Source organism: Saimiri boliviensis, chromosome 6 (assembly GCF_048565385.1).
Source record: "Saimiri boliviensis isolate mSaiBol1 chromosome 6, mSaiBol1.pri, whole genome shotgun sequence".
Classification (NCBI taxonomy): domain Eukaryota; kingdom Metazoa; phylum Chordata; class Mammalia; order Primates; family Cebidae; genus Saimiri; species Saimiri boliviensis.
The window spans coordinates 60,055,425-60,198,454 of record NC_133454.1 but is presented as its reverse complement, the minus strand read 5'-3'; the positions used below and the strand labels follow the sequence as shown (position 1 = coordinate 60,198,454).

Below are 143,030 nucleotides of genomic sequence, written 5' to 3'. Positions count from 1 at the left end.
GGTGGCACCAGTAGAAATGAGAAGTACCTGGATTCTGGATGTATTTTGAAAATAGAACTGACAAAATTTTATTGAGATGGAGAAACCTAAAGGCATTGTAGATTCAGTGGATAATATTAGGAACTTGGTTGAGGGCATGTTAAGTTAGAGATGTCTGAAGTTCCAGGGCAGAGTCTTGGCTACAGGTATATAAATTGGAGCATCCTCATCATATCAATGGCATATAAAACCATAGAACTAGGTAAGACCATCAAAGGAAATTTTAAAAATTGACAGGTTGAAGGACTGGGCCTTTGGGTAACCAAATATTATGAATTTGGGGAGTTTAGGAGGAAGAATAAAGAAGACTAAGGGCCCAGAGAAGTGAAATAAAATCTGGGAGAGTGTGGTATCCTGGAAACTCAGTGAAGAAAGGAGAAAGAAAGTGAAGGAGGAGGCAGTGAGCAATGGGAAAGTGGAGCAAGACCAACTGGTGTTATGGCAGTGTCCCCTCAAAATTCAGATGTTGAAATCCTAACCCCTAAAGTGATGGTATTTGGAGATGAGGCCTTTGGGGGTGATTAGGTCATGGGGATGGAGCCCTCATAAATGGGATGAGTGCTCTTATAAAAGAGGCCCCAGAGAGCTCTCTCACCTCTTCTACCATGTGAGGGCACTTGGAGAAGACAGCGTCTATGAACCAGGAAGCAGGCCTTCACCACTGAATCTGCTGGCACCTTGATCCTGACTTCCCAGGCTCCATAACTGTGTGAAATATATATTTGTTGTTTTGGCCAACCAATCAACGGCATTTTTGTGTCGGCAGCCCAAGTGGACTGAGGCAGCTAGGATGAAGACCGATTGATCATCGAATTTAGTAACATGGATGTCCCTGTTGACCTTGTTGGAAGCACGTTTGGTAGAATGATGAAATCTAAATCTGACTGGAGTGGATTTATGGTAAATGGAAGCACAGGAGTTAGAGTTTTGGTGAAATGGGAAGGAGATTTATAAGGAGACAGTTAAAGAAATGAGATCAGGAACTTTAACAAAATGAGAGAAACGACCTCATGTTTATGTGCTTACTAAAATTAGGTCATTGAGAGGGAAAACTTATGATAGAGAAGAGAGGGGAGAGTTGCTGGAACAATATTCCTGAGTAGGAGAGTGAACGGAGTCACTTAGCCAGGACACAGACAGCTCATCCACAGTAATGGGACAAAGGACAGGGTGTGTGGGCACAGACATAAAAAGGTGGTAAGATGTAGTGCTAGGAGCCAATGTGAGTTCTCTCCTGATTGCATCTCTATTCTCCATGAAATGGGAAACAAAATTACCAGATAGGAGTAAGAATAGGTGAAGAGGTGATGACATTTTGAGCAGAGGAAAATATCTGACAGAGTCAGGAAGGAAAGCAGGACAGTTTACAGCTATAGAAATACAGTAAAATTGGCTGGGGATGGTGGATTACACCTATATAATCCCAGGACTTTGGGAGGTCAAAGTGGGAGGATTACTTGAGGCCAAGAGTTTGAGACCAGCCTGGGCAACATAATGAGACCCCATCTCTACAAAAAATTAAAACATTAGGCATGGTGGCATGTGCCTGTAGTCCTAGATACTCAGGAGGCTGAAGCCAAAAGGGTCATTTGAGTCCAGGAATTTGAGGGTGCAGTGAGCTGTGACTGCACCACTGCACTCCACCCTGGGTGATGGAGTGAGATCCTGTCTCTAAATATATATATTCCTAAGCAGAATTAGAGGTCTGCTTCGGGTTAGTGATCATAAATTAAAAGTGAGACCAATCTGCATGTTTCACATTTTTCTGCAGGTACATTCAGTTGCTTGGGTGCAAGTGAAGAATTAGGTGGAAAGATGGATTTGTCCAAGGTTGTGGGTTAGCCAGACAAGCTCAAAGACGTGAAAGACAAGCAAGGAAATTGAGGATGTAAGCAAGAAACTGATTCTGATGATTGACCATGGGAATCTAAACTGAGTAAGGAGGGAGGCGGAGCCAGGAGTCAATAAATTGAAGGTGCGGCAGTAAGAGAAAATTAAATCAATGGAAAAAAAAATTGAGATCAGTAGATTGTTTTGGTGTGGCCTATGATTTGCTGGAATTGGAATACCAGAAGAAGTGAACTGGAAAACACATGAGATAGTGACTAGAAATGAGAATGCTTGAAACTGACATCATGTAGAAGCTCAGTTACTGGTGACAACAATTTACTAGGGTATTACCACAGGAATGAATGGCTAAGGTAGAGTAGACAACAAGACTGTGGGAAGAGAGGTCACAAAACTAAGAAGCAAGTATATTAGGTGAATTGTCTTAGTATGTTTTGAGACCATCAAGAATTATAGCAAGGGAAGAGTTGGTGAGAGCAACAGTGAGCTGGGAGCTACACTCTGCAGGGAATAAGGTGCAACGACCCCAGGAGGAGGTAGTCAGTAGCACTGAGACAGTGGATAGTATTGTCTTATGGCATTATACTCAAAGATGGGAAGTTTTTAGGGAGGGTAAAAGGAGAATAATTCAGATTTAACAATGGAGAGCAAGAAGAATGCCAATCCCACTAAGTCTGATAGTACAGTTATGAAAGATAAAACAGCTACCTTCTTATATTCTTTAATTTTTTTTTTTTTCTTTGAGGCGGAGTTTCGCTCTTGTTACCCAGGCTGGAGTGCAATGGCGCGATCTCGGCTCACCACAACCTCCGCCTCCTGGGTTCAGGCAATTCTCCTGTCTCAGCCTCCTGAGTAGCTGGGATTACAGGCACGCACCACCATGCCCAGCTAACTTTTTGTATTTTTAGTAGAGACGAGGTTTCACCTTGCTGACCAGGATGGTCTTGATCTCTTGACCTCGTGATCCACCCGCCTCGGCCTCCCAAAGTGCTGGGATTACAGGTCTTTAATTTTTTTTAAATCATCGTAGTTCAGATCTAGAGCACTTCTTGTTGTGTTTATTCAGGTAATAATAAATATTATTTTTGTGCTACAATTGCAAATAGGATCTTTTCTTTCAGACTCTTTCTAGCTTCTCCATAACCCTCTTAAACCCTGAACCCCAAACTGAACATGCCACTCCAGAGTTTCTGAGAAGGAGTTCATCAGCCCTGTACCTCCTGCCCATCTCTATGTGACTGTCTTACCTCAGGTTCTCACCAAAGCCTCCTAACTCCCTGCTTTCAGCTGAGAATTCACCCTCTACACTGATGCTGCAAGCAGTTGCTATATATTTGCTCAACTCCCATGTAGTAAGCACCTACTAAGTGCCAGACACTGGGATACATGCTTGCCTCTAATGTTCAGGTTTCATCATGTCACTATGTCACTCACCTACTTAAAAATTATAAGGGCTTCCTACTTCCTACAGGATAGCCCCCCACGCAGGTGACACACAAGTTATCACCACAGTCTGTGTGCTGACTGCCTTTCCAAGACCTTCTCCACTACTCCCAACCCCAACTCTAGCCCTTTTGGCCATTTTTTTTTTAAGACAGAGTCTCACTCTTTGACCCAAGCTGGAGTGCTGTGGCTCGATCTCGGCTCACTGCAACCACTGCCTCCCTTATTCAAGTGATTTTCCTGCCTCAAACTCGCAAGCAGCTGGGACTGCGCCACCATGCCCAGCAGATTTTTGTATTTTTAGTAGAGATGGGTTTTCACCATGTTGGCCAGGCTGGTCTCAAACTCCTGACCTCAGGTGATCCGCCAGCCTCAGCATTCCAAAGTGCTGGGATTACAAGCGTGAGCCACCACAACCGACCCCTCTTTGGGCATCTATATTCCAGCACCAAACCACCGTTTTTTCTTGACTGCCCTCCTTGACTTTGTACTTCTATGCCTCGTCTCTTGTTACTCCCTCTTCCTGAAATGCCCTCTCCTCTCCATTCCCCACCTGCTGAATTCCTTTTATTCTAGCAATCCAGCTTCAGTTAACTAACTGGAGACTCTTTCCGACTTTCTCAGACTGTATGGTCCTCCAAGACCACTTGGTGTATTTCCCTCCTGTATAACTTAATAAACAAGGTTTTAATTGTTTGCTTACATGTATATTTTCCCCATAAGCTTCAAGTTCCCCATAGAGAGCAGGAACTGTACCTTATTTGTCTTTTATCCCTGGAGCTTAACACAATGTATGGTTTACAGTAGGTGTTCATTTAACATTAACAAAGTCATGAATTTTTATATATGACATAATTGTGAATTTGCTATTGTGAGGGCTGTTCTAAGTGCTTTACATGTATTTGTTCATGTCAGAAGACAAAATTACCAAAAAATATAGTTTAAAGATCTTAACTGGCTTTTATTTGAGGTTCTAGAATTGGATAACACCTCATCCTATAAAATAGAATGAGTCTTCTGATTATCCAAGCAGAGGAGGTTGGTTTTACAAACAGAAAAGGGTGGAGGGAAGCAGAAACAGAAGATCAAATAAACAGAAAATAAAAAAGTAGATTGATCTTTTCAACATAACTTTTCTTGTAAAGGTGAAAGCAGAGGGGACTTCCTTATTACATCTGCTAAAATTGATCAGTTGAGGATTTGGCTAGTACCTGTCTCTCTCCCGCCACTGATTTCTTGGAAACTCAGATGAAGACCTTAGTTTTGGCTGGTGGTGGGGAACTTGAGCCTGAGTAATGGCATTTTTGGTTTGGTCTGTTGGGTCTAGTGCAGGAGCTCAGTCCAAACCAATGACTTCCTATACATTTTATTTAACACTCATTTAATTTTCCAAATAACTCTAAGACTAGGTCTAATTATTATCCACATTTTGGCCAGGAACAGTGGCTCACCTGTGTAATCCCAGCACTTTGGGAGGCCAAGATGGGTAGATCATTTGAAGTTAGGAGTTCGAGACCAGCCTGGCCAACGTGGTGGAACCCCATCTCTACTAAAAATAGAAGTAGCTGTAATCTCAGCTACTTTGGAGGCTGAAGCAGAAGAATTGCATGAACCTGGAAGGTGGAGGTTGCAGTGAGCCAAGATCAGGGCACTGGACTCCAGCATGGGAGGCAGAGTGAGAGTCTGTCTCGAAAAAAAAAAAGAATCCGCATTTTATAGATGGGGAGACCCAGGCACAGAGTGGTTAAATAACTTGCCCAAAGTTACTTGGCTGTGACATAGAACATCCAGGATTTAAACTCAGGCTGACTGTACACTTGTATGCTTACTCAATACTGTACACCACATCTCTGTGAAAGACCTTCATCTGTATAGCAAGAATAGCAGAAGGAAGACTCCTCCTGCTCCCGCTCCCACACACATTCTACTTTTATGTATGTTTCTTGTAACAGAATGACTCCTACCATTATATTACTGAATGTAATCCACTAAGACCTCTGGCTATTTTTCTGTCATTCTGTTTTTAGTTCCTAAATCCCTTCGTCCCTTGCCCCTATCCATATTAAACCTGGTACTCTTTGTGTTTGCTCTTTTGCTCCCCTTTTTTTCTTTAATTTCAGTTTTAATTTCAAACTCTCTGTCTTTTTGTGTGGCAGAAGATTCTCTTTTTAATGGAGGTAAAATACACATAATTTACCACCTATACCATTTTTAAGTGTACAGTTCAGTGGTCACAAATATATTTATATTCTTTTTTTCCCCTTTCCTTCACTTCCTGCCCCCTTCCCAGCCCCTGGTAACCACCATTCCTCTGTGGATCTTCATGAGGTCAACTTTTTTTAGCTCCCACAAATGAGGAGAACATGTGATATTTGTCGTTCTGTACTTGGCTTATTTCACTTACTATAATGGCCTCAAGTTTCCCACATGTTGTTGCAAATGACAGGGTTTTATTCTTTTTTATGGCTGAATAATATCCCATTGTGTATATGTACCACATTTCCTTCATTCATTCATCCACTGATGGGTACTTAGGTTGGGTCCATATTTTGGCTATTGTGAATAGTGCTGCAATAAACATGGGAGTGCAGACATCTCTTTGTATATTGTTTTCCTTTATTTATATTTATATAAATATAAATATAAATATAAATATAAATATACATACATGTGTGTATATATATGTATGTATTATGTACACACACACACACACACACACACACACATATATAATACCCAGCAGTGGAATTGCTGGATCATAAAGTAGTGTGATTTTTCGCTTTGTGAGGAAATTTTATACTGTTCTCCACAGTAGCTGTACTCATGTACATTCCCACCAACAGTGTATGAGAGTTTCCCTTTCTCCACATTCTCACCAGTATGTTATTGCTTGTCTTTTTTATACAAGCCATTTTAACTGGGATAAGATGATAATGAATTGTGGTTTTGGTGTGCATTTCTCTAATGATTAGTGAGGTTGCACTTTTTTTCATATACCCATTGGGCATTTGCATGTCTTCTTTTGAGAATTGTCTATTCAGACCTTTTGCTCATTTGAAAATCAGATTATTTGGTTTTCTTTTTCTATTGAGATATTTGAATTCCTTATATATTCTGGTTAGTAATCTCTTGTCAGATGGCTAGTTTGCAAATACTTTCTCCAATTCTGTGGGCTGTCTTTTCACTTTGTTGATTGTTTCCTTTGCTGTGCAGAAACATTTTAGCTTGATGCAATCCTAGTTGTCAATTTTTGCTTTGATTGACCATGTTTTTGATGTCTTACACAAAAAGTCTTTGCTGAGACCAATATCCTAGAGCATTCCCCCAAAGTTTGCTTCTGGTAGTTTCATAGTTTTAGGTCTTTAATCAATTTGGATTTGATTTTTGTGTACAGTAAGAGCTAGGGGCCTAGTTTTCTTCTTCTGCATATAGATATCTGGTCTTCTTAGCACAATTTACTGAAAGAACTTTCCTTTTCCCATTGTATGTTCTTTGCACCTTTGTAGAAGATGAGATGTTTATTAACGCATGGATTTATATCTGGGTTTTCTTTGCTGTTTCTTTGGTCTATGTGTCTTTTTTAATGCCAGTATCCTACCGTTTTAGTTACCATGCTCTGTAGTAAACTCTGAAGTCCAGTATGGTAGCATGATGCCTCCAGCTTTGTTGTTGTTTTTAGTCTGGGTCCCTGTCATCCAGGCTAGAGTGCGGTGTCACAATTATGGCTCACAGCCTCAAGCGCCTGGGCTCAAGGGATTCTCCCACCTCAGCCTCTCAGATGGCTAGGATTACAGGCTTGTGCCACCATGCCTGCTTTTTTTTTTTTTCTTTTTTGTAGAGAGGGGTCTCACTATGTTGCTGAGGCTGAGGTCAGTCTCAAATTTCTGGCTTCCACTGATCCTCCAGCTTTGGACTTCAAAAGCACTGAGATTACAGACATGAGCCACTACACCCAACCTTGTTCTTTTTGCTCAGGATTGTTTTGGCTCTTCAGAATCTTTTGTGGGTCTCTAAAAGTTTTAGAATTTTTTTTTATTTCTATGAGGTGTGTCATTAGTATTTTGATAGAGATTGCTGTATTTGCCATTTCTTTAACTCCTGACACTTTTTCAGTCTCAAGGAAGTAAAAAATGCACTCTGTTCTTTAGCTCTCTCCTCTCTCTCCTTTTCTCTCTCACATCGCTCCCTCCATTTCTCTCTCTCTCTCTGTCTCTGCAGGTGAGGATCAAATTCACAAAGGAATTAAGATCTTCAAATCCCCTACATCCTACAGAGGATGTCCCACTTTTCAATTAAAGACAAATATTCCCATGCCTCTAATGATTCCCATTCAGAGGGAAATGCTTTTGTGTTACATGCATGTATGAAAGGCTTTCCACCTGACATCACTGAGTCTTTATTGTCTTGTCTCTGTGTGCTTGTGTGTGCATTCCTAGATGTGTTTGTATTCATTGAATATTGGACCTTTCTTGGCTATCTGCAGGGATCCCTCGCCCCTAAAGTCCCTCCTTCCACTGCCTCACATTGATCTTTGGTTTCTTGCACCGTAAGGAGCTCCTTCCCACTGACTTCTAGAGGTCAATTCCTTGCAGTAAAGACTCCAAGATCTCTCTGGATTCCCACAGAGAAGCAGAGTCTGCCCTGGGAACGTCCAGCCTCCCTGTAAACTCACTCCCCATCTACACAATGAGATACATCTAGGTTTTAAGGACATAAGAGAAGTCACCGTTCTGACAAGTCATGGGAAATACTCCTTCTCCCCTTCCTTCCTTTTGTGTGTCTCTCTCCATTTCTTGTGGCTTCTCTTCCATGTCTCTCTCCCCTACCCCCATCCCGCTGCCTGTTTATTTTTTAAGCCTTACCTCCTAAGTCCTGATTGCATAGCTCATAAATATTCAGAATCTCCTAGACGCAACCTCTGAACAGTATTTCAGCACCTCTAATCAGAAATGGGGCTAGACTTTCTCAGAGTCACTTGCCTTCATCCCCTGAGCCCTGCTCTTATCAGGATGGCGGCTTTATTTTCCTCTTCATGGTCTTAATCATGAAAAGATTCCTCACTGTGACTTTGGAGCCCCTTATAGATTCTAACCTCCATTAGCTCAGGGTCCTGTATCTCTAAATGTGAAAATTTCCACATATTCCATGATGAGAAAGTTTACCTATTCCAGGGCAATTACTCTGGCATTAGAAGAGGAAAAGGAAATAGAAATGGATCTAGAGTCATAATCCATGTAGAAAAATTATATCACTGTGCCTGGGCACATAAAAGATATTCAGTAAATATTTCAATTATGTTGAACGATTTCCAATGTGCATATGAAAAAGATGAAATGAAAAATAAAACAAAATACAAGCAATGGTTAAATTAGGTGAGAGAGGATATATACAACTTTCCACCTTTCCTCCAGTTTTGAATATTGTCATCCTAATTAATAATGGAACAATAGACAATATCATTTAGAAAAGGTGAAGTAGGGGACAGTGGGCAGGCATATTATGGCTGGCTCCCCTTAGCAGCCCAAGCTCCTGTCTCTGCAGGTACCCTAGAGCAGCCCAAGGCCGGCAACAGACAGAGTCTCTTTTCCCCAATTGGTTTAGCATTAGAGCCAGCAAGGCCAGTTGTTTGTATTAGGGCAAAAGAGAGAACAGAGAGGTGGGAATATGAAGGAAGTACAGGGAATCAGAGAAGAGCAGCTTTCTTTGCAAACATCCTCCCTGAACCTCTCTTCTATGATATTTTAAACAGATGTCATCCAGGTTTGGCTTGAATCCTTCCAGAGGCAGGGAGCTCAGACTCTGCCTCTGGAAGGTTCTGATATCATCCAGATTTGGCTTGAATCCTTCCTAGGGGGTACCTAGGACAAGGTAAGGCAGCTCCCACAAACAGCAGGTCTTCTCTACAGACACCTGCCTCATCTGGTGGGCTAGTCCTGCCCCTAAAGAATTGGTTCAGACTTGAATGGGAAGAGAGGCCAGGTGCAGTGGCTGCACCTGTAGTCCCAGCACTTTGAGATGTCAAGAGAAGTGGATCATCCTGAGGTCAGGAGTTTGAGACCAGTCTGGGCAACATGGTGAAATGCTGTTTCTACCAAAAAATACAAAAATTAACCATACATAATGGCATGCACCTGTAGTCCCAACTACTGGGGAGGCTGAGGCAGGACAATCACTTGAACCCAGGAGACAGAGGTTGCAGTCAGCAGAGATTTGCATCACTGCCCTGCAGCCTAGGTGACACAGCAAGACTCTGAAAAAAAAAAAAGTGATGGAAAGAGAGAGAGAGAGGATCAAGAGACAGAGGTGAAAGTCCAAGACGTAAGAAAAAGAACATCTCTTGGTATAAGAGTCACATATTGGTTGAGACACTAAAGGCTGAAGGTTGAGCTCATTGTTTAACTTGCCTTGAGCCATTTCTGCTCTAAATCTACAAGAGGACAGAGGTTGGCAGAATTTGGGGGTCGGCTGTGTAGCAAGGACTTGAGCCAGTATCCCGAAAAGCAGCTTCATCATCCCCATTTAAATCCTATTCAGCACAACTTACATTGGGATGGGAGTAGGGACTATTCCATGGGGCTATTTCAGAAAGGGCAGGGATGCTGTCAGAGGAAGCTGTGAAAGTGTCTGTGTGTGGAGGGTAGAGACAGGGCCCATGTGTTTTGGGCTCTATTAACTATCTCCGTCCCATCCATCACAGCCTCCCCCCGGGCCTCCACAACCCTGGCAGCTGGGTCACCCCGGGGAGGCTGGGCTCTGGGTCCCTAAAGGGAGCCAGGCTTCAGGCAGAGCAGCGGAGACACATGTGTGCCGGGCTGAGTTGGGGCCGGCGCCTCATTGAGAAGCGGGCTCGCCAAGCTGGGCTTCATTAGGACAGTGGCACTAATAGGGAGGGGGTTCTGGGGGCTGGGCTGACAGCCAGTTACTTGCTCCTCTGCATTATGGATTAACCCATCTGGGCCTGGGAGATTGGCTCTGAAAGGGGCACAAAAGGGGGGGCGTGACCACAATCACACACTGAATTATCCCGTCTGAGCGCAATTGTCCACCAACAAACGGGGCCTCAGAATGGTGACCCCCTTGGGTTCTCTCCATCCCCCATCCCTTGCCCCATAGGGAAAGCCAGAGATGAACTGCTGCCTGGTTAAAAGGCAGGGTTAGGGGCTGGGAGTACAGCATGCCATTCCAGAGAGATAAGGAATTTAGGGGAGAGGGGCAGGATTTGAGGTTCAGCCAGAGAAGCCAGGAGCCAAGCAAAAGTTCTCCCAACATACTTTTTGACTTCAGCTGTCCACCCCAGTAACAAAGAATGATGTAAGAAACACACATGCTGGGAATACCGAGCGCAATCTGGGAGCAGAGGGGCTCAGTCTGGGGGAGAGGCACGGGAAGGACCAGAGTCAGGCCTCTTGCATCTTACCATCACCCCTCCTGAGGCTAATTGATTCCAAACGTGAATCGGGGCTCTCACTTGGGGTCTTGAAGGACCCCTGCCCTGCTCTGGCATCTCTGATGCTCTCCCAGTGGGAATGCCCAAACCCCTCCCCCACATGTCCTCCTCCACGTCCTCCTGTGTGGTGCAGGGTGATGGAGGGAAGAACAGGAGGGGGCGGCAGGCAGGGGGGCCCTCTCTTCTTCCTAATCCCCTCATTACCATCTCATAATCAGAATCACGCTTTCAATGTAAATGGGGATGTTAAATATTGGTTTCTCTAGACACAAGCTCCTTTGGAGAAAATTATTAATGCTCCCCCTTTTGCCAGTACTGATGGCCCCCACAGTGGAGGAGGGGATGATTCGAAGCTTTACTGAGGGCTGGGGGCTTTAGAGTCAGATTGGTGGGAGGGTGGAAGTGTCTGACTTCCAAGAAGGTAAACTGATTTGTTTTCAGTTGGCCTGGGCAGCCTGAATTTCCCTGATTCAGCAGAAGAAACTCATCCAGAGGAAATTGGCTCATTTCAAACTCATCAAGACTTGGTTGGAGCTGATTGGCTTCTGGTCTCAAATCATTCTTGACTGGAGATCAATACGGAGTTGTAGATCCCCAAAATCAGATTACTAGGGGAGGGGAAGTATTCACTGGAGAACTCGGGCTCTTTGCCCTTTTGTCCATTGCTAGAAACTCCTGGCATGCCCCAGGGGAGTGACCTGCACTCTCTTTACAATCAAGGACAAAAAGTGACAATGTCCTTTCACATCCAGAACTTCATGTTTGCCATTTCAAGGCAGTCCTGCAACAGAGGGAGAGCAGCTATCATTCCCAACTGGCAGGATGAGGCTCAGAGTGGATAAGCAACTCACCCAGGCTCTCACGGCTGGTGGATGACAGATTCATACAGCAACATGGTTCATCTAAGTCCAAACTCACCCTCATCCCTTTGAACCATGCTCTCTCTCTCTCTTAAAATTCAAGTTGGGGCCAGGCGCGGTGGCTCAAGCCTGTAATCCCAGCACTTTGGGAGGCCGAGGCGGGTGGATCACGAGGTCGAGAGATCGAGACCATCCTGGCCAACATGGTGAAACCCCGTCTCTACTAAAAATACAAAAAATTAGCTGGGCATGGTGGCACGTGCCTGTAATCCCAGCTACTTAGGAGGCTGAGCCAGGAGAATTGCCTGAACCCAGGAGGCGGAGGTTGCGTTGAGCCGAGATCGCGCCATTGCACTCCAGCCTGGGTAACAAGAGCGAAACTCCGTCTCAAAAAAAAAAAAAAAAAAAAAAAAATTCAAGCTACTACTTCTCTGCCACTTGTGGGGAGATGGAGACCACTTGGTGTGTCCATGTTCTGACTGCGGAAGTGTGCATTGGGGGTGTGCATTGAGAGCATGGGGGTCAGGTCAGGCAGAGGTCACTGTCGCTCTGCTCTGCTGCTGCAGTTAGGACACAAGGATATGGATTGCTGGAAAAGCCATCACCCTGCCCGCTCTCTCTCTGTGTTCAGTGACTCCATCCCTCACTGCTTTCAAAACTGGGAATGATACTTGAGAGGCTGAAGCAGGAGAATCGCTTGAACCCGGGAGGAGGAGGTTGCAGTGAGCCAAAACTGCGCCATTGCACTCCAGCCTGGGTAACAGAGCAAGACTCCATCCCCCAAATAAATAAATAAATAAATAAATAAATAAATAAAAATAAAACTAGGAATGAATGTGAATCACAAGAATCTTGAACTCCCTGCCTCAAGTGATCATCCTGCTTCAGCCTCCTGAGTAGCTGGAATTACACGCACAAGCCACAGTGCTTAATATTAGCACTTTACAGTGTACGAAGTCCCTCTCTGGGCTGGGCATGTGGCTCACGCCTGTAATCCCAGCACTTTGGGAGGCCAAGGCAGGCCAATCACCTAAGGTCAGGAGTTCAAGACCAGACTGACCAACATGGTGAAACCCAGTCTCTACTGAAAATACAAAAATTAGCTGGGTGTGGTGGCTCACACCTGTAGTCCCAGCTACTCAGAGGCTGAGGTGGGAGAATCACTTTAACTCTGGAAGCCGAAGTTGCAGTGAGCGGAGATTGTGCCTCTGCACTCCCACAGCGTTATGCTAAGGACAGGACACAGGTTCTGGGGTCAGCCTGTGTGTGTTCACTTCCCAGCTCCACTGCTTATTAGCTGGGTCATTCCTGGCAAGCAGCAATGTGACCTCAGGCAAGTTAAGTCCCAGCTCCCTGCCTCCATGTCCTTATCTCTGAAGTAAAGATGATAGTAATGAAACCTATTCCTAGAGTTGTTCGGAAGAATAAATGACACCATACACGCCAAATGCTTGGTGTCTGGCACTCACTTAAAGCCATTTTTAGGGCGCGTAAAGAGTATGATCCCATGTTACAGACGCAGAAACTGAGGCTCAAAGGACTAAGTAACTTGTCTAAGGTTACTCGGTGAGCACAGCAGAGCTGAGCCTTAATTCGGGTCTGGAATGCAATCTGCAGGTGGTCTGGAACCCATGCCCAAAGTTCCCAGAGGAGAAAAAGAAGGGGGCGGTCTCCTGAGGTCCTTTGTTGTGTTTTACATGGCAAGGCAGGCTCTTTTGCTGTTTAACCGGATTAGGCACACGCGGAGGAGACCGACTTCACTGCGGCCTGCGTGACTTGGGGCGACCCCTCTTCCCTCGCCCCCGGACCAAGGGCGCCTAGTGGAGCCACGGGCACCATGTGGCTTGCGCTAAGCCACTACTAGAAAGAGAGGGCGGGAGATGCCTTCGGAGGGCCCCCTCCAGGGCCTCAGAGAGGCCTTCCGCGGCTCAGCTCCCTGCGTTTAGCTTTCTCCTCATTAACTCCCCGGTCTCATTAATCAGCCCCGATGAAATGAGCCTCTGGGAACGCTGCCCGCCCGCTCTGCAGTTTGGCGCTTTAATTATCCTCCCAGCGGGAGAAGGCGGGGTTGGCCAGGCTCTGTGGGTGCGCGCGCGCGCGCGCACCCACCAACCTACCCACCCACCGACCCACCCACCCACACACACACACACACACACACACAGGCACACAAGCATGCGCAGGTCCGCGGATGGCCGAGCCTGGCAGAGCTCGGGTCGTGACCCAGCCAGGGCTGCAGACCCAGCTTGCCTCCCAGGATGCTACCTCAGCCCCAGGCAGCCCTAAAGTCTCGCGGGCATGTGCCCAGCGAGCCTACTGCCAAGCGGTCATTTGCATCAACTCCTTGCAAGGAAACGGGCATCCTCTTTCTCTCCAAAACAGTCCACAAACCTTCATCTCTTTTGTTTCATTTCATTGCCTAACCAAATCCGTACTGGCATGCACGTACTGTGTGTATGGGGAACATGACTGGGAATGTGGTCTAGGTGTTGGACATACAGACATAGCCTCTGTCGCGCCTCAGGAAGCTCCCACACCCACCAGGAGGGAAACAAGCAAAAAAACAAACCAAACAAAGAACAACACATCCCATGAGTCTAAGATGAGCAAGTTGCTCATCTTATAGGAAGCACAGAAGGCTGTGGAAGTGCAGAGTCGGACATGAAAGCAGCCAAGGCTTGCCAAAAAGGGTTTTCCTAAGATCAAAGCTTCGAGTGTGACTTAAGCTGGAAGTGGGAGCCAGCCGGTGAAGCAGTGGATGTTTAAAGCAGTAAACAGCAAACACAGAGAGGACATAATATAGACAGAACTGTATGCACAGAGCCCTGTGCGTATTCAGTCTGGCTGGAGGACAGGGTTGTGACAAGGGACAGCATGAGGTAAGGAGCTAGCCATGGTAGGGTCCAGGGCAAGAGGAGCTTTGTATGCTGTGCTAATGTTGACTTAGATGTAACTGAAAGGGAATGAGCAGTTAGTGATGGATTTTAAAGCTAGAGAGTGACAAGATTAGACATATGTTTTGGAAAACCTCATTGCAAGCAAGGAAGATGAGTTAGAGGGGGCAGGAATGGAGGAAGGGAGGCTAATTAGCAGGTTAGGTGACTGACTGGATGTGGGAGGCAAAAGAGAGAGTGGAGTTTGGAATATTCCCAAGTTTCCTCTGCAAAGTATGTTTGGAAATGGTGAGGAAGGTTACCTTGAAGGGGTCCCAGGTCTCTGGCTTAGCTCAACTTGCAGGTGAGGCAGAGACGAGCTGGTTTTCCCTGTATGCTTTACTCTCATCTTGGTAGGCAGCCAGAAGATTTGTCTTCCAGTCTGAGGTAGGCAAGCTACTTCATCAGCAAGCTCATCTATAAGGTGAAAGACTTGGATTGGATCTGGTTTACAGACTTACTCCTGCAGGGCAATGGGTCCAGGGTCTAAGACACTCTAAGCATGCCAAGGCAAGAATGAATGCCTACTGAAAGAGGCAGTGCCCCTCAGCCAAACTCTGCTCTAGTCTTGCTGGAAAACGGCTCAAGGTTGCCAGATATTCTACAATAGAAGTCAGAGGTCAATGTTTTTAATGTGAAATCTCCTAATTTTAAAATGCCCAATCAAAATATACTTGGTTTAAAATGAATGAGATATATTTAAATCCGTTAGTTCATAAGTGCTTTAAAAAGTAATTGGTCACCATTAGGGGAATCTGAGAAATTACCTCATTATTTTGATAAATAATAAGGGAAAGAATCAAGTATTTATCTTGCCTTTCCTATTTGAAGTGTACCTCTGCATAAACAAACCATTGATGAGAGATTCTCTTTATAGAAGTATTCCAGCTCATAAATGAAGAGTGAATCATAGAACTAGAATGTCACAACTTGGCAATTCTTAATGAAATAATGGATCCAGACAATGGTTGTTACTGACAAGCAGACATTACTTCTGATCAAATTAAACTAGTGTCTATGAAGTCTCCTTGAAAAAAATCAAGCATTAATTGATTAAGCCTCTATATCTAACGACCAATTTACAGGAAATATAGAGGTAGAAGAACATGTTAAATGGCACCATGGGGATACATTTAACAAAATCCAGACTGTGGAAAATTCTACAGAACAAATGCTCTGGTTTATTTGACAAATAAATTTCAAGGAAAAAAGAGATTGGGGGATTATCAGATTAAAAGAGAGAATGCACCCTGTAGAATCCTGTGGATCCCAATTTGAACAACAATAAAGAAAAATAAGACAATTAAGGAGGTTTGAACATTGACTATATATTTGAGGACAAGGAATTATTTTAGGTGTGAGTGTGGTATTATTATTATGCTATTTAAAAGAATCCTTATCTCTTAGGACCACCTTTTAGTACTTACAGAAGAAATAATCGGATTTCTGAGATGCGCTTCAAATTCTGAAGAGGAGTGGGAGAACAGATGAAGGAAGTTTGCCTTTGAATAGATTAAGTGCTGAAACTGGGCAGTGGGACTGTGGGGGTTCATTATATCATTCTTACAAATTTATATATGTTTGTGATCAACAATATGCTCTTATTCGTGGTAGAAAGTTTAAAAAACACTATGAACCAAAATGTATTGGTGGCCTGGATTTAGTCCACAGGCTGCCAGACCGTAGCCTCTAAATGTGATCACACTTCAGCTTCCATCCAACTGTAAATTGCCAGAGAGTCCAAATCATCAGTGGTGGGATCCCATATTACTAGACTTGGATTTTCCAATCCTCTTTCTGGTCCCTTTTCAGGTCCTTTCCCAGAGGTGTCCATCCCACAGGGAACTCGATAGTGTGGCAGAGAAGAACGTTAAACAAAGCCACTACGATCAGCCAGAGTTCCCTGGGACGGAAGACACCGGAGGAGGATTGGGGTGCTTAGCATTGGGGTGCTTGGAGCAGGGCGTCTGGAGCTGTCAGGCACATTAAAGATACACACTGCATCCGGCCAGACCCACTTTTTACCTGAGCATTTCCGAACCCGGGCAAGGCAAAGGCATCTACCACCCAGGAAAAAATATTAATAAAAGGCTGAAATCTCCCCTGCAGCAGGTCGGGTTAGAAAAGAGGGTGGCCAATCTGGGGGAGACAGAGCGATTGGGGCCGAGGAGGCCAGCGAGTGAAAGTCCCCTTCTCCGGAGGCATGTGAGAAGGCCAGCGCTGCAGCCGGGCACGGAGCTATTTCCTTGCGGTCTCTTGTCTTATTGCATCCTCCAGGTCCCCCGCCCCACGCGGTGAGCAACCCTTCCCCTGGCACGTGTCTGCGGCGCTGGCTGCTCATTTAGAAACCAAGGGGCCAGCTCACAGTGATCTCGAGGGCGGCCGCGGAGGGGACGCACAATAGACAATCAGCTGCCGCGGGGCAGGCGGGGAGGGGGCGGGGGCGCTGCCGGGGGCGCCCGCAGCCTGCGCGCTCCGAGGGCGCGTCCATCCCTCGCCAACCCCGGGGCCTCTTATTGTTCGCTGGACCCGCTCCCGCCAGTGAGACTGACGCTGGCACGGGGCTCTGAAGAGCGTGAGTCTCGGCCGCCGCCCGGCCCAGGGTCCTGCGTGCAGGCCCGCCCTCCACCCGCCCGCGCTCCGACCCAGGTGTCCGCGTGCGGGGATTAGGCAGCCCGCCCGGCTCCCGCCTCCTCCATCAGCCGCTAATGGGCCGCCCTCGGCCTGGCCCCTGCGCCATTGTGTGCGCGTGGGGGTGACGCCGGGTCTCCGCGGCGCGGTGGAGGGTGACCGCGCGCCGCTGCCACCCCGCTTCACACCTGCTCCCCGCCCCCAGCCCCGGCCGCGCTTCGTGTTGCCTCCCTCCCCGCGGGAGGGGTCTCAGCTGGGGCTGCACTTGGTAAAGAGGCCGTGGAGAGGCCGGCGGCGGCCCGAGGAGGAGCCATAAATTTGGAGCAGATGCGGCCTGACAGCCTCCCAGCCTGGGGAGGTAGGGGAGGGCTCTGTGCCCCGCCCGGGTCGCGTCTTCTGGTTTGCAGCTGAGTTAGATGGATTCCAGGCCGAGGTGACCCGGGACTTTGGACACAGGGAGCCCGTGCTCCTCACTCCCCCAACTCTGCCAGCCGCCCATTGTGTGCCCCCATGCTGGGAGAAGGAATAGCGGGCAGGGACCTGCCTGCATTCGCTTATGACTTTCCCCCCAAAAGAGTCATTTTTTCAGCAGAGACTGTGACAAAGTCAACCACCCTGGCTCTGAGCTGGTGCTTTTTGACAGCAGCCAGAGAAAAATACGGAAGATAGTAGAAGCAGGCTTCAGCTGTTCATTCTGCCCTATTTATGAGGTGTCTGTTTTGTGCTAGAAAGGTTAAAAGGCACAGGCAGGCAGGATAGGGGAGATGGGAAAAGGTGGCAGAAAAAATACCAAGGACTAATACTTGCCATACTGTAAGTATTGTGTGTACTGTAATTCTGCACATTCAAATAGTATTTTCCTTTAGACAGTAGCATTTCCTCCAGCAGAGGAGGGAGCAGGGTGCAGAGTGTTCATTTGCGGTCCAGGTATCCCATCCACAAATATATGTGTCTCAGGGATGCTTTCCACTGACCTGGAAGGGAGTAGAGAGAGTTGGAGCTGTGCCCAGGTGGGGTGGGCACAGCCCTATTTATCTTACTTGCTCTGGGGGATCCTTCCCTAGAGTTGCTTTAATTGAAGACTGAGTCTTCCGTCTGAAGATCTTGTGACCAAGGGTGATTTGGGGGTCAGTGTCCACAAGGCTGGTGCCAAGTTCAGTTGGCAAAATCCTCTACAATGATTGTCCTCCCATTGCAGCTGTTCTCTGCTCCCTCTAACACTCTGTTAAAGGCTCGGGTGGGTAACTAGATTGTCTTCTAGGATCCATTGCCTCTCCCCTTAGCTCCCGCTCCTGCAAGTCTCCCTGATCTGTGCCCACGGGGTCATCCTAAGACTAGGGCAAGCTTGTGCAACCCGTGGCCCAGGGGCCGGATGCAGCTCAGAACACCTTTGAATGCAGCCCAACGCAAATATATAAATTTCTTAAAACATTATGAGTTGTTTTTGCAAAAAAAAAAAAAAAAAAAATTTGAGACAGAGTTTCATTCTGTCACCCAGGCTGGAGTGCAGTGGCACTTGATCTCAGTTCACTGCAACCTCCACCTCCCGAGTTCAAGTGATTCTCCTGCTTCAGCCTCCCGAGTAGCTGGGACTACAGGTGCATACCACCACACCTGGCTAATTTTTGTATTTTTGGTAGAGTTGGGGGTTTCACCACATCGGCCAGGCTGGTCTCAAACTCCTGACCTCAAGTGATCTGCCCGACTCAGCTTCCCAAAGTGCTGGGATTACAGGCATGAGCCACCACGGCTGGCTGCAAAACAAATTTTTTTAGCTCATCAGCTAGTGTTGGTGTATTTTATGTGTGGCCCAAGACAATTCTTCCAGTGTGGCAGGGAAGCCAAAAGATTAGACACCCTGGACTAGAGGTTCACAGCGTGCATGAAAATCACCTGGAGGCCTTATTAACCCCAGCCTACAGTTTCTGATTCCTTTGGTCTGGGATAGAGACAGAGATTTTTGTATTTCTGAAAGTTTCCCAGGTGGTGACAGTGGTGATACTGGGAGTCACACTTTGAGATTACCAGCCTGCAAGGAAAGGAAAACAGGGGCAGGTGAAAAAAGGAAGGAGATGAAGTCTTCAGTGCTGGAGAAGGTTACTGGAAGCTGAAGCTATCCAGGGTACTGGGGTATCTTCCATAGGCCAAATCCCCAGATAATTGTGGGCATATTCCAGAATTCGGGGTGCAGTGTGTGTGTGTGTGTGTGTGTGTGTGTGTGTGTGTTTCTGGAGACGTGGCACTCCCCCTAATGGACTCAGATGATTCTGTACTCTCCTCAGCCTTTGAACAGGAAGCAAGAATTACTCATATTTTCTAAGCCTAACTTGGTTATCCACTCCCATCTCTTTGTCACTGATGGAGCAGGGGCGTTGTCTTACGCATTTCAGTTTACAAATTGATGAGCATAGATTTTTATTACACAATAGTTGGTGTACTAATGAATGAGTTAGCGCTTTCTTTCCTCTTTAGGAGAAACTTGTTATCCTAACATCTCCCTTAAGTCACATTTGAAGTGTTGTAGAACCACCTACTGGTGTTCTAAAACACTTCAAATGTGATTTAAGGGATTGAGTTCCAGATGGTTGCTTAAAAATTCTCCCCAACGTGTTGGTGTCAAAATCGGTTGGAAGATTTTAGCTGGTGGCAAGCAAGACCCAAGTCAGAGGTCAAGGATGTGTTTGCAAAGTGGAATTTTTTTTTTAAGTGTGGTTTATGGACAGATGAAATGAGAAAAGCAGGTGGCATTTTATTTTTCACCACCAGGTGGCAGACCTAACCTCATTAATGAGAATCATTCTTAGAATTGAAGCCTGGCCTGAATTCTACTTTTTTCACATCTGAGCCAGGGCAAAAAGAGCTGTTTCTCTACTTAGATAACTCAGAAATTGGGGTAGGGAGAACAAAGCTTGAAAATATCTTTGTAACTGCTGCCAGTGTGCTTGAGTAATACCTTGAGCTTCATCATCCATGAAGAAGGGCTTGCTGAATTTTTTTTTTCCTCTGGAAAGAGAAAAAAGATGTAGATGTAACGAAATGGGTTACCTAAGAAAACTGCAAAGAATCTAACTTCTAGCCAGAGGTTTCTGCCACAGCATAAACACATGGCAGCCCTAAACAGCTTTATAGGCACATGACTTCCTTCGCTTCCAGCCCGTCTGGCAGGTGCCCTCTTAATTCCTACCACTGGAGTTCTTTGTTCTGTCACCCATGTTGAAATTTCCTCAAACTAAAAATGAAAGCTTTATTCTAATTCTGGAATCTACGCAGAGTCTTCTTACTAAATTCTTATTTGTAGTCTACGGATATGTGGTCGATCTCTCCTTTATCCCAAATGAGCTTGACCCTCAGATCATAGTCAATGTATGAATTAAATTCAACCTAAATTATATAATAACTATAGCAAGGGTTACATACACACAGCAGGAATGTAGGACGGGCATGATGGCTCATGCCTGTAATCCCAGCACTTTGGGAGGCCAAGGTAGGTGGATGACCTGAGATCAAGAGTTCAAGACCAGCCTGGCCAAATGGCGGTACCCCATCTCTACTAAAAATATATAAATGAGCTGAGTGTGATGGTGTGTGCCTGTAGTCCCAGCTGCTCAAGAGGCTGAGGCACGAGAATATGCCTGGGAACCTGGGAACCTTGAACCTGGAAGGCTGAGATTGCAGTGAGCCAAGACTGTGCCACTGCACTCCAGCCTGGGCAGCCTAGTGAGACTCTGTCTCAAAAAAAAAAAAAAAAAAAAGAATACAAATCTCTTACAGGAGGGGTCAATGAATGCTTTGGGAAAAGGACAGTGAAGATTTCTGTTCTACCCACCTTTCTCAAGTCTCTGTTATAGCGGATACTGAGAGTGTAGTAACTTTCTCCACAATGTCAAGGCCAGAGCAGATCTAAGCATTACATAGATGACAGAAAATTGACTATACCAACACCAGGTGCTCTAGCTTAGGTGGGACATTACCATTTCAGCCTGCAGGGCTTAGTTAGTACTTCTTTCAGCTGATCAGCTTTAGGCCTCATCCTCATTTTGGAGAGGGCGAATCTCAGGTGCACACTGAAAATCTTAGACTAAGTAAAACCCTCCAGCCCAGAGTGCTTCTCTACACTGGACAATTCAACTTTCACTGCAACAGCTCCTGTATACACTTTAAATGCTTGTAAATACGCTAACAGAGCCCATGAGAAACAGTATCAGAGGATTTAATAGTATGCATTCGGTTTTTTCTATGTAGTTTGTTAACAGAGTCAGTCAAAATATATTTATGGAATGCCTACAGGCTACGTAGCATAGTACTTCACCCTTCATTGAAAATCCATTAAAACAATTACTGGGTCATGCTTGGAAACTTTTCACAAAGGAATTTTCTTTAGTTGCTAGGTTGACAGGAACTAATTTGAGATGCAAAGCTAACCACCCCATTTGCACTAGCAAGCCCTTATGTAAACCACTACAAATGAGACGTTGGAATTTACTCGTACCTGTGCCTGTATATATGGACTTCAAAGCTGAGGACATCATGGTAATAATATGCATATAAGAGAAGAAGAGTTTTAAAAGTTAGTGAATCATATTCTACTCATGCTTGGTAAATGTTTACCAAGAAGGTTGTGCCCTGGTTATAGGCCGTTAATGACCACCGATAAACAAAACTGTTTTCACCTCTATAACAGTTACAGAATGTCATTCCTTCTTGCCTTTCATACCAGGAAATCAGGCTGAAAAAAAATCACTTCTTTTTTATTCAAGACAAAAACAGACTCATCCAACCAACATGCGGTATTTGAAATTAGTTTATAAACATAGGGAGATTTCATGTTTGTTTATTGTTTTCTCCCACTGCTAACTTTAATACTTTAACAACCTTTATTAGAACACATATGTATATATACAATTGTTCTGTCTTCTCTAGATCATTTGTTTAACAAGGAATTTTTATTACCTACTTAAGGCACTGGTATAGAAAATGCACACAATTTCTGGCAAATCTTGCATGTTATGGGGTCTTATTCATTGTTCCCAAGTTTAGTAGAATCACCACCATTTCTACCCGGGTCCATATTTTTAGTTCCAGATCTTCTCTGCAACCACTATCCCAATCCCAAACCCTCTACTGTATTCCCTGTCTTCTAAGGGCAGGAGGAGAAAGAAAGGGCAGAGTTGGACAGAGTGTCTTATTCTGCCTTAAAAGAAGGAAACACTTTCTGTCAAATGATAGAACTCTGACTAACTTAAGAAAAATACAGCAGTACAAGTTTAAACCCAAGGTCAGATAGTCCTGGGGCCAAAGCCCAGATCCATTACTTAGCAATTATGTGAATTGTCACAAGTCACTTAACTGCTCTGAGCCAAGGCTACCCTTCTCACTTGTAAAGTGAAGCTTAAATAAGATAATACTTATGGAAAGGCTGGGTGTGGCAGCTGCACCTTAGTCCTCGAACTTCGGGAGGCCAAGACCTATGGATCCCTTGAGCTCAGGAGTTCAAGACCAGCCTGAGCAACATGGCAATACCTGGTCGCTACAAAAAATACAAAAATACGCTGCATGTGATGGCATGTACCTATATTCCTAGCTACTTGAGAGACTGAGGTCAGGAGGTCAAGACTAACCTGAGCTACATAGTGAAAACCTGTCTCTACAAAAAAATACAAAATACCAATATGCTGGTCATGGTAATACATGCCTGTAGTCCCAGCTATTTGGGAGGCTGAGGTGGGAGGATCACTTGAACACTGGAGATAGATCGAGGCTTTGATTGTAGTGCCACTACATTCCAGCTTGGGCGATAGAGTGAGATCCTGCCTCAAAAAAAAAAAAAAGAAAAAGAAAAGAAAAAAGAAAATCCCCATGAAATGCTTAACGTCTGCCCTGCAACAAAGCATCAGAGAATAGAAGTTATTAGTTTCCACTGGACCCAAACCTCTGTGATAATAGAAGCCTGCTTCACTTCTGTTGCTTTGGGCAAACCTTTACCTGTGATCAATAGAGTATGCGTGTGTGATATTGTGAAATATATTTTTGGTCTTCTGCTGTTTCTTGACATATAGCTCCCCAAATCCTTGGAATCTCTAAAGCGACAGGAGTCTTTTGCATGCTAATGAGCTGGCTGGTGGCCAATGCATGATTAGAGGGCTGAGACTTTCAGCCCCACCCTCCAAAATAGGGAGAAAGGAAAGGATTTGAAGTGTAGGTTGGGCCAACAGTGGTCAATGGTGTAATCATTCATGCCTACATAATGAAGCTTCCATGAAAACCCAAAAAGACAGAGTTTGGGGAGCTTCCTGATAGCTGAACGCATGGAGGCGCCTGGAGGGCGGTGCCCCAGAGTGGGCGTGGGAGCACCGCGCCCCGTCCACTTGCCTCCCTGAGCATCTCTTCCAGCTGGCTCTTCATCTGTGTTCTTTGTAACATCCTTTTAATAAATGAGGAAGTGAGAGTAAAGTGTTTCCCTGAGGTCTGCGAGTCACTCTAGCAAATTAATCAAACCCAAGGTGAGGGACCTGAAAACCTCAATTTATAGCTGCTTGGTCCGAAGCACAGGTTACAGCCTGTGCTTGTGACTGGCATTTGAAGTGGGGCAGCCTTGTGGGACTGAGCCCACAACGGTGGGATCTGAGCCTGTCTCTGGGTGGAAGGGGTTGGAATTGGACCGGAGGATGCACAGCTAGTATCTGCTGGAGTCTTGGCTGGTGTGTTGGGAAAACCCCACCATATCTGGTATCAGAAATGTTGAATGGCTGTGTGTGTGTGGTGGCGGGGGGACAGTAGAGAATACAAAAAAACAAAATTCAGTTTTTTGGGGTTTTTCTTGTCTCTTTAGTATGCATGTGCAAATACAACAGAAAGCTCATCATAGCTAAGCCCCGTGGCTAGCACCTATAATCCCAACACTTTGGGATTGAAACAGGAGGATTATTTGAGGCCAGGAGCTTGAGACCAGACTGAGCAACACAGAGGGAGAGACCCAGTCTCTCTAAAAAAATTTTTTTTGTGTAATTAGCCAGGCATGGCGGTGCATGGCAGTAGACCCAGCTACTCAGGAGGCTGAGGCAGGAGGATCGCTTGAGCCCAGAAGTTCCAGGCTGCAATGAGCCATGAAGTGCACCCACTACACTTCAGCCTTCTGACAGAGCAAGACCCATCAAAAGAAAGAAAGAGGGTAAGAAAGAGAGAAGGGGGAGTGGAGAGGAAGGGAAGAAAGGAAGGAAGGAAAAGAAGAAAGAAAAGAAAGGAAGGGAGGCAGAAAAGAAAAAAGGAAAAGAGAAAGAAGGAAAGAAAAAGAAAAGAAAGAGAAAGGAAGGAGGAAGGAAGGAAGGAAAGAAGCAAAGAAGGAAAGAAGGAAGGGAAAAAGGAAGGAAGGAAGGAAGGAAGGAAGGAAGGAAGGAGAAATCTCACTGAACTTCCAAAACAAGGATACTACATCTTAGGACTTCCTCTCCTGGGAAAAAGCTGTGTTTTGAGCAGGATGAAAAGATGACCAATATCCTTTGCTTTCTCTAATTGTTGATCAGTTGAGTTGGATTCTTTCGGAAACGAACACTGAGACGAGCATTTGAGTGCAAGGAATTTATCTGAGGAAGATCACCAATAGGAAAATAAAGGTGTGAAAAGGGAAAGAAGCCAGTAGAGGATAAATTGTGGATAGCTGGGGCTTAATTCCTTCCGGAAACTCTGGGAGAGACGGTTTAGGGTGCGCCTCAGTTATCCCACCTGAGGGGCAAGGAAGTTAAGATATTTATCCACCAACTCTCTCTCGGGGAATATTAACTGTCTCAGGCATGGCCTTACCACAGAACCCTAGAGGCCAATGCTGCAGCTCTCCTGACAGAGCTTGCAAGAGACTCTGCATGGCATATACACCTGCAACAAGCCCCTCTAGCACCATGCAATTACCAGGCACATGGCCCAAGCAGTAAGGTCGTTTAAACTGCAGCTAGAACCTGCTGCAGAGCGTAGGCTTGCTCTGGGCCTCCCTCAAAACCCGGAGCCCTCTGAGTCACCCAATACATGGGTGGAAGCAGTATTCACAGAGGTGCGTTGCTATCTGCAAAATCCAAAGAGACCTAGCAGTACCACACCATTAAGTGATAGGAGAGCAAGGTACAAGAACTTGTCCTCACCCCACGAGCAGTTGTCTTGGCCCAGAAAACTGAACCCCTAAAAACTTCACTGATATGGTAGACCCTCCAGCCATTTTAGGGTTTATTTTCTCACCTCTAGTGATACAATTGACATAATACCATCAAAAGGGGGAAACTTCATGGAGTTCTGGGGTAAATATCAAGCCAATCAAAGTCTTTCAGGCAGTGTTTTGAGGCTGCTGTGGGAAAATGCCTCTCAGATTCTCGGAAGCTGTGGCTGCGAGTTTCCTTCAGACATTGCCTTAAATCATTCAGAGGTTTTCACAGGGGTTCTTACAACCACACCTTGATGGGATTTTTGGCTTCAGACTCCTTTAACTTTCAGGAAGTCAAGGTCTTGCTCTGTTGCCCAGGCTGGAGTACAGTGGCTCAGCCATGGCTCACTGTAGCCTCAAACTCCTGGGCTCATGCAATCCTCCTGCCTCAGCCTCCCGAATAGTTGGGACTACAGGCACACACCACCACTAATTTTTTTTTTTTTTTTGAAATGGGGTCTCCCTATGTTGCCCAGTCTGGTCTCAAGCTCCTGGCCTCAGGCAACCTTTCTGCCTCAGCCTCCCAAAGCACTGCCACCACAGCTGGCCAACTTAGAGAAATTTTTACCAGCTGGGAAAACTGAGGATAAGAGACAGTTATGTTTTCCAAACTAGCAAATCCCTGGGCTCCTGTAAATGCCCTAAACTCTGCCTATAAGCTGAATGGTTTCTTCCTTCGCTCATCTCTCTTTTCCGATATGTTATTATACGCAGAGAAGCCAAATGGCACTTTCCACATTCTGCCTGGAGATCTCCTTAATCATGTTTTTAAAACGTTATTAGGTACTTTTTTTAATCTTTCAAGTTTCCCCAGGCAACATTTTGCCAATTATTCCAACGACGACATAACACAAGTTGCCCTTTCTTCAGCCTGCCGTAACTATTTTCTCACTGCCTCTCCAGCTCCAGCAGCTGTTGGTTCGCCATTTCTCCAGCCTCTGCTCACAGCTTGCTTGGTGCTTTTCCAGCCTCTAACCACCAACTGGTCCTAGGGCAGACTTCCAAGAGAAGGAGGGCGGAAGCTACAAGCCTCTTGAGGTTAGGCTCTGGAACAACTTCACTTCTGCCACACTTTGTTGGTCACAGCAAGCCACAGAGCCTCTCCAGATTCAAGGAGTGGGGAAATTGACCCAACTCTTTATGAAAAGAGTTGTAAAATAATGTGACAATGTTTTTCAATTTACATCAGACAACTTTTCACTAAAACATGAATAGATCTATAGAATAAATTCCTAAAAGCGAACTTGCTGATTCAAATGCAAATATATATTTGCCATTTTTCGAAGTATTGCCAAGTCACCCTTCACAGAGGCTGCACCAGTTTTGAATTTTACTCCCAAGGTATGAGGGTGCCAGATCAGGTTTCCCCAGATCTCACAACATGGTGTGTTATCCAGAATAGAGAGTTTTTCCTCTGCCAGTATGACAGGTAAAAATGGCATCTCCCTGTAGTTTTAACTTGTCTTTCTCATGTTATGAGTGAGATTGGACATCTTTTGTTCAATTAAGAGCCAATTACATATTTTTTTCTCAAAACTGACCATTCATAAGTTTGCTGTTTTCTCTTTATTTTATTGGCTTGTTATCTTTCCATGCGCTCAAGAACTAGCATATGTTAGGAGTGGGATATCTGGATACCAATTCTGGGACAGGCTCTCTCAAGACTCAGGACTAAAAGTTTCCTTAGATAACTAATTTTTATCTTGCTGAGGTCAACAAATTCTGTCTTCCCCTGGAAAAGGCCATCTGTATGAGGAGAATATAGTTGCTCTTAATTAAATAAAATATGCCCAATTTCACTCATTGTATGCAAAATTTACTCACTTCAGACCAGTTGGCTACAAATCAGAAGGTTCCCATGACCACTCTCAGGGTCAAGAATTTTCTAGAATGACCGACAGAACTTGGGATGACAATTATAGTTCTATTATAATGACAGGATGCAAATTAGAACCAACCAAAGAAGGAGGCAGATATGGCAGAATCCAGAACGAAGAGCGTCCTCAGGAATGTGTGCCAACCCATGAAGCTCATCCTCATTTGATGTCCAGACTCTATATTGAGGCTTCAGTGGATAATAACTCAATTATTACATGGGTATAATTGAGGTTGACTGGAATTGGCTGAACGCAATTTCCTACCACCCTCCTTCCCTGAAGGTCAGGCTGATTTCACTCCTGTAACTCAGGAAATTTCAAAGCATTCAAGGAAAACTTCCAAAAGTGGAAACAAAGGTAAGACTTTTCTTTGCTTAGTGGTAATTCTTCACTACACAAACACCAGTCATTTTTCTTTGTTTTGGTTTTTAAATCTTAATTTAAAATGTATTTTTCTACAAAAATTAGCCTGGCGTGGTGGTGTACCCATTGTCTCGGCTATAATCCTCCAGAGGCTGAGGCCAAGAATCGCTTGAACCTGGGAGGCAGAGGTTGCAGTGAACCGAGATCGCACCACTGTACTCCAGCCTGGGCGACAGAGTGAGACTCTGCCTCAAAAAATAAAAATAAAAAATAAAACGTAGTTTTCTTACATAGTAGCATAAAACAGCAGACACCAGCCCTTCACAACTTGTATGGCCAATCCCATACTGTACATTGATATGTTTTGATCATTTCTGAGTTGTATCTTTTTCCTTAAAGAACCAGGGCATACACACCCCCCATGGAAGCTCCCCTTCATTTTCCCTATGCTAATGTGAGCGTGTGCAAAGTCTTGGAATGAACAGTGTGTTTCATGTCCTTTCCACCTTCCTTTTCTGAGCTTTCAAATCACCCAGTTGCCTCCCTTGCGCCCTGTGCATTTTGTTAATTGTGCCCAGGTCCTCTGGGCACTCCTAGCCTTTGTTGGGGAGAGCATCATTCAACATTTACTAGGTTACCATTTTCGCCCTGCTCTCAGCTAGTTATCTGCATGAAAAAACAATATAGTACACTCTTTTTTTTTCTTTTTTGAGATGGAGTCTTGCTCTGTCACCCAGGCTGGAGTGCAGTGGCATGATCTCGACTCACTGCAACCTCTGCCTCTTGGGTTCAAGCAATTATTCTGCCTCAGCCTCCCTAGAAGCTGGAATTACAGGTGCCCGCTGCCATGCCTGGCTAATTTTTGTATTTTGAGTAGAGACGGGGTTTCACCATATTGCCCAGTCTGGTCTCGAATTCCTGACCTCAGGTGATCCATGCACCTCGGCCTCCCAAAGTGCTAGGATTACAGGTGTGAGCCACCGTGCCAGCTCCAGTGTAGTAAACTCTTAATGCTAGGCTATTAATGTCTGATAAAGACTTAGTGTGTTCTCCCTTTCAGGTATAGTTGATTTCGAAAAAGAAATTTTTGTAAAATACTTGGGAATGATTCTCTAATTGCAGAATTTCAGGCCAGAGGGGAAGGTATATTGGACAGAGGTCCTGATTTAGAAGTGAACCATGTGGATATTCGGGGGAAGGGCATTCCAGGCAGAGGGAACAGCATGTGCCAGAGTCCTGAGGCAGACGTGCTTTATTTACTCAAGAATCAACAAGCAGCCCAGGGTGGCTGGAGCAAGGGAGGCAGCAATAGGAGATGAGGTAAGAGAGGCAACTGGGTTATTCTGATTGTTTGGATCAGAGTCAACTGAAGAAGAGGGCAGGGGTAGAAGCAGAAAGACCGCTCAGTTGGCTCTCAAAATAATCTAATCAAGAGATAATGGTAACCAGATGTGGTGGCTCATGCCTGTTATCCTGGAACTTTGGAAGGCCAAGGCAGGTGGATCACCTGAGGTTAGGAGTTCGAGACCAGCCCAGCCAACATGGTGAAACCCCATCTCTACTAAAAATACAGAAATTGGCTGGGTATGATGGTGCGTGCCTGTAATCCCAGCTACTCAGTGGCTAAGGCACAAGAATCACTTGAACCCAGGAGGCAGAGGTTGTAGTGAGCTGAGATCGGGCCACTGCAGTCCAGCCTGGGTGACAGAGCAAGACACCATCTCAAAAAAAAAAAAAAAAAAAAAAAGATAATGGTGAGTTGAAACAGCACAGTAGATGCTGTAAGAAATCCAATTTAGAATAAGTTTTGAAGGTAGAGCCAACAGAATTTGCTGATACACTGGACGTAGAGTAAGAAAGAGTCAATGACAATTCCATGGTTTTTAGCCTGAGCAGCTGGAATGATGAGGAGGGCTGGGAGGAGCAGGTTTGGAGAGGAAGACCGGGAGCTGTTTTGTGCATGTAGTTTGAGAAGCCTGTTAGGCAATGTGGAAATGTCCAGGAGGTGGCACATTATATAAGTGTGCAGTTTGGAAGGGAGGCTTGGCCTGGAGATATAAATTTGGAAGCAATTAGCAGCATGTGGATGAGTATCAAGAACTGGGAGACTTGTGCCCTCGATGTGGAACCGTTCCCTGGGGTGATCAGCCAGCTACTTGGTGGCAGGTTGATTATACTGAACTCTTTCAACATGGAAAGGGCGGAGGTTTGTTCTCACTGGAACAGACACTCTGGATATGGGTTTTCCTATCCTGCACACAATGCTTCTACTAAGATAACCATCTGTGGACTCACGGAATGCCTTATGCACTGTCATGGTATTACTTCTGACCAAGGCACTCACCTTACAACTAGAGGAGCGTGGCAGTGGGCTCATGTTCATGGAATTCACTGGTCTTACCACTTTCCCCATCATCCCGAAGCAGCTGGATTGACAGAATGGTGGAATGGCCTTTTGAAGTCATAATTACAATGCCAATGAGGTGACACTACCTTGCAGGACTGGGGCAAAGTTCTCCAGAAGGCTGTATATGCTTCGAATCAGAGTCCACTATATGGTACTGTTTCCCCATAGCCAGGATTCGTGGGTCCAGGAATTAAGGGGTGGAAGTAGAAGGGGCACCACTCACCATCTCCCCTAGCGACCCTAGCAAAATATTTCCTTCCTGTTCCTGTGACATTACAATCTGCTGGCCTAGAGGTCTTAGTTCCAGATGAAGGAACGCTGCCACCAGGAGACACAACAACAATTCCATTAAACTGGAAGTTAAAATTGCCACCTGGCCAGTTTGGGCTTCTCTTACCTCTAAGTCAATAAACTAAGAAGGAAGTTACGGTGTTGGCTGGGGTGGTTGACCTAGACTATCAAGATGAAATCAGTCTACTACTCTACAATGGAGGTAAGGAAGAATATGCATGAAACATAGGCGATCCCTTAGGGCACCTGTTTGTTAGCGTTACCATGTTAGTATTACCTGTTAGTGTTACCATGTTAGTATTACCTGTTAGTATTACCATGCTCTGTGATTAAGGTCAATGGGAAACTACAGCAATGCAATCCAAGCAGGGCTACAAATGGCCCAGATCCTCCAGGAGTGAAGGTTTAGGTCACTCAACCAGGTAAAAAACTATGACCAGCTGAGGTGCTTGCTGAAGGCAAAGTTAATACAGAATGGGAAGTAGAAGAAGGTATCATCAGTACCAGCTATGACCATGTGATCAGTTGCAGAACCTAGGACTGTAACTGTCATGAGTATTTCCTCTTTATTTTAAGAACGTTTATGCATGTATACACTTGTACTAAGAAAATACCTTCATTTTATTTCCTTTCTTTTTCCTTTATCATGTGACATAGATTTACGGACTTCATGTCAACATGTAAGTGTTGTTAACTTGATGTGATAGCATTTAGGTTAAAGATGAGCGTACTTCTGGTTGTATGACAGATAGCTGTATTTTGTTAGGCATAATCATGACCTTATTATTGCATTTATCTGAAGATTATGTATAATTTCAGGAGATGAGTATGGGTTGAAGTTGACAAGGGGTGGACTTGGGATGGTTCATATTGAGTGCCAACTTGATTGGATTGAAGGATGCAAACAAAGTATTGTTCCTGGGGGTGTCGGTGAGGGTGCTGCCGAAGATTAACATTTGAGTCGATGGCCTGAGAGAGTCAGACCCACCTTCAATCTGGGTGGGCACCATCTAATCAGCTGCCAGCATGGCTAGAATAAAGCGGGCAGAAGAATGTGGAATGACAGAGACTTACCGAGTCTTCCAGCCTTCATCTTTCTCCTGTGTCAGATGCTCCAAGTTCTTTGGCTTTCGGACTCTTGGACTTACTTATACCAGTGATTTGCCAGGGTCTCAGGCCTTCGTTTCCATACCAAAGGCTGCATTGTCTGCGTCCTTATTTTGAGGTTTGGGGACTCGGACTGGCTTCCTTGCTCCTCAGCTTGCAGACGGCCTATTGTGGGACTTCACCTTGTGATCATGTGAGTCAATTCTCCTAATAAACTCCCCTTCATATAGACATACATCCTATTAATTCTGCCCCTTTAGAGAACCCTAACTAATAGATACCAGCATTAGTGGTGGCAAATCTACAGGTCTGCAGCAACCTCAATTTTTGCCTCCTCAGAAGAAAGAATTCAACCAAGAGGCATAAGGCAGAGTGAGAGACCAAGGCAAGTTTTAGATCAGGAGAAAAAGCTTATTTAAAAGTATTAGAGTAGGCCAGGCACGGTGGATCATGCCTGTAATCTCATCACTTTGGGAGGCCGAGGTGGGAGGATCACAAGGTCAAGAGATTGAGGCCATCCTGGCCAACATAGTAAAACCCAGTCTCCATTAAAATACAAAAATTAGCTGGGAGTGGTGGCGGGCACCTGTAGTCCCAGCTACTTGGGAGGCTGAGTCAGGAGAATTGCTGGAAACCAGGAGGTGGAAGTTGCAGTGAGCCGAGATCAGGCTATTGCACTCCAGCCTGGTGCAGGGCAAAAGAGCAAGACTCTGTCTCAAAAAAAAAAAAAAGTATTAGAGTAGAAACGAAAAGAAGTAAAATACACTCAGAAGAGTGCCAAATGGGCAACCGGAGAGATCGAGTGCATGGTTTGACCTTTCACTTGGGGTTTTATACACTGGCATTCCACATGAGTGGTGGCCAGCCAGCGGCTGGGAGAGGCAGCACGCACAGTGTGTTTACTGAAGTTGTGCACATGCTCACTTGAGGCATTATTCTCTTACCAGTTGAGAGTTCCTATAACAAGGTCATATGCCAGTTAAACTCTGCCATTTTGCCTCTTAGTGAGCAGGCTTGAGCCCACTTGCCCGACTCCTGAGATCTTATCAGGAAGCCGATCAGCTTGTCAGGAAGCGGACCTGGAATGGCAATATTTCAGCTTTTTCTGTCTATTGAGACTGCCTTTTCCTGGCTCCAGGCAGTGTAACAGTGAGACAGACAGTGTGACAATCACCTGACCATCACCTGATGGTCGCCTGACATTCCTGTTGTGGGGTGGGGGAGTCTCTCCTGCCCTGCTCCTGTCTGTCTGACTATCTACTGCAATATCAGGATCCCGCCCCTGAAGCTTCTAAGGAAATACATGGCCGGATAGAGTATGGTAAGTGTTTAACAAGCATTTGGGTAAATAAGTGTGCATAAGGCATGGGATCATAAAGTGGGAAAGCGAAAGGAGTGGAGAATCAGCACATTCCAAGGCTGTATTTCGAGATGAAAGGAAACACACATGCGGTTTGTCTCAAAGCTGTATCTTCAGATTGGGGAGAAAGGAGGAGAGAAAACAAAGTTTTAAAATGCAATTTGAAGCCAAGCTGCTCATTTACAAGATCACAAGGAAGTAAGCGTAAACCAGAAATAAAATTCTAAGGCCTCTCAACCAACTGAATGGATCTTCCCCTCGGCCAGGGTGTTCTTAAAATTTAACCCGAGAGACTGGTTCAGGACATGATGGAAAGTGGGGATCAGGCCTGCCTCATTATAACTCTTCGACATTAATATCAACACAGACCTTTGAGTCTGATAAAAAGCGTTTATAATCTACTGTCTCTGAAGCCTGCTACCTGGAGGCTTTATCTGCATGATGAAACTTTGGTCTCCACAACTTCTCATCACAACCCAGTCACTTCCAGGTCTTTAGATAATTCAACCAATTGTCAACCAGAAAATTTTAAATCTCCCCGAAAGCTCCCACACCCAACATCTCCCCTACTCCTGCCACCCTGCCCGGGAAACAGGGAATCAGAGAATCAGCAGAGCAAGCATCCTGCTAGTAGTCTTCCCACCTCACAAATTGAATCCCAGGTTCCGCCCAGAACAGGAGAGGCCAGGCTCCACCACCTACAAATGGTAGGAACTTCCCCTTCCGAGGCTCCACCCCAGTGTGAACGCCTCCCAGTGCACAAGTTAGTTGGAGGTTTTCTGGTGATCCCTTTATACTTGGCTGTCTCAAAGTGAAGAGCTCCAAAAACTCTCTTCCCAACAAAACAACTGCAACTGGTAAAATTATTTTGAAAAACAACAACCTTTTAAAGTCCCTGGAAATTGTCCTAAGGGCATGCAGTAATTGAAGAAACATTTATTCAAGAAACTCTACAGAATCTCAGTAAGAACCGGGAGAGTCCGTGGCACTCAAGCTGCAGTCTGCTCCCTCTCTTGCCCACTTCCCCCAGCTCAGCAGCACAGATGCTCCACTTTGGGTAGCTGTGGCCATGAAGACAGGGCTGCCAGCCAAGCGCTGTGCCATCTCCTTGTTGGGGGCACACCACCAGCATTTCTCATAACCACAAACTGTTTCAGAGGCTAAATTCCAGGGAGGTGCTGCCAAGAGGTTAGAGGCTCTCTTTCTTCACCCAGATCCCATTTTAGGTCAGAGGCTCTATCCAGGAGTGGCAAGCCAAGAATGAACTCGCCTTTGCAAAAATTGTGTCAATGAGAAAATTATGAGAGTGAAAGAGATCTGAGCTGGTCCACCCTGGATCTTGACTTTCCCTTAACTATTCCTGGGCTATTGGGCTGAGCTAACTTTGGAAGACATTTAGGTATTGTTTAGATGATAACAGGCCTTGCCCAAAACTCAACCCACTTTTGTAAAGCTCTTGGGAAGCCAGCAGGCTGGGGAGGAGGGGAGCCTAAATCCTGCTGAGGCCCAGACAAAAGCAATTGTCAGCCATTACTTCAGAGGTTATGAGATAATGCCACTTCCGCAATTGTGCCTGCAAGATAACACCACTATTGTAGATTGGCCTTTTGAGATATCTTTTCAGGTGTTTCACACGTCTAACACCCATGGTTCTACCTGGACCCACCAACCCCATTCCTGTGGCCCTACTGAGAAGCAATGCAGCCCACAGGAGGATAGCTTCAACCCGCTTGATTTCATCTGCAGCCCAATCAATCAGCAACAAGTCTAGCCACCCCTGCCCCTTTCCCCTAAACGGCTTCTAAAAAACCCCTAATCTATCAGTTTTGGATGAAATGACTTGAGCACAAACTCCTTCTCCCAGGTGGTATGACTGGCCTTGTGTCTACTAAGCCCTTTCTTTACTGCAATGCCGCCATCTTTCTTTATGATGCAGGCAGGAAGAACCCCTTGGGTGGTTACAATAATACCGGGGCCCCAATCACCCTAACCCTAGTTCACTCATAGGGTAGAGGTTCCACATGAGGAGAGGCAAGCCAGAAAGCCAAGAGGCTGACCACCTCCATGATGTGCCCTGCAGAGGCAGGTCACTCTGAAACAGGCAGTCCACTGTCTCTGCACCAACCTGGAAGCAGTAGTACAGAGATTTTGCACATGAGAGAAGCAGACCGTAAGAGCAAAGAGTGTCTATGCTTTCCCCAAGGGAACTGACTTTATTTGGAACCAAGTGTGGGGAGCTCAAGCTTAGGGGCACTTTTTGAAAACAGTGAAGATGCTGGTGGTAAGCAATTAAAAGAAGGCTGGTAGCTGTGTGAGAATAAGCTAAACTGTAGGCTAGCTAGGGTACAGGAGAGAACCAGGGGAAGAGACAGCCAAAAACAGGCTTCCTGGGGCCAGGACAAACCTCAAAGACAGTCTTTCAAAAAAGCTATCCTTGCAAAGGGGCCCACATTTCAGTGGATCAGACTATGGAGCAATCTGCACCCCAGGTTATAGCATACAACAATAAAGCAATTTGTTGACAATTAGTGTAACCTAACAGTTGGATGCAAATAAATATGTAAAAATCCCCAACAAAATGCTAGCAAACTGAATCCAGCATCATATGAAAGGGATTATATGCCATGACCAAGTGGGATTTATCCCAAACATGCAAGGTCAGTTTAACATATGAAAGTCATTTAATGTAATCCATCCGCTACACAGTATTAATAGAATAGAGGACAAAAAAAAAAATCACATGATCATCTCAACAGTGGCTGAAAAAGCATTTTAAAAACCAACACCCAACATCCCTTAACAATAAAAATACTCAACAAACTAGGCATAGTGGGGAAATTCCTAAGCCTGATAAAGGACATCTAAAAAAAAATCCACAGCTGACATCATTCTTGATGGCAAAATACTGAATGCTTTCTCCCTAAGATCAGAAATAAGACAAGGATATCTGCTCTTGCTGCTTCTGTTTAACATTGTACTGTGGGATCTAGCCAGGGAATTTAAGCAATGCAATGACGTAAAGAATATCCAGATTAGAAAGAAAGAGAAAAACTATCTCTATTTCTTTTTCTTTTTCTTCTTTTTTTTTTTTTTTTTTTTTTTTTGAGATGGAGTTTTGCTTTTGCTGCCCAGGCTGGAGTGCAATGGTGCAATCTTGGCTCACTACAAACTCTGCCTCCTGGGTTCAAGCAATTCTCCTGCATCAGCCTCTGGAGTAGCTGGGATTACAAGCATGTGCCACCATACCCAGCTAATTTTATACTTTTAGTAAAGATGGGGTTTCTCCCTGTTGGTCAGGCTGGTCTTGAATTCCCAACCTCAGGTGATCCACCCGCCTTGGCCGCGAAAAGTGCTGGGATTACAGGTGTTAGCCACCACGCCCAGCCAACTATCTCTATTTCTTAGATGCCATGATCTTGTATATAGAAAATCATAAGGAATTCCCTAAAAATATTAGCATTAATAAGTTCAACAAGGTCACAGGCTACAAGATCAATTATACACATTAATAGTATTTCCATAGTCTAGCAATGAACAGTCTGAAAATAAAATTAAGAAAACAATTCCATTTACAGTAACATCAAAAAGAATCAAGTACTTAGAAATACATTTGACAAAGGAAGTTCAAGATTTACACTCCAAAAACCACAAAAATTATTAAAACAAATTAAGACCTGTATATATCAAAAGATATTTTATGTTCACTGATAGGAAGACTTAATATTGTTAAGACGATATCTTAGTGTGTTTGTGCTGCTATAACAAAATGCCACAGACTGGGTAATTAGAATATAAATGTATTTCTTACAGTTCTAGAGGCCGAGAAATTCAAGATCAAGACACCAGCAAGTTCGGTGTCTCATGAGGGCTGCTCTTTCCTTCCAAGACGGTGCCTTGTTGCTGCATCCTCACGTTACAGAGGGACTGAATGCTGTGTCCTCAAATGGCAAAGGTGAAAGGGCAAAGGAATCTAGCTAGTTCCCTCCAGCCCTTTTATAAGGGTGCTAATCCCACTGATCTCATGACTTAATGACTTCCTAAAGGCTCCAGTGTTGCTAGTTGAGAGTGGCTGGGGCTGGCGTCACAGGTGATAAAAAGAATTTGCCAAGAAAATTGTGGGTAAAGGAAGATAGATTTTTTAGAGAAAGTGTGAAGATACATTACAAGAGTGCAGCAGGTAGCACAGCAGAGAAGGTAGCAGTCACTTTTGGGGAGAGACTGATAGACTGCGGCATTTGAAGGCGAAGCTGCTGAATTCTAGAAGACACATTTGACAAGTAAGTTGAGATGCAAGTGCTGAAAAGAAGGAGAATGGCTCCTCGTAAGGAGGAGGCACTGAAAAAGGACACCCCAAGTTGAGATATTTAGGGAGGGTAAGAGAGAAGGAGCAGATGGAGTATGTATAATTGAACATAAAAGTGGTTTGTCAGAGCCCGGGTGCTGTGGCTCCCGCTGTGGCTCCCACCTGTAATTCCAGCATGTCGGGAGGCCGAGGAAGGCTGATCACAAGGTCAGAAGATTGAGACCATCCTGGCTAACATGGTGAAAGCCCCGTCTCTACTAAAAATATAAAAAATTAGCTGGACATGGTGGTACGCACCTGTAGTCCCAGCTACTCAGGAGGCTGAGGCAGGAGAATCACTTGTATCTGGGAGGCAAAGGTTGCAGAGCTGAGATCACACTGCACTCCAGCCTGGCAACAGAGTGAGACTCCGTCTCAAAATAAATAAAAGCGGTTTGTCAGGGGAAGAATGTGTGGCCTCAATCAGTCCAGCTGGTTGGAGAGAATGGAAGAAAGTAAAGGAAACGTGGTTTAGAACATCAGGAGAGTCAGTGGGTCCAGAGAATTTGGCCGAGCACATCTGACAGGATTGGGAGGGACTGGAATCCCGAGAGACAGGAAAATCTGGACATAGAGAATTTCAGATCATTTAGAGAAATTACGTCAGAAGAGGTCAAGCTGTAAAATAGTATTGGAGACAAGAGTCCCACCCCAGGCCTCCTGGTTGGGAAATTTATTAAGTGGCCATTCTGTATTACATGAGAAAATTAGATGTTTCTTTTTGAGAGTCTGAGGTTCAAATTTATCCCAGTGCTTTAAAATGCAGCCCGGGGTGAGTCTGAAGGAATGGAGGAGCTTTGTCCCATGGTGAGTCCAGGAAAGAATGTCTGCTGGGGACATGAACCAGTTTTTTGGAGGGCATCCCACTGAGGGAAAAGGGCTCCCCTGATGTTCACTGAAGGACTCTGAGATGTGCTTTCCAAAGGGGCAGCTCACCTACTGGAAAGGGTCTCCTGGAACTGGGGCCTTATGTGAGCAAGCCCAGGTCAGTGCAGGTACAAATTACGCTGAGTGCTCAATCCAGGAACGAGGGGAAAGATTGAAGGAAGACTCACCATCCTGTGCTGTTTGGGATCACCTGGCTTAACACACCCAGAGCTGGCTGGTGGCTGTCCTCATGGAATAATTTAGCATGAGAAAGAATGGGTTCGAGTTCCCCAAAACATGTGTGGATTCTCCCTGGTCAAGCTGCCGCCATCAATTATGTCCCGCATAGGGGACTTTTGACCAGAAAGGATAAGAGAGAGCCTTCCTCTCTTTCAGGCAAGGCAACCAAACCTGTTCACCCCCTTGATGTCAGGCTACACTAGGGAGTGGCCCTGGCCAGTTGCCGTCACTTGCCAGAGGGATATTAGAGATCGTCAGCTAAAAGACTGAAAAAAAAAAACCAACCAACCAAACAAAAAAAACCCTCTAAACTCTCATCCAACTCGGCAGCAGTCAGAAGTCTTTCCACCAGGACCTTCTGCTCTGCCAGGGAGGGACTGTCAGTTGTCTCCAGGCTCAGACACTTTGCCAAGAGGCTGCAGTTGAAGGGAGGAGAAGGGGAGAGTTCCCCATGTGAGGCACCAAAATATCATGGGTTGTGACTGGTGGGAGCTGGCATCCAGGGCGATAAAAGAATTTACCAAGACAGTTGTGAGTAAGGGAAGGCGGGTTTATTAGGGAGACCGTGAAGATACATTGCAAGAGTGCAATGGGCAGCACAGCAGAGAAGGGGCTGTCTGCCAAGAGCGGAGTCTGGAGGGAAGTTTTATAGGGTCATGCTGGAGCGGACTGCTTGTGGCTAAGGTGTGCAGATAAGGCCGTGCTGCTAGGGTTATGTAAGGAGCAAGGTATTTGTGAACAGAATGTTGCACTAGTGGGTCGTTTGTGGTTAGCCATTTCTCAGAACAATTGTTCTCTCCAATCTGGCGCCCCTTCCTCAATGTTGCTTATCAGAACTCCACATCCACCTCTTTTTTTGTGTGTTTATTTTTTTAGAGAGGGAATCTCGTTCTGTCACCCAGGCTGGAGTGCAGTGGCCCAGCTCACTGCAACCTCCACCTCCCGATTTCAAGCAATTCTCCTGCCTTAGCCTCGTGAGTAGCTGGGACTATAGACCCACACTGCCATGCTCGACTAATTTTTTTTGTATTTTAGTAGAGATGAGGGTTTCACCATGTTGCCCAGGCTGGTTTCAAACTCCTGAGCTCAGGCAATCCACCTGCCTCAGCTTCACAAAGTGCTAGGATTACAGGTGTGAGCCACTGCCCCTAGCCTTTTTTTTTTTTTTTTTTTAGACGAATTTTCACTCTTGTCACTCAGGCTGGAGTGCAATGGCACAATCTTGGCTCACTGCAACCTCCACCTCCCGAGTTCAAGTGATTCTCCTGCCTCAGCCTCCTGAGTAGCTGGGACTACAGGCACCCACCACCACGCCTGGCTAATTTTTTTGTATTATTCGTAGAGTTGGGGTTTCACCATGTTGGCCTGGCTGGTCTCAAACTCCTGACCTCAGATGATCCACCTGCCTCTGCCTCCCAAAGTGCTGGGATTACAGGTGTGAGCCACGGTGCCTGGCCATCCACCTCTTGATATAATCACATTGGATCCTGGGTTCTAGCATATGAATTTTGGGAAAACACACATATTCAAACCATAGCAGATGTCAGTACACCCCATCTACAAACTGATCTACAGATTCAGTGTGATCCCGTCAAAATCCTAGCTGGCTTTTTTTTTTTTTTTTTTTTGCACAAATTGATAAGCTGATGCTAACATTTCTACAGAAATGCAAGGGATTCAGAATAGCCAAAATAGTCTTGAAAAAGAGCAAAGTTGGATAACTCATTCTTCATAATCTCAAAACTTACTATAAAGTTACAATAATGAAGATAGTGTAGTACTGGCAGAGGGCTAGACATATACTGATGGACCAGATGAACATCTAGAAGTCCTCACATTTGCAATCAATTGATATTTGACGGGGATCAACTCAATTGAGTAAGAATCATCTTTTTCATGAGCAGTGATGGATCAATTGTATACCCAAATGCAAAAGAAAAATAAAAATTAAAAAAAAAAAGGTTGGATCTCTCCCTTATACCATTCACAAATATTAACCCAAAATGAATTATAAACCTAAATGTAAGAGCTAAAATTCTAAGTCTTCAAAGAAAATTTAGTCTTTGTAACTTAGGGTTAGTCATAGACTTCTAAGATTTGACAGCAAAAGCACAAATGACAAATTAAATAATTTGGTGAATTGAACATCATCAAAATTTAAAACTGTTATGTTTCAAGTGATGTTATCAAGAAAGTGAAAGACAGCCAGGCATGGTGGCTCACACCTGTAAGTCCAGCAACTCAGGGAGGCTGCGGAGGGAGACTCTCCTGAGGCCAGGAATTTGAGACCAGCCTGGGCAATATAATGAGACCGCATTTCTATTAAAAAATTTAAAAATTAGCCAGGTGTGGTGGCGTGTGCTTGTAGTCTTGGCTACTCAGGAGACTGAGGTAGAAGGATAGCTCGAGTCTAGGAGTTGGAAGTTGCAGTGAGCTGTGATCATGCCACTGAACTCCAGCATTGGCAACAGAGTGAGACCCCGTCTCAAAAAATTTTTTTACTACATGAATATTCGTAACAACATTATTCATAATAACAGCCAAAAAGAAGAAACAGCCCAAGTGGCCATCAACTGATGATAAAATGTTGTTTATCCATTCAATGGAGTATTCATTGGCAATAAAAAAGGATGAATTACTAATTTATACTACAATACGGATGACCCTTGAAAATGTTATGCTGAACAGAAGAAGCCAGTCACAGTAACCAACATATTATATGATTCCATTCATATTAATGTCCAGGACTGGCAAATCTATAGGGAGAGTAAATATGTTAGTTGTTGCTTAAGGCTGGGGTGGTTGGGAGGAAATGGGGTGTGACTGCTAATGGGTATGGCATTTCTTTGGGTGATGATGAAAATGTTCTAAGTTGATTGTGGTGATGGTTGGATAACTGTGAAGGAATTAAAGATCATCAAAATGTACACTTCAAACTGGCAAATTATATGGTATATGAATTATATCTCAATAAAGTAGCTATATCTTTTTTATTTTTATTTAGATGGAGTCTCTCTCTGTTGGCCAGGCTGGAGTGCAGTGGCACGATCTTGGCTCACTGCAACCTCTGCTTCCTGGGTTCAAGCAATTCTTGTGCGGTAGCCTCCCAAGTAGCTGGGATTACAGGTGAGGGCCACCATGCCCAGCTCATTTTTGTATTTTTAGTAGAGACAGGGTTTCACCATGCTGGCCAGGCTGGTCTCCAACTCCTGACCTCAGATGACCCACCAGCCTCAGCCTCAGCCTCCCAAAGTGCTGGGATTTCAGGCAGGAGCTACCGCATCCAGCTGTGCTATATCTTTTTTTAAAGGGAGAGAAATTGGACAGTAGCTGGAGGAAGAGGGTAGGTTTTGAATTTTTTTTAATGAGATAAAAATAATGAAAGCATGATATACTGATAAGAATGATCCAATACAAGGGGAAAACAATTGCTGCTGAAGGACTTGGAAGAGAAAATTTTCTGTAGGTAGAGGTGATAGTTATTTAGTGGTTAAGCAGAGGAATTGATCTTAACTAAAAGTAGAGACTACTAACTAGTATTAACTGAAGGTACACCATGCAGGCAAGTAAATGTGTTAGTAGCTTTGATTCTAATCCTTTCCATTTCTTTTTCAGTGAAATAGGAAGAAAGACAATGGGCTAAGAGTGAAGACTGGGGAAAGAGATTTTGAAAGTTTGAGGTGGCCAGAGGCATAACATAGTTCTATAAGAGTGAGGGAATCAGTAAGAGAAACGAAATGGTTGCTGAGCCACCTTAAGAGCTCACTTGAAATCTGTGGTCACTTCTAATTGAAAGGAAGACCAATAGACATGGTTTTGGGGTTTTTTCCTAGCCATGAGCAGTTGTATGGTGCAGGCATGGCATAGGCAGACAGCTGGATGTAAACAGGATTGTGGTTTTGCCAGATGGATACTAGAAAGAGAGGAAGGAACAGTGAGCTGAGAAGTAACAGCCCTCACTTATGAGGGCTGAGGGGGATTAGAGAGCCAAGTTTGAGTAAGAGCCAGAAAGTGTCTGATAGATTGAGGACATAGGGATTTTTTTTTTTTTTTTTTTTTTTTTTTTGGTCATCCACCCTGAATACCAAAGCAGTTTGGAAGGGGTGAGTAACATAATTAGAAAAGAGAATTTTATAGAGTTTCTTGGGCACTAAATTTCAGAACATTTAGAATGTCCTCAGATTCCTGGGCTTCTCATGGTAAGTCCCTTAAACAAGTAAAAGGGCACGATGAGATTAGTACTGGTGATCCCAAGTCAGATCGTGTGACAAGGCTGTCAGTGTTGGATAGGGGTGGGTATGGGGATGGGAGACCTTCCATGGGGATGAGAGGAAATAGCATCAGTGATCTTTTATTGTGTTTAGTAGCACCAGGCTCTATGCACAGTACCCTTAAAGAATTACCTTATTTATGCCTCATTCTTTCCTATGAGGTACGCATTATGTCCCCACCAGGCAACAAATGAGACACAGGCTATCTTCAGTGTTACGGTGGCCCAGGGTGGGCTGCAGCCACGGAAGGGAGGGAACGTTACTGCATGATTTCTTCCAACACTTCTTTTTTAAACAACTGATTTTCCTTTCTTAAAAATCACAGGACCATCCCTTCTTTCTTTGTAAGAAAGCAAAGATAAACAACAACAAAAAAGAAAACCGGCATTCAGTCTAGCCAGTCCTAAAACCAGGTGCATATTTATTTCAGCCCTTTTTCAAATTAAAGAATGTGTGTAAGCCTGATTTTAAAAAAAAATTTTTTTAATAGGCTTTACTTCTTAGAGCAGTTTTGAATTTATAGAAAAATTGAGCAGCAGTACTGAGAGTCCCGTCCCCAACCCTCTGCACCCCACGCAGATTACCCAATTATTAACATCTTGCTTTAGTGTATAGTACCTTTGTTACAAATGACGAACCAATATTGATATATCGGTATTAACTAAGGTCCATCATTTACATTAGGGCTCACTTTGTGGGTTGTATAGTTTTGTGGGGTTTAACAAATGTATAATGTTACATATCCACCATTACAATATCATACAAAAGAGTTTTACTGCCCTAAAAGTCCCCTGTGCTCCATGCATTAATCCCTCTCCTCCTCCCCCATGGTGGCCACTGATCTTTTTACTCTTTATAGTTTTACCTCTTCGAGAATATCTCATAGTAGGAAACATAGCCTTTCAGGCCGGCTTCTGTCACTTAGGAATATGTATTTAAATTTCCTTCATGTTTTTTCATGGCTTGTTAGCTCATTTCTTTTTATCAAATGCTATTCCATTGTGTGGATATGCCACCATTTGTTTATCCGCTCTCCTATTTAGGGGCATCCTCCTTCCTTTCTGGTTTTGTTAACTATGAATAAAATTGTTGAAAATTCATGTACAGGTTTTTGTGTGGACATAAGCACGGTTGCTGGATCACATGGTAAGACCATGTTTAGCTTTGTGACTGCACATTTTGCACGTCTACCAGCAATGAATGAGAGTTCCTGTTGCTCCACATCCTCGCCAGCGTTGGCTGTTGTCAGCGTTTTGCATTTTACTATTTTCTAATAGGCACGTAGCAGTAATTCACTGTTCTTTCAGTACACTATTCCCTAATGACATCTTTCCATGTTCATATTTTGCATCTGTTTATCATCTTTGTACAGACCTTTTGCTTATATTAAGAAATTCAATTGTTTGTAATTCTTATTGTTGAGTTTTAAGAACTCATTGTATATTTTAGAGGCATATCCTTTATCAGATTCGTATTTTTCGTATGTTTTCTTCCAATCTGTGGCTTGTCTTTTCATTCTTTTAACAAGCCAATTATTATTATTATTTAGAAACACGGTCTCACTATGTTGCTCAGGCTGGCCTCCCAAATAACTGAGACTATAGGTGCATGCAACTGGCTCACACAAACCTATTATTTTGAACTAAGTTAGTTCATTTACTATACCATTTTTTATGTCAAAATAATATTTCATGGAATGAATATAGCAGTGTTTATTAACCAGTCTCACTGCTGGCTTTGTAGGTCAATTCTAATTTTTGGTATTATAAACAATATAGTGATGAACAATCTTGTAACTAAACCCTTGTGTGCAACCTTGTTTTTTTTAGCATGCATTTCTAGAAGTGGGACAGTTGAATCAAGGGGTTCTTAAGTTGTTAATGCTTTTGATATTTATTAAAATTGTCCAACAGAAAATTTCTCCCAGTTTACATCTAATTAGCAGAGTAAGAGAGAGCACCTATCTTCCCAATCTTTTGTCAAGTAGGTATGATAATATGGTTTCTTTGTTTATGTATTGAGACAGAGTCTTGCTCCATTGCCCAGACTGGAGGGCAGTGGCACAATCACGGCTCACGGCAACTTCTGCCCCCTTGGGTTCAAGTGATTCTCGTGTCTCAGCCTCCCAAGTAGCTGGGATTACAGGTGCATGTCACCATGCCTGGCTAATTTCTTTGTATTTTTAGTAGAGGTGGGGTTTCACCATGTTGGCCAGGCTCGTTTTGAACTCCTGGCCTCAAGTGATTTGGCCTCCCAAAGTGCTGGGATTACAGGTGTCAGTCAGCGTGCCTGACCATAACATGCTTTAGAAATGGAAATAGCTTCTTTTGTTTTTCCAAATATGAAACAACATGCTTATTCTATCATTTAAAATTATTTCCATATTGAAAGATTAAAAACAGTATTTCATTATTTTAATTTGTATTTTTAAATTGCTAATGAAGTTAAACATTTTGTTAGAAAAAATATATTATCTTTAGTCTCACTTAAATGACATTAATTTGATGGATAGGTAATAGATGATAACCTTTCTTCTTTTCTTTTTTCTTTTTTTTTCTTTTTTTTTTTTTTTTTTTTTTGACATGGAGTTTTGCTCTTGTTGGCCAGGCTGGAGTACAATGTTGTGATCTCAGCTCACTGCAACCTCCGCCTTCCCAGGTTCAAGTGATTCTCCTGCCTCAGTCTCCCAAGTAGCTGAGTGCCACCACACCCGGCTTTTTTTTTTTTTTTTTTTTTTTGAGAAGGAGTTTCGCTCTTGTTACCCAGGCTGGAGTGCAATGGCGCGATCTCGGCTCACCGCAACCTCTGCCTCCTGGGTTCAAGCAATTCTCCTGCCTCAGCCTCCTGAGTAGCTGGGATCACAGGTACGCGCCACCATGCCCAGCTAATTTTTTTTTGTATCTTTAGTAGAGACGGGGTTTCACCATGTTGACCAGGATGGTCTTGATCTCTCGACCTCATGATCCACCTGCCTCGGCCTCCCAAAGTGCTGGGATTACAGGCTTGAGCCACCGCGCCCGGCCATCCTTGTACATCTTTGTAATCTCTCCTGGCTGATTCTGACTCCTCTGTCCTCTCGCCATTTCCAGGCAATCACTTTTTGTTATGGTATATTAACCTGCATTTTACAGAATTTTATACAGATTGAACCATGAAGTATATACTCCTTTAGGAAGCAGGGTCTGACTTCTTTGACTTAGCCTAATTATTCTGAGAGTAATCTTTGTTACACGTATCAGTAATTCATTTCCTCTTCTTTTTTAATGCAGCTGTGTGTGTCAGTGATTCATTGCTTTTAACTGCTATGTAGTAAACATTTTTTTTTGTCCATTCTTTTGTTGCTGGACATTTAGGCTGTTTCCGGTTTTTGGCTATTACAAATAAAGCTGCAATGAATATGCATGTATATCTTTGAATGAATATATGCCTTTATTTCCCTTGAGATATGTCTAAAAATTATATGACTGGGGCATAAGGCAGATGTATATTTAACTTTTTAAAAACTGACAAACTGTGTTCCAAAGTAGTTTTGCATTTATGTACTGGCAGGGTGTGAGAGTTCCAGTTGCTTCAAATCCTCATCAATTTGTATGGTTAGTCTTCTAAAATTAGACATTCTAATAGGTGTGTAGTGGCATCTCATTTTGTTTTAATTTGAATTTCCCAATGATTAATAATATTCAATATCTTTTCATGGGCTTATTTGCTATCTGTAAATAAGCTCATGAAATCTTTTGTAAAATATATATTAAAATAATTTCTTAAATTGGATTTTCTTATTGAGTTTTGATATTCCTGTGCATATTTTGGGTACAAGTACTTTATCAGATATGTAATTTACAGGGTTTTTTTTCCTGAGTTTGTGGCTTGTCTTTTTACTCTCTTAACATTGTTTTTCAAGGAGAAAACATTAATTTCAATGAAGTGCAATGTATCCATTTTTTTCTTCTATGGATCGTGCTTTTGGTTTCAGATCTAATATCTTCATCAGATAATAGATATATCTATGGAGATGTCTGCCAGTCCAAGAGCTATGTCAGAGAGCTGAGCAGCCATGGCATCGGATTTCAAGGAACATGACTGCAAGCTGTTGAACCCCAAGCAGGAGACCCTAACCAACATGCTGCCGGAGCTCACAAAATCACTTTTCTATAGGATGGACTTTGAAGACTTGGTAGTAGATCGGAATCACCATCGGCCTCCACCAGCTGCCAAGACAGTGGTTGGGAACCTCCCCAGGACAATCATCAGGAGCTCTCAGGCTGAGAGACACACAGTGTCCCATGTGTTTGAGGAGAAGGAGACTGTTATTGGAATGCCTTGCCACTACCTTTTCCATTCCAACTGCATTCTGCCCTGGCTAAGCAAGACAAATCCCTGTCCCTTGTGCTGCCAGGAGCTGCGCACTGATAATGACACTTGTGAGAAGCACAGAGGAGATAAGACTCAAAACAGCAGCACCCACTGGCGAACCTTTACAGAGCCATGTACACATGAGGAGGCTGGGCCTGGGCACTGGCTCTCTACAAGGTCTTCCTCTTACATCTTGAACCCTCATGAAAGGTTTCTTTACCCCCCACCCCACATACAAGAAAATATCTTCGCCTAATCCAAGACTACAAAGATTTTATCCCATTTTTTTCTGATAAATTTTAGAGTTTTAGGTTTGACATTGAGGTCTAGGACTTATACATATTTTGAGTCAATTTTTGTGTATGGTGCCAAGGGTGGATCCGAGTTCATTTTATGGATATTCAATTGTTCCTGCACCATTTGTTGCAAAGGTTATTTTTTCTGCACTGAATCGCCTTTGCACCACTGTTGAAAATCATTGACCATTTAGGTACAAGTCTATTTTTGGGGCAAAACCCTTTTAAAGATTGCGTAGCATGGCAACTTATTAATCCTAACAATTGTGCCTCAATATCCTAAGCTATTTTATTAATTTGTCTAGTTATGGTGTTAATTGAAGGAGGAACATGTGCCACCTTTTGAACTGCCGCCTCTCCTAAAAGTTCACAATAAGTGTCCTTAGCAGCAGGCAGGATCAAGTCTTCACCAATACTAAAGGGCTTTTAGCTTTAGTGACGTGTTAGCCACTAAGAACAATGCTCTCAGTACAGACACATTTAATGAAGTGGATGCCTTCAATAATTGCTTCTATTCTCCGTGTCCATGTTTCTTCTTTTGAAAAACTCCAAAGACTTGTCTTTTAATGCAGGGTGCTTGGTCTCCAGGTGGTGAAGCAGTTTTGAAGTTTTCATGGCTTCCTTGAATAGCTGGTCATCACATGTTATACAAAGTGGCCTTGGAGAATGTGAATCACCTGTTGCAATTAACCCAACAATTTAAATAGTACTTTTGGCATTTTGTTTTCTTTTCTTTCTTTCTTTCTTTCTTTTTTTTTTTTTTGAGACAGAGTCTCACTCTGTTGTCCAGACTGGAGTGCAGTGGCATGATCTCGGCTCACTGCAAGCCCCACCTCCTGGGTTCAAGTGATTCTCCTGCCTCAGCCTCCTACGTAGCTGGGATTACAGGCATGCACCACCATGCCCGGCTCATTGTTTTTAGAAACATGGGTTTCCCCATGTTGGCCAGGCTGATGTTGAACTCATGGCCTCAAGTGATCCACCCGCTTCAGCCTCCCAAAGTGCTGGGATTACAGGCATAAGCCACTACGCCCAGCTTGGTATTTTCTTTTAAGCGCAGCTTTCTTTTTGTTGGCAGTCTTAGAACTTTCTGCTCTTTGTCATTGGGTCTGTCTTGCTTTTCTAAGAAGCTCTGCAGTGATGTTGGCTTTTTACTCATTTACCTAGGGTTAGCTTGTGGGCTTACCAAAACTGTGACAGACAAGTGTGCAGTGCAGGAAAGAGTCACAGACAGAAGTGGTAAATAAAATAATGGGCAGGCTACGCACAGACTAAATTAAGTGTCAGATTCTGACTTAAAACCTGCTACCAGATACAGCTGTGCAATTGAAATACATTGACTCACTTGCCACTATAAAGTCTGCTGCCAGAGGCCGCTTAATTGTCACTTGCCACTCACTGATAGAGTTTTGATGTGAGTCTGCAGGCAACTGTTTTATTATGGTCTCTGTGCAGTCAACCCTCTCTGCTAATGTTAATGTATATTTGCAGCCACTCCCCAGCAACAAACTACCTACCTCCTAGCAACACTGCCTCAGCTTCACCGCAGATCATCAGGCATTAGATTCTCATAAAGAGCAAGCAACCTAGATGCCTTCCATGCACAGTTCACAATAGGGTTGGTGCTCCTATGAGAATCTAATGCTGCTGCTGATCTGACAGGAGGCAAAGCTCAGGTGGTAATTCGAGTGATGGGGAGAGGCTATAAATACAGATGGCTGGCTAGCCTGCCGCTCACCTCCTGCTGTGTGACCCAGTTCCTAACAGGCCATGGACAGTACTGGGCAGTGGCCCTGGAGGTTGGGGATCCCTGCTCTACATAATGCCCCTTATCTATGGGGTCTTCCAGTTTGGCTGCTGAGAACAGAAATTATTCCTGGTTTGTATGTGCTCCAAATATTCTCTTCATATTTTCAGGTGATTCTTCCCCTGGCCTTGGCCTTGGGATGCTTTGTCACATGCATGTACTGATACATGCACAACTGAAGAGCTGAGGGAGACCTTTTGCAGATGTCTGAGGTTCTCTCTGTGCATCTGTTTTCTCTCTGGTACTCTGCTCTATGAACTCTAGCTGCCCCGGCCACTCCAGAATTTCAACTTTGTCTCCTCAACTCAGGAGACCACAGAACCGCTGAGGATCCCCCCTTCTCTGCCATGGTTTGGAAACTATTTCTAGCCGTAATGTTGGGCAGTCGACGTACTCACCTTGTTTGTTCACCATCCCTGTGTTTACTGTCCTTGAGTGTCTGATATCCTATGTCTTGAAAACCAGCGTTTCATGTATTTTGTCTGGGTTTCCAATTATTGAAAATAGAAGAGTATGTCTTTTCCCTGTTATTCCATCTTGGATGGTGGGGAAAGCCTGCCTGGCATTCTTCTAAGTGCTGGATCTATTGGAAATGAACAAAACAGACAAAGTCCTCAGCTTCAAACAGCTTACATTCTAGAAAGAAAATGCAGACAATAAATACATGAGAAAATTAATATACATAAACAAATGTTTTCTGAAAATAAGTGCTGTTGACAAAATGGTAACAGGCCTTTCTGGGGAGGTGACATTTGAGATGAATTATAAGAAGGAAATTGTCACTGGAAGAGCTAAGAGTGTTCTATGATAAGGAGATGTGACAACCCCAAAGGCTCCAAAACAGAAATAAACTTGACTTGTTTGATGGGACAGATGAGGTCAGTGTTCCTGGAGCATATCTCAGGTGGTAAAGTTTGCACAGCAGGCTAAGCTCAGGGTTAAAAGGGCCTTGCAGATTGTTGTTCCAGATATCTATTGCTACATACAAATACCCAAGAGTTTAGTGGGTTAGAACATACAACAATGATTCATTTTGCTTATGAATCTGGGGCCAGCTAGGCAGTGCTTTCTTAGGATCTCTCCTGTCATTGTCATCAGATGGTGGCTGGGGCTGGGATCATCTCAACACTTCTTCATTCACAAGTCTGGAGCATGGAGTCAGCAGAAAGACAGTTGGAGGCGGACACATTTCTAGCTCATTGGCTATCTCTCTTGTTCTCTTTGTGGTCTCTCCATGTGCACTTAGGATAGCCTAACTTCTTACATGGTGGATGAAATATCTCTGAGCAAGTATCTCAAGAGAAACTGCCAGCAGCTGCAGGATATTTTCAAATCTAGCCTTGAAAGTCACAGTGCCACTTCTGTTGCATTTGGTTTACCAAGGTAGTCACCAAGAGGCAACCACATTCAAGGGGAGGAAGCATAGACATCCTGGAAGAATGTCAAACGGTGTGCAGACATGTTTTAAAACCACCACAGTCATGGCAGAGTTTTCATTATATCATTCCAAGGGAAAGCCATTCGTGGGTGGTGGTGGTTGTTGTTTTTAACAAGGTCTTGCTCTGTCACCCAAGCTGGAGTGTAGTGGTTCAATTATGGCACACAGTAGCTTCAATCTCCAAGGCTCAAGGAATCCTCCCACCTCAGCCTCCCGAGTAGCTGCAACTACAGATGTGCACCACCACGCCCAGCTAATTAAAAAAAAAAAAAAAAACTTTTTGTAGAGACAGGGTCTCACTAGGCTCAGATTTTAAAAAGAGAATGATGTGCAATGATTTTCAATTTTAATCAACTGCTCCACCAAGATCAGTAGATAGAAAATGAGAGAATCATTTAGTATTTTTATATACCAGCAAAAACAATTGGAAATTAGACAGATGTGTTGGTGCATGCCTGCAGATCCAGCTACTTGGGAGGTTCAGGCAGGAGGTTTGTTTGAGCCCCGAGGGTTGAGGCTGCAGTGAGCCATGTTCACACCGCTGCACTACAGCCTGGGTGACCGGGCAAAACCCTGATTCAAAAGAAAAAAAATACAGTCTCATGCCTGTAATCCTAGCAGTTTGGGAGGCTGAGGTGAGTGGATCATGAGGTCAAGAAATCGAGACCATTCTGGACAACATGGTGAAACCCCATCTCTACTAAAAATACAAAAATTAATTAGGTGGGCATGGTGGTGCCTGCTTGTAGTCCCGGCTACTTGGGAGGTTGAGGCAGAAGAACCACTTGAACCTGGGCGGTGGAGATTGCAGTGAGCTGAAATCACGCCACTGCACTCCAACCTGGTGACAGAGTGAGACTCTGTGTCAAAAAAAAAAAAAAAAAAAAAGAAAGAAAGAAAGAAAAATAAAAGAAAATTTAAAAGTGATACCACTGATAAAAACATACTTAAGAATCAACTACTTAGGAATAAATTGAACAAAAATGTGTAAGACCTTTATGAAGTAAATGATATAATTTTATTGAGAGACTAAAGATTAAATAAAGGTTTATTCCATTGCCAAGGACTCTAAGGGTGATTACTGTACAGATGTCAGTTCTCAGTTTGCCCAATATATTCAATACAATACCATTTAATATAACCACACTTTTTCCTGTAGAACGCCACAAACCAATTCTAAAATGTATATGAGAATGCAAAGTGTTAAAAATGCAAGCTACTCTTGGAGGAGGAGGAAGAAAAGCAAGAGAATGAGGAGGGACTTCTGTACTCGACAAAAGACTTACTATAAACTTACAGTAATTAAGGCAGTGTGATATTATCACAAGCAACACAAATAGAAAAATGGATAGAAAAACAGAACAATGTAATAGAAGAAAGAGCTCAGAAACAGACCCATGCATATACAGACATGTGGTTTATGTCAAAGATGACATTACAAAAAAGGGAAGGAAAGGATAGTCTTTTCAATAAATGGAGTTGAAATAATTTTGTATTCACATGGAAGGAAGGAAAGAAGGAAGGAAGGGAGGGAGGGATGAAAGGAGAGAAGGGGGGAGAAAGGGAGGGAGCTATAGAAATACCTGGACACATGACCTGGGAGATGTGTATAAGAATGTTCAAATAGCAGCATTATTCATAATATCCCCAAAAATACGAATTTTTGAGACAACTAAAAAATTCTACAGTAGAATGGATAAATAAAATGTGAGATATTGGGCTGGACACAGTGGCTCACACCTGTAATCCCGGTACTTTGGGAAGTGGAGGTGTGAGGATGATTGCTTGAGCCCAAGAGTTCAAGACCAGCCTAGGCAACATAGTAAAATCCTGCCTCTACAAAAATTTTAAAAATTAGGCAGGTGTGGTGGTGCATACCTGTGGTCCCAGCTACTTGGGAGGCTGAGCTGGGAAGATCACTTGAGGCCAAGGAGGTTGATGCTGCAGTGAGTCGTGATTGTGCCACTACACTCCAGCTTGGGTGACAGAATGAGATACTGTCTCAGAAAAAAAGGTAGCATATCCACAAAAGAGCATTTTACAGAAAAAAAAGAATTAACTACAGCCTCATACAGCATATATGAACCTTAATTTTTTTCTTTTGAGACGGAATTTTGCTCTTGTCACCCAGACTGGGGTGCAATGGCACATTCTCGGCTCACTGCAACCTCCACCACCCAGGTTCAAGGAATTCTCCTGCCTCAGCCTCCTGAATAGCTGGGATTACAGGTCCCTGCCACCACACTCGGCTAATTTTTGTGTTCTTAGTAGAGACGTGGTTTCACCATGTTGGCCAAGCTGTATCGAACTCCTGACCTCAGGTAATCTGCCTGTCTTGGCCTCCCAAAGTGCTGGGATTACAGGAGTGAGCCACCGTGCCCGGCCAGAACCTTAATTTTTAAAAATAATATTCAATTAATCAGACACAATACGTATTACATAATTTCATTTATAAAAAGTTCAAAACTAGGGAAAACTTTAATGTTTAGCAATGCATAATAAAATAATAAAACTATAAAGAAAATCAGGAGTGTGGTTATCTTTACAAGGGAAACGGGGGTAATATTGGTAAGAGGTGAGTGGGGCAAGATCTCTAGAGTTTTGGAAATCTATTTCTTGATCTGGATGGTGCTTCTGTGGTATCTGCTTTATAATAATGCATATAATTATACATATGTTTTATGTACTCCTCTATATGCATACTTCACAGGAAAAAAGTTTTTAAAAACCAAGTTCACATTGGCTACTGTGTAGGCAGGCAAATGTATAAGCAGGAAGTCCAGTTATTGAATAAAGACAGGGTGCAGGCTTGGACTAGGGTTGAGAAGTGGTCAGATTTAGGAAATATTTCAGAGACAGAGGTAATAGGACTTGATGTGGAATGTGAAGGAAATAAGATAACAAAACAAACACACTGACTCATAAAACATAAGGGCTAGAGCATGCAACAGAATTAACAAAGCTTTTAAACTGAAAACAGGAATGCAAGGTGCCAGGTTGTGTGAGTAGGTATTAGATAGAGGACTTCTGACCAGTCACCTCAGGGAAGACACAGAAAGCTGGATAAACTAACACTTGACACAGACTGTGGAGGAAGAGAATGAAGGATGATACAACTAAAGGGAGCAGCTGACAGTTTACAGACAGATTAATATGTATTGTCTTATTCTCTTTTGCACATATTATTTTTGAGACATTTCATACATTACTTCTTAAACAGATTTTTATTTACTTATATCATTTAGATCTACAATTAAAGGCATACCACACTACTTCAAACCCAGTAGGCATTTCATAAATTGACTGGACTATGAAGTCTTGAACAGGCACCTCGCACCACACACACATCCACCAAAATCCAGGATTAGTCATGGTAAGCCAGTATGACAAATATGTGATCCTGGCTGCCTATTTAGCGGTGCCTATATAGTATGCAATATGTATTAATAGCTTTTATGGTACTGGCATAGTTTTAACTTTAGGATGTTGCTGGAAATTTCATTTTTGTTACAACTTTTTATCATTATGTAGACTGATGGGTATGGGAATGAGGTGGAGAAGGTGTAATACAGAAATAACTAGAAACAGAAGTTTGTGGGAAGGGTGACTTCTTAATCACGCCATGTTATTTAGGAAGTCTTCCTGAATGATTCAGGGTTGATTTGAGAATCATCCAAAATTAGGCAATAGTGATAGCAGCAATGCCCTGTCTGGGGTGGCTACTGCAAAGACACCAGCTGCAGCCAGGCTGTGTGCTCTATAGAGCCAGCAGGAGCCAGGAACAGGTGCCCCCTTCTTTTTTTTTTTTTTTTTTTTTTTTTTTTTGAGACAGAGTTTCGCTCTTGTTACCCAGGCTGGAGTGCAATGGCGCGATCTCGGCTCACCGCAACCTCCGCCTCCTGGTTTCAGGCAATTCTCCTGCCTCAGCCTCCTGTGGTGCCCCCTTCTGAGATGGCAGGGCAGGAGCACCACCCTCCCAGGCACACGCAGCCACCCAGCCATGGCTGCAGACCGGGGCATCCCTGTACTCTCAGGTACCTGCAAGTACACTGGTACCTCAGGTACCTTGCAGGCTAAGAAATGCCTGCTCCCACTGTCTGGCCTCTTCCCACTCCCCAGGCCAATCCAATTTCGGAGCCAAGTTGAGGTGAGCCTCGGTGCTGTTGCAACCTGCCCAGGTGTGCTCGCGCTCAGGGCAGCACTGATACACCAGGCCCCTATTGCCTCAGCCCCCTCTGGACTTTGGACACCAACAAGCATGGGAGGGAGGCTGAGGGCATCTCAGTGTGCAGGTACCCCTCAGCACAAACAACCTGGCTGCCATGGGTGCTGTGGACAGCAGGTTGACGGCGGCAGGAGGTAGTCTCCTGGGCAGAAAGCGGTAGGTCCTGATGAAGTCCCCACCTTCAAGCCAGGGACAACCTGTAGCCTGGGGTTGGGCTGCCAGTTTTGTGGACCTGAGTGAGAAGTTACAATGCTTTTTTGGGGCCACCCTGTAGCAACCCCTGGAACAATCAGCCGGCACTTTATCCCCTCTGAAGCCCATAAAAACCCCGACTCAGCTAGACTCAGGCAGGTAACGGGATGACTTGCCTGCAGATAGGAGCTACCCTCTCCAATTCTCTCTGCTGACAGCTGCACTCATTGGGACAACCTGCCTACAGAAAGGAGCTATCCACTTTGGGTCTCCTGAGAGCTGTACTGTCACTCAATAAAGCACCTCTTTCCCTTTCTCATCCTCCAGTTGTCTGGTTGTCTGCATACCTCATTCTTCCTGGATGAAGAACAAGAACTTGGGACCTGCTGAATGGTGGGACTGAAAGAGCTGTAACACAAATAGGACTGAAACATGCATCTCACTCTCTGCGTTGTGCATGATGAGAAGAGAGGAGAGAAGAGCTGTGGCCCTTCGAGGGGCCCCGATCTAGGAGCTCCCTGAGCCAGGGCTGTGATACCCTCTTCGGGGCTCTGCAGTTCCTGGTGTCTCCAAGCTTCTGGGAGCCACCACATTCCCTGGTGCCAGCAGTAGAAGCCATGTGCAGTACACCCGGTCCAGCCGCAGCCTCATAGGAAGTCAGTGCCCACACTGGCACCTGGAGCTGCCCACCCTTCCATAGCTGATGTGCCTGGCTGTGTGTAGTGGCCAGACCAAACGCTCTCTCACTCATGCACCCCTTGCCATTCTGCACCTGGTTCACCCCTGGCAGGCATGGGATCTGGGCTGGTAGCATGACTTGAGTGCAGCCTGCCAGGCTGAAAGTGGGTGGAAGGAGCCTAGTGGGTCTGAGCAAAACTTGGACAAAGGCACCACCAGCCAAGGAGGTTTCTGGCTGGCAAAGTGACATCCCAAGGATCCCACGATAATAGGAGGAGGGTTTTTGTTGTTGTTGTTGTTGTTGTTGTTTTTCAGGCTTCTGGGACAATGAGAGGTTAAAGAAGTAATTTTAAAACTCTTTAGAAGGCTGGGTGCAGTGGCTCATGCCTGTAATCCCAGCTCTTTGAAAGGCTGAAGTGGGAGGATCACTTGAGCCCAGGATTTTGAGATCAGTCTAGGCAACATGGTAAAACTTCATCTCTACAAAAAATACATCAATTAGCCGGGTGAGGTGGCACATACCTGTGGTCACAGCTAATTGAAAGACTGAGGTGGGAGAATCACTTGAGCCTGGGAGCAGAGGTTGCAGTGAGCTGAGATCACACTACTGCACTCCAGCCTGGGTGACAGAGTGAGACCCTGTCTTCCTGTCTCTCTCTCTCTCTCTCTCTCTCTCTCTCTCTCTCTCTCTCTCACACACACACACACACACACACACACACACAGAGGCACGCACACACAGGCGCACACACACACAAATCTTTGGCATCTCTGATTTAGTGTATCATTTAGGCACAACTCTCCCTTTCATACACACTAAATACCTTATGACATTAAAAAATTTATCGCTGGGCTGAATAAGAGTTAATTTTGCTTTAACAGATGTTTGAGATTCTACTAGAGTCCTCATACAATGTTTACTGTGAACCAGGCGTCATTTTAAAGACTTTACCTATATTAAATCAGTTCTCTCAACAATGCCGTGATGTCATCCTCACTTTACAGATGAAGAAAACAAGGCACTGAGAGCTTGGTTAAGTAACTTTACTGAGGTCACAGAAATGGAATTTGAAGCCAGGCAGTCTGACTTTGGAGTCCATATTTTTAACTGAGGTGCTAGACTGCAGCTTTTTTTGGAAAAAAGTGAGACGTTGGTCATCGTCTGCAGAAGTATGGCCTGCAGACTCTGACTTAAGGAATGAATGAATTCACTCACATCATTACAGTGATACAAGTGGGCTAGGGATGGCCATTGGCTCCTTTCTGAGGGTGAAATGCAACCAATCGACCAAGACCCTCTGTCCATCCACACATTTATTCATAACAGAGGTTCTAAGTCAATGCTTGTGGATAATTAACGTGGTTAAAAGAGTGGTTTTACGAATGATAAAAGCTTTAGGTTCCAGGCCCAGAGTAAACACTATTAACAGGTAATTCCCTTTTGATCTCCCCAACAGGGCCATCCAGCACAAAGTTTACATGAGTAAACAGAGACAACGGGATGCAGGGTAAACAGACTTAAACTAGGAAAAGCTTCTTACATCCTAACTTAATGGGCCTTCGGCCTGCCCCAGTAAAATCTTTTGGCATTCCAAAAGGTTTGAGACTAATTTATAACTTTCCCCAATATATCTTTAATATTTTGCCAGCCACCCCGAGTGAATATCAACAAAAAAGGGAAGAGGATATCATAAATTCGGGAACTTCCTTAGGCTTCTTACTTTTAGCTTATAAACTATGGTGGCATTTTCACATGACATACAAAGACAATTATCTCCTCCTCTACTTTATCCCAATTGCTTAATCCTTTGGCTTTGCAGTATCAACCAAAGACAACCACAGTCATTCTCTCCAGTGAGTCTCAGAGTTAAAAATTTAGCTGATCTCAATAAGAATAATACATTGGACTTTAGGGACTCGCAGGCTCAGGGGGAAAAGCTGGGCGGGGGGATAGTGAAGGGATAAAAGACTACACGTTGGGTACAGTGTACACTGTTCGGGTGATGGTTGCACCAAAATCTCAGAAATAACCACTAGAAACCTTATTTATGTAACCAAATGCCACCTGTTCCCCCCTAAAAAATCAATTGAAACAGTAATTTTAAAAAGCACATGTCCCCCGCCCCAAACGTAGCTGACCTCAGCTTAAAAAAACTAACACACATTTGTTATTTTTAAAAATATCGCATAGTGTATTTGAACTCATTGGTCAGCATCCTCAGTTATAAGCCTGTTTTGAAAAAAAAAAAAAAATCCGCTGAGTTTTTTAAGTTAATGATCCAAGATATACAGTTAAGATTTTCAGCTTTGGAGAACAGGGAAATACCGCACAGCTGTGTACTGGATGTGGCGTGCTACTGCTAAGTTCCAGCACTTTAAGGAACGTTCAGGAGTGGCTAATAACACTAATTCACACAGAGCACAGAGCTGTCATAATTGATAGTGTTCTTGGAGTATGAAAAACCGGGAACACGATGCAACTTCCAAAGCAGGGAGAATGGAGAACGGTATTGTGAAGTTAACTTTTCTGCTGGGCTCAGGAGTTTTTTTACATGTTCAATTGGTACAACTGGACCAACGCAATGAAGACTATTCTACAAACGGTCACACCTACCCAGACTAACTGGAAAACAACAGTTGATAACTGGAATTAAATAGCTGCTGTTCTTCAATTAATGAGACTGGGTTTCTTGAAAAGCTATAGCGTAGGAACTCTATCCTCGTCCATATTTGCTTTTTAAAGCCCCCCCCCCCGCCCCCAGAACCGCGATCCCTCCAGCCTCGGTGGCTTCCCGGATACACCCCCCGGAGGCTTCCCTGGTCTCCACCCTGGACGTCAGCCTCTGCACCTAGAGGCCGGCTTTGAGGGAAGACGGGCAGAGGCGGGGGAGACAGGAGAGAGAAATAAATGGTCAATTCCTCCTTAACTCCGGGCCCCCTCGCGGGCCTCACCCCTCCTCCCGGGGGCTGAGATTGGAGAGGAAGTGGGAAGGCTCCAATCTGTTCCTCACTCCAGCGCCCTCATGCCCCCACCCTTCTCCTCAGCTCGGGGCTTCGGCGCGCCTCGTTCCCGCCCCTCGCCCCGGGAGAGGAGCGGGCGGCGTGGGAGGGCTCGCGGAGAAAGGCCCAGGGGATCGGATGACCTCCACCCGGCAGCCACATCCTCAGCTGCAGAGACCCGAAGCCGTCCGCCCTCAGGCGAGCCAGGCCCGAGGGCAGCCCCGGAGACCGCGGTGGCCGGATGCGCGGGCGCGTCACTTCCGGGCGGTGCAGCGGCGGCGGCTTGGAAGATGGCTGCGCCCTGTGGCTCGGAGCTGCCCGCCAACTCGCCGCTAAAAATCCCGAAGATGGAGGTGCTCTCCCCGGCTTCTCCTGGTGGCCTGAGCGACGGAAATCCATCGCTGTCCGACCCTTCCACGCCTCGGGGTGCCTCCCCGCTCGGGCCGGGCAGTGCGGCGGGCTCGGGGGCAGCGGCGTCCGGGGGTCTTGGGCTGGGGCTGGGGGGCCGCAGCGCCGCCTCGTCCTCGGTCTCCTTCTCCCCTGGTGGCGGCGGTGGCGGGGCTGCGGCAGCCGCCGCCGCCGCCTGCCGGGGCATGTCGTGGACGCCAGCCGAGACGAACGCGCTCATCGCAGTGTGGGGCAACGAGCGGCTGGTGGAGGCGCGGTACCAGCAGCTGGAGGGAGCCGGCACGGTGTTCGGCAGCAAGGCCCCCGGGCCAGCCATGTACGAGCGCGTGTCCCGGGCCCTGGCCGAGCTGGGCTACGAGCGGACCCCGTCCCAGTGCCGGGAGCGCATCAAGGTAACCGGCCGCCCGGCCTGGGGCAGCGAACCAGAGGCAGAGAGAAGGCGGGGAAGCGGGCCTCGGGGGCGGGGGCCGGTCTGAGGGCAGGGCTCCCCTCCGGGGCCCGGTGGGCGATTCGCATCTCCTCTGCCTTTTTCTTCTCTCCCTGGGAAGGGGGCTTTTTCCCAGACGGCCGCCAGCCCGTAGGTTTCCTGAGTTTGAAGTTGGGCGTGCCTGCCGCCGCCCCTCTTTCTTGCCAATTGAGGATGTTCCTGCGCTCTGAAGTTGATAGTTTCTCATTGTGCGCGGTGCGGCAGCCCCCGTGCGTCTGGCGCCTCTTGCCCCCACCGCCGGGGCCCCTCGCTTTGTTCCAAGCGGAGGGGCTCCCAGGCAGAGGCTTACCGGCCGGGGCGGGATTGAGGAAGGGCAGAAGCGCGGGGGCATTGAGCCCCCAGTTTAGGAATATTTCATAAGTGGCCGTAGCGGAGCCATGCAAAAAGCTCCTTGGGACGACTGGCCTTTGTGTCAGTCGCTTTGCTTCTATCTTGACCTACGAAGGACGAGTAAGACTAGAGATGCTTTGGAGAATTGGAAAGGCTTGATTGTAGCCAGATTGTGTATTGTTATCGTGGAGTTAGTGGACACCATGAAAGTTAGCTTGGCCAAGAGTTGGTCTAGAATTTGGATTGTCGATGCCTCCAGAGTTAGATAGGCTTGAGGCCCTGCTGTTTCTGAGGAAGAAGCTCCTTCAGGAAAGTCAGTTTTTCCCTGCTTCAGTTACTGTGTCAGATGTGGTGACAAGTAGAGCTCTCAGTGTGCATCTGGCCGTCCTTGTGTACCTGCATGTTTTAATGCAGAGGCTTAATTTGGGCTAGAAATCTTAACACAGCCAGGTTACGACTTTGCTACTACTACTGACTTTAGGCGTTCATATTTGTATTATTGTCAGATAAGGAGTTGTATTTTAGTTAAGTTTGTTTCCTCATCATAGTGGCTGCTAAAAAGATTGTGGTGGGATTCTCCCAGTTTTCACTGAACTACTCATACTGCTTAGTCCTATTATCTGTACACTTCTTTTCTGATACAGCTGGCACTTTTTCTGGGAAACTCTGGAGGGGTTGGTAAAAACCACTAATAACAATCATAAGTAAGAATAATCATACTAAAGAACGATAAACAATAATAAAGCCCAATAGGAGAAATCATGAATTAGAGTAAGCTAAAGGAGAGAAATTGCACCAAAGTTCTCCAGGTCTTGACTCCATAATATTCCTTTGGTGATGCTGCTTAGAAAACTTGGCCCAGAAACTAAGATACTTGAAAACTATGCAGATACTCTTGTTCAAGGATTTTGCCATTCTTTAATTACTCCATTACAAATTTAAATTCTGCGTTTATTTGATAACATGTGTCTTTGGGACTTCTTAAGCTCTCTCTCTTTTTTTAAACAAGGACATTAAAGCCGTAGCAAGTAGGACAAAGCTACTCTTTTCTGAATCTCATCTGTTGTCCTATTCAAAGTTATTAAGGTTACATTTTCATTTTTATTTATCTATATTTAGAGACTGGATCTCCCTCTCTTGCCCAACCTGAAGTGCTCCTGGGCTCAAACAATCTTCCCCAGTAGCTAGGACTAGGACTACAAGCATGCCCTACCACACCTGGCTCATTTAAAAAGAATGTTTATAGAGACAGGGCCTTCTATGTTGCTCAGGCTGGTTTTAACTCCCAGCTATCTCAAGCTGTCCTGCCGCAGTCTCCCAAAGCACTAGGATTACAGGTGTGAGCCCATGCCCAGCCAAGGTTAAATTTTTGGGAGTTTTTGCACTGTCTTGGTTAGCATCTATCCATGACCTTTTCTTGAGTTTAGAAGTGCACTTCAGGCTTTTTTTAACAGTTTTAGCTTGATTGATTTCTGTCCAGAGAAACTTCCCAGACACACAGAAAAAATGTGTTGTCAAAACCTCACTGAATATAAATCTCTCTATAAAATTATTTTGCAACCAGAGAGTATCTACTTGGGTTGCTTCATTGTCCAGTTATGAGAAGGATAACTTAAAGCAAAGAAAGGAGATTTAATTTCTTTGAATAATTTTTAAAAGAGGATCGATTTACCTGTCTCCAGACAGGTAAAACAAAGTTGACCTCAGACTCTTAGGATATTTTGAGAATATGAAGATAAGTATGGGCTCTCAGATACGTAGTAGCTGTTAACAAGGAGGGCAGATAACTGATGTGTGTTTTAAAATGCTCTACTCTTTGTGATTTTAGTCAAGGAACCCAGACGTTTTCATTAGTAATGTTGAGTTTTCCTGCCAGAATGATAAGCTTTCTCAGGACAGGTTCTGGTCTCTTTTATTCACTGCTGTATTCGCATATAGTAGACACACATTTATTTGTTCGTTTTATGTTTATTTTTAATGGAGACAGGATTTTGCTGTGTTGCCCAAGCCGAACTGCAGTAGTGTGATCGTAGCTCACTGGAACCTCGAATTCCTGGACCTGAGTGATCCTCCCGCCTCATCCTCCTTAGTAGCTAGGACTGCAGGCATTCACTACCACACCCAGCCAATTGTTAAATTTTTTATTTTTCCTTTTTTTAGAAACAGGTTCTCCCTGTGTTGCCTAAGCTGGTCTCAAACTTCTGGGCTTAAGTGATCCTCCTGCCTTGGCCTCCCAAAGTGCTGGGATTATAGGTGAGAACCACCACATCCAACCTTTCACCAAGTAAAGTCTAAAAAGAGAACTTGGGAAAATATAAAAATCTGCATCAGTATTATTCAAACTTTAGTGCCAAATCAGACTTTGGAACCCAGTCTGAAGAATACTGCATTTAAGGAGACTTAGTGTAGTGTGAATGTGTGAATGTAATCTTCAGCACAGAATCAAATGTGGTCACTGAAATCATATTCCTGCATGATTATGAGGTGGATGTTCAAGTAACTCAGAGTATGCTTAGGAAAATAAAACCAGTGTCTTAAAACCTGAGAAAATCTCAAATCTGTGAAAACAAGTCATTAGATCCCAGTTTTAGAAATGCAAATTTAAAACAAGACTTCAAAAATCTCTTTCACTTTATTGTGTTGATGAGAACTACAAAAAGAAACTTTAGATTACAAAATAGAAGCAAGTAGTAAGATGTGGAAAAAGGAAAAGGAGAAACTTCTTGTGCAGACTAAGGTAGAAGTGAACTCAATGTCAGAGGCTCGCAGAAAAGGAATATGTGTGAATCAATTACATTTCTAGTCTAATGTATTTGAAGTTCCTGTCAAAATTCAATTATGAGCCAGGTATGGTAACACTTTCCTGTTATCCCAGCTAATTTAGAGAGTGAGGTGGGAGGATTGCCTGAGCTCATGAATTCGAGGCTGCAGTGTGCCTTGATCATAGCACCTGTAAATAGCCACTGTACTCCAGCTTGGGCAACATTGTGAGATCTGATCTCCTAAAAAAAAAAAAAAAAAAAAAAAAAAAAAAATTCTACTGTGAAAACCCAATAAATTTCTTCTAACTTTAAAAGGAAGAGATATATAGTAACTTTAATTCTTCCATGCAAACCTTCCTTTAGTCAGATAATTTCTTTTTTTTTTTTTTTTGAGATGGAGTTTCGCTCTTGTTACCCCGGCTGGAGTGCAATGGCGCGATCTCGGCTCACCGCAACCTCCACCTCCCGGGTTCAGGCAATTCTCCTGCCTCAGCCTCCTGAATAGCTGGGATTACAGGCATGTGCCACCATGCCCAGCTAATTTTTTGTATTTTTAGTAGAGATGGGGTTTCACCATGTTGACCAGGATGGTCTCTTATCTCTTGACCTCATGATCCACCCACCTCAGCCTCCCAAAGTGCTGGGATTACAGGCGTGAACCACCGTACCCGACCAGTAGATAATTTCTGATTGGCAGCTTTCCTCACATTGTATAAAGGATCAGAAAATTGAGTCTTACAGCACCTTTTCTGACCACCATCCTGAATAATCTTAAAGCATGTCACTTACCTTCTCTGGGCTGTACCTTGGTCCTCTTAGCTATACACTGAAAGTGTTAAAATTATAAATATTGAAATTGAATTAAAAATTTAACTCTTGGATTTTAGGACTAACATCCTACTTTTTAATACTGTCTAAATGAACATGTTTCTAAGCACACAAGATTATAATTTACAGTCAGATATAAACATTTGTTTTTTGCTGCAAAGTTTCATTTTGGTGTCTGTCATGTTACTGGTATGGTATTTGTTCTATGGTTTGGGTAAAATGGATGTGTTTGACACTACCTTGCTACATAGATTGTTTATCCTAAATTTGTGTTGCCTTTTTGTTTGTTTGCCAGAAGGATATTTCTCTGCTAACAATTCCAGACCAATTGTGGAGTTAGATACACAAATTTAGGTAGTCTTTTGTCTAGTGATTGCATGATTTTCTCTTTTTCTATAGGCCTTCATATCTCCAGTCACTAAATACTTGAGTGCTTACTATGTGGAGGGCTGTCTGCTAGGTATTAGATGTTAGGATGAATAAAAGAAATGTAGCTTTAAAAAAAAAAAAGAAATAAAAGAAGTGTTGTATACAATTCCTGTAGTCCAAGAGCCTAAAATCCACCTGAGGCTTGTATACATACATCAATAAGTTAAAAAACTAGACAAGACAACACGAGGGATGGAATGGAAGATAGTACTTGATTAAGTGTTATTTGCCTAAAGCAGACTATAAGTGTGATGACTTCAAAGGAGGGAACAATCTCATCACCGTCCATACTGTAGTAGTTGAAAGACCTATCTAGACTTGGAATTCATGAAAGCATTCCCTCTGAGCCAGATGCTGCATTCACACTTGAGTCAGTTAATCTGATGCACTGCAAAACTCATTCTCAAGTCCCATATTTTTGGGTGTTCTCCAAAAATTTGCCTTTTGAGAGTTGGCTTTATGTCTTTGAAACAGATGTGTACTTCTAGCTCTGCCTCAAGATGAAATGCAAGGTGATTGTATGTGACCTAAAAGATTTGCCTTTTTTGAATTAGTGCTGGTCGCTCATCAGACAATTTAAAAATGGTAAAAGAGGCTAGGCATGGTGGCTCATGCCTGTAATCCCAATGCTTTGGAGGCTGAGGCAGGCAGATGGCCTGAGCTCAGGAGTTGGAGACCAGCTTGGACAACATGGTGAAACCCTGTCTACCAAAAATACAAAAAATTAGCCAGGTGTGGTAGCACTCACCTGTAGTTACAGTTCCTCAGGAAGTTGAAGTGGAAGGATTACTTGAACCTGGGAGGTGGAGGTTGCAGTGAGCCGTGATTGTGCCACTGAACTTCAGGCTGGGTGACAGAGTGAGACCCTGTCCCTAAATAAATAAGTACATAAAAATTAAAGAGTCCTCTGCCCAGCAAACAAAATGATTAATTTTCTAGGGACATTGCTTAGATTTATTCATCAATAATTGTCATTATCTTTGGAACAAATTTTGTACTTTAACAGGAAAGTCACCGTATAGTGTATTTGGTCTTTCATTTTAGCAATTGCAATTGTTTGTTTGTAAGAACCAGCAGGGCAAAGATAACTAACTTGGAGCAAAAAGATGCCATTGTCCCTGATAAGCATTTTAACAGACTCTGCCCATCTCTGAGGACTTCCCTTTGGTATTTGCAGATAAGACGTTTCTTCTACCTTCTCATTGAAAGATTTCTAAGAAATAAGATAAGCCACTCACACAGTTCATAAGAAAGATTTAGATTTGTTTTTGTTATTTTTTATATATTTAATCTCTGTTGTTATTGTCCCAATGCTACCTGAAATCTTGTGCCTTCCAGTTTGCTTGTTGGTTTGTGAATTTGACAGAGGCTTCAAAGAATAGACCGTCTTTTACTACCAATCATACACTTACATTTAGGTTTTCAGTTTTAGAAGGAAAGGAGCTAACAAACACATGTTAAAACTGTGAATGAGTAGGTTTCTGGGTTTATTTTCTGGAATTGTTGGAAATACACTGAAGGGTGGAGTTAAATATTCAGGCTACTTCATTAAGAGGATATGTAAAAGGAAAAAATAATTTAGAAAGCTTGTAGTGCAAACAGTACTGTCCCATAAAATTTTGCGATGATGGAAATGTTCTCTCTCTACCTCAGTTCAGTGTGATAGCCACTGGTCCCATGTGGCTGTTCAGCCCTTTAAATGTGTGGCATTGTGCTTGAGAAACATAATTTTAAATTATATTTAACTAATTTAGTTTTAAGTTATAAATACCCATATGTGGCTAGTGGCTACCATATTGAACAGTATCAAGGTAAAAAGTTGTTATTCACAGTATGAAATTCATCTTTGCAAAAAGATTCTCATGGCCTCCTACTCAAACCTCTAGGGGGAGCTCAAAGTTCCTTCTTGACCTTTCTGTCATTGGCTTTTGAGGACTTAATGTGGCTAGCGTGACTGCAAAATTGAATTTTTAATTTTACCTAATTTACATTTAAATAGCCACCTGTGGCTAGTGACTGTTTTGTTGGCCCAAACAGCTTTTGAATAATGGGTGTTCAAACTTTTTGCTTGTGTACTCTCAAAAGAGTTTGAAAAACATGTATCCTCTCAAAGATTTTTAAGCTTACATTAAAATTTTTCATCATGTGTTTGGAAATTTATAGAAAGTTAACAGGATGTAGAAAAGGTTAAGTCTAGTATGAGATGAATATGATGAGAATTGGTGATAAAATGTACTGAATAACAAACTTAATCTGAAAAATACACATAAAATTGTTATTTGTGGGTTTTATTAAATGTCTCTTGAAAATTTTGGTGTTTAGTAAATATTCAGGTTACATTTAAAAGAAACAATATCACTAGCCTTTATTGCTTTGGTTATTCTAAATTCAGGGGCCAGGATTGATACCTTAAACAACATACAGAAGAGGGGGAATGACAGGAATTCCTAAGGTTTCAAGTTCCCTCCATCAATTGTTAAAAGAAGTTACCCTAGTTAAAGACTGCTGCTTTAGAACTCAGCATCTTTTTGATGTCTGTCTTGGCTGTTGCAGTGGTGCTGGGCTCTTGAATTCCATTGCCATTAGAAAGCCAGAGGGAAACAGGGAAAGGTTACAGGGGAAAAGTGTGGAACTTAACTCTTGGCTAAAGTTCAGGCATCTGGGAGGGATTTAGATACTTTGCTCATTCCCTGTCATCAGACTCAACTGACAGATTCATCACAAGATTTCTTTAAATACTAAGGTCTGAAATAAGGTCTTGATTTTTTTCGTTATTCATCAACAAATATTTGAGTGCCTACTGAAGTACGTCTGAGAAATATGGCAGTATAACATTACCTTCAAGATGTCCACCTTCTAATAAAGGAGTCAGATTGCTAAAGACCCGATTACAATATTGTGAACAAGATCTTGTGTGTCGCATTAATGTTATGCTCTTGGTGCTACAGGAGCACACACATCTGAGGCTTTTGAAAGGTGGATCCTGAAGGTGAAGGTGGACTCCAAGGTAGATGAGTACTTGGTGTAAAAAGCTCAGAGGCAGCATAACCTAGAAATAGTGCAAACTGCAAATACGGTGAGAGATATTTACCCAAGAATGCAAAACTGGAAGCATCCAAACAGTGACATAGTTTCAAAAATCTTTAAAAAGTCATGCTTTTTAATTGAAGAATAATTTGCCAGTAGTACATGACGTGTGTGAAACAGTGATGTAAGAGCTGTAAATAATGTCTAGATGGTGTCATAACCACGTAAAAGGGTGGAGCCAGTAGTTTAGGGATGACATTATAGTGGACATACCAATTGTAGGTCACTTATATGTTGTGGTGAGTAACAACTTTTTCATGGCGTTGAATTGCAGTTATGCAAATATCCATTACATATCTCATTTCTTAATTTGTATACTGGAAAGGAAAACCAAAGCAGTACATCATTTTTGGCCACAACTCACAAGAAGCAGAAATACATTTTACCCTAGACCTAGTAGTCACACAACATATACGTATAACTGAAACAAATTTCACAAAACAATGATTATAACCAACATTTGCTATGTGCCATGCATTATTCAAAGTGTTTTGTAAATGTTAATCCATGTAATGACACTGTACTTAACTACATGTAATATACTCTAATATGTTCTGTTCTAGTTGAAGGCAGACACTCCAACTGTAGAGCCTCTTTCATAACAGTATACACTACACATGTGAATGCACCTAACACAATACCTGCCCTGGCAGGGCATCTTTCTCTGCCCCCCCCCCATTCCCCCACATTCTCCTCCTCCTTCCCAGTGCTTGACATCATTGGCTTCCCTTTTTACCCCAGTCCCTGTGGTACCTCTCAGCTTTCTTCTTCCCAAGCCATAGTCTTGGCTGTCGCCAGAAATGCCCTCACCAGGCGCTGATGCAAAGAAAGTCTGGAAGGATGGGAGCTGCCAATCCCCAGTGGTATTTGGCAGTAGGCTTACTCCTTGGGGACTGGCAGCTCAGGGTCATGTTGGTCCCCATACGGGGCACACCCAGGAGACAACAGGATGGAGGAGCTGGAGGAACTGGGGAAGGGGAGGCTGATTGAAACCACACCAGGAGACCCATAGATCCTCTCCCTCTGCCCTGCACCCTTCTGTCACTTCATTTATCCCTCCCCAACTCTTGCCCTCAGCCATTTAGGAGAGAGACCTGCCAGACCTCCCGGTGAGGGTGGGGAGGGGTACGAAAGTCTGTGCTTCTCACTCACCCATTACATTGAGTTCTAACGTTTTGATGCTGTGGCCCCTACTGGTGCCTTCTTTGTCTTGCACATTCACAGAACAGCTGTAGGGGCCAGAGTCTTTCTCCTGAAGACCCTGCAGCCACAGGGACACATTCCGGGAGGGCATAGAGTAGACCAGGGATACTCCACGTTTGCTTGTTCTGACCCCATTGATGTAGGCCAACACCTGGTGTGGGGCATAACACATCCTCGTTATTACATCATGTATATACTGTACCGCAGGCTCAGCCAATCTCCCTGCCCCAACTGGCATTCTCCAAATGCCCCTCATGTGCACCCATTCTTCTAACCTGAACCATCTCCCCATTCACCTTTTGTCCCTAGCCTCCTCTCAGTGCCCTGGGTCCTCTTCACCAGAACATTTCATGTCTTTGTTCCTTACACATTATCTCTTTAGCTCCCACTTCTGGTGTTTAAAAAGGTGGTCACAACTTGCTAAAATTAATTGTAGAACCCACTAATGGGCCATAAACTACAGTTAGATAAAAGAGGACTAGAGGATAATACAGTGAGATTGAGATTTTTTTCATTCATTGTTTTCTATTAGACTTAAGATATCAAAACTCCAGAAACATCGTTTATTTGCAACAGCTCTTGTCCCAGATATTACGGTGAAATGTGTTACATTATGTACTTTTAGATAGCTTGAGCTTAGGGTTTGAGATGAAGGGTGAAGATGGGGTGGGAAGTAGTAAGAAATGAGGCTGGAGACATAAATAAGAGGTCAGGTGATGTGCTAAGGAGTTTGGACTTTATTCTAATCATCAAAGGATTTTGTCAGGCAGTTCCATGGTTAGTCTTAAATTTTAGAACAGTCAGTGCCTGTAATGTGGAGAATAGAAAGGGTAAGTCTGGAAGCACAAAGATCATTTAGAAGCTTCTTGCAGCAAGCTAGATGGAAGGTGCAGTAAAGCAGTGGTAATGAAGATAAAGACACAGGAATAAATTTCATGTACATCAAAACCAAGAGGCTGTTCAAAGAATATGGAAATTTTAATTTCCAGGATTTGTTAGATACTAACCTGTGAGACAACTCACTGTCTACTTCCCTACCAACTCACACAGAGGATTCTTGGCTGCAGTCATTGAAGACCATAATAGTATTTCATAGCTTAAGTTTTTAGGCTTGATTTCTAAGAACCCAAGGAAAGCCAATTAAAACACCAAATGAGGACAGTCCTGTCTGTCTTAACTCTAGCATATACTCTCTACAGACTCTTCAGTTCTGCCTCCCGGTCTTCAAAGGTGATTATCCTGCTTCCCTCCACCTCTTTTTCATAATATTATCAGAGAGTAAGAACTAAAATTCAGATCTAATATTCCAAGTGTTAAGTGCCATGTAGATAGATACCTGATGTGTGCTCCTACGTTAAGGTAGTACAGCAGTTTTTTTCTATGGAAAATTATATCTTTGTAATGTTAAAAAAAAAAAAAGAGAGGAGGAAAAACTGAGTTTCAAAAGCAACAGACCAGTACTCTAAAGAACTTTTTAAAACAATTAACTGTTAGGATTGCAGTTATGATTAGATGTTATTTAATTCTATTTCTGTTGTGGGGTTCCTCCACTGTGTTCTGCATGCTATTAATATTTACCATTGCAGAAGCTTCGTTCAGTGTTGAAAATTAATGCTTAGTGGATCTGTGCCTCCTATGCATATGTTATAAATTATCTGGAGTTCCATCTCCCTTCCAGTTGTTCTAAATAATTGAAGGATGTCTGCTATGAAAAAAGGAATGTATTTAAATCTGTATCATTCTCAACTATATTTAGTTGAGAAAAGTCCTTAAAAGCCAACGGTAAATATTTTTTTTTTCCTTGGCACTAATCAAGTGAGTGTTACCTTTTCACTTAGTAGGATGTGTTGTTACTAGTTAGTAAAATACAAACCTGTGTTTATTCTTAGGTATTTTAGAAACAGCAGCCATCATTTTATTTTATATGTGTGTTCTTGGCTGTATTCATAAATTATATATTTTGGGCTATCAAACATTACTTCAATATAAATACAGTAGTGGAAGTTGTTTACTTAGATATGCTTTATAGTTGCATTTTCTCAGCCTATGTAAGGTTACTGTCTCTCTACTATCTTCAGATTACTTTATTCAAATAAACCAATTATGTTTGTAATTGATATTAATAAAACCAGAATAAAAGTTCATATCTACCCAAAACTGCTTTTATTATTTTTTTTAATTTGCAAATACTTTAAAGGGAAATAGCTGGTTTATAATTTAGAGAGAATAGGATAGGTCAAAAAGTACTTCAACCTAATATTTGGTATCTCCACTACCTATACCCCATCTTAAGGAATATTCCATTCATTCATTCAGCAAAAACTTACCTCGCCCCTTTTACATGTTGGGCATTGATTTAGGCTCTGGGAATACCTCAGTGAACAAAACTGACAAAAAAACACCCTGCCTTCAAAGAGTTTACATTCTGTTAGAAAACTGTGATATTTAAAACATGTGTTAAGCAATTAACACAATTAGGGAAAAAGATACTCAGATATTATATTCCTTGATAAATCCTTGAAGTTGAGCTGTATACTTTTCATTATGCTTATGAAATAGAAATTCATTTGCCATTGTTTTATTAAGAATGATTTACATGATTTTATATAATTCCTTTGTCTTATATATATCCAGTTGTCATTGAGGTTTGTACCACCAAGCAGCAAAGTGCTATATTCTTATTCATTCAGCCATCAGTTCATGAGCATGTGCTCTTGTGCAAGGCATTTCATGGAGCCCTAAAGAGTCAGTCTTAAGCAAAACCAGGAGATACCCCTTCTCTGTTGTACGGATTAGGAAACATGGTTAATAGTTGGGCCTTGAGCAATCAGAGTTTGTCCAATTTTAGAACAGTATAAAATAATTACATTTTCCTTATATAAGTAATGTAAGCAAACTGTAAAATTAAGAGGAAAAATTTTAACTTCCTCACTGCAGTGTAACCATATATCCATGAAGCCTTTTGATATTTTTCAAGAAATGGTAGTGATAAGTCTGATTTTAATTCCAGTAAATTTCTGTGCACCAAAAAAGGAATGAATGATCTCCATGCCTTTTCTTTTGTCGAACTCCAAGAATATATATGGGTTATTCACATTTATTATTTCTATTCATGCTAAGTTTTACCTGCCTTCTGCTTCTTGTAAAGAGGTTGCCCAGTGAGTGAGGTCTAATCCTCACTCTGTGTGAGTAATTAGGATTCCTTTTTCCCCATCGGTTTATATGAGAGTGTGTTAGTCCCCACATTTTTGCCAAGACTATAAATCTTTAAAGAAGATTAATTAATTACCTTTTTTTTTTTTTCTGAATTGGGGTCTTGCTCTGTTGCCCAGGCTGGTGTGCAGTGGCGTGATCATGGCTCACTGCAGCCTCAACCTCCCTAGGCTCAGGTGATACTTGCACCTAAGTCTTCCAGTAGCTGGGCCTATAGGCATGCGACACCAAGCCCAGCTAATTGTTGTATTTTTGTAGAGGTGGGGTTTTGCCATGTTGCCCAGGCTGGTCTCTAACTTGTGGTCTCAGACAGTCTGCCCACCTTGGCCTCTGAAAGTGCTGGGAGCCACTGCCCCTGGCACGAATTGGCTTTTATCTATAAAAGAACTGAGCAAAAAAGTAAAAGAAGCTATGAGAGTATAGCCAGGTGTTTCTGAAACTCTTAATGTATGGGCAAAAAGATGTTTATTTACATAGGTACTCCTAGATATAAACTCCTTTTACATATAGAGTTGACATGTTATTAAGCACAAGCAGTTGTTTGAAATACTTTGAATAAAATGAAAAATCAAAAAAGTCTTTGAGATCAGCCTGTCTTATATGGTGAGACCCTGTCTCTACTAAAAATACAAAAATTAGCCAGGCCTGGTGGTGTGTACCTGTAGTCCCAGCTACTCAAGGGGCTGAGGCAGAATAATCACTTGAACCCAGGAGGTGGAGGTTGCAGTGAGCAGAGAGCACGCCACTGCACTTCAGCCTGTGCAACAGAAGAAAAAAAAGAAAAGTTGGCATTCCTTTAATGATGCTTTAGATGATGTGGTTTAGCTGAAGCTTGCTTTTCTCAACATGAGTCTGACACTAATTGCTAGGGTAAGGTTCTTATGAGTATGTTACTCCTACATATTATTCCTATCCATGTTGCGCCTCGTGATACCATACTTCCTTGCCCTACTTTACTTGAACTAACCTTAATTCATAAGGCTTTTGGTCCTCATATGGTGTGACTGTATCATTTTTGTAACAGTTATAATAAACATTACTGAGTGCAAGCAATTAGACAGTTGTAAATGCTGTTTTTTTTTTAATTTAATGCTTACATATTAAATTTTGAAAAAATCATACAAAAGCAAATCTATGATGGAGATACTGTTACCAGCCCCACCATATAGATGAAGAAATTAAGGCACAGAGAGATTAATTTATCACAAAACTTCCAAGTGGGTGGCACTAAACTAAGCAGTCTTTCTCTGGAACCCATGTTCTTCTTAACCACTTGCTTATATCACCTCCTTCTGAATCAGCTCATCTTTATTAAATTTTGAAAATTGAAGTCATGTTTTTGGCAATAATGTGATTATCAACAGTCATAAATGCAATACCAGAATCTTATAGTAACAATCAGATGGTCAGCATTATGCTGATATTTCTTGTCATTGAAATGAAAACAAAAATTTTTTAAATTCTTGCAGATAATTGATGGTTTCTTAAGATGAAACCACAAGGAGATTTGGAAGTCCTAAGGAAGAATTTATAATAAGTATTGAAACATAGTAAGTGAAGACTTAATTGTAGAAGATTCATTGAGTCATTCATTCAAGACTTCAAATGAATGATGGTATTTATTGAATTTATTGAATGACCAACTCCTCCATAAAGAAGTAAGGTTGAATTATAGGAGGAGAAACATTTACAATGTAGAATTACTTTTTGACAGTAAAAGCAGGTAAGGATGTGGCTTATCAGAGGAGACTATGGAATGTCCACTACCCTTATGCCTGCCATTGTTCACCTAATGTGTAAATGGTTCGGGTACATCTTAGAGATGGATGATGGGAATGAGATGGACTGTTTTTTAATATATGATATACCAAACAAAACACATGGGCATATCGAGAAAGCTAAAAGTAGAATCAGGAAATAAAACAGAGAATGCCAGCTTGGTGTGGTGGTACACTCCTGTAGTCCCAGCTACTCAGGAGGCTGAGGCAGGGGGATTGCTTGAGCCCCTGAGTTCAAGGCTGTTGTGCATAATAATTGTCCCTGTGAATAGTCACTACACTCCAGCCTGGGCAACATAGATCCTATGTTTAAAAAAAAAGAAAATAAATCAGGATGCAGGCAAATAGCAGTAATCTAGGTAAATATGTTTACTTAAACTAAATATTAAAATGAGCTATGAGCTTCTTGGCAACTGTGGCAAAAAAAAAAAAAAAAACTACAGCGACTTGCCATAATTTTCAGTGTCTTGAAGAGAAATATACTAAGTCTTAGTTTTGAAACCAAAGATGAACTTACGTTAAAGACACTGACAGTGACTTTGGATAAGCTTGTAATCATTCTCTGTCTTAATAATTTTCTTGTCTGTAAAAGAGGGGTGCACCGTATATCTCTTCATATATAGGTGATGAACTACCCAGATTCCTGTCCCGGGAATGAGATGCTCGTGCCCCCAAGCTGCCTGTAGACTGCTGATGGCTTCTGGTTGATTTCCTCAGAATTTGATTCTGCCCAAGGGAATTGTATCAGTCGAGGTGAGGCTCCCTACTTTCTGGTGGCAGCCTGAATCCAATGACTGGTCAGTGCTGAAATACAAAGGTCCAGCCTCCTTGCCTCATTTTGGTATAATTCTGAAGGATAACCTGAGTCCCATACCTCATTTTAGGATTAGCAGAGGCTGCTGTTCCAAGTATGTCTTACTTTAACTTGTTTCTATGCCCAGCCCTGGTTCTCAGTCTGTCACATGTGTGGTTTCCAGGAGCCTTCCCCAGCATACCTGCACAGTCTTCTCAGACTCTGTTTCCTGGGACACTCTTTTAACATTATTGTTAAGTAGAAATGTTAATGTAAATTGCTTAACCCAAATCTCAGCACACAGTCAGCACTCAGGAAATGGTAGCTATGATGTACCTTCATTATATGGCACATTGAACAATGTAAGGAAAATGTTTGGTTTTTGTAGAAGGTACAGAGATATTTTTTCATGTGGCTGTTTCTCTTAGCAATCTTCATAAGGCTAAGAATAGAATATAAACAGTCTACCAAATTAGCTATAAAAATAGTTATGATTGCCTGAATTTCTTTCTAAGAACTTCCTAAATAAGTTCAGGTCACCTAGGACAGTTACTGGTAATAAAACATGCTTATTTTCAGGTTTTTCTTAGAATGTATGTCAGAATATGAAGATGTGTTCTTTTCATGCGTTGATGACCTGTAGTTTACGCTGTGTAAATGTGAAAAATACATACTTTTTGAATGTTTACATTTTCACAAGTAAATGAATCTGGATTTAATGTTTGTAACCAGATGTCTTGGTGGAAGATTTCAGATGACCTTAATTTTTTTGTTATGATTTTATCTGCATGCCAGGATTCTTTTTCTCTTAACCAAATGTGTAAAATTTTCTAATGGCAACATCTCTATTATAGGTTATCTTTGCACTATAGATGGTAGTTTTTAGTAAGAGAATAACTGCAGAACTGAGAGAATCACATGGTCAACAGATGAAAGGAATAAAGTGCCTACTGCTTCAGGGGAAGCCTGCTCTGCACAGTCTCCCTTTTAAACATTGGTCTCATGAATGGAAACACCTTCGTATTTGGGAAGCAATACAATGTTGTAATGGTAAAGCTGTGTGCGGATTTTTGAGATGGTGGGGTGTTCTTAATTTTTAGACATGGTTGTCCATGGAATAATTCATAGTGGAAAGTATTTGGGAGTCCATTAAAGAAGACTGGTTCCCCCCTGTCCTGCCAGTTATATTTTAGATAATTTTCTTGAATGTGTTTTAGATACCACATACAAATAAAGGTTAGTATCATTTTTAGTGTATCTGAATACCTCTTTGAGGTAGTGCCCTAAGGTGTGAAGTACTGAGAAAAAGATTCAAAGAGCTGCTGACAAAGTAACTTCCAAGGTGGTATAGGAGGTCAAAGGAAAATAACCTCTAATGTTAGTCAGTTCTTTGCCAACAACTGATTTTTTTTTTTTTCCCTTTCAGGTGAGAAAGTTCTAGACACATAGTGTTATCTGCTATCTTTGGTGACTAGCTACCTATTGCTGCTTATATACTGAAATAGTTCAGTATACCCTAATTTTTTGACCTGTATTGTTCTAAATAGAAAAGCACTTAAGAATTCCATGTTATGAAGGATTCTTGTACCGTAAAGAAGCCCTATAAATGAACATGCATGCTAGGTGTGACTTAATCATTAAGTATTACTGCTCGTCTGAGATAATTGTATGAGTGTCCATGAGAAGCACACATAGCATAGGATCAGAAGCTTTATGGTTACATGAATTTAGTTCCTTGAGCCATGGAAGAATGTTTGTTTTTAACAATTAGTATTGTCCTCATTGAGGGGTTTTTTTCTTAGTAATCTGAATGGGCACAACCCTCAGCTGCTAGCGTGAAAGAACCTAGAAAACTTACAACCTGATATTCACTGACAATCAAAATTTCCTGAATTTTATGTTGTTTTTTAAAAAATTTGTTTTTACTTTTATTTTTTAATCTTTATTTTTACTTTTTGAGACAGAGTCTCACTCTGTCACCCAGGCTAGAGTGCAGTGGCGCAGTCTCACCTCAGTGTATTCCCTGCCTCCTGAGTTCAAGCAATTCTCATGCCCCAGCCTCCCGAGTAGCTGGGACTACAGGTGTGCATCACCGTGCTTGGCTAATATCTGTATTTTTAGTAGAGACAGAGTTTCTCCATGTTGGCCAGGCTAGTCAGGAACTCCTGGCCTCAGGCGATCTGCCTGCCTTAGCCTCCCAAAGTGCTGGGATTATAGGCTTGAGCCACCACACCTGGCCTTGAATTATTAATATATATTCTGTGCAAGAATCTTCTCTCATGGAGACAGCACTGACCAGTTATAAACACAAAGTGAGTGAGTCTTTAATAGCCAGATTCATAATGAAGTGCAAGCTGATAGGATTCAATCCTGGACAGTTCCCCACAGAGACTGAGGCTCCAGAGAGGTAAGATCTCTTTGTTTTTGGTGGTCATTCTGTTTGACCCTATTAAAATCAGGAAACAGTTGAGTCTTTCTGCCTTCCTGTCTTTGGTAGAACTACCTTATATTCTTGAATATTTCATTCACTTGTTTACTTTGTAAAGCATAAGAAATAATATTTGGACAGGGCTGCAGAGCTCTTGTTGGCATGTGGCCTGCCTGCCCAAAGAAAGCTGTAACAACAAGAATGATAGATATTTTAAAATAACCTTGCCCAGCTATTTTCAGAAAGTTACAGGAGCCCTGCCTACCAAGATTCATTGATTTTTTTTTCCAATTTGTTTTAGTTAAACAATCAATTTTCTGATGTTCTTTGCTAAGAAAAATTTTATCCTCTTGCTAGTGATTTACTACTTTAAAATTAGCTTAATTTAGGTACTGAATGAACATATTTTTTGAATAAGCCTCGTGTGGTAGGCACTGTTCTGGACTTGGGGAATAGAAATAACCAGCGTAGATAAAATCCCTACCTCATGGAGCTTACAATCTGCTGAAATAACTTTCTTAGGAAACATTAAAGTTTCTTAAGTGGCATTTGATAATTTTCATATGCCAAACTCCTCTTAAAGGAATACTTATTTATCTTTGGGCCTTAGTTCCTCATTTGTTAAGTGAGGAAGGTGAACTAGATGATCTCTAAGGTTCTTTTCCATTCAGAACTTGTATGCTTTTTATTTTTATTTTTTTAGAGACAGGAGTCTCACTCTGTTGCCCAGGCTGGAATGCAGTGGTGTGGTCATGGCTTAATGCAACCTCTACCTGCTGAGCTCAAGGGACATTCCTGCCTCAGCCTCCCCAGTAGCTGGACTGCAGGTGCACGCTACCATACCCAGACTTTTTTTTTTTTTTTAAGTAGAGAAAAGGTCTTACAGTATTCTATATTGAACAGGCTAGTCTTGAACTCCTGGCCTTGAAGGGTCCTCTAGCCTTGGCCTCCCGGAGTGCTAGAATTATAGGCATGAGCCACTGATCCTGGCTCCATAACATTTTAGAAGTTGGAGACTGGTTTGTAATTAGAACCTTAGGCAGTTCCACCTACCCTTAGTGGATCAGTATATTATAAAAAGTGTTATAGGCCAGGTACGGTGGCTCATGCCTGTAATCCCAGTACTTTGGGAGGCTGAGGCGGGCGGATCACGAGGTCAAGAGATTGAGACCATCCTGGCCAATGTGGTAAAACCCTGTCTCTACTAGAAATACAAAAATTAACTGGGCATGGTGGTGTGCACCTTTAGTTCCAGCTACTTGGGGTGCTGAGGCAGGAGAATTGCTTGAGGTGAAGGTTGCAGTGAGCCAAGATCGAGCCACTGCAATCCAGCCTGGTGACAGAGTGAGATTCTGTCTCAAAAAAAAAAAAAATGTTATAAAGAGACATTTGCCAAGATAGTGATATGAATAGGTGGTAAAGAGTATCAAATGCTACAGGGAAGTCAAATGAGTTAAGGACAAATTTCAATGACTGTTCTTAGTTATTAAGAAGACATTGGCCAGGCATGGTAGCTCATGCCTGTAATCCCAGCACTTTGGGAGGCCGAGGTAGGAGGATCACCTGAGGTCAGGAGTTTGAGACCAGCCTGGCCAACATAGTGAAACCCCTTCTCTACTAAAAAGACAAAAATTAGCCAGGCATGGTAGTGGGTGCCTGTAGTCCTAGCTACTCTGGAGGCTGAGGCAGGAGAGTCACTGGAACCTGGGAGGCGGAGGTTGCAGTGAGCTGAGATTGTACCACTGCACTCCAGCCTAGGCAACAGAGTGACACTGTCTCAAAAAAGAAGAAAACATTAATGATCACAATAGAAACAGTTTTAATAGAGTCATAGATTAAACCGTGATCCCTTTGGGTTAAGGATTGAATTATTATAGGCATTGCCTATTCCTGTGAGACCCTTTGGTCATTAGGCAGTGTTAAAGCTGGAAGATATGAAAGCTTAAGAGCATATCAAGACTTACTTTTCTGTACTTGTTTCTGGATGTGTGATTTTCTGTTTTAGGTTGTTACTTGACATAATTTTTCTGGCATCTGTGTCGATAAGTCAATCAGATAATGAATGAACAAGTACTGTGTGATGCAGTTGGAACAGATAATCAGCATAACTAATGAAATATTTAATATTGCTTAATTATCACTTCAGAAAAAGATTTCTTGCCTAGCAGGTAGAAGGAAGTGCTATATTTTTTATTTCTTCTTTTTTTTTTTAGAATGGAATCTTACTCTGTTGCTCAGGCTGGAGTGCAGTGGTAAGGTCTTAGCTCACTGCAACCTCCACCATCCAGGTTGAAGCGATTCTCCTACCTCAGCCTTTCCGAGTAGCTGGTACTGCAGGCATATACCACCATGCCCAGCTAATTTTTGTGTTTTTAGTAGAGATGGGGTTTCACCATGTTGGCCAGGCTGGTCTCAAACTCCTGACCTCATGATCCGCCTACCTCAGTCTCCCAAAGTGCTGGGATTACAGATATGAGCCACCACCCCTGGCCAAGAAGTGCTGTATTTTTGGGAAGAGTAAAGTAATATCCTTACATGCTTTTACTTTTTTTTTTTTTTTTTTTTGAGAGAGAGAGTGTTTTGCTCTTATTGTCTAAGCTGGAGTGCAGTAGCACGATCTTGGCTCATTGCAACCTCTACCTCCCAGGTTCAAATGATTCTCCTGCCTTAGCCTCCCGAATAGCTGGGATTATAGGTGCCTGCTACCACACCTGGCTGATTTTTGTCTTTTTAGTGAAGATGGGGTTTTACCGTGTTGGCCAGGCTGATCTCAAGCTCCTGACCTCAGGTGATCCTCCCACCTCGGCCTCCGAAAGTGCTGGGATTACAGGTGTGAGTCACTGCACTCGGCCCTTGTATGCTTTTACTGATAAAAATTATTTCTTTCAAGAAATGGGAATTCGGCTAATTTACCTCTTAAAGGAAATACTAATGTTGCTTTATCTAAATGAACAGGATAGTGAGTGAAGTGGTAATTGTACTTAAAGTAGTTATAATCTTTAGAATCTCCTGGAAAACTTAAGATACAAGTTTACCTTATTTTAGCGTTTCATACTAATATACGTTCTGTTTCATGAAGAAAAGAACTATATAATGTAAAGCAGAATTTTTTAACAAGAGGTTCTTGTGTGGGATCTTTAATGAGTCCATATACTCCCTTGAAATTGTATGGAACAGGTTGTCGATGTGTGCATTTTTTCTGAGGAGTGGATCCATAACTCAGAAAGGTTAAGAACATCTGCCCTGCAAAGGAAAAGCAAAAGACTTAATAAAAACGCTTTGTACGTGCCAAAACTTGCTCTGTACGTGCCAAAACTTGCTCTGTAGCATTAAGTGTGAAACAAGTTTGCTACATTTTTCTTTCTTGGTTTTACTTTGTTGGGATGTTTTTGTTTGGTTGGTTTTAAAGGATTTAGGGGATTGGCAAGTCAATTTGTCAGATTATCAATGAACAGAAAACCTAAGAAAAAAGGTAGCAAAAGTTCTGCTAGCCCCACATGGATTTTGCCTTAGGTAATTTCCTAATCATTAGTTACAGCTCCGTGTCAAAAGATGTATTTAGAAATTTATACTAGATTCTTAACCTCTTTCTTACTGTGTGCAGAAATTCTTATTGATTTATGTATGCTATGTAAGATATTTTCTTTCTTACTTTCATGCTCACAGTAACAAAATAATAGCTAAAGAAATTAAAGTTTTTCCTAAAGATATTAAATGGTGTTGTTTTGTTGCCTCAATTAACTAAGAGCCACTGTTTTTAACAGTTACAATGGCAGTAACTTTAAAGGAATAAGAAAGATCTGTTTTTGCAAAGACCTTTGTTGCTTCACAATACACATCTCCTTTAGTCTGAGGTATCATTTTAAACAATTTTATACGAAAATCAGTCACTGGAAATTACTCCCAGTATAATTTCCTCATCTCTTGTGAAGCATAATATGTGATTTTTAAGGCCTTGTTTGTGAATAAGTGTGTTCTTTAATCATTTGAGTAAAAGGAATCTTAAATTTATCATGTGTACTTGGCAGTGGATTAAGGTGTGGCCAGCTTGACCAACTACATTTGAAAATCTGTTCCACTGCCTGTTTTTTCTTGTAACATTGTTTCCTGCTATTATAACTAAGCTGTCCTCCCTGCAGATTGACTTTATTTTTCATCTGACATCTTAGACTGATCAAGCCATTGTTTTCTAAACAACACATTTATGTAGCTGTTATGCCTTATTTCTGTTCCTCCTCATTATAATGCTCTGTTCCATGTGTGGTCAGTTAGCTAGAACAGTGGTTTTTGTCCTGGTGATTATTTTATGATTGTATGAAATGGGGCAAACTTTGAGAAAATTATTAAGCCAGTACTGGAATTGGCTGGCATATGCCTTTATGATTTATTTAGTTTTCTGCTTTGCCCTACCACGGAAGAATTTAGTTCTTCCCATTTCCTGAGAGTCCAAGGATCGGAGGACACTGAAGCAAAATAAACCTTAATCTCACCCCAAAAGTAGCTTAGATAATGTCAGGAAGGGCTTTGATAAAACCACTGTCCCTGCTTATAGATCTTATTTTCCAAGCCTTTCATTATTTTATTTGCCCTTTTCTGAACTCTACAATTTCCCTCTCTTGTAGCTGGTTCGATGCCCAGAACTGAATGCTGTGCTCCAGCTGTGGCCTCACCGGTGCTGAATAGAGAGGAAGAGCCACCTTCATAGCTTACATGTGATTCCTCTGCCTATACAACCCAATACTGGATTTACTTACTTTGGCAAGATAGCTGCATTGTGCACTGTATTTAATGTTACGTGTACTGTAACCCTGGGTCTTTCTCTGCATTGCTGCCGTTAAACCCCCAATCCTGCCAATCTAAAACTCCTGCCTTTGTTTACCTTCCCCCTCCCCCATAGACTCCCCATACATTCATCCACAATGAATGTCATCTTTTTATTCTCTCATTTCCTTTTACTGTAATCTTAAACTTTGGCAAAACTTTCACTCTGTCCTATAAATTGTCACTTGTCAGCCATCTTATTTTTCTTCCTGCTTTGGTAATGGGACATCTTTCAAGTCTTTTCTCTGGTTCTTTTGTCTTTGTAGTCATTAAGTGCTTGTCATGGTGGATTTAATAAGCATTCCCTTGCCATTTCTTCCAAATACCCATGAACTCCTCTGGGTTGACCACCAATCAAGTTGTTACCTATGCTTTAGTTCTTCAATCCAGGGTTTCTTGATTCCTGACCTCTATCCCTACAGCTTCAATCAGGATACAGTATTCTCTCACAACTCCTCCTCCAGGGAGGAGACAAAAGCATCATGTCAGTTTACTGGGGAGCTTTCCAATAGTAAGGAAGATTATAATATTTAATTGTAAATGGAATCGATTTTAATACTTTTGAGCAAATTTCTGCCCCCACCCCAGACCTTAATTTTTAGAAACTATTAAGCTTAATTTATTACAGATTTCTAGGACAACTAAGGTAAAGGAAAAAGGAAAGGAAGCGAGATTTTTGTGTTGAATAAGACATGGTTCTCCAAGAAAGCCACATCGAAGTTCTTGTTGGATTTGAGAGCTGTCTGAAATGGGAATTGAGGCTTCGTTTTTCTGAGCATTATTGTAATCTCAGCTCTAGAGTAGGTTTTTAAGTCGGTTTATTTAGGACTGTTGACACACACAGTCTTAATTACATGCTTTGGCTAATTTAGAGTGTGGAAAATGTAACCTATTTTGCTTTATTATGAGTGATAATTGGAAGTTCTCCATGTCCTTTTTATTCATCTCTAAACTCCCTCAAGTTTAACTAAATCCCATTGCTTGTTACAATAGCAGTCAAGAAGAAGTTTAAGTTCTTATTCTTTTTTTCTTAATTGATGTGTTCTATTTAAACAGCGTTTCCTTGGATCTGTGGTCTTCACTGAACCCAGAAAGTACCTCTTAAGTGCATTTATATCTTGAGAGAGTTAAAATTAGTTGGGAAATCTTTTTTAACATGATTTCAATACATCAAATTCCTATCATGGATTTAGAAGCTACCTAATATCTTTCCTTTGAGCCCTGATAGATATTTTACATGCTAGCATATTGCACTATTCAAGTGTATTACAAAAGTACACTACAAAGTAAGAGGTGGCAATATCTGTTAGTGTCTTTGATAAATCGTAAATGTATCACTTTTCTTTCAGATGTGTAACCATTAGATATTGCTAGTTTCCTATCACAATTACATAAGCCAAGTGAAGTATTAAGCGCAATTTGGTGGTTCCAACGAGAGTAAGAGTCTTTTCTGTGGTTTCCGGCCTTGTCTGTTGCCAGAGATTGGTGCCTTTGCTTATGCTTGTTTTACTTCCTGATAAGTATGGTACCTTTCTTCAAAGAAATGTTAGTTTTATTCCCTGACTTCTGAAATAACCCTCAGAACAGAGCCAGCTGGGCTCTTGTGTGTGCTGAATGCTTTTCTCTGGGCAGTCAGTAAGTAGTGAGCAGTGGCATGGTTTCCTTCTCCATTTATGGCCTTGGAAGGGTGAAAGGGACATGGTTTGGGACTCTCCATTTACGGTCCTTGGAGGAGTTGAAAAGAGTGGTTGGGGTGTTCTTGGAGGCAGAAAGTAGACATTGTGAGATAAAAATAAATTGGCAAGGGATGTTTGCAATTCAAATTCCAATCCCTGCAAGGAGGGCAGAGGGCACTGGGAAAGGGGGAGTGTGTAGAAAGTCAAATGAGCTCTGCTGCAGACATTTGTCTCCTTCCACTGGAAGGTTTGCCCACGACACGTCTCCCAAGTTCATATTTCTGGTTTGTTCTAGGAAGTTTTATCTTATGTAATTGTGACTATCTCTTACAAAGAGAAAGAAGAAACACTTTTAAAAAGAGTGTATTGTTAGAAACCTCAGTTCTCTAAGGTATCATTTGAGGCTCCAGAAGCCATCTCAAGAAAGGAAGAATGAGACAGGTGCTTGTCCAGGGGCTAGGCTGGCTGGCTTTAGGGTTGGAGACTCTTTAATTATTGCTCTGTTTTTGTGTGAGGAAGATCATCACACATGTCATGCTTTTATTATCCTTTTACCCATCTAGATTTCTGGCTTCGGGGACAGATTTTTAAATTATCTGAAATAGTGTCTTGTAGATTGTCAACTGTGATTTAAAGATACTGAACTTCCTGGCCGGGTGCAGTGGCTCACGCCTGTAATCCCAGCACTTTGGGAGGCCGAGGCGGGTGGATCACTCGAGTTCAGGAGACCAGCCTGACCAACGTGGAGAAACCCCGTCTCTACTAAAAATACAAAATTAGCCGGGCATGGTGGCACATGCCTGTAATCCCAGCTACTCAGGAGGCTGAGGCAGGAGAATCGTTTGAACCCGGGAGGCGGAGGTTGTGGTGAGCCAAGGTCGCGCTATTGCACTCCAATTTGGGCAACAAGAGCGAAACTCCGTCTCAAAATTAAAAAAAAATAAAGATACTGAACGTCCATGGAGGCATTATAAAGATTATTAAGAGTTGTTTTAGTTTGGTGAGAATAGTTAACATATTGGCTTATGGAGAGCAATCTCACATTTAGGAGAAATTTATAGTCTGGCAGTGCCTATAAGTTAAGTCTAAAGTGAACTACTTTTGCACAGTTGAGTTAGAAAGTATTTGGTAACCACCCGGGAAAAGGGATTTTATTTCACGAACATTCTCAGTAAAAGTAGAAGGGAGATTAGAAGGAACAAAGGGAGACAGAGGTGGGATAGAGACTGGATGCAACTAAACTAAATTGGGAAGCTGGGACGAAGGCTTTGATTATCTTTCGAAATGCCACGTAAGATAGCTTAAGATGTACCATTAAACTCAGGAAACTGGGTTAACAATCAGAAATATTTGTTAGAAATAAAGACCGTGGGAAAAGATGGAAGGGTTGTACAAGATAATAAAATTATTTAGGTTTTATCTGTGGACTTGCCTAATGATATTTATTTGCTGTGTGCTACATGGCAGAAAAAGAAGTGAAATGACACCCCTCTGCCCTGTCCTTCCCCCAAAAAGAAATCATTGGCTTCATTTGTTGGCTTGTTTAGCTGGCAGCTTGAGTTGGTAGAATAGACTAGTTGATTGTCTAGTTTTAAGTGTAGGTATTAGTGTACTGTTTCTTGATCCTTGATGTTTGAGACCTGGAATTTGTAGCATTATTGATTTGACCTCTGTTTTGAATTTTAGCAGCTTCCACAAAGACTGAGTTAGTAAGGAATGCAGACTATGTAAGTAATATGTTTCACTAGCCAGTTTGTTTAGGCAATTATTTTTACCCTGTATTCATTCCCTCTTAATCAAGAGTAAGGCAGGTATTCTTTGCTTTGGGAAATTCTTCTTTCTGTCCTCCCTTCCCTCACTTTTTCCAAATTCTGGGCACAACAGCAATTCTCTCTCTTCTGTGGCAGGTGTGCATCCTATTGGCTGGCTGGTATTTCTTGTTCCCCCCCCCTTATTCTTTTTAAATGGGGGTGGGGGTTTAAAAATATGTGTATGGGGTACATGCAATAATGTTGTATTGTTTCTTGTTGTTTAATGGATAATTAATTGCAAAATAATTGTTTTAATTATAACATGTTTGAGTAAATGCTAAATTAGTGTTTTTTTTCTAATATAATAATGAATTTGAAATCTAGCATTCCTGTAACAATGTGTCTATGTTTGTCTGTCTGTGTCTGTCTAATAGTAATTAATATCTGTGGTCCGTACCTGGAAGAGGAAGTACAGCTTTAAAGGAATAACAAAAGACTTTGTGTCTTAGACCCTTCGCAGGTGTTACAGTCGGGTGAAAGAACATGGTGTTGGGAAAAGAAAGAGCAGTTACACATTTGAACAGTTGGAACAGGTGTTTGGTCAGGGAGGATGGGATGCTCAGCCCTGCCAGCCTGTACTTATTAACAGTAGTGGCTTGTACCAGGAGCTGGAGTCAGATGGCAGCACTATGGAGGACTATTCACAGGAGGACTGGGGAAACCACAGTCAGGATCTCCATGGCTATCCAACAGATCAGGAATTGGGTAAGAAAGCCAACATGCATGATACTTCTGTTTGTGTGTATTTATGTACCTTTATGTATGTGTACTAGTACTTATTTGTAAATATTTTTGGTACTGTTCCTATAGTGGTTAGCACAGGGCATAAAGGACATCTCTGCCTTGTATGTCTTTTATGCATTTCCATGCCCCAGTCTATTTGGGGCAATATGGGGATCCTTGATTTAGCCTTAAACTGCCAACTAGTGCTTGATGTTGTTCATTTGACAAGTTGATTACCAACAAGATTCCCAAAAACACAGAAGAATTTCTAATTCTTACCTATACAAGGACACTCAGTGACAGATAGCATCCTATGCAAAATATTCTGTACCCTCTAGTTCTAAGATGACTGCTAAGATAATGACTCTTGGCCCAACTGCTGTAGATGTAGCTATCTTAGGAATTCCTTCCTTTATCCCAAATGGCATTTTTCTTTTCTGTTTATCATTTGGAAAAGATCTTCTCCCAGACTTGAGTCTGAACAAAAAATGAGGGGAAGCTTCCATTTATCTTGAAAAGAGCTGATATTTGAACTGTGTGATCATATTCCTTCACACTTCTTAAGGGACCCCATCCCAACAGTAACTGGAGTGATTTATACAGTCATAGGTATTAACTGGAGGGATTTATACAGTCATAGATATTAAAAATGGAAATAAAATTCCTGACCATCAAATCTAAACTTGTAGGGCCTAATTAAGAGTGTACATGTCAGGCCGGGCGCGGTGGCTCACGCCTGTAATCCCAGCACTTTGGGAGGCCAAGGTGGGTGGATCACCTGCGGTCAGGAGTTCAAGACCAGCCTGGCCATCATGGTGAAACCCCATCTTTAAAAAAAAAAAAAAAAAAGAGTGTACATATCATTGTGGGTTTTTTCTGTTTCTTTTTGCATTACATGCTCCAATTTTGATTTTCATATTGATTTCATAATTTGGAGATACTGATCAATTGGCCGTTGTACATTAACAGCAGGTTGTGTAATGAGTGCTTGCTTGGAAGGAAATGTTCTTGCTTCCAGCTCTTGGTACTCAGGTAGCCCCCAAGGAAGTATAAGTAGGATTGGCATTATAAATATGCTCGCTGACCTTTAGATAAAAGTTCATGGGCTCTGTTTTTTACCAAATTCTTGATGATAGAAATATGTTAATTCAAAAGAAAAAGGACTAAATGCTAATATGTTTTTTAGCAATGTTGTTTTAAAAATAGTTCTCAAATACTGGAAGATAGTGAAAGAAGAAAGAGGTTGTAAAACTAAGACTAATGACGTATAAAAGATGGACTTAAAGATTAGAAGAATAAAAGGGGTAGATGGTAAGCAATCACTACTGATTAATTTCAAAGGAGAAATAAGGTCTAAATTACTTTGGCATTCCGTAACACTGGTTTTGCTGTAGAGAGTTAAGTCACTCAAACCTTTGGGAAAAAAGCAGTGTGTAGAATACGTTGATCCTGATACTGGGGGAATAATTGCTTTGTAAAACCTACACAGAAAATCTAAATAGAACAGAATTATTTTTATTCTTGTCCTTTTAAAATCATGTCTGCAGTGAAATTAAGCTTTAAGCTCCTAGCTAGAAATCCACTGGTGACCTTGAAGAATTTCATACTTGTAGAGCTGGTTTCTGATCTTGCATATAAATGTATGCATCTCATTATATAAGAGTTATATTTATACATCTGATATTGGACAGTGTTTGACACTAGAGTAAAAGCCTGGTCTTGGAAAGTATGGAATAATCAGTAAACATAGCTGCTTATCTACATACATGCATGCCATTTCTTAGGAAAATATAACTTGTTTCAAAATCTTTGCTTTTCAGATGAAATACCTATCACAAAGAGAACATTAAAAATAAAGCAAGAGTCTTCTGAAGAAGCACAGTAAGTAGATGCTTCAGCTTTCCAGAAGTGTGTCTGCCTGTTCAGTGACCATTGGGAGGATCAGAAAATACTTAGACATGTTTTGGAAGTTCCAGCCATTCACCAAGGAGGCATGTCTATTCATTCTTTAGATTTAATCAGGGACTTAACTTAAAGGAAAAAGCATCACAAGCATAGCATCACTGGTAATTTCGAGAACTGTGACGTCTATACATTCTTTTACATCTTAGCTTAACTCTTCCAGTGGTTATGTAACATGTTGAGAATTTTGTATAGAAGAAGAAATAAATGTGTTACATGAAAATAGGCATGTTTTTGGTATTTGCTTGTGTGTGGATGTGGACATTTGGATGTTTAATTAAGGCACAAAGATGAGTCACAGGAACCTGAGTTTATCGGGGGTTAGGTGAAATGATCAGGCAGACCAGAGGGACACCTGAAGTATTACATTTTGGGAATCAAAAAGAAAGCTCTTAGATGGCCTATTAAACATTTAGAGAAGAAAGCAATTGTTAGAGGAAAGATTGAGAAGGTCCAGGGACAGTGGTCCACGAAGCTTGATCTTCTCCAAGTTTAGCATTATCTTTTGTGCAAGGATATCCTTGTTCCTGGAATTACCAGTGACATTGTATTTGTGGTTCTTTTTAACAGCTTTAAGTGAGTCCCTGATTAAATGTAATTACTGAGGAGAATATATTGGCAGATAAATTTGTGGAGAAAGTAAGAAACACCATTCATTTTTTTCACCTGTTAACCTTGGAGCATGGATAGCACCCACTTATTCTTGGGTGCTTCATCCCACATATATGATCTTGATGTCTGAGAGATGGCAGAGAAGAGGCGAAAAGGGCTGTGATCGGTAGCAGGCAGCACAACAAGAAAGCATTAGTTGTTTTTTGTTTGTTTGTTTTTGAGATAGAGTCTTACTCCATCATGCAGGTTGGAACATAGTGGTGCAATCTTGGCTCACTGCAAGCTCCTGTAATTCCAGCCTAAGTAGGTGGAACAACAGGCATATCACTGTGCCTGGCTAATTTTCATATTTTTAGTGGAGATGGGGTTTTCCCATGTTGGCCAGGTTGATCTCAAACTCCTGACCTCAAGTAATCTGCCTGCCTCAGCCTCCCAAAGTGTTGGGATTACAGGCGTGAGCCACCACGCCTGGCCACATTAGTTGTTTTTATTCAGCAAGCCACCACCACCACTTCCCCTTTGCAAATGCTTGTTTCTTTTTCAGAGTCTCCCACTGTCATCTGATTCCATGTCTGGGGAGAGGGTAAGAGTTCAGGGATGAGGAGTTGTTCCCCCAAATTGTGCCCATTATTGCATTCCTCAAAAAGGAAGCTAATGACCCACATCAGTAAGTTTAAGGCCATTTCTTATTGGGAAATAGTTATCTTTTAAGAGTGTGACATCAAAGTGTACAAAGGAAGCGAAACTGATTATTGTTGTAAAAAATGAGTTATTATAGCCAGGCACGATGGCTCACGCCTTTAATCCCAGCACTTTGGGAGGCCGAGGTGGGTAGATCATGAGGTCAGGAGTAAATAAGACCAGCCTGGCCAACATGACGAAACCCAGACTCTACCAAAAAAATATAAAAATTAGCTAGGCATGGTGGCGAGCACTTGTAATCTCAGCTACTCGGGAGGCTGAGTCAGGATAATTGCTTGAACCCAGGAGGTGGAGGTTGCAGTGAGCTGTGATCATGCCATTGTACTCCAGCCTGGGCAACAAGAGCAAGACTCTGTGTCAAAAAACAAAACAAAACAAAATACAAAAATTAGCTGGATGCGATGACACACACCTGTAATCCTAGCTACTCGGGAGGCCAAGGCACAAGAATTGATTGAATCCAGGAGGCAGAGGTTTCAGTGAGCTGAGATCGTGCCAGTGCACTCCAGCCTGGATAACAGAGTGAGACTCTGTCTCAAAAAAAAAAAAAAAAAAGTGAATTATTACAAGACCAAGCACCACCAGTGGCTCATGCCTGTAATCCCAGCACCCTGAGAGGCCAAGAGAGGAGGATTGCTTGAGCCCAGGAATTCAAAACCAGCTTGGGCTAGACATAGCTAGACCACCATCTTACAAAGTTTTAAAGTAGCTGGGTATAGTATGTGCAGTATACTACAGGCACAATGTAGTCCCAGCTACCTCAGAAGGCTGAGGCGGGAGGATTACTTGAGTCCAGGAGGTCAAGGGTGCAGTGAACCATGCATTCCAGCCTGGATGACAGCAAGATCCTATCAAAAAAAAAAAAAAAAAAATTACAAATCTGTACCTTCAAACCCTTATTATGCAAAAAAAAAAAAAAAAAAAAAAAAGTCACTGGGTTTTTCACTAAAATGTTCTTATCTCTTCCTTATAAACATTCAGGACAGGACCTTTAAGGAAGGCCCAGTTGATATAACTAGGAATGAACTCAGATTTCATGGATTTGGTGTCAGCAACCTCAAACCACTTAAATTTTTCTGGTGATTGGAACTTCAAAAACCAGGAAATGTAACAGACAGTTCTCAGGAATTGTTTAAATAACTTGGTCTAGTCCTCATCGTGCTCCATAGCTTTGAAACACTGATATGAGTCTTGAGCTCAAATCAGTTTCAGGCTCAGGTCAGCTGGGCAGGAAAGAGACAGGTTCTGCAGAAATCTCCAGCTAATGCTGCCTCTCCTTCAGGTTTCAGCTCTCAGGGTGAGGGATTCTGAACAGGGCCTGGGTAGGCCATTTATTTTCCAGTGCAATATTTTCTTTAAGACAGTTCTTTGCATGCTCTGACTACAGCATTAATGATTTAGTGCCATGACAATGCTGAGTAAAATAATGTGATTTGGGCATAGGATTTCCTTTTCTCTATAGGTAGGTACAGGTAGGATTAGCTGAACCTCGCTAATCCCCTAGGCTGCTCATTTATTCAACACACGTTTCTCAGGTGCCTACTATATATCAGGTATTGGGTCACTTCATTGAACAGAATAGACAAAAATCTCTGCCCTTCATCCCAACTCTTAGCATAGCCCTCTGTAAGATCAATAAAACATTTCGAAGAAGAGTAGGGAAAGATGGTAGCTATGAAAGATCATTTTCCTTTTAAGCATCCACCTATGCAGAAATATGGTCTGTGTCTTAGCCTCATAAGCACCACAATTAGACATCATAAAACTGACCAAGTGCTTTTGTGTCCTCTGAGAAGAGGAATAATTCCCCGAGAATGCAGTGATTTCATATAGATAGCCACTCTGATACTTGAAAGCTTTAAAGGCAAACCAAAGGATAGAGGGCAAATTCAGGGCAGTCTTAGTCTTAGCTCCAAGAAGCAGCTGGTAACAAAATACTCATTTTTTTGCCATCTTGCAAAGAAAGTCAAGGAGAGCAAGAGGACAGACTTCAGAATGGCTATGTGAAGCCTCCCCAGAATGTTCCCAAAGCTCCTCCCCTAGAAGGCATGAGAATGTAACAGGAAAGTCTCAAGGATCCTGCTGCTTCCAAAGCCTCCTTTCAAGAAGCTGTTAGCAAATCAGCATGTACACCCTCCTTTCTTGCCTGTGTGTGATTTATCTAAGTGTGGTAGTTGAGTGTTTTTGTAGGTTAAACCTGTAGTTGGTGTGGAGTATAGTAGTTTAATCAAGTTAATATTTAACAAACCAATCTTCCAGTATCAAAGTTTTGCTATACTGGAGAAACAAACTTTATATAGTTTCATGTATATACAGATTACATGATTTAAGCAGCCTGTGAAATAAAAAAATTTTCTAATGTTTTTTGTCTTATTCTGTTAGCTATATGAGTCAAAATTGAAATAATTCCTATATTTTTGCTTCCCTTTATAAAGGGTTTCCTAGAACAGTCTCAATTCACTATCTTGAATGTTTCTCTCTTGAAATCTAAGCCTAATGTGAGGCTTTTCCATCTGAATTCCCAGATCTTAATTCTATGCTAACCTGACTTCTTTTAATTTGGGGAGTAGTAATTAATTTCAGACAAATACAAAATGTCATTTAAAAAAGATCATTAGTCATAATCAGTTGCATATTTTCCCACAGCACACGTGTATGGGCCAAAAACATTGGACTTTCTGAATTTCCAGGTTAGAAATTAAGCTGTTAATTATTTTAAGTGACACCAGATACTTTTCTAAATATAGCATTTTTTACCTTATTTTGGTAGGTAGTTAGGTCTGAAAGCCATGGTAAACATAATAGCCGTTTAAAAATGTTATGATCCATAGATTTCTGAAATCCTAGCATCTGAGGTATTGATACTGATTAAACATGATACGGTGAGGCTATAGAAGTCATGGAAAGGAGTTTATCATTAATTCTTAGAAACTTGCTAAGGGTGTGTTTCTCTCATTTTAATACGATGATTATCTAGACTTACACTGCCTAGTACAGTAGCCACTAGTCACATGTGGCTATTTAAATATAATTTGAAACTAAATCTAATTAAAAATTTAATACCTCACATTAGCCCCATTTTAAGTTCTAGTGACCACCGTATTGGACAGCAGATACAGAATGTTTCCTTCACAGAAAGTTCTATTGGACACTGTTGTTCTAGACACTTGGGGAATTTGACTTTTATTTCTCTTTCCAGGAAGAGAGACATCATGCAGAATATTGTACAGATTTTGGAATCAGTACAGTTGAAATGGGAACTTTTTCAGAGCTGGACAGACTTTTCAAGGCTCCATCTTTCTAATAAACTGGCCATTTTTGGAATTGGTTATAACACCCGTTGGAAAGAGGATATCCGTTACCATTATGCTGAGATCAGCTCCCAGGTGCCCCTTGGCAAGCGACTTCGGGAGTACTTCAACTCTGAGAAGCCTGAAGGACGGATCATTATGACCCGAGTACAGAAGATGAACTGGAAAAATGTTTACTACAAATTTTTAGAGATCACTATTAGTGAAGCTAGGTGCTTGGAGTTGCACATGGAAATTGACTGGATACCCATTGCCCACTCCAAACCAACCGGTGGGAATGTTGTTCAATATTTATTGCCTGGAGGTATTCCTAAAAGCCCAGGCCTTTATGCCATTGGCTATGAAGAATGTATTGAGAGGCCCCTCTCACCCCACATGGAGCAACGTTCCCTGGACCCAGGAAAAGAGGGCCGGGTTGACCTGGAAACCCTTTCACCACAAGCCTCATTACAGGTGGAAATAGAACCCACCCGAATTATCTATTGCTACCTCGGGATTGCTGAGGTCAGAACTCTGCAGCAGTGCTTATTTTTACATTTCCAAGCAAATACCAAAACCTTCAGCAAAGATTGGGTTGGTATTAACGGGTTTTTGTCTCAGAACTGTATTGTGGATCCCGGAGTTTCCCCCAAATCTATCTATATCAAATTTGTAGAAGTAGAGAGGGATTTTCTTTCCGCTGGCTCTTTAGTTGAGTGCCTGGAAAAAGCCATTGGATACCCCTTAAAATTTAACAACTGAATGTCATCCTTCATAAGGATTTGGGCTCTTAGCTCCTTCTCTACTGACTTCCCATTACCCAGACCACCCCTCATCCAGATGCTGCCATCAGAGTCTTCATGGAAACTCTTTCCTCGATTGGGCCAGTACAACTTCTAAGGAATCATAGTAGACTTTGGCCAGAAAAAAAACAGACCTCACCTGCAAATGCTCATTTTGAGTAAGCAAGATATATAGCGAACTTGCATGGTGGGTCAGCTGTTTCTTTTTTAAAAACAGAAAAATTTTTAAATGGTTTTAGAGCCCTAATACAAACCAATGTAGGTACATTCCATATTGGACAAAGCTTATACTTTGAGTTTCATATGAAATTGAAAAATTGTATTTTTTTCACAATGTTTCATTTTTACACATCTCTATGTCTCTATATAAGTAATATTTACAACCCTGAATAAATAAGCAATAGATAATGGCAAGTTAAATCTTGATTCACAGTTAAAAAGACTGTTTTTCAATATCACCCTTAGCTACTATTGTATATAGTTTAGAGTTTCATTTTTTTCACCAACCAAGTGTTTTGCTATTTCCAATCAGTGTTGCCTGCAAAGACCTTTGTTTCTGTGATGTACCAACTTTACAGTTGTGTTGCCATTTAAACCTTTTTAAAAAAAAAAAAAATTAAAGTAATTCCTGGCCTCTTGGCGTACTAGTTGAGCTTTTTGTAGCAGAGTGTGGCCGCACTGGCAGTGGGGGCTGTGCTCTGACTTTACTGCTAAGAATGAAGAGAACAAACAGAGCAGGGTATCTTCACATCCTTTCACTCTCTATACCTTGCTGACCAATGTCTTCATTTGTTGTCAGAGTACCCAAGGTCACTGGACATCTCGTTTTGCAGTTCTTTTAAAAGTGACTAGGATAATCCTTTTGACCGTAAGTACATGAATTTGTAAAAGAGTCATTCCTCATCTTTTACACTTAGTACTCAGGGGCAGCTCTCAAGGAGTACAACTAGAAAATTGATGGAATCTTACTGTCTCTCAAAAGGATAGAAGGATCCAATAGAAACATCCTTTTTTTGAGGCAGGTTCTTGCTCTGTCACCCAGTCTGGAGTGTAGCAGTGCAATCATAGCTCAGTGCAGTCTCAAATTCCTTGGGCTCAAGTGATCCTCCTGCCTCAAAGCCTCCTTAGTAGCTGAGACTATAGGCTCGAGTGCCATCACACCAGCAATATTTGTTTAATTTATTTATGTTTTTGATAGAGACAAAACATATCTCATGTTTTGTTTCCCCCGTGTTTGATATGTTTTATCTCTACCAAAACCATAAATAAATTTTATTTTATCATGCTGTGATAAATCATACTATGTTTCCCCCTGTGTTTCAGCTGGTCTCAAACTCTTGTCCTTAAGCAATCCTCCCACCCAAAGTGCTGGGATTACAGATGTGAGCCACTGGTGCCAGCTCAAAAGTATTTTTTTAGGAGAAGGAATTGACAGGTATGAGTCCATTAGGAAGGCAACTGTCATGTTTAGATCTTTCAGAGATTTCTAATGGACCAACCACTACTCCTTACAGGTTAGTACTCATGGCTCAGAATCACTTACTAATAGCATAGTCAAGGATCTCTTTGATCTCATGGCAGGAACTCGTTAGATTGGTTATTTATCTTTAATGATTTCCCAGCATCTCTCAAGTGCTCTACTTTAAGTGAGCTGCAAATCCAGGTAAGAACTCTGATTTTTCCGTTTTTTCTATGCTACTGAAGATATACTTACGTATTAACAAAAAAATGTTCTTTTCCTGCAACCTGAATGTTCTCAAATCAATGATTTTTCTCATTCTGATGTGTGTTGGTTAACACTTCTTTATTTTTGTAGTAACTAGAGAGCTTATAATCAATGAAATGGCTTTTATTTCTGTTATTTGAGTCTGGGGTTATGGAATTGGTTGTTTTCTGATGAGAGCTGCCAAAAATGAGTACTAGTTCAAGGAGAATATAAATATCTTGAGAGTGTGTTGAGCGTAGCTGTTCTCCCTGGGCAGCATCTATAGGCAGAGGCCTGAGGAAATCCTCCTTGAGTTTGCTCTTCTTTGGAACTTAGAATTCTGATCCTAAAGACTGAGGCACTCTTTGCCATTTGTAGCAATAATCTCATAGTACTCAGTGCTAAATGCTGTAGGAAAGAGTATTATTAGCAGGAATACCTCATGGCATCTCTAAAACTTTGCTGTTGACCAGTCCCAAAACTAACATGCTTTAATGCATTTTTTCTTTTCTGAATCTTCCCATTGTTGTTAGTTGCTTAGCTGGGGCAGAACATTGGGTAACATTTCATAAGAATGTTTTAGACATACTGAACATTAGTGAGAATGGGACATTGCTAGACCCACTGTGAGTGGCGTCGAGAAGATAGCAAAGGCTGGATCCAATAGATGTTTTTACCATTTGGCTTGGGATGGTTGGCTGGGAGAGGACAAAGATGAGCATTGGGAAATGAAGGTTTACCAAGAAAGTAGCTTGCTGATACTGTATCTCCAGTCTCTTTGTCCAGAACAGTCTAGAAAAGATAGCAGGAGGTCAGATAACTATGAGCATTGCCAAAAAATAAGAAATGGACTATTTAGACCTTAATGAAGCCTTATAACTGATTCAAGGGGGACAGAGAAAGTATATTCAAATGTAAAAATAGATATTAGGAAATACTTTGGAAATCTAAGATGAGGTGTGATTCGAAGAAGCACTAGTGGCCTGCAAGTTTCTAACATGAAACTATGAACTTAGCTCTGCACAGATGTTTATGTAAGCAGTTCCCAGGTGGCACGCAGATCATCTGTGCTGGCATTCATGATTTACACCAGGATGAAGAGGAATCCACCTTCAGATGCATCTTGGTGAAAATTTTCAGAAAGTAATGGAGCTGTTATGCCAACTTCTACTTGACTGCCTCAAGGTCAGAAGAAAGAAATAGTTGAAATAGGTGACAGTAAGGAAACTTATTTAGGGTCAAAGAATCCTGAAGAGACTGCCCCTGTGTCACATGGAGACATTCACTGCCTATAAATTATTGGTTGCTGCTTTACTTCCCATGTCACAAGTAATTTGGGATCTGAATTCTGAAGGAAAAGTTAGCTACAGGGAATGACTGTTGAGGCTACACCTTATGTAGCACCTGATCAGGATGAACAAAGCCTGTGTGATAGATACTTGGTGTTTCTGGGTTAGAACCAAAAGACTTTACTTCCTCTCTTGGAAGGAGTTTCTCGGGGTGACTTGTCTGGAAACAGAGGAGGGGTGTTTACAAGAGATGGTTCGCAGTTCAGACTAAAGCCAAGAAAAATTTGAGTGTGATGGAATAGGAAAACCAAACCAACAACCCCCAACCCCACCACACAATCTGCTTGGCAAGTCCAAGTTTGTAGTTCCCTGCACAAGAATGTGAGACTGGCAGGTATCTCTTCCTGTTGTCTTTGCTGCCACTGAGCTGCCAAATACTAGATTCCAGGGTTTGCATGAGCAATTTCATGTTCGCATCGGCATTTCTCCAACCCACTGCATGGCAGGTATTTGAAGAGGAGCCAGGCAGGTCACACTAGGAAGAAGCAGCTGAGAGTGCGTATGAGGCACTGCATAGAAAAAGATATTGTGTACAGTGTTTGCCCAGGGACTACACTGTTAAAACAGCACAACTATGTGCAGTAAATGGAATCCCGCAGGCCTGGCTGCTTTTCTTCTCAGTCAGCTCTGCCCGCAGAGCAGGCAGCGCCAGGAATTCGTTGTTACGCTTTCTGCCCTCAGTGACCTTTGCTGGGTGGTTGAGCTGTGCTGGGATGTTTCAAACGTGTGTGTGCGCGCGCGCGTGCGCGCTTTTGGACAGAGAAGCAAGAACAGGTGTGCTGGGATGTTTCAAACGTGTGTGTGTCTGTGTGTGCGTGCGTGCGCTGTTGGACAGAGAAGCAAGAACAGGTGTGCTGGGATGTTTCAAGCATTGTGTGTGTGTGTGTGTGTGTGTGTGTGTGTGTGTGTGCGTGTGTGCGCGCGCGCGCTGTTGGACAGAGAATCAAGAACAGGTGCGTGCCTTGCTGTAAGGGAGCAGCGACCGCCAGAGGGCGCAAAGGTGCCTTTTGACGGAATGGCACAGGGAGGGGGGCGTTAAATTCAAATCACAGCGAACATGAGCTAGTCTCGGGAATTAAAGGATCAGAGCGTGCCTGAGCCTTTCACTGCGGGAATGGGAGGCACTGAAGATTCGGGGAATGAAGAAGATACGGAGGGACTGTCCTGCCTACCTTCCCGCAGCTGCCCCTCCTCCCCAGTCAGCTTCAGGCCAGAACGCCGCTCATTTCAGGGGCTAAAATGGGAGCTGCACGCGCGTTGCCTCAGTTTCCCGCTTGGCTCCTGGGGCTATCTTGTGCCAACCTTCCCTGCTCGGAGTATGAGGCACAGACCAGGGTAATTCTCCATGCTGGATTGTCGGGGTCTGCGGAACTCACTGAGCCTTCCTTTTTCCTGCCCTCGGGTGAAGATTCCCTGTGCCGCTGGCCAGCGCTGGCGCGTCCCGGGGTGCCCTGAGCTCCCGCAGGGCTTCTGCCGTCACTCTTGCTGCCACGCTCCGGTGGCCTCGCAGCCCCCGCCTCCCACAGAGCCCGCGGGCAGCTGTCGCTGCAACCTCTCCCTGCCACTGTAAAATGCTGCTCTCCCTCTTCCTCCCAGGAAGGCCCCCTGGTTGGGCCGGGGACCCGGCATCCCCAAGCTTGGAGCCAGTTGTTGGAGGCAGAGCCCTGGAGCTCTTACAAGTCAAGGATTACTGGTGGTTCCGACTTCGGATAGTCCCCAAATTTCCCACCCTTCCTGGTCACCCTATCCTACCCCGGAGGAAGGGGAGGGTACAGTGCAGGATAGTTCTGGAGCCTACTCTACTCTTCCCCCCTCCCGCCACACCCTGGCTGGCTCTCGGGTTATCACGACTTACCCCACCCCTCCCTGCGTCCTGACCTGGGAGAGGCCGGGGCGGGTTGGGGGGGTGGAAATCCCACTGTCCGCTTGCTGGGGGCGCCCCCCAGCGGCGGACCCCGCACGCTCCGCCCGTGAGGACGGCGACCTCTCCACCCCCTCGAATGCCCCGCCCCTCTGTCGCCCTTGGGTCCCCACCCCGCCACCGGCACACAAGCACGCAGACTTGGGCTGGAGCCGCTCTGGGTGTCAGCGGCTCGGTTCCCGCGCACGCTCCGCTCCCGCCATCGCGCAGCCTCGGCACCTGCGGGTCCCTGTGTCCCGCAGCTGTCGCCTCTGACTCTGTCTGGGCCAGGGAGGGCCATGATTTCCCTGCCCAGGTCCCCGGTGATCAACTTGCTGCTGTTTTTGTTCTTGGGGCTGAGTATCCTCGGTGAGTGAAACCCGGACCTGGAGGGGACTTGGGATGCAGGATGGGGTGAATTCGACCCTGAGGGAGAACTTTGGGCACTGCTGCGGAACTAGGTTCCACGACTCGCCCTCTTCCCCTGACCTCCCAACCCCACCCCAGGGCATCACTGACGGGTCCGCGCTTTGGCGGGGAAGGCTCCCAGTTTGGGTATGAGAGGGATTGGGGAGGGGGAGAAGCTAGGGGCATCTCGCGGAAGACCTGGATACCTCTGGGGTGAGTTATTGGAACCATTCTTCTCCCTGTCCACTCCCCACCCCCACCCAGCAGAGCCGGATGAGCTGAGCCGCTAGATGAGACACTGGCTAAAGAGCTTAAGGACTTAACTCTAGCCCCCTCTCATCTCCGACCCCACACACAAGCTGATGAGGAAGATCCCCCGGGGAATTCCCCTGGTCCCCAGGCTTGACACATGCACTTCGGGTCAATTCCCCAGCACAGATCCTCTCTCTTGCCCTCTCCTGCTTCCTGCCTTGGGAATAAGGGAGGTGCCCCCAAAGGACGACCGTGAGGCCATTGGGACACAGGAAATGGCGGAAGGGTTCAAATGCACAGAGAAACAGAACTGTGACACCCTCTCTCCAGGTTCACCACCCCTATTGGTTCTCAGAGCCAAAGGGACAAGGGGAAACTGGGAGGAGGGTGTCCGAGGGTCAGAGAGGAAGGGAACCTCCTTGGTGAAAGTGCTTGGGAAGTGTTGGAGGCCTCCACGGACTCTGGCTTCAGCTGGAGTTGGGGTGGCTCAGAATTCCATCTGGGAGAGAAGGACCGGCAGGACTAGGCCCTTTTGAGTGGTTTCACTTGCTTTCCATCAGGTTTTCTTGCTATCCCCCTTCAAGGATCTTGAATGGTGGTGAAGGGTGGGTTTGGCCATATTTAACTCATTGCTCGGGTTGGAGGATGTCGGACAAGTGAGGCCTGGAAAGATGTAGAGTGAAATTCAGCCGCAATGATGGGGACTGAGATGGAGATCGCCAGTGTCCCCTTTAGCCTGTTTTGTGTCCCACAGGTGTTGGGGCATGCAATATTACAGTTCTTGGACAAAGTGAGTTTCAGGAGCAGTCTCCCAGGCCACACCAAAGCCAGGGATGCCTGCCCCGGGATCCCTCAAACTTCTCATTCCCGCTTCCCCAACTTCAACTTCTCTGTTCCTTCTGCATTCCAGCCCAACTCTATCCCCCTTCCTTGTGGAAGGGGGGATAGGGGCTGGGGGAAAATCTCTGAAGCAAGGGAGGACAGTTCAAGTTGGCTGCCTGCTATCGTAGGCTTCACCTACTGCTCATCTGCAACCCTTTGTCCTACCCCAGCTTTGAGCCTCAATTTGTCATACTGAAGACCTGGACTCAAAAGTTCTATTGTCCCCCACCCCCCCAGGGGTTGCCCAGCTCCCGCCAGCCACTCGAGGGTTAATGGCACTGGTGACCTCGGGGCAACGGGCAGGCGCCCGGCTCCACTCATCTGGGCTCTTGGGGAGGTTCTCCGGCTCAGCTTGCTCCTCGGAGGCTCAGCGCTGCTGCCCCTGGGGCGTGAGAAGCCCGCGGGGGGAGTTTCTCAGAGAAAGAGGGAGACTAAAAATAGTAGCCCTGGGGAGCGGGCCCATTTCGCTCTCCTGCAGCCCCTGCCGGTTCCCTCACTCTGGTCTCCGAGAGGGCTGTGGGCCGGAAGGGTCCCTTTCTTGAGCTGTCCCTGTGTCCTTCGCTCAGACCCAACCAGCCTCCTTTTCTCACCCACTGGCTCCTTGGACTCTGGGACCAAAAAAAAAAAAAAAAAAAAAACAGACCAGTTGGGGGGCTTTCGAGACAGCAGACACCCGGGACAGAGGGCAGAAAAGCCTCAGGCCCCCTTCTGTTCCTGGTTTCTGAGAGGGCGAAGAGCAGGGAGCCCATGCTCAGACCCTAGTGTGTCCATTACAATCTCTTTCAACCCTCCTCTACCTTCTGTAAAGTGGAATTTTAAATGTGGGACCTGGGGAGGACGCTGGTGGTCCCCAAGGTGAAGGAAGCGCGCTCCCCTCCCAGGCCCAGGCAGTTTCCTGGCGGAAACCATTTCTGCCCGCTCTGTCGGTGCGGTGTGTGTGGCAGGAAGGCTGAGGGAGAGCCCGCACCACCCGCAGGCAAGGCCCCAGGCGGGCCGGGCCTCGGCAGAATGGCCAGTGGGCAGGGCCCCCAGGGGGCGTCCAGTTCCTTGAGGCGGGGATTGTTTTCTCCCGTAGAGCCTCTGGTCTAGCGGCCCCCACCCCACTTCATTGTCTTCTGCCTTATCACTGGGTGCAAATTTCCTGCCCAGACCACAGGGATCCTCCAGGAAATGGGAAGAGGGATGCTACGAAGGCCAAGGAACAGAGGTGGGGGTTCTGTACAGCGCAGCCGGGAAGCGGTGGGGGTGGCGTGCATCCTGGCCGGATCAACTCCCAGCCCTTAGAGGCCTTCAGCCTGGCTCTGCGAGCACGAGGGCGGAGAGCCGGGCCTGGCTGCGGCCTCTTCCCACGGCCAACGCCTGCTCGCCACGCGGAGGTGGCGTCTTCAGCCCCGAGGCAGAGCGCCGAGGCCTGCGGGGAGTAGGGCCCGGGACTAGGGCGGCCAGCATCCTCAGGCCGTGTGCAAGCCCGAGGTTATACCCCAAGGGGCTTAGCAGTTGGCTGATCTGTTGCTTCTCCGAAGGGCAAAGGATGAGTATTTCCGGACACTGTGATGCAAAGATAGCCCCCTCCTTGAAACCTATACCCGGGTCGACCCCCTGAACGCCAGACACACTCAGGGGAGGCTCTGTACTTGTCCGGATCGCCGTTCGCGCTGCCTGTAATTCCCTGCCACCCGAGAGGCCTCTGCCTAGATTGCCGGGACTCCAGAAGGGCTCCCAGGTGCTTTCTGGGTTTCAACCCTCTGTTTTCCCCGCCGCTGGGATTGCGCAGGAGGGCAGGGAGCACCACATTCACTGGGTCAGGCTTGGGAGCTGGGCCGCTCTGCCCTCTCCAGCTCCCGCAAGTTCAGAAGGAGCCGCAGGGTTAATCGGTAACCAGGCGGCCTCCCAACCCCCTTTGCTCATCCAGAAGTAGGTAGTGAGGGACCCTGGTGGTCCTGAGCAGCATCGCTACTCTCCCTTGGCTCTCGCTCAGGAAAACTGGGGAAGCAAGTGGGCTATGTGGAGCATACAACAGAAGCGGTCGGTCCTCCCTTTCTCCTAACATCTTCCCCTCCTGACTGGAAATCTGTCCCGCGCCTCTGGATACGAACAAATGCAAATGCGTAGAAATGTGTCCCCATCCCCGCTACAACCGTAGAGGCTGACGGTGGAGAGAGGAAGCTGTGATGAAATGAGGCAGGACACTGAGCCAATGGTCCCTGGGCACCCCTTGAGGCCTCCCAGGGCCGGACCCCGCAAGGTTCCTCCTTCCTGTTTGCGCAACTTTCCTCATTCTCACGTGGAGCCACGTTGGGCAGGGTCCGCGGGCGGAGCTGGGAGCCCGTCCGGGGCGCTCACACCTCGCTCTTGTCTCCAGCGCCCTCCTCGCGCGCCCAGCTGCAGCTGCACGTGCCCACCACCAAGTTGCAGGCGGTGGAGGGAGGGGAAGTGGTGCTTCCAGCGTGGTACACCTTGCAAGGGGAGGTGTCTTCAGCCCAGCTGAGGGAGATGCCCTTTGTGATGTGGTTCTTCCAACTGAAAGAAGAGAATGAGGAACAGGTGAGGGAGGAACGTCTCTCAGCAAGAGGCCTGTTGCGCCCAGCGGGATTGTAAGGAAAGAGCTGATAGCGGTGGGAGGAGTGTCGGGGGAATGGGGGCCGGGTAATGGGGGCCGGGGAAGGAGTCTCAGGGAAGAGCACCCTCACCAGTTCAGTTTTTGTTCTGATATTGGGAACTTCCCAGTTATCTTTTGCCCAACTTTCCCTAAAATTCTAGGACACAAAACACCGTAAAAATGAAGAGGCATTTTACTTGGTTATGGAGGAAAAAGGAGGAGAGGAAGAATGGAAGTTGAGGGCTGAGAAAAACTTAGGGGAAGTAACATACGCGACTTGTAAAAGTTAGCATATTTCTGGCCGGACGTGGTGGCTCACACTTTTAAACTCAGCACTTTGGGAGCCTGAGAAAGGCAGATCACTTGAGGCCAAGAGTTGGAGACCAGCCTGGCCAACATGGTAAAAACCCATCTCTACTAAAAATACAAAAATTAGCTGGGTGTGGTGGTGTGCACCTGTAATCCCAGCTACTTGGGAGGCTGAGGAAGCAGAATCACTTGAACCCACAAGGCAGAGGTTGCAGCGAGCCAAAATTGAGCCACTGTCAACCTGGGTGACAGAGTGAGACTGTCAAAAAAAAAGCATATTTCTGTTTTCACATTCTCTGCTTTGAATACTGTCGAGTCACAGGCCAATTCTCTTCCCATATAATCCTTATCTGTCACCTTGCCCCTTTATACCACCTTGAGAGCCAAGGGGCCATCTCCTCCCACAATCTCCCACCCATCTGTCTTGACACCAGGCTTACATCCAAATACAGATTTACCCAGAAGAGAATGAAACAATGTTTAGGAGCCCCTGAAAACTGTTCAAGGAAGTCATTTGGGTTTTTTTTTGAAATGGGGTCTCATTCTGTTGCGCAGGCTGAAGTGTAATGGTGCAATCTTGGCTCACTGCCGCCTCTACCTCCCCCACTCAAGTAATCCTTCCACCTCAGTCCCCTCAGTAGCTGGGACTGCAAGCATACACCACCATGCCAGCCTAATTTTTGTATTTTTTGTAGAGACTGTGTTTCACCATGTTGCCCAGGCTGGTCTCGAACTTCCTGGACTCAAGCAATCCACCCGCCTTGGCCTCCTGAAGTGCTCACAGGCGTGCTCTAACATGCCCAGCCTCATTTGACACTTAAAAAAAAAAAATTTGTAATATTTTTTCCTGGAAGATTCCTCCCCTATTGTGTAAGTTTCAGGTCTTACAAACCGGGATCTATCCCAGCAATCTGAGTTGCTTGCATACATACCTCCTACCTACATTGTCCCTACTCCCACTGTCACGTCACCTTTCTAAACACTGCAACTGGGAGATGAGACAATGCACAGGAACCAAGAATGGTTCTGTTGAAGAGGACCCAGGAGCAGTGAGAGGAGGCTAGGGACAAAAGGTGAATGGGGAGATGGTTCAGGTTAGAAGAATGGGTGCACATGAGGGGCATTTGGAGAATGCCAGTTGGGGCAGGGAGATTGGCTGAGCCTGCGGTGCAGTATATACATGATGTAATAACGAGCATGTGTTATGCCCCACACCAGGTGTTGGCCTACATCAATGGGGCCACAACAAGCAAACGTGGAGTATCCCTGGTCTACCCTATGCCCTCCCGGAATGTGTCCCTGCGGCTGGAGGGTCTCCAGGAGAAAGACTCTGGCCCCTACAGCTGTTCTGTGAATGTGCAAGACAAAGAAGGCACCAGTAGGGGCCACAGCATCAAAACGTTAGAACTCAATGTAATGGGTGAGTGAGAAACACAGACTTTCATACCCCTCCCCACCCTCACCGGGAGGTCTGGCAGGTCTCTCTCCTAAATGGCTGAGGGCAAGAGTTGGGGGAAGGACAAATGGAGCAACAGAAGGGTATGGGGCAGAGGGAGAGGATTGATGGGTCTTCTGGTGTGGTTTTAATCAGCCTCCCCTTCCCCAGTTCCTCCAGCTCCTCCATCCTGCCGCCTCCTGGGTGTGCCTCGTGTGGGGGCCAACATGACCCTGAGCTGCCAGTCCCCGAGGAGTAAGCCCACTGCCCATTACCAGTGGGATCGGCAGCTCCCATCCTTCCAGACTTTCTTTGCACCAGCGTTAGGTGAGGACACTTCTGGAAACAGCCAAGACAGGCTGGGGAAGGGGAAAGATGAGAGGTACCACAGGGACTGGGGTGAAAAGGGGGGCCAATGCTGACAAGTATTGGGAAGGAGGAGGAGAAGGAGGAGGGAGATGTGGAGGAATGGGGGGCAGAGAAGATGCCCTGCTAGGGCAGGTATTGTGTTAGGTACATTAATTGTGTGTACTATCAAGAAAGAGGCTCTACAACTGGAGTGTCTGTGTTCAAATTCTAGCTCTTCTAGTGACTAGCTTTGTGTGACTTGGTGACTTCATTCCTGAATTTGTAAAATGTGGAGTTTATACACACCAGCTTGAACTCATTAGTGTGACTTGAACACACCAGTTATAAAAAAGATTTTAGGGCCAGGCGCGGTGGCTCAAGCCTGTAATCCCAGCACTTTGGGAGGCCGAGGCGGGTGGATCACGAGGTCAAGAGATCGAGACCATCCTGGTCAACATGGTGAAACCCCGTCTCTACTAAAAATACAAAAAAATTAGCTGGGCATGGTGGCGTGTGCCTGTAATCCCAGCTACTCAGGAGGCTGAGGCAGGAGAATTGCCTGAACCCAGAAGGCGGAGGTTGCGGTGAGCCAAGATCGCACCATTGCACTCCAGCCTGGGCAACAAGAGCGAAACTCCGTCTCAAAAAAATAAAAATAAAAATAAAAAAATAAAAATAAAATAAAATAAAATGTCTAAGTAAAAGAAAGAAAATAAACATGGCCAAAAGCAAATGTTGGATTTAGGTTATGGGAATATGGATTTTCATTTTGCCTCTCTTTCTACTTTTCACATGACCATTTTTATAATAGGAGCTTTTACTTTTTTAAAAGAATCTTTATTACCTCACAAGTTTGTTGGGAAATTGTGTTAAGTTTGTACACGTAAAGAATCTAGAGCAGTCTTTGGTGCAGAGTAAGCAGCCAATAAACGTTAGCTGTCATAATGATTAGTCTATGTAGTCCTTTCAACACCATCAAGGAGGTCATCTTGTCCAGTTTAACAGACGAAGAAACTGAGACCCTCAGATATCAAGTAACTTGCTTAAAATCAGTCCCGTGGCCTGTTCTGGAACCCACACGAGCCTGTTCCTACTCTAGTGTTCTTTCTCTCTCATCACACTGTCTTGGCAAAATAAAAGTTAAAATGGTGTTTTGGCTTTTCTGAGCATCACTTTCTCTGTAGCCTCCTGTCAGATTTCCACTGAGGGCAGTGAATGAGGAGTGAATGGAGAGGGTATTGCGCTAGCCAGTCTGCAGCTGGGAACCGATCCCAGCTGTCACACCTTTCCCCCACTTCAGGGAATAGATAAGCTATGACTCCCAGAGGGTCAAAGGGGACATTCCAGAGAAGGGACAAGATTTTTTTTTTTTTTTAATGGGAAAGAGGGTCCCTGGACTGATGGATAAATTGTGTCCACAGATACCATCCGTGGGTCTTTAAGCCTCACCAACCTTTCCTCTTCCATGTCTGGAGTCTATGTCTGCAAGGCCCACAATGAGGTGGGCACTGCCCAGTGCAATGTGACCCTGGAAGTGAGCACAGGTCAGTGAGGGGTAAGTGTGGTTAAGAAGAGTGGTCGACGGTGGGAGAGAGGTTGCAAGATGGGAAGAAGCCTGTCTGCTGAGGCCTCTCATTGCAACAGGGCCTGGAGCTTGCCCTGGTCAAATGGTTGTACAAATATTTGTTCTGTGACTGGCCATTTCCTGCTTGACAGCCACCCCTCTCCTTGACAGGGAAAAAGAGAGAATGCATATGGTGGCAGGTGGGGTCAGGGGAGTGGGATTGGAGAGATGTGGGAACCCCTCAGCTGGGTGTCCCCCTCTGACACGATGCCTTTTCCAGGGCCTGGAGCTGCGGTGGTTTCTGGAGCTTTTGTGGGTACTGTGGTTGGACTGGGGTTGCTGGCTGGGCTGGTCCTCTTGTACCATCGACGGGGCAAGGCCCTGGAGGAGCCAGCCAATGATATCAAGTAAGTGTTCCTGTTCTCTGCTGCAATGGGGGCTCTCCCAGATCTCCTCACAGAGTCTGAGAATTCAGGCAGCTCTCATCTATTGGAAGGAGGGGGCAGTGGCTGAAACATCATTCCTGTGGGCAGGTTTTAAGGGAGAGGAAAAGGAGTACTGAAGTGTGCAGGGAGAGATAGAATATAAGACCAAGCCAGTAGAAACTCTCTCCTTCCCCGTCTCACTTCTGACCTCTTGTTACTTCTTTGATGACTAGGGAGGATGCCATTGCTCCCCGGACCCTGCCCTGGGCCAAGAGCTCAGACACAATCTCCAGGAACGGGACCCTTTCCTCTGTCACCTCCGCACGAGCCCTCCGGCCACCTCACGGCCCTCCCAGGCCTGGTGCATTGACCCCCACGCCCAGTCTCTCCAGCAGGGTCCTGCCCTCACCAAAACTGCCCATGACAGATGGGGGCCACCCTCAAGCAGTATCCCCCATCCCTGGTGGGGTTTCTTCCTCTGCCCTGGGCCGCATGGGTGCTGTGCCGGTGATGGTGCCCGCCCAGAGTCAAGCTGGGTCTCTGGTGTGATGACCCAGCCAGTCATTGGCTAAAGGATTTGGGGTCTCTCCTTCCTATAGGGGTCACCTCTAGCACAGAGGCCTGAGTCATGGAAGAGTACTCACACTCCAGACCCTTAGTCCTCTATCCCTACCTCTCTTTACTGTGGGAAAACCGTCTCAGTAAGACCCAAGTGTCTAGGAGATTGCAGAAGAGGGAGAAGAAGTGGATCTGGACTTGGGAGGAGCCTCCACTGCCCCCCCCCCCACCACTTCTCCCTGTGAAGCCAGATGCTGAAATCAGCTACTCACCAAGGGCCCTGGCAGAGACTGCCAGTCACCGAGTCTCCCAGGCCTCCTTGATCTGTACCCCACCCCTATCTAACACCACCCTTTGCTCCCACTCCAGCTCCCTGCGTTGATATAACCTGTCCAGCTGGCTTGACTAGGTTTTACCGGAACAGAGGCTAGGGAATGTATTTTTAAAACTAACATGAAATGTGTGCGTTTTCATTTGCAAATTTCAATAAAGATGCATTGTGTTTGTATGGGATGAGAATCGAGTTGCCTTTTCAAACTAAGAATTCTAGAAGTTGAGCTTCCGGATAATGCAAAGCAGACCCCTTTCCCAAGCCGTGTACCCAGGAGGGCTTCTCCCCGCAGGATCAGAGCAGCTCATCTGGTGTTTAGAAGGGTCCCTGTTTGTCCCATGGAGAAGGGGAGGAGACCCTAAGCTACTCTAAGCAGCAGGGGGATGGAGTTAGTACGCTTTGGAGCGGGAGCTTGAGGGGCACATGTGCCTTACCTGCTTCCTCTTCAGGGACAGGGCAGAGGAAGCTCACTTGGGCTCCTCTCCCACACCACAGCATCCTTAACAAAGATACCTTCTTGCCCATCTGGAAGAGATCCCCCTAGTTACTGAGGGTGAGCTGGGCATAGTATGGGGTGCAGGTCCGTGTCCAAATTTTGCCATGTTGTTTCCTACCAAGGGTGGGGTCTCCTTTAGGTTTCAGTTTCTCTGCCCCTAAAATGGAGTGGCTCTGGGAATGGAGAGATGCTCATTTCTACCGAGACTCCTACCACCCCCAGTGGTGAAATGAAAAGTGGCGTGGACAGAAAGGGTCTGTGGCCTGCGGCTCACAGTCAGTGAGGTCCCAGGTGGGGACGCCACTTGCCGGCTCTGGGGTATCAGGACAACTCCGTCTTCCAAAGTCAGCTTTCCTTCCAGAGCTCCAGTGCCAAGCCTGTCTCTGCAGAAGGCCCACCCCAGGCCCAACCCTTTTCCCAAGGCCTGACACCTTCAGACCTTGGGGAGAAGAGGAAGGAAGGAGGGCACAGGGATGGAGGGATTGCAGAATTGGGGCTGGAGGGGAGGAGGGAGGAGCATTTTTTTTTTTTAACCTGTGGTGCCGGCCTCTCCCCTGTTTGCTCTGAGATACCAGTCTCACTCCTGCCCAGTCCAGGCGGCTACCCTTGGGTGCTCCCTTCCCTCCCCGACACCCAGACTGACCTCGACCGCCCGCCTGGCAGGAGCAGGACGGCTGGACGCGGCCATGACCGGGCTCCCGGGGCCCTTTCTCTGCGGGGCCCTGCTAGGCTATCTGTGCCTGAGTGGTGAGGAGGGGCCCGGTGGGATCACAGCAAGAGCTGGGGGGCGCAGGCCCGGCTTCCCGTCTCCTAGGGACCCACTCTGTCCCTGCCAGGCCAGCTAAGGCTGCCGTGGGCCTCACGGGTCCTAAGGTGCCTGGGGTGAGGCTGGGAGCAGGTGTTGAAGGCCAAGAGGGCAGAGGAGAGAGGCCCCCAAGCTGGCGGAGTTCAGCCTCTCCGTGGTACAGGCCTGAACCACCCACCGCAGGGGTAGTATTTTTCTCTCTCTGCTAAACACACACACCCTCTTACCTGGGCCGGTCTTGGCCCTTTTACCCACAAAGACCAGGCCCGTCCTGGAAACCTCAGGTTTTGGGAAGGGAGGGGTTGGATTGAGGAGAGGGTGTTGTGCCCTGGGGAGGGAGCCCTCAGCTTTCAATGTAGATGACCGGAGTGGGCCCAACCCTCCAGATCGCTGGAATTTGGGTTCCCACCTCCCTTTGGTTCCGGGCCACAGGGCTGGCAGTGGAGGTGAAGGTACCCACTGAGCCGCTGAGCACGCCGGTGGGGAAGACAGCCGAGCTGACCTGCACCTACAGCACGTCGGTGGGAGACAGCTTCGCCCTGGAGTGGAGCTTTGTGCAGCCTGGAAAACCCGTCTCCGAGTCCCATCCAGTGAGCTGAGAGCAACTGCATGAAGCTGGGTTGGCTTGGAGAGACAGGAACCCAGGATGAGGGCACGGGGTCGGGAGGGGCATTTGGGGATCAGTGTGCTTGGATGAAAAGGTAAGTGGGCTCTGCCTAGATCTTCTCAGGGCTGCAGTCTGCGTCACCCTGTATCTTCCCTTCCTCTCCCACAGCCCCTATTTCCACCTCCCCTGCCTTAGTGCAGTCAAAGTTTCAGTTCATATATCCATTGACACTAAGGTATTGTGACTGATACCAAGATAATACGTGCCTCTTTTGGCTGTTTGAGAGAAAGAGAGAGACACAGAGAAAGGAGAGAAAGGAGAGGGAGAGGGAGGGAGGGAGGGAGGGAGAAAGAAGAGGGAGAGAGGGAGGGAAAGAGAAGGAAGAGGGAGGGAGAGAAGGGAGAGGGAGGGAGAGAGAAGGGAAAGGGAGAGAGGGAGAAGGAAGAGAGAGAAGGGAGAGGGAGAGAAGGAGGGAGAGAAGGAAAAGGGAGGAAGAGAGAGGAGGGAGAGAGAAAGGAGAGGGAAGGAGGGAGAGAAGAAAGAGGGAGAGAGAGAGAAGGGAGAGGGAGAGAAGGAGGGAGAGAAGGAAGAGGGAGGAAGAGAGAGAAGGGAGAGGGAGAGAGAGTGCACAATGAATCTGGTTCATTTAGCACCTGAAAAGGGGTGGTTTGGGGAGAGAGGCCTTTGAGGTTCCAGCTATAGGGTGTCAGCCTCCCTGGCTGATATAAGTCAGGGGCCTTATACCTAATTTGAGGATGAAGGACTGTAGAGTTGATCAGGCAGAAAAAGGCACATGTGTGTGTCTTCTGCCTCTCTCTAGATCCTGTACTTCACCAATGGCCATCTATATCCAACTGGTTCTAAGTCAAAAAGGGTCAGCCTGCTTCAGAACCCCCCCACAAGGGGGGTGGCCACGCTGAAACTGACTGACATCCACCCCTCAGATACCGGAACCTACCTCTGCCAAGTCAACAACCCACCAGATTTCTACACCAATGGGTTGGGGCTAATCAACCTTACTGTGCTGGGTAAGGCAGGCTGGGGGTCCACCAGCCACCTACTCTTTCACACACTCTGAGAGTTTGCACTCGTCCTGCTAAATCTCCCATTTCTGACTTTTAGCCCAAGTACACAACTGCACTGGGGGCCCCAAGGGAAAATACTCCCTTTCCAAGTCTTCTAATCCAGATGGTCATACTCCAATTCCACCCTCCACCGAGGGCATCTCCTCCATCAGGGCCTGATAACAGAGTGTGTGAGAGAAAGCCTTTCCCATACATGGGGATCTGAGTCTGTCCCCAGCAGCTCCATCATGGGGTAACTTCTAATTGGTAGCTGGATTCTGTCCCTCCCAAGGTCAGTGGCAGAGAAGGGGAGTGGCGGTCAAAGGAACAAGGGCTTCTATTACTGGGCACCAACCTCATGCTCAGGGCTTCTGTCTCACCCCAAACTAGAGGCTGCACAGAGATGAGCAACCAGAAAAACTGTCAAAGAGGCTGGCAGTGTTTAGAAGGAAAAGAGAACACCTAGGACGTGGTGTATATACGGCTGTGGGATTCAACCCCCGAAGGGCTGTCATGTGGAGGAGAGATTTTAATTTCTTTGTGGGCCCAGAGGGCAGTAACTGAAACCAATGGGTGGATATTATGTTACACACATTTTGGCTCAACATGAGGAAGAATTTTCTCTAACGATCAGAATTTCCAGTAGTGGAAATCCCTCAGTTCCTGGGGATGCGGGGGTGTGGACACGATGACCACTGTTTGACAGGGGTATTGAAGTAGAGAATGTAGCACTTAATGGATCTGGGAGTGGGTTCGGAGGATTTCTGAGGAACTTTCTATGGTTTTTGCAGTTCCCCCCAGTAATCCCTCCTGCAGTCAGAATGGGCAAACTTCTGTGGGAGGCTCTATTGCCCTGAGATGCAGCTCTTCCGAGGGGGCTCCCAGGCCAGTATACAACTGGGTGCATCTTGGATCTTCTCCTACACCGTCTCCAGGCAGCATGGTTCAAGGTAAGGGCCAAGGGCATCAGGAAGACGGGACTGGACACCTGGACAGATGTGGTCTCTAAATCCCACACAGCCATATTACCAGTTCCATGATGAGGGGTATGAGACAAACCACTATACCTTTCCCTGCCTCCTCTTCCTTGGCTTCCTGTCTTGTTCCCTCCTGCCTGTCTTCCTGCACAGTCTGTGGCCCGGGGGATCTGGGAGAATTTATCAAGCTAAATATACTCCTGATATCCTGGAAGAGAGTAGAAGGCAGGGAGCATTCTGATCATGCCCACTCATCTGCTTTGGGGAGATTTATTTTAGGTTTCCTAAGGGTCATGGATCATTTGCAGACTTCCTAGAGAGGAAACTGAGGCAGAATAGCATGGATTGGCTTGAATCTTTTAACCAGTTTCTTTGGAGGAACCATATACATAGGAGCCGTAGTTTCTCAGCTTCCTCTTCCTGGATCTAGTTATTCTCTCTCCAACCCCAGAAAACCTCTTTATCAAACCAGAAATGAATGATCCCCACCCCCAGATCACCTCCTGGTGTGTGCTCTGCCTTCTAAGGCAAGCAGTTTAGAAAAGCATTTGTGTCAGCTTAGAGCCACCCTACAGGATGCAGTTGCTAGCAATCAAGCCTTTTACACCAAACCAGGAGCCTGACATCAGCCAGTCAGCACCCCACCCCGACTCCATTGCCAGTGTCTGAATCCTTCATGAGTGTGCAGCCCTCCTCCTCCCCAAAAGGCAGCTATGTAGGGTGGAAAGAACAGGTAAGTTGCCGCAGCTTTGAAATTCCTCTCTGGATCACTTCAGACACATTACTTCCTTTTTCTGAACCAGTTTCCCTACCAATAAAAAAAAAAAAAAAAATTAGTTCCTCCCCGACAGGATTGTTATAAGGATGAAATGAAATGTGCTATCCTCATAGAGGTGCTCAGAGTTCAACGAATGGTGGAACACTCCCTCTTTATCCTCTAGATGAGGTGTCTGGCCAGCTCATTCTCACCAACCTCTCCCTGACCTCCTCGGGCACCTACCGCTGTGTGGCCACCAACCAGATGGGCAGTGCATCCTGTGAGCTGACCCTCTCTGTGACTGGTAGGGATGCTGGGTGGAGGCCGGGCCAGCAGGCTTGTATTGGGAAGGCTGCATGAAGCTGTCTGCTGGTGGGCCAAGGAATGTCTGCAACTCTGTGGGTCTTATGTCTCCTTAGAACCTTCACAAGGCCGAGTGGCTGGGGCTCTAATTGGGGTGCTCCTGGGCGTGCTGTTGCTGTCAGTTACTGTGTTCTGCCTGATCAAGTTCCAGAAAGAGAGGGGGAAGAATCCCAAGGAGACATATGGGGGCAGTGACCTACGGTGAGCAGGAGGGCTGGGGGGTGGTGGTGCAAGGAGGGAGGAAAGGGCTTGGGTTAAAAGTGGGTGCCTGCAGCCCTCAAACTCTCCCATCATTAAATGTGTTTATGGGTAAGTGTTGTTTGGCTCTGGGATTTTCTGGTGGCAACAGTATAACCTGTGTATTTGAGGGCGAAGGCAAGCGGTACAGGGTGGAGTGGCTGGTCCACAAGCCGTGGCAGGGAAGTTCAGTTTGCAGGACTGCCCAGTCCCTCCTACTTATAAAGTTTACTTTTCTGTTCTAAAGGCATTTTCATATATTTTAACCACCTGGGAGTAGTAGTGGCTTGTAGATGCCAGAAGCTGGATTTGTCCTTAGCAGTCAGCTGAGTTCAGTTCTTCCGTGGAAGAAATCAGGAAAGGGGAGGGGAAGCTGCCTGTGTCATTTATTTTAGCTGCCAGTCAGGGTCTAGGAAAGGGATCAGAGCAATATTTCTCCAAGTGGAGTCCTCAGATTACCTGGACAGAAATCATGGGGAACTAGTTGCACATTCAGATTCAGGCCACTTCCTAGCCTTCCTAGAGTTGTGTGTTGGGGAATGATGTTTTTTTTTTTTTTTTTTTTTTTGAGACGGAGTTTCACTCTTGTTGCCCAGGCTGGAGTGCAATGGCACGATCTCGGCTCACCGCAACCTCCGCCTCCTGGGTTCAGGCAATTCTCCTGCCTCAGCCTCCTGAGTAGCTGGGATTACAGGCACGTGCCACCATACTCAGCTAATTTTTTGTATTTTTAGTAGAGACGGGGTTTCACCATGTTGACCAGGATGGGCTCGATCTCTTGACCTCGTGATCCACCCGCCTCGGCCTCCCAAAGTGCTGGGATTACAGGCTTGAGCCACCGCGCCCGGTCCAGAAACTTCATTTTAACCAAAGTTCCACAGATGATTCTCATGTACAGTGAGAGTCATCCAGGTTAGAGGACAGCCCTCTTCTGCAGGAGACTTCGACCCTTCACTAAGAACTTGCCTATACCCATCAGGGAGGACGCGGTCGCTCCTGGGATCTCTGAGCACACTTCGAGGGCTGATTCTAGCAAGGGGCTCCTGGAAAGACCCTCATCTGCCAGCACGGTGACGACCACCAAGTCCAAGCTCCCTATGGTTGTGTGACTTCTCATCCCTGAGGGCAGTGAGGGGAAATATCAGTAATTAAAGTCTGCGGGTACCATACTGTCTCCTTCTTCTTTCTGCTGGTATAGTGAATTCCTCTAGGCGGCTCAAAGAGTATTAACAGAAAGGGAAGGAATGGGCTTGAAGTCCGAGAAATGATGCTGTAGGTAGGCAGGAAGTTTGATTGGGTAAAAGGGGTAGGTTTCAACCTAGGTGCCTGTCCACCTCACCCCACCAGCCCTGATTTTTGGTTTGGCCAAAGGAGACTTGTTCAATCTCCAAGCCGAAGCCTTGTGCACGCAGACTCCCTCCCCCTGGCACCCTCTGAACACTTGGACATTCCTCTTTATTGTTCACATTCCAACCCAGCACAGTCACATGCACACACGGAGATAAAAAACCTTTCGGCCACTGCCCCAGGAGCCCAGCGGGGAGCGGGGACGGGGCCGACAGGGGAGTGGCGGGGCCGCGGAAGACTCCTCCTACCAAGCCTCCCAGGCGCTCGGCGTTCGCATAAACAAGAGAGCTGGAGAGGCTGCCCTCCACAGTGCGCTGGGGAAAGGGGAGAGGACGTGACAGGCAGGTGTGGGATAGGGACTTCTCTTCCGATCAGAGTAAGGGGCGTCGACACCATAAAAACCCTCTTCTCTTCATCTCGCCCCAGATCCAAAGTCCTGGGGCTAGGCTTGGGGCACGGAGATGTAGGGCGCCCCTTTTAGCTGCGCACAGAACGAAAGGACTTGTTTTTTCTTTAAGTACGTGTACTTGGGTGACGCTTAGGGCGCCCTCCGCAGTGCGCGCAGGAAAGCGCACTGAGGCTGCGGAGGCAGAGCTGCATGCTGGGTGCGGGGAGAGGTGGGCGAGAAGCAAAAGAAGGATTTGGGAGCGCAGGGTTAACGGTGGGGTGGGGTGGAAGGGCAAATGGGGACCATACTAGACTGTAGAACTAACTAAAAGGGCACGGATTCAGCGACTCCGCGACGGAGCCTGCCTGGGAGAGGGAGTCTCTGGGACGCAGGGGGCTCCTGTAGCTGGCAGGTTGCTGGGCAGGAGAGGGTCACAAACACGGCAGGGAAGTCTCGTCGCAGCGAAGGGGACGCGGCATCCATCTCTCCTCGGGAACTGAGGAGAGAGAAGGTCTGAGAACCCATCCTCTCTTGCTACTTCCTCTCCCCACTCCCTTCCCCCTTTCTGTACCAAGATTCCTTGGGCGAGGAATGCCAAGGGGCCCCAGTCACCCAGAACCCCCAGCCCGAGTCATGGCGCTGAAATGAGCCCCGCGGCAGGTTTGTGTGCGCGCCATGATGTGTTTTCTGCCCCTTGGCCGGGCTTGTGCAGCCAAATGGGGTGACTGAGCATGTCTTGGTCCACGTGTGTCCCTGTTGCAGCCTTGGGCGTCTCGATGTGTCCCTATCGCAGCCTTGGAAGTGTGAATGTATCAGAAAACGCAAAGGCGCGGGGTACATCTTCCCTGGCTGGGAGGGGTGAGGGTGAGCAGAGGGAAGCCATGGGGATTCAATCCTTTTCTCCTACCCCGTCGCCTCGGGGCCGTGTTCATTACCTTTGAAAATGCTCAGTTCTTCCGTCCAGGGCAGGGCAGAAAGGATGCAGAGGGAGAAACAGGTGAGCTCCTGGAATCCACTCAACCCTCAGCCTCTTCTCACCCACCCGCCTCCCGACTCGTGTTTCTATCCTTCAATCTTTAGTTCCCTCCATGCCCCCCTGCACCCCCTAGCCGGCCCTTATTCTCCCCCTGCTTCTTCTGGGGAGGGCTGCGGCTGTGAGCTCGCCGCGAGCCGCCTCACCTGGTCTAGTCTCCGCTGGGGCCGCCGCCCGCGCCTCCCCGGGCGACCCCAGCTCCGCCGGGCCCCCCGGGGCCCGGGCCCTTCCGGCCGCGCTCTCCGCTCTTTATCTTCTTCCGAGCCATGTGGCCCCGAAAACTCGCCTGGATTTTGGCGGCCGCCGCGTTGGCGCCGGGATCGTCCAGCGGGATGTCTAGAATGTCGTCGTCTGGCTTGGAGCAGGCGTTCTCCTGGGGGCGGAGCAGGAGGGTTCTTGTGGGGTCACTGGGTCTTGACTCCGCGGGAGTGGGGTAGGAATAGAGAGGCCTGAGAGATTGAGACTATGGCGACGCGGGGATGAGAGGTGCAGACAGGGGTGCCGCGCCCGGAGCAGGGCTGTGGCACGGACACGCACTGGGGTGGGGGCAGTGACAGGTGAAGAGGAAGGTTCAGGGCCAGGTGGACAGACGTGTCTCAATTCAGGAAAGAAAAGTGCAGGTAGGATTGGGTGTAGGAGAGCCAGGTCCATCACCAGCATCCAGTTAGGGGTCTGCAGAGCTGCTTGGAGGGTGGAAAGGAGGAGCAAGGAAAACAGCAGCAGGCACTCCTTGAGTGGCCACCTGCCCCTCGCTCTCAGAGGGTACCTCCAGCTCAGAAGGACCCAGTCTGAGTCCAGGGTCTTCCGTGGAGAGGGTGAAGCCTCAGTCTCCCAGCCCTCTCTCCCCAGCAGAACTGCAAGAAGCTCACAGCTGGAATTAGGGCGAGGGTGGGGATACTAGTCAGTGAGCCAGCCTCCCCCAACCTAAGGCTAGAGCCCCAGAAATTGTTTTCCCATTGACTTTTCGTCTTCCACTGTCCAAGGATGAGCTCAAACACAGAAGATAGGAGATGATTTGGAAGAAGTGACAGAGAAAAGCCTTCGCTCCAAGAAAATAAAGAAAAAAGAAAAGGGAAGGAAGGAAGGAAGGAAGGAAGGAAGGAGAGAGAAAGAAAAGAGAAAAGAAAAGAAAAAAAGAAAATGAAAAGGCCAGCAGGAGTAAGAAGCCCTTTCCAGGGTGTAGTTATGAGGAAGAAAGGAATTACAGTGATAGTTACCATTCAAGCACTTACCTTGTTCCAGGTGCAATAACAGGCATTATTTTATTTAGTCCCCCCAAATAAAGCAGTGATGCACCTTTTTATTGTTACCCTTAATAAACCTAATGATTAGACTGTTCAAAAACCTACCTAGGTCATACAGTTACCAGTAGACCCAAGATTCAGACCTTTGTATTTCAGAGTCCAGAATATATTTTACTCCTACTTTGTAGGATAAGCAAATGCAGCCCAGTCAACCAACCAAGGCTCTACCATTTGCTATAGGGTGTAGCCTTGGGCAAGTTATCTAATCTTTTCTTATCTCACCTCCTTCCTCTAAAATACCAGGATAATACTATCCACCTGTATGGGTTGTGGGGAAGAATAAACAGCATGATATGCATAAAGTCTCTTGTACAACCTAGCTGCTCAATAAATAGTAGCTCTTATGATTGCCTTAAAAATAACATGAAGTTAATGTGAAATTGTTGTTTTGCAGACCAAAAGCAGTCATATAGTAACAGTTTCATATAGTTCAATCTAACAATAATCAGGCCCACCTCTATGCCCCAAACTAGATTTCTGTGTCTCTGACAGCCTACCCTAGCTGAAAGTAGAAGGGGTGAGGGAATTGATGGTATAGAATGCAGGGGAAAGGCTATGGAATGGAGAGGAATTCAGCCTCTGAGCACCTTTGCTGCTTACCATTACTTACAGTATTAGCGTGAGTCAGGATGGGGATGACTACCTTGAAGTTAGAAGGACATTTCTCTTTTGATCTGGCCCTCTGGCTTCTAAGAATTTGCCTTGATTTTTTTTTTTTTCATGAAGACGTCCAGTGCTTTCATTATATTTTTCTTCTAGGACACCAGATGACCAAGGTTTCACATAATGATAGTTCAGTTCTGTACATCCATTCTCCCTGCCATCACCCATCCAGCTCACAGAAGTAGACAGGATATGAGTGAGGCTTCAGCGATCACTGTCCTAACCAGATTCTCCCCCAGGAGCATAAACTTAAATTCCAGACACCAAAGGCCAGGCTTATAAATGGCTCCCCTCACCATGTTTCCCAAGGTTACCTTCATTTCCTGGGCTTCATATTCTTCAGTTTGTGCTCAAGATACCCACAGTCAATTTAAAAACAGTTAAAAGGAGTTACATTTTGGTAGAAGATCCCCCCCCCCCCCCCAGAAAAAGAGTTACAAAGAGGCAGGTATGGTTGTGGAGGAGCCCAACACAGGTCTAGAGTGCTCCCTGACATCTTATTCCTCACCTAAAATCAGAAATTACTCCTTTGGGATTTTTTACTCCTAGAGTTCAAGTCTTTCTTGGGATATCCTCAGGGAATAGTGAGGCTTCTTCTCAAAAGAGGGTGACAATCATAAAAAACCATTCCTGACCTCCCTCTCCTCCTTGGCCCTGCTGCTGTGAAGGAGTGGGAAGGTTGAGTGGAGGAAGGGATATCTGCTTCCAACCACGCTAGACCCGACCTGCTGTCACCGCCCGCCCCAGCTGGATCCAGAATGGAAAGCTGGAATAACAGGCAAAGCCACCCCCGACATTCCATGCTCCTCCCCAGAATCAGCTAGCTCCCTCTCCCACCAGCTGAATTTTCAGGACACAGCTGCCAGGTGGCCAGTGTGGCCACAGGTGGAACTGGAAGATTAAAAGGATCTGGGAAGGGGGCTCACTGGTCATGGGGGCCTAGCTGGTGCCTTCCAAAGCCAAGGTTGCTAGTGTGTGCCTGAGAGTTCCATAGGAACTAGGGACTTCTGGGAGGGGAGGGAGAGGTGGAAGGTGCCCAGGTCAGCAAAGCAGGAGCTGAGGCTTCTAGTTCCAACTGGGCACATCACTTCACCTCTGAGAGTCTCATTTTCTTCAGCCACAGCTAGAACTTAACCTAATTGAATAAAGTCTCCTTCAGCTCCCAAATCCTAATAGCTTTAAGGATTACCCCTGCTTGCTCCTTGTTATGTGTCAAGCCCTGTGCTAAGCACTTTGCACATATTACCTCATTTAATACCCATTTTGGAAGTCAGGAAACAGCCTCTGAGACATTTTGTAACTTACCTAAGGTCACTCAGTTGACAAATAGTGAAGTGATCAGATTCAGTAGCCTCTGCTGCTAGCCACTGCCTCAGGGCAGGTAATTATTTCTATGAATTCAGCAGGGCCAAGCCAACTGGACTAAGCAAAAGTAAGTAGGATCCAAAAAAAAATAATTATTTGCCTTTTCATATGCAGTGAATGCAGGAAAATGCATATATATATATATGGCTATGTAAATCAGCAACTGCAACATTTGAATCAAAAGGAATAAAAAACCATTTCTCGGTCTCTTAAAAAATCGGCAGATCTGTTTTCTTCTTCCTCATTTCTATTTGAGCCTCTGTAGCAAGGAGAAACAGGAATAAGGCAGGACTAGATTCTTCCCAAACACCAGGTGAGGTGGTCAGTGAGGAGAGCTGCAGAATCCAAGATGAAGAGGGACCTGCCTCTAGCCCCGCCAAGAGGTATGCTGTTGTTCCTAGCATCCTAGCTCCCTCCCAGCACCAAGTCCAGCCCTCCACAGAAAGGGGAGGAAAATGCCCACCCCAGCTCTGCCCTTCCCCACCCCTCCACCCATCACCCCTTCTTCTTCCTGCCCCCCCATCCCCCCCCCCACAGTCTGATAATGGTGCTCTCTCTTGCTCAGCCCTTTGGCCCTGCCAACCTTGGGAAGGCTCCTGTGTACATGGTGCACTGAAGGACATGCCCCAGGCCCTGGGCCTCGGGGTTAATTGTGTATCTGCTTCTTCTTCACCTTTTGGGTGGGTAACCTCTCCTTTTTTAAGGGACACTCACTCCAACCGTGTCTTCCAATCTCAGTATGACACTCAAGGGCAACAGCTCCAGGCAGAGACTACTGCAGACGAGGAGACCAATTCCATTCCTTCCCTCGCCTCTTGGATTGTTTACTCACTTCTTTGACCATGTCTCCCACTTCCCCTTCCCCAGCAATACTCCCCTCTCATCCTTACCTCTCCCCTCCCCCCAACTCCTTTCCCAGAACCCACCATCCATTTACCTCCTCTAAACAACACTGCTGGGAGGAGGGGCTCTTCCTCAGTGGAGCCCAGAAACCTCCATGAGGAGCCCATTTCTCCCTTCATAACCACAACACTGCTTCCTGTAGAATAACAATCAGAGGGAAAAGGCTGGAAGGAGATATGTTATCAGGGTGTTCTCCAGGGGGTGGGACTGTAGGTGACTGACATGTTTTCTTTTTCATACTCTTCTCTAGTTTTTACGTTTTCTATTATGAGCAGATTGCTTTTATATATTTAGAGGAGAGGTTAAAGCACAGCTCTTTGAAGAAGACAGGGCTACGTTTGACTCCTACCTCCACACTTAGGAGTCATGCTTCCTTGGAAAAACCATTTAACTTTTTAAACCTCAGTTGGCACATGGGTGAAATAATGCCTACCTTGCAGGGTTGTCGTGATGATTAAATATAGGGTAGGCATTCACAAACTGGCAACTATTATTGACACTAATAAGAGTTAAAATCGCAACGACCACCACTTGCCCCTAAGTTTTCTCTGCCTCTTGGTACCCAGACATGGGAAAGTCTCACCTATTACAGACCTGGGCTATCCTTTCCTTTGAAAGCTCACTTTTTTTTTTTTTTTTCTTTTCTATGCCATGGGGTGGCAAAGTCAGTAACCTCTTCTATCATTTGCTGGTTGACTGAATGACTGAAAATACAAGGACTTTGGAATAGTCTTTACCCAAGTGTAGGGGCAAAAAATAAGCAAACAAATAAATTTCATAAACATATGATCGCTGTAGTCTTCCGGTGAGTCAGGGGCCAGGTCCTGTGCCAGGCGCTTTCATACCGAGTCACCTTAACCGTAACCCCCTCGGGCGCTGGGCACTTACAGTACCCAGGTTTCCGCGTGGGCGCTGACAAATTGCAGACACTTCCTTCCCTCGCCAGCAGGGCTCTCTCGCGGTCACTTAGCCCTCTCCGAGGGAGAAGGCCTTGGGGGCCGGGACAACCCCTCCCCAGAACCACCCTGACTAGGCTCTTTGCAGCCAGCATCACAACCGAGCTAACCAATAGGGATCGATTACACCAGCCTGCGCTGTACAGGGCGCTTCGGCGATCGTTGGCGGGTCATGAGGATCAGCCTGTCCGTCCACCGACGGCGGCGGCAGTGGGATGGGGAACGGAGTGGGGGCCGAAAGGCGGGAGAAACGATTGGCCGCAGTGTCTCTAGGCGACGGTTTCCAGCGTCTCCCCGGGGAGGAAGTGCCTCCGCTCGTCTAACCTGCAGTTAGCTCCCCGTTGCTGAGCCCTGCCGAGCTCCCGGTCCAGCCGAGGCTGCCTGGCGGATGGGCGCTCAGACGCCCCCGCAAGTTGAGGAGCATTTGTCCTAGGGCTTCCAAGCCGGGCTGGCGCCTTCCACCATCCACCACCCACGTCTCCGCAGGGACCCCTTTTCTTTCTGCTCCTAGGTCTTCCGCATCCACTTCCAACCCTCACTCGCCCTCCAGGGCGTTCTCCTGCGCCTCTCGCAGCAGACCCCGCCAAGTGCCCCTCCCCCGGGCCCTCTAACTTACGGTGCAGCAGTCCATGCCGGTGGCAGGGGTCCTCGGCTGGGAAGGAGGCTGGCGGAGGGCGGGGGCCTGGGGGTCTGTGTGGTGCCGGGTGGGGGCTCTGGGGCAGCTGGCCGCCCGCCGACCCGCGCCGAACCAGCAGCTCTGCTCTCGGGTCCGGTCTCCCGCGCTCGGCTCCGCTCGCGAATGTAACCTGAGCCCCACGGCCGGGAAGCCAATCAGGAGCAGCCTCCGGCAGGGTGGGCGGGGAGAAATGGAGGGAGGACCACGCCCTCTCGCGACTCCCTCCGCCGCGCTCCGCCTCCCGCCCCAGCCCCTTCGCCCACACGCTTGTATCCCGGCCACCTACAGGCTCCGTCCTCCCTGGCTCAGTCCCCTGGCTTGCTAGGCGGCAGACTGCCAGGCAGATGTACGCCGGAGTAGGCAGAAGGAGGCCCCCGACACCCTAGGCACAAACACACCCACATCTGGGCACAGCAGCCCCTCCCGCTCATAGAAAACCACGCACCCCTCCACACTTCCACAACCTAGCAGGAGTCCCAAATATGGCTCCCTCTAACTTCACTCCCCCTCAGTCCGCAAAGAAAGGCTCCCTAAGATGTGCGGTAAAAAGGTCTCATCATCACTCCTGCTACAGAAGGAGAAACCTGTTGGTGCAACCTGGCGATGGGCATGCGTCCACACAAAAGCCCACAAGCCCCACATGTCCACATATGATTTCCCAGGACTTCTTCCAGCTTACAGACACTGCAGACACAACCTGCAAAAATAACTACGCAGACCTTCAGTTGCAGGTAAATGCGGACACCCTGCTGCGGGCGCTCGGCGCTCACGCAAGCACACGGACAGTCACCCAGCTCAAGCTGGCGGCATTACATATCTATTATCGATCTGTCCACATGCCCTGCAGCAAACAAACAAAATCATATATGCACAACACCTATATTGTGTCTATTTGTATATGGGCACTGACTTGGAAGAAGTATCCTCCTCTCCTTCGTAGCAGACTCTGCCTAACCTCTTGACCTCAGGATAAGACAAAAGCTGGCCGTCCTCTCCCCTGTTCCTGAGAAGACGAAAAATATCCTAAACCCAAGTATAGGGAATTCGAAATAATTGGCTCTTGGGTCCATGATGAGGCAGGATGTGGGCTTCGTGAGAGGCTGGGAAGGGGAGCTATGGAAAGAGCATCTGGGAGGGACAGCCTGCCACTGTTGTGGTCGTCAGCCTCCCCCAACTCGGCAGGGTACAAGAGCTGGCAGTGTGGCTTGTTATGTGGGTAGGGTAGGCCTTCTCTGAGAAAATTAGGAAGTCTTTCTCAGCTAAGGTCCCAGAGAAGGGAAGGAGGAGAGGATGGCTGCTGCTCGGAGCAAAGGAGGGAAATGCCCTGTGGCTCTCGGTGGGACAACAGACCCTGAGACAGCTCTGCAGTGCATCCCCAGCCCCTGGCCATGCCCAGTGACCCCATGACGGTTACATGCTTCCTTCCCACCTGGATGTTTGGGCCAGAGGCTCTGCTTGCCAAGGGAAAATGAGTGGGAGGGAAATGCCTGTGTCCATTCAGGATGGGCAGCTTGGGGTCCCAGGCTGAGCTGGATGCTAGCTGGAATTCCAGGGCTTGGGATGTAGGGGTGTCTCTCCCAGCATGTTTGGGGCCCACCCACTTTTGTAATGAAAAATCTGTTCCCCAATCTGTCTCTGGCACATCCTCCATCCCCCCACCTCCACCAAATGGCCAGATGTCCTGGGAACTCAGGCCCTTGCCTAAATGACGGGCACATCTGTGGCCTTCAGTTTTGCCAATTCCTGCTGGACTTCAACTCCAGAATCCAGATAGGAGAGAAAAGGGGGAAATTGGGGGACAGAGAGGATTCCAGGCCTAGACTCTGTGCTTTTCTCTTCCCAAATTAGAGCTGAGGAATTCGGGATTTGGTGAGTTTGCAGTAAAGTCTCCCAAGTTGCTAGGCAACATCCCTCTGCAGACTGCGCTGCCTCTGGGCCCTTCTTCCTGCTGGTCAGAACTGAAGGTGGGGGGGGTATCTTTACAACACCCCCCACCAACTCCCACGCCGGCAACACAGCCCCTCTCTCTTCCTGCAGGACACCTTTGTGTAGGGTGAGGGTGTCTCTGAACACTGGAGGGCCCATGGGGGACAGACACAGCAACTGTCAGTTCCATCCGCAAAGCAACCATTTCAGCAACAGCCCACTCAAGGCGCCTACGCAGAACTGGCCACAGTGCTGGCCCTGGGGGATGGGCAGGCTCTGAGGTGAGGAAAAGACAGAGAGGAAGGCAGAGCCTGAGATGAGAAGGCAGACACTCACACACTCAAATACCAGCGGCAGGAGCAGAAACACATACAGCCTCATAGAAATCACACACACACACACACACACACACACACACAGACCCAAAGATGCAGACATACACACTGCCCACACACCCAGAGACACACACCCCACACAGGTTGTCACCCACTGACATCCAAGGACATGCTCAGCGTGGGCCCCTTAACCATTGTGGGGCCAGGGCACCCACTAGCCCTGGTAAAATGTCCCTCTTCTGGGCCTCTAGGTGGCTGGGGTTTGTCAGCAAGGTAGACTGGTGGATTCAGCTTGTGATACTCAGATGAGCTAGGAGAAAGGACGGATGCAGTAAAGGATGGCTGAGTCTGCCTCTACAGGCCTCTGGTCTTTGGCAGAATGATGCCAAGTCACTCCCCACTCCTCCCCACAGCAGCCTGCCTGGCCTGGGGCCTGGGTGCCACTGGTCAACTTTTGGAGTATTACCTACTGTCCAGCTGAGCTTGAACTCATAGCTGTTCTTGGCTTTTCAAATTTCAAAACTTCTCATCTACAGTCTCTAGTCCCCATAGCTCCTGAAGGAGGACTGCTGGCCTGGGAAGGAGATGAGCTCTGGAAGGGAAGGGCCGGGTTAGAGAGACAGCTGGGGCCTGTTGGTGGGTGCCGTGGGATGGAACCAGCAGGAAGCATGGAGGTGAGAGGGGTGAGGAATAGAAGCCAAGGCAGCAGAAGAGGAGAGGGGTAGACAAAAGAGAGGATAAAAGGTGGATTAGTGGGAAGCTTCTGTGGTCCAATACACATCCTTCTTGGGACAGATGGAAGGGGATTTGGAGAGGGTTGGTCCTAGTAAGCAGGGAGAAAAGCCAAGGCATATGACAATTTATTTGCCAGTAACTTGTGGCTTCCCCTCCTCAGAGTGGGCACTTTCTGAACATCGCATCCCGGCTCAAGCCCAGGGAAGGACTTATAATCAGAAGGGGGCTGGGAAGGAAGAGGCCTGTGCCTTTGGTGGAAGTGATCTGGGGGCTTCTTAGGTCAGGATTTTACCCATTTGAGTGGAGGGGGTGGAGGTAGCAGGAAATTCAGTTTTCTCTGCAAATATTTCAGCTTTTGCTGTTGTGGTATTTTTAGCAACCTGGTTGGCAGAGGAGGAGCCTGGGTACATTTTTAAAGGGGCCTCTGCCAGGCTGGAGGCCTCTTCCCACCCTCACCCCACATGTCAGAAAGGGGAGGGGGAGAAAGCACTTGGCTTAAGGGGTGCATTCAAAGGTAGAAATCGGGTTCGCTGGGCCATCAAGTCATTTCCCCCAGCGTCGGTCATTGTCAGCATCAGGATTGCCAGCAGCATTGTCAAGAGGAGTAAATAGTTCTTGAACTTCTGCTGCGTTCAGGGTGCTGCTAGGGAGGCAATACGAAAGGCTTGATTTAATATATTTGCTAAATGGGGAAAGAACCAACAATCTTGAGTGAGTTCTAGGCTAAATCTGAATAATGCTTTACAAAGTGCTGCCACATCCATTATTTAAAGTGGTACTCTCAAGAACTGTGTGAGGAGGTATTAGTATTTTTTTTTTTTTTTTTTGAAGACAGAATCAGACTCTGTCACCCAGGTTAGAGTGCAGTGGCACGATTTCAAGCAACCTCTACCTCCCAGGTTCAAGCAATTCTCCTGCCTCAGCCTCCTGAGTAGCTGGGATTATAGGTGCTCACCACCATGCCTGGCTAATTTTTTTGTATTTTTAGTAGAGACGGGGTTTTGTCATGTTTGCCAGGTTGGTCTTGAACTCTTGGTCTCAAGTGATCTGCCTGCCTCAGCCTCTCAAAGTGTTGGGATTACAGGCGTGAGCCACCACATCCAGCCTAGGAGGTAGTGTTATTTCTAACCTCTTTTTTTTTTTTTTTGAGACTGAGTTTCGCTCTTATTACCCAGGCTGGAGTGCAATGGTGCAATCTCAGCTCACCGCAACCTCCGCCTCCTGGGCTCAGGCAATTCTCCTGCCTCAGCCTCCTGAGTAGCTGGGACTACAGGCACGCGCTGCCATGCCCAGCTAATTTTTTGTATTTTTGTTAGTAGAGACGGGGTTTCACCATGTTGACCAGGATGGTCTCGATCTCTTGACCTCGTGATCCACCCGCCTCAGCCTCCCAAAGTACTGGGATTACAGGCTTGAGCCACCGCGCCTGGCCTATTTTTAACCTCTTTTGGAAAGAGTTTTCTGAGGAGGAAACTGAGGCTGGGAGAATGACTTGCTATTTGTCCAGCATTAGCTCTCTGATTAAATGCAAAAATAGAATGAAAACCCAGGAGTTCTGACCTTGAATTCTGCATTTCTTCTCTTCAGTGCTCCTAGCATAGCATATGTTAAGCAAATCAGACATAATCTCCTTTCTCTTGAATGTTGTAATCTGATGGAAAAAGTACATATATGTGGGCATCTGCATGTATAAAATAAAGCAATAAATGATAGATGCCAAAGGAATGAAGCAGACAGTAAATGTTATGAGAGTTGAGGTGTGGGAGAAATGACTGAGAATTCAGATGGTCAAGGAAGGCTCCATGGAGGATGGTTTGAAGCAAGTGTGAATTCAAAAGTATCTGAGACAGGTCTCAATCAACTTCGAAAGTTCATTTTGTCAAGGTTAATGATGCATCTGTTAACACAGCCTCGAGAGGTCCGGAATGACATGTGTCCAAGGTAGTTGGATACAAGCTTGCTTTACAAGCTTGTACAAGGGGTATATCTTGTTTTTATCTTTTTTAGGGAGATAATAATACATCAGTCAGTACCTGTAAGATGTACATTGGTTTGATCTGGAAAGGTGGGACCACTTGAAGCTGTGGTGGAGGGTGGTGGCTTCCAAGTTATAGGTAGATTTAAAAATGTTCTGATTGGCAATCAGTTGAAAGGGTTATTATCTAAAGACCTGGAATCAATAGAAAGGAAATGTCTGGGCTACGATGATAAGCAGAGTTTTATCATGCAGACAAAGCCTCAGGGTAGCAGGCTGCAGAGATAATGGACTATAAATGTTTCTTACCAGACTTAAGGTCTGTGTTGGTCTTAATGTTGGTTGGGTTTTCCTGAATTCCAAAAGGAAGGAGGGTATGATGAAGCATGTCAGACCCACTGCCTTCCCATCATGGCTTGAACTCGTTTTCCAGGTTAACTTTAGAATGCCCTTTGTTGAGAGGAGGGGTTTGTTCAGATGGCTGTTGGAAGCCTTAGAATTTATTTTTGGCTTACGGAAGAATAGGACTTAGATGAGTGAAGAGGGCGGGGAGTGGGCAGAAGAGCATTTGAGGCAGGAGCAAATGTGAGCCACGTACCACACTTAGTGTCAATGTGAGTGCATGCCACCCCAGTCCAGAAGGGCCCTGAGTCAGCAATCCCACTCTCCTTCCTCTTACTCAGGGTTTTATGTCCAAATCTCAGTGCTCTGAATTCATGTACAGTATCATAGCCCTGCTGTTCCTCAGGGCTCTAATGCACACCAGGCCCTTGCTCCTATAGATGTGCCAGATGTCTGCCTCCTCTGCCTCCATCCCATTTTTCTAGGTCTCAGATGTAGTTCAAAGTCCTGGACATAGTAGCTCACTATTCCTATTTTGCTCCAAACACCTACTTGTTCTTACCTTTCCACTTCCCTTTCCTCAGCTTGCTTCCCCACCTCTCCTAATGTGTGAAAGCTGCTGATGGCTAAACACCGCCTGTCCCTGCCGCGCCTGCACATCCCACCCATAAACATTAGAACAACACAATTTTTTAATAACAAGGCACCAACCATTTGAATAACAAACTCCAGAACAAACCTAATAATAAGCATTGCAGTGTTAGTCCAGACAGAGACCTGTTTTAATTGATTTCTGCAAAAAGATTTACATGAGATGTAGTTTTTACCATATTTCTTAGTTCATTTAAGGATGTTGGCTCTTTTTGTGGTTCTGCTGGATAGTCAGAGACAAGAAGTTCCTGGTTTAACCAGCAATGCATGCCTGCTGAACCAAGTGAGGTTCAGGCTGTTCTCCCTATCACTGTCTACTTCAAGGCAGAAGGAGAGGGGAACTCTTATCCAGAAGATAGAGACCCCCTTAAAATCATCCAGAATGAGTGGCTCTTGCTTGCCTGTATGTGGTCAGCATCCCAGGATCACACTTTTTCATGCTGATGCTCTCTGGACTCTTGGACTGATCGTTCTAATCTGGAGCCACTGGCTATGGCTGTGTCATTAATTTGGCATGTAGTATTTATTGCCTCGTATTAACACTTAAAGAAACTTTTTTATTTTAGAAAAACTTAAACATATGCAGAAGTAAATAAAGTAATGAACTCCACTGTACCCATCATCCACATTCAATAATTCTCAATTTATCATTAAACTTATTTAATTCATATTCCTTCTGATTCCCCCATTATCATTTCATTCATAAATATCTAAGTATATCTCTCTGAAATATGAGGACCTTTTAATACTTATTTTTAAAGCATATGTTCATTAGTCTGTAAGTTCTGTGGGGACACAGATTAGATTCTGAGGATCCAAGGTACAATATGGCAGCTGCAGTTAATAATGCTATATTGTAGGCTGGGCGCGGTGGCTCAAGCCTGTAATCCCAGCACTTTGGGAGGCTGAGGTGGGTGGATCACAAGGTCAAGAGATCGAGACCATCCTGGTCAACATGGTGAAACCCCGTCTCTACTAAAAATACAAAAAATTAGCTGGGCGTGGTGGCACGTGCCTGTAATCCCAGCTACTCAGGAGGCTGAGGCAGGAGAATTGCCTGAACCCAGGAGGCGGAGGTTGTGGTGAGCCGAGATCGTGCCATTGCACTCCAGCCTGGGTAACAAGAGCGAAACTCCGTCTCAAAAAAAGGAAAAAAAAAAATTATGCTATATTGTAGGGCCAGACGTGGTGGTTCACGCCTGTAATCTGAGCACTTTGGGAGACTGCGGTGGGCAGATCATGAGGTCAAGAGATCAAGACCATCCTGGCCAACATGATGAAACCCCATCGCTACTAAAAATACAAAAATTAGCCAGGCATGGTGGCCAGCACCTGTAGTCACAGCTACTCAGGAGGCTGAGGCAGGAGAATTGCTTGAACCCGGGAGGCGGAGATTGCAGTGAGCCAAAATCATACCACTGCACTCCAGTCTGGCAATAGAGTGAGACTCTGTCTCAAAAGAACCCAAAAAACCTAGTATCTTGTTTACTTAAAATTTGCTAGGAGAGTAGATCTTAAGCGTGCTCACCACATACATGCACACCAAAAATGGCACCTATGTGTAGTGATGGATGTGTTAACTAATTTGATGTGGTAATTATTTCACAATGTATACATGTATATATATATATATTTATATATATATATATTTTTTTTTTGAGATGGAGTTTCGCTCTTGTTACCTAGGCTGGAGTGCAATGGCGCGATCTCGGCTCACCGCAACCTCCGCCTCCTGGGTTCAGGCAATTCTCCGGCCTCAGCCTCCTGAGTAGCTGGGATTACAGGCATGCACCACCATGCCCAGCTGATTTTTTTGTATTTTTAGTAGAGACGGGGTTTCACCATGTTGACCAGGATGGTCTCGATCCCTTGACCTCGTGATCCACCCGCCTCAGCCTCCCGAAGTGCTGGGATTACAGGTTTGAGCCACCACGCCCGGCCTGTATACATATATTAAATCATCCCACTGTACAATTTTTATTTGTCAATTATGCCTCAATAAAGCTGAAAAATATAAAATCAAGGCTGAGCATGGTAGCTCACACCTCAAAATCCCAGCACTTTGGGAGGCCGAGGCAGGCAGATCGATTGAGCCCAGGAGTTTGAGACCAGCCTGGGCAACATGATGAAACCCCATTTCTACAAAAAATACAAAAATTAGCTATGCATGGTATACACCTGTAGTCCCAGCTACTTGGGTGGCTAAGGTGGGGGATCCCCTGAGCCTGGGAAGTCAAGGCTGCAGTGAGCTGTGATTGTGCCACTGCACTCCAGCCTGATAGAGCAAGACTCTGTCTCAAAAAAAAAAAAAAAAGAAAGAAAGAAAGAAAAAAGAAAAAGAAAAATACAAAATGTAAAGAAAAAAATAAGAAAAGAGATTAGAGATGTTTTCTTTACCACTGTAGCCTTAGCACAATATCCAGAACATAGTGGATAGTCAATAAATATTTTTTGAATAATTGAATGAATAAGAATGAATGAATATATGTCAGAGGAAGCAAGCAGTAAAGAAAAGTGCATATTGCTGTGCTCAGGCATGATCTTATTTGCAGCAGGCCATGATTCTGTCAGAGGTCCAGGCATGTTTTCAGCAAGAACTCAGAAGTTAGGCCTTCAATAGGGAGGCAACTCTTCATCTCTCTGAGATTTGGTCTTAGGGCTTCCATTTTGAGGAGCCGAGACAGAGAGGAAGTTGATACTGAGGTGGCCTCTTTTGGGGAGCAGTTGGCAGATAGAACAAGACAGGACCTGAAAGCCAGCAAGGAGCCACATCTGTTCCAATGTATCTAGTTTAACGTCACTCTCTGTCTAGATCCATTTTATTCTTTCCTTTCTTTAACTTGGTTAAGCAATTCTACTTTGTCTTAGCTGCTGTGTGAGGGGACATTGGAAGAAGAGTTATATACTAGGCCTGGGGCCAGAGAGGCCATGGTGGGGCAGCCAGCTTGGTGGCGGCAGTCCTTAGGGAGACATCACAAGAGGATACGACTCTCAGGCTTCGTGATCTTGGTGTCCTGTTGCATGTGGAGATTTCTTTCCAGTGCTAATCTTGGAGGGTTTTATCTTTATTTTAAAAGATGAGACATTTCTTTCACTGGGTGCTCTGATATATCCCAGTTGCTTAAATAAGCTCATAGGCTAATGACTTCTGCCTACCAGGTCAAAGCGGCAGCCTGTTGGGTAGATGAAGACCACCTTTTCACTGCTGCTTATGAAGAATTAAGGGACAATAGCTATCATCTTCTCTAAACCAATCCAAGTCAGCCACCTGGGTGAAGATGGTGTTACCAATAATCATCTCCTACTGAGTTTTCATATGAGCCTCTCATAGTAAGTGTTGGCATGTTCTGAAGTTTAGGACTTCAGAAGAAAGAAAACATTGACAGGATTGTTCCAGTGGACTGTCAGCCACTATGGCCAAGATACAGATGAGCAGATATTAGAATCAGCCATTGCAAAGGCTGCGTGGCAGGTCACATGCAAGCCAAAGCTTCTTCAAGGGTATCACCCAAAGTGAAAGATGCTTCACATACCCTTGGACTTGGATCATGACACATGACACTTGGAATTGGTTATATGAACAAATGTCTTTCTTTACGTAAAAATGAGAGTTCTCTTACCCAGATAAGCCCCGGCTCTAATCTTGGGAAGTGATGTTTGTTTTGACTTATTTTTTTCTTTTTGGTCAGACTGAAGCACTGAAAGGCAAAGGATTATTAACTACAAGCTTTTGTTATTCTGCAGTTTGGGTGGGACATTTAAGTTTAATGAGGTATGTACCCATAGTAATTTGGGTTGCTGTATTTGTGTTATTTTTGCTTTGCCTTCATGGGATTGTGTGTTGGAGTGGGGTGAGTGAGGGGAAAGCTGGAACATGAGCTGTTTTGGGATTGGGTTGTTAGTAGAAATGTTCTCTCTGCTTAGAGAAAAGGCATGTTTAGAGAGAAGGAAGTGAAGTGAAAATCATACTTTCTTTTGACCCTGGGATCTTAAGGTAACTCTTCCACAGATGTTCAGTGTTCATATTTACCTAGTAGAGAGAGTCAAAGATTCGTATTGGGCACAATCCTATCTAGTAGGTATTCTTCCAAAGAGGAAAAATATATAGCTTGATCCTTAAAGGAGAGACAACACTTTCTTATTTGTTTGTTTGTTTGTTTGTTTTGTTGTTGTTTGTTTGTTTTTTTGATCTGGAGTCTCACTCTGTCACTCGAGTTGGAGTGCAGTATTGAGATCTCAGCTCACTGCAACCTCTGCCTCCCGGGTTCAAGCGATTCTCTGGACTCAGCCTCCCAAGTAGCTGGGACAACAGTCATGTGCCACCACTCCTGGCTAATTTTTGTATTTTTAGTAGAGACGGGGTTTTGCCATGTTGGCCAGGCTGGTCTTGAACTCCTGACCTCAAGTGATCCACCTGCCTCAGCCTCTCAAAGTGCTGGGATTATAGGCGTGAGCCACTGCACCTAGCCTGAAGAGAAAACACTTCCTGTCCCACTGGAACAGGATGGTGGAGCCACACTACTTTACTATTTGCTAAACACATGTCAGATCATGACAACAGGTAGGTCTGCACTTGGGATAATAAGTGGGGTTGTATAGACCTTAATGAAACCATCATGGCAGATGCTGTTGCTTACCTAGTCAATATCCATGCATTCCCTCTTCTTGCTTGATAACGCAACTGCAATTTTGTTGGGGTTGTTGTGGATCCATACATGACGATGGGTCATAGTCTACGCCTGTTTAGGGCTAGTCACAAGATGCAGATATAGCCAATGAGACACAAGCAAATTTCTGCTGAGAAATCTGAAAAAGCTCTTACATCCCAGATTGGAGAAGGCAGATGGCACGACCAGTCCCTATTTTCTTATTCCTTCAACACAGAGTGAAGTCTAGAGCTGCATCAGCTGTCTGATGACCATGAAGCAAAATATCAACATGATAAAATCATGAGGTAAAAACCCTCATAATCCTACAGACTTAAGCCACATAATTCAGTCTTTCTATAAGATTTATATGAATGAGGCTGGGCTTGGTGGCTTATGCCTGTAATCCCAGCACTTCGGAGGCTGAGGCAGGCAAATCACTTGAGGTCAGAAGTTCAAGACCAGCCTGGTCAACATGGTACAACCCTGTCTCTACTAAAAATAGAAAAATTAGCCAGGTGTGGTGGCAGGTGCCAGTAATCCCAGCTACTCAGGAGGCTGAGGCAGAAGAATTGCTTGAACCCAGGATGCAAAGGTTGCAGTGGGCCAAGATCATGCCGCTGCACTCCAGCCTGGGTGACAGAGGGAGACTATCTCAAAAAAACAAAAACAAAAACAAAAACAAACCCAGATTTATGTGAATGAATCTCTAATGTGCCACAATAATACGAGAGATGTTCAAACGCATCAGATCAATGCACCTATCTTTTGACAAGATGGGGACAGCATGTGCAAGTTGTTCCACGGCTTCTTTGATAACAGGCCTGAAATGTCTAAGTTGGGACACCTTGTAATTCAGACATAAATTAATGCAATCTTGTGCAACCTTGATTTTCTAATTGGTTGTCCTAGCTTAGCTTTGCTTAACTGAAAGAACCATTGTAGGATTCCAAGTGACTGTAGTTCCTGTAGTCACACTCAAGCCTTTGTGCCCTGGTCTCTCTCCCTGTTTCTATCATGTGAACCTCTCCCAATTGTCTTCTGTCTGGAGTATGGGCTTGCTATAATTGGAATTACTAATAACTAAGGAAAATTTCTTTAAGACAAAGATGAGGACCAGAGATAGATGAGGACTGGATGGGTTTAGGCATTTTATCTCTTAGCCAAATGGCCAATGTATATTGGTTTTAAAAAAGTGATAGGTGGTAGGCCCTTACTCCCTTATGAATGGTAGTGGCTGGCCTGTCCTCATTCCACCCAACTGGCCACTGGTTTGGCCTGGTAGACAGAAGTCATTAACCTATGAACTTAGTCAAGGGAATTAGGATCAACCGTGTCAGACAACCCAATGAGGAAACACCTAATTTCTCTGAATAAAAATAAAATCCTCCAAGGTTAGCACTGGGAGATCAATTAAAGGCAGAGTGAATGTTCATCTAGAGTCCCTCATTTGTGCAGCCTTTGGAGCTCCTTCTGGGAGCGGCTCCTGTCCTCTGCCATTCCTGCAGACAGCACTTGGTAGTCCATAAAAGTTGCTAATCTAGTTATTCTGATATTCTGAAAGGTTAATTAGATACTCTTAGGACAAGGACTCCCTAATAGTTCTTGCCTCCATTAAAATGAGTATTGCTTACTTTTAATTATTATATGGAAATGGTTTATATTGACAAGGCAGAAACCTCTGGGACACTGTTGGGGCACTTCTTTTTATTATACACTTTTATTATTGTAAATCAATGTATATACACACATATAAAAGGGCTTAGAAATGTATCTTAGGCTGGGCACTGTGGCTCACACCTGTATTCCCAGCACTTTAGGAGGGCAAGGCAGGAGAATTGCTTCAGCCCGGGAGTTCCAGATTAGCCTGGGCAACATAGTGAGACTCTGTCTTTACAAAAAATTAAAAAGTTAGGTGGGCATGGAGGCCCATGCCTGTAATCCCAGCTACTCAGAAAGCTGAGGCAGGAGGATGGCTTGAGTCCAAAAGTTCAAGGCTGCAGTGAGCTAGGATTGCACCATTGCACTCTATCCTGGGCAACAGGGTGAGACTCTGCCTCTAAAAATAGAAAAATAAAAAATAGAAAGAATTTATTTCAAGTTAAAGCAAAGATTCTATAAGTCTGGAAGGTCTTAAACCACTTTCCGGGGAGCCTTTCTGTGCCAAATCTTTGTTATGAGCATTTATTATGTGCCATCTGCTTTATACTAAGTGCATTACATACTGTATTGATCAAGACTCTTTGGGCAGAAAAGGATAGAAACTCAATTTACATTAACATAAACACTGATTCACTGAAAGGGCAGAGGTGGAGTTCCAGGAATGTAAAATCTTATTCAGACTCTCTTCCTCCCTTTGTGGCTCTTGTTTCTGCTTCCTTCTGCATAATGCTGACATTTCCACAATGCTGGAGCGGTGGCTGCAGGCAGCTCTGAACTTACACCAGTATAGCCTTGAGACCAAGGAAGAAATAGAATTCTTCGATTCCAACCTCATTAATAATAATTGTAAAATTCCCAGAGGAGATCGCTGATAAACCAGATTTGAGCCTTATGCCCATCCCAGCACCAACCCTTGTGGCTAGGTCAGGGAAGTATTATAATTGACCCAGCCTGTGGCACAACTGTGGGGCCGGCTGGATTCTATGACTGGCAGGGCCCTGCAGAACCATTTGGTAAGAGTGGGGGAAGAGCAGTTCCACAAAAGAAAAGGGTGTTTTGGACTGGATGACTAAAGAACGCACGCGCATCTCAGTACCTTATGTTGTGTCACACCCACAATAATCCAAGCAAATACCATTGGTGAAGCAAATACCATTCCCCATGTTTTATACGTTAAAAAATGTATATATATGGGGAACAGAAACGTAACTTGAACAAGGCCATACAGCTGGTAGACAATAAAGCTGGGCTTCTATTCAAGTCTGTTTGACTCTAAAGCTGTCCCCCGCTATTTGGCCACCTCTCCTGCCTGGATGAATTTGTCTTTAATCTGTGTGAAGCCATTAAGACAGAAGACTAAATTTGCATATTAAGCAACTTTCTCCCTCTCTGCTCCCCTCTGGGAAAGGTCATTTTGGCATTGAGGGCTCTCCCAGGCTTCAGCTTCCTTCTGGAATAACTAGCTCAAACAAAATTGGGGATGTTATGAAGCCACTTAACTGGGCTGACGTGGCTGGAGCCGGGGCTTAGAACAATGGCATCAGGTTTCTGTCTGTCTTTCCATTTCTCAGCAGTGCCTCCCTCAGGGTCTTTCTGTATTAGATTCACCCTCAGATTGGCCTTCTATGATGGTGGAGAAAAGCAGGTTATTATCCCCAAACCCTCAAGAGAAAAAGAAACCATCTCTCTCTATGTGTCTGTATATAAAATTTCGTGAAAGGCTCTAAGCAACCTTTCTTGGGTGTTTGCTCCCGTTACTGACAAACACTCCTGGACCACATGGACCGGGGCAGGGGTGAGCTAGCCCTAGGAAGGGACCTTGGCAGTCAAAAAAATGGCTGTGTTGATGCCTAGCAAGGCGGAATCATTGCAGAGTAAAGAGCTGTGGTCAGCTCCCCGTTTCCCTATTTGCCCTCTTGTCAAGTGTGTGCTTTACTGACACTGCCTTGTCGGTGTTTCTGTCTTACCTTTCTCACTAGGCTGTGACTGCCTGTAGAACCAGGATTTGGTCTCTCTTTCTTTCTTTCTTTCTTTTTTTTTTTTTTTTTTTTTTTTGAGGTGAAGTCTTGCTCGTTCCACAGTCTGGAGTGCAATGGCGCGATCTCAGCTCATTACAACATCCACCTCCCAGTTTAAGCAATTCTCCTGCCTCAGCCTCCCGAATAGTTGGGACTACAAGCACTTGCCACCCCACCTGGCTAACTTTTAGTATTTTTAGTAGAGACAGGGTTTTGCTATGATGGCCAGGCTGGTCTCGAAGTCCTGACCTCAGTTGATCCACCCGCCTCAGCCTCCCACAGTGCTGAGATTACAGGCATGAGCCACTGTGCCCTGCCTGGCCTTTCATTTTGATATCCCAGCATCTAGCATAGTGTCTGACACACGGTAGGAGCTCAATAAATATTTAATGAATGAATGAATGAATATAGTATAATGCTACAGTTTATATGATTTACAAGGCTATGGTTAAGAAAACAAGCATTCTCCAAAGATCTGGTATGCACCAGAGTAATAAAAAAAAACTACCACTTAGATGCCATTGCATAATTTGCAAAGTAAATTATAGGCACTTGGTCAACACATTTTACATATGCATCTCATTTAAACCTAAACACCATGGGAAGTGAAGTGCCACTTCTTATCAGCCTTCACTTGGCTGGGTGAGGGTGAGGGAAGTTCAGAGCAGTCTGTCAGAAGTATTTGGTCTTACGGAGAGGCAAGACAATCAAGGCAATTAGAAAACCTCTTCCAGATGATACATAATAAGTTCTTCCATTCAAACTGATGCACAGGTGCTTCCCCGGCCAAAGTCCAGTTTCTGTTTGGGATTGCAAGCAGGAGTTGGGGATATATTCAGAGCAAGGTTAGAGGAGTGACAAGATGAGCTAAAAAAACATGATGTATGGAAAGGTTCAAGGAACGGGAATGACTCAGGTTGAAGATGAGAAGACCGAGAGGAAACTGAATCATTTCCAAGACAAAGAAGGGCTCTCTCGCTGGGGGATGATGGCCAGCTGTCCTCCTTTGCCTCTGCTTGCAGAGCAAGGGGAAATGGGCTTAGACCGAAGGCAGGGCTAAGATTAGAGAGAAGGAAGAACTTGGCAGTGAAGGATGTTGTATAACCTAGTTTTTGAGACAACTTGGGGACTGAGGAGACTCCCACACGCCTGGTCTGAGCCCAGTGGACGTGCATGTGGGGTGATCTGGCTGACTGGCTGGGAAGGGAGGAGGAGGTCCTGAGGCTGCATCTTTCTCTGTGTCCTCGATTTCCCGTTGGAAGTTAAGTTCCCAAATTTTGGAGCTGGCAAGGCAGCACCTCCCCCACCCACCACGCACTGCACCAGTGTTCCTGGGCTGGGTAATAATGCCTGTCATTTCCTCTCCCGGGGGAGTGGGGCTGCAACCGCCCTGACAGCCCCGAGGGATTGAAGGCAACTAAAAATAGTGCATTAAATCATTAAATATAATCTGTTGAGGGGCACATTTGCATTGCTTTTCTTCCCCCCTCGCCTGTCTCTTCATCCTTCCCAGCAGTCCAGGCCTGGGTCTGGCTCCGGGCACTGGGAATCAGGTTCTGGGCACTGGCTGCTCTCATTTTGTTGCAGAAGGGCTTTCTAGACAAGAGGTCCAAGGGAGAAAATCCACAGTACAGTCAAGGGTCCCCAGGGGTGTCCCCTTCCACTCCTGCCCATTCCCCCTGGGCCTCTGGGTCCTTCAGGGCCTGAAGGTGCAGGAGGAGGAGCTACAAGTAGGGGAGGTGTGTTGAAAAGGAGAGCCAGCCGGGGCTTTGTTCTCCCATCAGCCACTTCCGTCTGCTACACAATCTCTCTGAGGTTAAATATTAATTAAGAGCAGAATGACAGTGAGAGCTGAGCAGTGTCACTTTCTGTCCCAACACAAATGCTAATTTCCTCTGCTGTAGAAAGTGACTTTGGAGTGGGATTGGCAGCCCAGGGAGAATAGCTGGGGAGAGGGGAGAGGCAGCAGGGAGAGATGGGTGGTGGCGGCAGCAGCCCTGCATCAGAACTATTAAGACTGATGAGGCAAGGAAGGTGTTTGTGCTGGGATTCCAGAGGGAAGACAGGACGCATCCAGTCACAGAGCACGCATCACAGCACAATCCTAGGCTCTTTCCACTTTAACAAGTTATCTAAGAAGTTGAGGTAGAGCTGGGTCTCCCCACTTCCCAAAGACTGAGTTCTTTTCTTTTTTTTTTTTTTTTTTTTGAGACGGAGTCTAACTCTGTCATCCAGGCTGGAGTGCAATTGCGCATGATCTCAGCTCACTGCAACCTCACCCCCCAGGGTTCAGGTGATTCTCCTGCCTCCACCGTCCAAGTAGCTGGAATTACAGGCGCCCGTCACCATACCTGGCTATTGTATTTTTAGTAAAGATGGGGTTTCACCATATTGGCCAGGCTGGTCTCAAACTCCTGCCCTTGTGATCTACCCGCCTTGGCCTCCCAAAGTGCTGGGATTACAGGGGTAAGCCACGGAGCCTGGCCTAAGACTGAGAGTTCATAATCTTGGATCTGTGCACTGGTTTCAGGGCTCATCAAACCCGGGAAGTTGTTTGCAAAACTGTTTCTGTGCACATCACCAGTTTTTTTGGAGACAGAGTTTTCAGTAGGGCTGGTATGTGATGCACAGTGTCATCCTCAGCCTGTGGTACCATCTTTGAGGTCAGCTTATGGTTTGAGATAGCTGCTGGAGCCTCGGCTGAACACCTAGATTCTAGGCAGGAAGCAGGAAAAAGTGGGTGGGTGGGAAAGATCAAAAAGTTCCACTCCAGTTTTCTGTCCCTCTGTGAATGAACTTTCCTAGAAATCCATTTCCATCTTACCGTCTGCGTCTACCTGCAAGAGAGGCTGGGAAAATACGACAATTTAGCTGACATGGAGCCTCTCCATACAATACCAGTGTTTGTGTTCTTAGGAAAGAAGGAGAGAATGGTAGATAACTAGGAATTTCTGCTGCAGTCTGTCTCACAAAAGGTCAAGATCCTTGGCTTTGGGGGAGGAGATGCTACCATCTCTCAAGGGTCTCTGTGCTCCCTGCTCAGACAAAGCTGACTGGAGGAAAAAGCCTAACATGGAAACGTCTACTTTGGTGTGGATTGCAAAGCTCACAATTGGTCCTCAGAAGCTGGTCCTCCTGAGTGAGGTTGGCAGGGTTAACCTCTGACCAGGGATTGGTTATTAGAAGGCTAAAAAAGGAGATGCTTGTTTCATTGAGGACCATGGCCTTGTAGGAGGCTTTGCAGACTATGTGTGGGAACGGCTTTCTTTGGTCTCTGATAATCATCTTCTTCCTGGTGATACTTTGCTCCCCACAGCCAGAAACAGGTGGCCAAGGAGAGGGAAGACATTCTCACTTCTTAAGGGAAGATGCAGTGAGGAAGGGTCTGGGGTATGGGTGTGGGAGGGGTGAGCTGGGCCAGTCTGAGATTCCGCTTGTTTAGGACCTGGGTGGTATATTCACTTCAATTCATTTCTTTTAGATCTTTGAGCCTTTGCACAAGCTGTTCCATCTGATTGGAGTGGTCACCCATTGATGGACTCTGAAACCCTCCCGAGAGTCAGGTCCATGAAGCTGTTCCTGATTTTCTCCACCATTCTCTCTATCCCCCATCCCTGCCCCAGGAACCTTCTTGTGACTCTGTAATCCTCTGTATCTTTTCTGGGATCTTCACAACCACACCTGTCACATTGCCTTCCTTCACAGGGCTAAGAGCTCCTTCGTGGTAGAGAATGTTTTGGGCCGTCTATGGTATATGACTCTTGAAGCGTTTGATGGAGATGAACAGACTTTACAGAGTGTCAGTGAACATCTGCTGCGAGCAAAATGCACTGGACATAAAAGGAGGTTAACATTAACAATGACAAAGACAGTCGGGCACATTGGCTCATACTTATACCCCAGCACTTTGGGAGACTGAGGTGGGAGGATCTCTTGAGTGCAGGAGTTTGAGACAAGCCTGGGCAACATAATGATACTCCATTTCTACACGAACAATAAAAAATTTGATAGGCATCATGGTACATTCCTGTAGTCTCAGCCACTCAGGAGGCTGAGGCAGGAGGATCACTTGAGCCCAGAAGGTCAAGACTACAGTAAGCTATGATCACAGCACAACATTCCCACCTGGGCAACAGAGTGAGACCTGGTTTTTTAAAAAAGAAAAGAAAGAAAGAAAGAAAAGAAATGATAAGGACACTGGCTTCTAGAAGTTCACAGTCTACTGGGGGAGACAGAAGAGTAGATTACAGATCTGATAAAAAGGTAATGGTGATAAGGAGCAGGGATCTTTAGAAGAGGGTGGGGAGAGATTAGTAGAGCTGAGGGGGCTCTGGAAAGGCAACGCTGATTTGTGCTAAGGCTTTGAAGGAAAAGTCACATCTTTATCTCTGGGGTAGAGAAATGGCAAGGACAAAGAAAAAAGCAGGAGTCATCTCTGGAGATCAGGTGTTTTGGGGTTGGAGAATGCACATGGGAATCTGGAAGTATTTCTGTTTGTTTATTTCTTTAAACATGGGGAAGCTGGTGCTGTGTGTGTGAGGTTGATTTCAAGACTTGACCTTTGTCCGTGTTTTGTGTAAGAAGACTGGGCCATTTGTTCCTGTGTGGATTGAAGGTGTTTGTGAAAGCGTCAGGACTGAAAGATTGTGCTGTTCAGGGGTCAGGAGCCTAGAGTCCTGTGGGGGGGGGGGGACAGGGTCTGGGATGGTTGTCACCTTGGTCTGAGTGTTTTGGGGGCCTATGAGAAGGAGGGCCCATCCTATGTTCTCCCCTCACCCTTTCCTTTTTTGCCTTTCTTAAAATACCCTGTGTTCCTGCAGCAGTGCGGCTGCTAATCTAAAATAAAAACAGCAGGAAATGCAAATGGTCAGGTTCTCCTAGCAACAGGAGCCAACCCACGCAGGGCGTGTGGAGCAGAGCAAAACTGTCCTGAGGCTGGGATGCGGGTGGCTGGGGTAAGGAAAATGTCTTCTCATACAGCTTGGCCCCTCCAACTTTCCAGAGGAACTGGCTGGTGGGCAGCCACCTGCTGTGCAGAAGAAACTCTCCCGGGGCTGGACTAGGGCAGAGGACTGTGTGCCAGGGAGAAGGTGCAAGGGTCGGGGAGAGAGCAGAGTCCTAGTGAAGACAGCTCCTGACTGCAGTGGCTGAACGCTGCCTCTCAGAGAACTGACACTAGGGGTCTAACTAGGTACGTGGTTGGGAAGGGCCTGGATTTGTGTACATGTTTCCACGTGTCCATTTTAATAAACCTGTGGAGCCTTGTCATTTTTAAGGTGATGAAATGAAAAGATGTACAAGGTGGCTTAGATTCCTAGGTAAAGGGTTCAAAATCAGGAAACTGCAAGATTCCTAGAGACGTCTGGTTCAATCCCCTTTTGTTACAAAGGAAGAAACTGGTCCAGAGAGGTAAGTGACGTTCTCAGAACACAGACCTCATTAGTGGCAGGGGTGGAACTGGAAAACAGGCATTCAGGCTGAGACATTTCATTTTAAGTAGAAGCTGCCAATGTCTCTCCTGTGTTCACAGCTAGACAGTTACAAGCTAGACAGTCACTGGGCCCTGAGGAGTAGCAGGGAGAAGTCATCTTAGACACATCAGAGAAGGCTGAAGACATTTGAGGCATAAAAGGGGGCCACATCCCCACTGGGGAATGAGAAAAGTGAGCACCTGGAGCTGAGATGGGTGTTGGCTGGGGGTAGAAACCAAAGGATGTTGCTCAGAGTGCCACGCAGCTCCAGTGGCCACTATGCACAGCCATTCTTTGGGGGTCTCATCGTGGGAAAGGGTAAAAATAAAACATCTCTGTGTCAAGGTTGCACAGCAGGAAACTGGAGAAAGTGAGGTGACTTGCTCAAAAAGACGGATCCAAGTGTGGGTAAACTTGAATGAGAACCCTGGAATTCTGGCTCCTTGGATCCAGAGAAGTCTGTGTGCCCTAGACAGTGTGGTTTCCTATTACATAAGCAACTCTTTTATTACTCACACTCTGGCTTCCTCCTGCAAGACTCCTACAGTATCTCCCCTTAGAAAACACAGTGGAAGAAGAGGGTTCTTAGTTCCAGCTGAGTCTTGGTGGCTTGAATGCCTGGTTACTCCTAAGGATTCCATAGTAGCTAGTGAGGTGAATAATAGCAACAAGTCACGTCAGGGAAACTGGTGCCCTCAGAGCTTGATTTCAGAATCATGAGCCTGGAAATGACCCATATGTACATCTGCATGCTCCACTTCCCCATGGCTGCATGGCGCCCCATGGCCAGAGCACTCTAAGAGTGCCCTCAGTGCGTTCCCATGCTGCCCCAGCCTTCCTGGCCAAAGCCCAAAATGAGGCAGTTGATGACTAGAAGAAAGAACATGGGCTTTGGTATCTGCAGCCTTGACTCAAATTCTAGCTTAGTAACTGTGTGACCTTAGGAAACTTGCTTAGCTTCTGAGTACTGGATTCTTTAGCTGTAAAACAGGAGTAATGATGTCTATCTCATAGATGGACGTAAAATGCTAGCACAGACAGACATACAGTAGGCGCTCAACAAATATTGGTTTCTACACTTCTTACTTGTGGTTGCAGTTGCTCAGGGACCAGGTGGGAGTTTCAACTGCTATTGCCAAGGCAGGGGATGCTATTTTCCAGGTATCCCAAGGTGGAGCTCCCAAGGTGGAGAATGCAATGCTCCACACACAAAGATTAGTTTGCCTTTATTATTGACTAAACAGGTTTTTATGGGTGGACCTGGGAATATGACCTCTGTTTTTCACCATTATATCCCCAGCACCTGATAGACAATCCATAAACATTTGTTGAGTGTTGCATATATGAGAAAACATTCTAAATTATAGACAACCAGCTTACAAAAGAATATTTGAAACACAATGAGGTTCATAATATTTGAAATGTAAGTTCAATCTACTTATAGAGCCTGCAGGCCTAAGAAGACAGATCTGGAGGCCCAGGGTGGTACCTGCTATGCTAGTGACTCTACCAAGCCATGATCTATTACAGCCCAGCCCCTGGACCACACCCTGGTCAAACAGAAGATTGCACAAATCCCTATACATGGGTTTTGAGGAGGTGGGATTGGGGTGGGTTCTTCCCAGGAAACCTCTGGGTTGATGGAGCCAGTAAAGTGTATCGTCATCACCCTTGGCCTTGGACACTCCATCCTCTATTCCAGTCTTCCAGCAGCACAGACGAAGGGCATATTCAACTGAGATCTCCTCCCTCCAAGGAATTATTTGTTCTTCCCTTTTAGTCATAAAATCCCCTTTCCTTTCCCCTGTCATCTCTCTCCTTCCTTCTCTCTCTCTCTCTCTCTCTCTCTCTCACACACACACACACACACTCACACACAGAAACACATACACACAGACACACACACACATGTTCACACATGCACACACAGAGCTATGAATTTGAATATTGATTCTGCATTTTAACTCCAAATTCTGTTTCTCAAATGTGGGTAGTGTTGGCTTACTCACTGTTCTCCTGTTGCTGGAGTTGTAAAAATCAATGTCCCATTGCTGAGATCGAAGCTCCCTGTGTCTCTGGGGGGCTCAGCAGGGACGATGGCCTCCACAGTGGACCTCTGGGAAATCGCAGAGGCATCAGAACTGTGGGCTCAGCATTCGAGGTCCCCAGGCGGCCAAAGACCCCCCTCCTCCTGGGAAGAGTGCTCCTGCAGAGCTTATTTGTAATCTCCTAGAGTCCCAGACTCACCAAAGGATTCAGATCCTCTTCTTTTTGCTTCCTACATAGAGCACATTATAGACCTGCAAGAGGAATAAGAATTCCAGACTCCCTTAGTGAGAGACAACGTGTTAGATCTTAGCTTTTTCCTTTCTAAAATAAGGGTCCTCCCTGGAATCAGGCTGCCTGATAGCATTATCCGTGAAACTGGTGGAGAGTAAGAAAATCGTATTTCTCTTTATGGGTGGGAAATCAGGTCATCCTCTGCAAAGGTATAGAATACTCCCCCAGGCTGTGGAGAGCATGCTCTGGTTTCTACCCAGAAAAACTATAGAGGAAAACTGTGGCTGCCTACTACTGAGTATCAGGGGAAAAAGCAGAGATATTTTTAACATACGGA

The 143,030-nt window shown here is 45.1% G+C and overlaps 3 protein-coding genes and 1 pseudogene across 10 annotated transcripts; 3 read left to right on the top strand and 1 right to left on the bottom strand.

The window, feature by feature from the left end:
- Positions 1-46,565: 46,565 nt before the first annotated feature.
- LOC101049646 (E3 ubiquitin-protein ligase RNF181 pseudogene) lies at positions 46,566-47,008 on the top strand (annotated as a pseudogene).
- An 11,348-nt stretch (positions 47,009-58,356) lies between these two features.
- On the top strand, positions 58,357-106,899 carry LOC101049968 (myb/SANT-like DNA-binding domain-containing protein 2). Of its 7 annotated transcripts, none has more exons than XM_074400776.1 (10): positions 58,493-59,300; positions 85,160-85,259; positions 87,098-87,158; positions 91,753-92,437; positions 93,446-93,514; positions 103,269-103,470; positions 103,657-103,812; positions 105,255-105,377; positions 105,678-105,804; positions 106,056-106,899. In XM_074400776.1, the coding sequence occupies exons 1-10, from the start codon at positions 58,524-58,526 to the stop codon at positions 106,369-106,371; spliced, it is 2,616 nt and encodes an 871-aa protein (XP_074256877.1). In that variant the 5' UTR covers positions 58,493-58,523; the 3' UTR covers positions 106,372-106,899. The 7 variants fall into 7 exon arrangements, with proteins under 7 accessions (XP_074256879.1, XP_039326369.1, XP_039326368.1 ...); XM_074400775.1 differs by having other exon boundaries at positions 85,004-85,259; XM_074400777.1 differs by lacking the exon at positions 106,056-106,899 and having other exon boundaries at positions 58,487-59,300; positions 85,004-85,259; positions 105,255-105,388; positions 105,678-105,766.
- Positions 106,900-107,436: 537 nt separating this feature from the next.
- VSIG2 (V-set and immunoglobulin domain containing 2) lies at positions 107,437-113,439 on the top strand. 2 transcript variants are annotated; one of them, XM_003923556.4, is made up of 7 exons: positions 107,437-107,954; positions 108,445-108,602; positions 109,440-109,647; positions 110,475-110,633; positions 111,602-111,721; positions 111,837-111,981; positions 112,997-113,439. In XM_003923556.4, exons 1-7 carry the CDS (start codon positions 107,894-107,896, stop codon positions 113,124-113,126), a joined length of 981 nt encoding a protein of 326 aa, XP_003923605.1. In that variant the 5' UTR covers positions 107,437-107,893; the 3' UTR covers positions 113,127-113,439. The 2 variants fall into 2 exon arrangements, with proteins under 2 accessions (XP_003923605.1, XP_010332706.1); XM_010334404.3 differs by lacking the exon at positions 107,437-107,954 and having other exon boundaries at positions 108,054-108,602.
- A 12-nt stretch (positions 113,440-113,451) lies between these two features.
- On the bottom strand, positions 113,452-120,812 carry NRGN (neurogranin). Its single transcript, XM_003923557.4, has 4 exons — positions 120,593-120,812; positions 114,932-115,158; positions 114,688-114,705; positions 113,452-114,248 (listed from the first exon to the last, which is right to left on the bottom strand). The coding sequence occupies exons 1-2, from the start codon at positions 120,605-120,607 to the stop codon at positions 114,937-114,939; spliced, it is 237 nt and encodes a 78-aa protein (XP_003923606.1). The 5' UTR covers positions 120,608-120,812; the 3' UTR covers positions 113,452-114,248; positions 114,688-114,705; positions 114,932-114,936.
- Positions 120,813-143,030: the final 22,218 nt, after the last annotated feature.

Bases quoted from the DNA above. Each gene is read 5' to 3' on its own strand.
- VSIG2 (XM_010334404.3), top strand. From the start codon at position 108,372: ATGACCGGAGTGGGCCCAACCCTCCAGATCGCTGGAATTTGGGTTCCC. The intron at 110,634-111,601 runs GTAAGGGCCAAG...TTTATCCTCTAG, and splicing joins TCCAGGCAGCATGGTTCAAG to ATGAGGTGTCTGGCCAGCTC. The intron at 111,982-112,996 runs GTGAGCAGGAGG...TATACCCATCAG, and splicing joins TATGGGGGCAGTGACCTACG to GGAGGACGCGGTCGCTCCTG.
- LOC101049968 (XM_074400775.1), top strand. From the start codon at position 58,524: ATGCCCCCACCCTTCTCCTCAGCTCGGGGCTTCGGCGCGCCTCGTTCC. The intron at 93,515-103,268 runs GTAAGTACATGA...GCCCCACACCAG, and splicing joins CTAGGATAATCCTTTTGACC to GTGTTGGCCTACATCAATGG. The intron at 105,378-105,677 runs GTCAGTGAGGGG...TGCCTTTTCCAG, and splicing joins GACCCTGGAAGTGAGCACAG to GGCCTGGAGCTGCGGTGGTT.